At 32.6% G+C, this 137,759-nt stretch overlaps 7 protein-coding genes, 1 long non-coding RNA gene and 2 pseudogenes across 10 annotated transcripts; 1 reads left to right on the forward strand and 9 right to left on the reverse strand.

Moving 5' to 3' along the window:
- LOC128183677 (uncharacterized) overlaps positions 1–7,227 on the reverse strand; it is a 20,100-nt pseudogene extending 12,873 nt beyond the window's left edge.
- A 10,227-nt stretch (positions 7,228–17,454) lies between these two features.
- On the reverse strand, positions 17,455–19,178 carry LOC128184118 (uncharacterized). The gene is made up of 4 exons (XR_008243694.1): positions 19,012–19,178; positions 18,339–18,405; positions 17,964–18,063; positions 17,455–17,709 (listed from the first exon to the last, which is right to left on the reverse strand). It is a non-coding gene; the product is annotated as an uncharacterized LOC128184118 (long non-coding RNA).
- Positions 19,179–21,106: 1,928 nt separating this feature from the next.
- Positions 21,107–28,673, reverse strand: LOC128184117 (uncharacterized). The gene is made up of 5 exons (XM_052853463.1): positions 28,567–28,673; positions 28,004–28,447; positions 27,817–27,897; positions 27,463–27,531; positions 21,107–21,908 (listed from the first exon to the last, which is right to left on the reverse strand). Exons 1-5 carry the CDS (start codon positions 28,616–28,618, stop codon positions 21,784–21,786), a joined length of 771 nt encoding a protein of 256 aa, XP_052709423.1. The 5' UTR covers positions 28,619–28,673; the 3' UTR covers positions 21,107–21,783.
- Positions 28,674–32,886: 4,213 nt separating this feature from the next.
- LOC128183684 (uncharacterized) lies at positions 32,887–62,540 on the forward strand. Its single transcript, XM_052852798.1, has 5 exons — positions 32,887–32,970; positions 33,476–33,514; positions 33,622–33,687; positions 52,238–52,433; positions 62,026–62,540. Exons 1-5 carry the CDS (start codon positions 32,887–32,889, stop codon positions 62,232–62,234), a joined length of 594 nt encoding a protein of 197 aa, XP_052708758.1. The 3' UTR covers positions 62,235–62,540.
- Positions 62,541–63,091: 551 nt separating this feature from the next.
- LOC128184202 (uncharacterized) lies at positions 63,092–67,467 on the reverse strand. Of its 2 annotated transcripts, XM_052853569.1 has the most exons (6): positions 66,758–67,467; positions 64,772–65,212; positions 64,597–64,680; positions 64,055–64,201; positions 63,430–63,802; positions 63,092–63,212 (listed from the first exon to the last, which is right to left on the reverse strand). In XM_052853569.1, exons 1-6 carry the CDS (start codon positions 66,834–66,836, stop codon positions 63,209–63,211), a joined length of 1,128 nt encoding a protein of 375 aa, XP_052709529.1. In that variant the 5' UTR covers positions 66,837–67,467; the 3' UTR covers positions 63,092–63,208. The 2 variants fall into 2 exon arrangements, with proteins under 2 accessions (XP_052709529.1, XP_052709528.1); XM_052853568.1 differs by having other exon boundaries at positions 63,098–63,802; positions 66,758–67,466.
- Positions 67,468–69,305: 1,838 nt separating this feature from the next.
- LOC128183054 (uncharacterized) lies at positions 69,306–81,656 on the reverse strand (annotated as a pseudogene).
- Positions 81,657–83,238: 1,582 nt separating this feature from the next.
- Positions 83,239–103,100, reverse strand: LOC128183058 (latrophilin-like protein LAT-2). Its single transcript, XM_052851882.1, has 30 exons — positions 102,967–103,100; positions 98,429–98,560; positions 97,866–98,003; positions 97,302–97,439; positions 96,400–96,630; positions 96,246–96,308; positions 95,943–96,101; positions 95,678–95,818; positions 95,306–95,404; positions 95,111–95,205; positions 94,776–94,970; positions 93,376–93,447; positions 93,104–93,209; positions 92,883–93,020; positions 92,597–92,660; positions 91,892–92,030; positions 90,802–90,854; positions 90,358–90,466; positions 90,131–90,234; positions 89,024–89,126; positions 88,116–88,293; positions 87,934–88,003; positions 87,738–87,804; positions 85,440–85,525; positions 85,112–85,238; positions 84,973–85,014; positions 84,726–84,863; positions 84,454–84,579; positions 84,280–84,348; positions 83,239–84,086 (listed from the first exon to the last, which is right to left on the reverse strand). The coding sequence occupies exons 1-30, from the start codon at positions 103,088–103,090 to the stop codon at positions 84,018–84,020; spliced, it is 3,375 nt and encodes a 1,124-aa protein (XP_052707842.1). The 5' UTR covers positions 103,091–103,100; the 3' UTR covers positions 83,239–84,017.
- A 3,657-nt stretch (positions 103,101–106,757) lies between these two features.
- LOC128183055 (uncharacterized) lies at positions 106,758–115,072 on the reverse strand. The gene is made up of 6 exons (XM_052851880.1): positions 114,993–115,072; positions 114,826–114,908; positions 113,023–113,229; positions 110,113–110,370; positions 107,363–107,443; positions 106,758–106,921 (listed from the first exon to the last, which is right to left on the reverse strand). Exons 2-6 carry the CDS (start codon positions 114,881–114,883, stop codon positions 106,773–106,775), a joined length of 753 nt encoding a protein of 250 aa, XP_052707840.1. The 5' UTR covers positions 114,884–114,908; positions 114,993–115,072; the 3' UTR covers positions 106,758–106,772.
- Positions 115,073–119,718: 4,646 nt separating this feature from the next.
- Positions 119,719–124,063, reverse strand: LOC128183052 (uncharacterized). 2 transcript variants are annotated; one of them, XM_052851877.1, is made up of 6 exons: positions 123,935–124,063; positions 123,366–123,812; positions 122,102–122,545; positions 121,919–121,999; positions 121,401–121,469; positions 119,719–120,302 (listed from the first exon to the last, which is right to left on the reverse strand). In XM_052851877.1, exons 1-6 carry the CDS (start codon positions 123,987–123,989, stop codon positions 120,151–120,153), a joined length of 1,248 nt encoding a protein of 415 aa, XP_052707837.1. In that variant the 5' UTR covers positions 123,990–124,063; the 3' UTR covers positions 119,719–120,150. The 2 variants fall into 2 exon arrangements, with proteins under 2 accessions (XP_052707837.1, XP_052707838.1); XM_052851878.1 differs by lacking the exon at positions 121,919–121,999.
- Positions 124,064–130,345: 6,282 nt separating this feature from the next.
- LOC128183053 (uncharacterized) lies at positions 130,346–135,273 on the reverse strand. Its single transcript, XM_052851879.1, has 4 exons — positions 135,125–135,273; positions 134,565–135,011; positions 132,946–133,392; positions 130,346–131,167 (listed from the first exon to the last, which is right to left on the reverse strand). The coding sequence occupies exons 1-4, from the start codon at positions 135,198–135,200 to the stop codon at positions 131,154–131,156; spliced, it is 984 nt and encodes a 327-aa protein (XP_052707839.1). The 5' UTR covers positions 135,201–135,273; the 3' UTR covers positions 130,346–131,153.
- Positions 135,274–137,759: the final 2,486 nt, after the last annotated feature.

The following is a 137,759-nucleotide window of genomic DNA, read 5'->3' on the forward strand; positions in this document are numbered from 1 at the left end:
CTCCAGCTGGTATCGAAATTGGTGTTCCAACCAAGCTCTTTGAATTCTTTTTCTCGCTGTTTGGTCATCTTAAAGAGATCATCTAACGTTTGGTTCGTCGCAGAGTGTCTGATATCAGATCGGTCCTGTTGAAAGCAATCCGGACATCCGTGGTATACACAACCTACAAAACCACATGTATATACTTATAAACACTAGAATAAACACATAGAAAACATATAATTTAAACACAACGCCGCCGCCCCTCCTCTCCGTTAGGGGAAAGAAAGGCGAATTCAATACGATATTTCAAATAGTTAAGAAATATCTTACCGTAAAATTCGTAAAAAGTTCCTTTTCTGTTAGGCCTTTCTGCAAATCCGTCGCACCGGTAATTGGTACCAGGCACATGGTATTTTCCTCCGTTGAGAGCATGACGGATATAAACGGGTTTTCCACGTTGACGACTTCTCTGCATAAGCCATTCTAACCACTGGATGGAGATTTAACTATAATTGTCTTTGCTGGCAAATCCCTGGGAAGGCACGACGGCAATCGGACTTGTCAATTGCTGTTTTCCTATTTCCGTATTTTCTTCTTTCTCCAGATCACTGAGGGCTACCCATTTTCCATCAAACCACACACCTTTTACACCTTCAAAGAAGTGTATTTTATGCCAAGTTGAAATCTTGTCTCTCGTAATTTCTAATTCAGTGTTATGTTTAAGAAATAAAGTTTTGAAAATACCCATACAAACACTTGCGATCGTTACATAATCAAACGGATCTACGCCATCAATGGTCGTGGTTGTAATGGACCCATCGGGTAAATATGTGAAGTTTCTGTTGTCGTCACTTGAAGTACAGTATCACGGAACGCCATACAACCCCTTCTTAAAATGTGACGTCCGAGCGACAGTACTTTAACATCTCTTCTTGAAAATTAAATATTTCTGAACTCTTACTCCCATGCCAGGTAACCAATTTCTGTCTGTCTGACGACGACATAAAGTCATATCTGTAGAATTCCAGCGCAGGATAGGGGCCCACGTATGCTTGATTGTCTTGCGTATTGAAAAAATGAGGGAAACATCCCTTGCTCAGTTCCTCTATCCCAAAAGCTTCTGGGATCTTTGCTAATTTCACGGGAAGGAAATTTAACGAATCCAAAAATGTAAGATTGAGTTTGTAAGCTATGTGCATATACATTACTTTTGATCCATTGTAAATGATTTTATCTGGACAAATGTAATGTCGGTCAATCAGAACCTCTAAAATGGGACATAAGTCAAAACTTTTGGCATTATGTGTTCTTCATGTGTGGTTGGGTCACGTAAAGACAAAACTGCTGTGCGGCGTTCTCGACACGAAAGATCAGTTCACGGTGACCACAAGTATCCGGGCATGGAGGGCGAATGGATTTTTTTTTCATTTGACAGCAGCTGGCATAACGTACACCCCACTCGATACATTTAGAGCCTTTTTCTTATTTTTGTCTCTCACACGAATGACAAGAAGTCTGTAAGACTGCAAAATTGACTTTATGTTGTTGGAGTCCGCAAGACGGTCCCTGACAATTTCGACACAATCTACATTTGGCACATTGTCGATTCTTCTTTGCGCAATCTTGACATCTGATACATGAAAGGGTATTGCCTTGTTCACATTGGAAAATATCGTCCTGGCGTGTCTCAAAGTTGTAAAAAATGATTTTTTTGTTGTTTTTTTCCGATTCCGAACTGTATCCTTTTTGATAACAAAGATATGTCCCTACGTGGTATTCAGCGCAATTTGGACACTGCCACCCACCACAAACGTTGAACTTAGGGTTGCGTTTGACAGTGGAAAGTTTAACTCGACATTTTTTGCATTGATGTCAAAATTCACAAGCAGGGGTTAACTTGTCTTTCCGCACCATTTTACCGATTTTGTGTCTTTCAAAGCAAACTAGAGAACGACAGACACGACTTCACGATGGACATCCTACCTGCACTTCCGATTCGGGACAGTTATCGTGCAGACACACGTCAAAGGAAGTTGCAAGTATGTGCATATTTTTTTGGTAAGGTTTAAAACACGTATATCAAAAATAAGCAGAACTGAAGAACCCCTGTATGCTTCCAATACCATGTCAAAGTTTTACGTTTTCCGTTTCCACGTGATACAAAAAAGACGTGTTTGTTCCGTATTCTCTTTCGTAACTCGGACAAATTTGTTGCCTACTCGGGACGACACTACATTGATACTCACATCAAGCAGGGCCTCAAACGGTTCGATATCAATTAACCCTAGATATCTGTCAATAGGGACGCCTGCTTTTTCGCAAAGCCAAATCTCCATTTCTGTTTGGTATTTCTACGTGATTTTTTAAGTAAATTACTATAATAGTGTTTGGGAACGATTTTGTGTTGACTTACGTGATCCATCCTGACCCCAGAATCGTTTCCGGTTAAACGACACCATGTCTCGGCATTTACCTTTTTACAGGTTTTCATGAAACAGAGACCTATGGCAATGAGTAAGCAGAGATTGTTGTCGTTTTCGACGTACAAAACTGATTTTTTTCTTTTCAAAGAATTTTTTGGTCAAAACAGTGACGTAACCGATAATTTATTTCCACTCCAACTACCGCCCTTTGGTAAATCGATTGATCCTACAGTGACGAGTATATAATCGTCATCAGGAATCGTTTTGTTAGAGTTAAGCACCTTGGTAAACTCAGACATCACCGTATCGGCATTGAGATTATCCCACGATTGTAATAGGACAACAATGGGGTTGTTTAAATTGGGGTTACGAAGCACCACCCGCCCCAAATTAGCTTCTTGTCCTCCAGCCCGGACAATACATCATTGAACATATCATGTAATTTTTCATGAATATCTATTAATCTACCTCCCCTCCATTGGTCATTGAACTTTACCTTGAAGGTCGTGTCACGGGCCAGATTTTTTTATAGGTCCGAGTTTCCCTTTTCCAGATGAAATAAAGTTTCTCTCTTTTATCATCCCCCCCCCCCCCCCGACTGAATGCTAGTAGACGGCTGGTCATTGTCAAGTTAATGTTTTTGTCTCTTAGATGCAGGTTCCAGGTCAGATAGAAGCCCATAAATTATCTATGTGATTATTCCATCAAAGTTCCTTTAATCGTTTCTTGACCTCAGTGTCTCCGGTTAGATCATTTGCTGCAGCAAAAAGATTTATCGTGTCTACATCCATTAGGGAGTCCAGGATTTCTTTTAAGAGTCTGTGATCTGCCATGTCATCAATGAAAAAACAAATATGAAAGATTCTCTATTTACTTTCAAAATTATATATATATTTTTTGTTGTTAACAACCTGTCGATTTGCATTTCAGTTCAATATATGCATTCAAGAGAATAATAATGAAGTACACTGTTGAATAAGTCCAAAGTGATAAAGGGAATAACTTCCTTTATTTTGTGCGCCTTGTACGAGTTATAGATCGAACACTGTTCGTTATCTTCATCTTAAAAATCAATAAAATTCAGAATTTCGTTAAATGGAATAATTTTTCCAATACGTTTGCAAACTAAAATAAAAACTATGACTTTTTTTTAAAAACAATTTTTATTAATCAGAAAAGAATACAGTTTCACAACTTGTGTAAAAAGAAAAAAAATGCCTTCTCACATTTTGTGATTAAAATATAATATTCACAAGAAAAATCAACTGCAAGGGTATCTCATGCTAACACGTTTCACTTCTTTCAGACACCTGTATCTCAACTTGAAATATACAATACTACTTTGAAAAAAAAACTCACCTCAAATAGTTAAAGAAAGCTTTCGAACTGCATTTACAACTTTATATTTTTGGGGTAACTTTAAATGATATTTCAGGTAAAAAAAAACGAAAGAAGAAAACTAATTTAACTTTCAGCAAAAAAAAAAAAAGAAAAAAAAATCATTGCATATTCTCCAAGTTACACCATCAGAAAATTTTAATATCAAAGGCATTAACATATTTCACCCCTTTAATATAAATCTGTACCTGAATTTTAACTACCACTACACAGAACAAGAGTTGTGTTGTCAATCTTACAATATTCAAATCATAACCAAGTTTAGTGATAAACTTACATTGGACACCTAAATTAATAAATCTACACTCAGTATTTTTCGTGTTCCTTTACATTCTACTCACTTGCATAAACACCTAACCCCAATGTCTATTACATACCCTCACATTACCCGTTTGCACAAAAAACAAAAATGGGTTAAAAAGCTAACCAATGCTTATTGTCAACTTTAACATGCTACCTGGTTGCATAAAAAAAATTAAGTTGGTTAAAAAGCTAACCAACGTCTATAGTGTACCCACACATTCTATCCTTAAGTATAAAAACATGTTTCACCCCTTTAATACATAAACCTGTGCCTGAATTTTAAATTCAACTACACAAAACAGGAGTTGTTTTGTTGAGCTTACACTATTCAAATCATAATCGAACTTAGTGATAAACTTACATTGGACACCTACATTAATAAATCAACCCTGAGTATTTTCGTGTACCTTTACATTCTACTCACTTGCATAAAAACCTAACCCCAATGCCTATTACATACCCTCATATTACCCGTTTGCAAAAAAAAAATGTAAGAAAAATAACCAATGCTTATTGTCAACTTTTACATGCTACCTGCTAGCATAAAAACATTAAGTTGGTCAAAAAGCTAACCAATGCTTATTGTATGCTTTCACATGCTACCTGCTAGAATAAAAAAAAACCATTAAGTTGGTCAATAAGCTAAACAAAACTAAACAATGCTTATTGTGCTTATTGTATACTTACACATGCTAACTACTTGCAAAAAACATTACGTTGGTTAAAAAGTTAACCAATGCCTATTGTGTACCCACACATTCTATCCTTTAGCATAAAAAACATCAAGATGCTTATAAAATTGAAGAAAAAAGAACATGCATACCATTGCATCACAAAATTTTCATTAAGCACTGTACCTATTAGGAGTTGGGAAAAAAAAATTTGTTAACAATCTAAAGGCGGAGTCTCCTTGGTGTCTTGGATCTTGTAAGAGAAGAAACTGCTTCCTGAGGACTTATCAGGGGCTTAGTGGATCTCACAGTGCTTGGAGGGGTAGGACTGATAGTGCTGGGGGTTGTGGCCAAGGCAGGAGGAGTATGTGTCATCAAGTCGATTCCCAAAACAGGCTGTATGTGGGGTGAATGTCGGATTCAAGTGTGCAACTGGAGGTGTAGAACATGATACAGTGTTGAAAGTGGTGCTGGGGATACAGATGGGGTATCAGAAGTTGATGGTGCTTGGGGTACACAACTGCAACACTGGCACTTCAACTTTGCCAATAACCACCGTTTTAGAAGAATTAAAATAATGATGATGGTCGTCACAACAGCCCATGCTAGCATTCCTTTCAAAATTTGAAAAAAAAATTAACAACGCAGCAATGTTAAGACGTCCCGATGCTAAAATACGACTGGAAAGCGATATTATTAGAATCATTGCAAAAATACTTTGACCGGGAGTATTTCTTAAAATCTATGTTACATTTATTGACACCGATGTTAAACATTATATTTGATGCATTTTTGTGATGCTATATGTTCTTTGTAATCACATGACGGGCGAATTCTAATATTGCAACTGATCTATTTAAATCGCATCGGTGCAGGTGATTAATGACATTAAATCATACATATTTTTAAGAAAAATCCTTTGTTAAGTCATATGCTTTGAAGTTCTTGCTTGGGAAAGAAATAGATATTTCGTTAATGGAAGATATTGTTGAAACATTCCACAAAATCATCAAAAAACTGATCAAAAGCGATTTACAAAAAATTTGGGTAAATCCGTGGGTTTTCCAAGCACGATTTACATTGGTACTTATATTCTCTACCAATTTTACGTTAAATATTCTAAAATTGTGTTGATTTTTCACCTGCGCCAAGCTTGTTTTACATGCATTTAAATTTCTTTATTAAGTTGTTTACATGTATCAGGGAGAGTCTCCAAACCACTAGTTTATAAAATTATAGTCTTTAAAACGAAGCTTCAAAACTGCCGATTATTTGATACTGGTTTTTATATGAATGAATTCTGTACCTCTAGCATTAATGGCAGCATCTATGTAAAGGAAACATGCGGTTTTATAATGGTTTGATATAATTTACTTTGAACGTTAAGATACATTCCCTGAGAACTATCGACAGGAATGCAGATAGTGACGTCAAAATTAATTATGACGTCATATCATATGAAGTACAGACAAGTGACTTTCTACACATTGCTGTAAAATCCATCGGAAAGCCTTAACATGCCCGCGAACATACACCCTCACATACTTCTGCAAAAATTTTAGCATTATTAACACACAGATTCTCTGTCAAACATTACAGAATCATAATCATTTCCATCAGATGCAGACATGTATGACTGGATTCGGTTTAAATCTATTTCTAACCTGGAAGGTAATTTACCATGTCTTGGTTTAAATATTGCATGATTTCTGTTAAATTTCTTTTTGGATATCTTAGTTCCACATTTCAGCTTGTTAAACTTATCTTTGATTAAAATGAACAAGTCAATAAAAATACAAACACTAAAACCAAGATTTAAAGAAACAATAAGTGTGAAACCTTTCCACTCGTCATCCACAAACAGGTCATGATCCTCTTTTTTCTTCTGATAATGTACAATAATAATTTTATACACATTATGAAACGATGAATGATTCATAAATGATACATTATACATGATAGAAATGCACAATACATATTTAAGTGTTAGTGGGGAAATACTTAATTTAATTTCTTTTTTTCTGCTTCCCACTGTATCAATTAATAATTAAAACACATTTTCCAAAATCAAGGTATCAAACTAGCATCAATGTGGTTTTTTGGAGACAACAAGAGAAACAAAAAAAAAACTTACCATCAACTACAATAGTCTGATGAGACAGGGTCCTACTTGGAGGGGTCCTATTTAATTGAGTGTCACTGACAATGGTCCTGGTGGAAGAACCGCTATCCACTGGGGTCTCTGTGGGGGTCCCAGTTGATGGAGTGCCACTGACCATGGTCCTGGTGGAAAAACCGCTAACCGTGGGGGTCTCTGGGGGAGTCCCAGTTAATGGAGTGCCACTGACCATGTTCCTGGTGGAAGAACTGCTATCCATGAAGGTCTCTGTGGGGGTCCCAGTTAATGGAGTGCCACTGACAATTGTCCTGGTGGAAGAAGAGCTATCCATGAGGGTCTCGGGGGGGGGAGGGGTCCCAGTTAATGGAGTGCCACTGACCCTGTTCCTGGTGGAAGGACTGCTATTAATGGAGGTATCTGTGGGAGTCCCAGTTAATGGGTATTTTATGTTGCGAGTCGAAGTACATGGCTATTCCGGTTATTAAAAAACTCACAAGCTCTCAAAAAATGGCAATGAGAGGTAAACCGATATCAAGTTCTATTGGAAATGTTAATGCAAACATATTTTAATGAAGTTATATCGTGTATATCCTAAAAAACTCGTAACAAGAAAAAAAAATAGTATTCATACAGCAGATCTAGAAATCAATAACGACAAATTAAAATATACTGGTGTATTATAATTCAACATTATTTTATGATAACAAACATTTAAAACAAAAGAGTTTAAATTTTCTTTAAAAGATCACCAGTTGAATTTGAACCCAAAACACTGCATGTTTGTATTCACTAAACCAGGACGAAACCACTGAGCCATGCGATACTTGACAATATACACTATAAAGTACTGTTTGAAACAACATTGTCATATCAATGGTATTTTTTTTTATCCTTTAAAAAAATAATTTGAAAAAAGTACATAATTAGTCATCTCTGGGTCATCTCTCCATCTTTTTATAAAAAGCGATATTTTTAATGTTGAAATATGTTATCTTTACACGTTTCAAATTTGTGAAGAGAAGACCCAGAGACAACACATTCATTTAAAAACAGTTGTAAATAAGTAAAATTTTGCATGAATTGACTCGTGTTGCTATATTTAGACCCATATTATTATAAAACCTTTTGCATTTCACTCATTCCATATCCAACAAGAGGCCAATTGGCCTTAACGGTCACCTGAGTAGCAAATATCACATACACAAACTTGTCACGGAGTCTCATATATGCATCTAATTAATTAGGTTTCATACTTGAGTAGAAAAATTATAAATTTGTAATGACGACCACATTTCAAAAAGAACTGTGAAACCTATAATTTTGGTGAAAAACTAAAAGATCTGGTCAACAAAATCATGAATTCAGTTTTCCTTTCAGGTGTGTGGGAGTATAGAAGATAATTTTTTAATGTTATATGCATTAACATCATCCATTTTGGCCCTGCCCTAGAGTCAAAACCCATCCTTGAGGGGACATGAAAATTAAAATTTCAGTAGAGGACTTCCTGGTAAACATAATTATTAGTCAGTTTTTTTAATACAGATGTGTAGGAACTGCGCTCCCCTTCATGTCCTGAACCCCTGACCAAGGGGCCATGAATTTCACAATTTAGGTAAAGAAGATTGTGGATATCATAACCATGTATTCAGTTTTTGCCCACATGTGTGGGACTAAGGAAGAAGATTTTTTAAGATTTAAAACAGTTTTACTATATGGCCATATTGGCCCCACCCTAGAGCCTGAACACCTAACAAAGGGATCATGAATTTCACAATTTTAGTAGAGGTCCTCATGGACATCATAACCATGTATTCAGTTTTTTGCTCACATGTGTGGGAGTAGAGAAGAAGATTTTTTAAGATTTAAAACAGTTTTACTACATGGCCATATTGGCCCCACCCTAGAGCCTGAACCCCTAACCCAGGGGTCATGAATTTCACAATTTTGGTAGAGGCCCTCATGGACATCATAACCATGTATTTAGTTATTAACAAATATATATGGGAGTAGAGAAGAAGATTTTCTAAGATTTAATACATTTCTACTATTATTACTTATTAGATTAGTTACTGACTCACTACGGAAATATATTGGGTTGATCAATCTCATAGATGGCGAGGCGAAGCCGAGCCGTCTATGAGATTGATCAACCCAATATATTTCCGTAGTGAGTCAGTAACTAACCTAATAAGTGTTTTGTTTTCCCGAGGACTATCAAGCGACATATATATTCACAAATAGCGATGAAGCCAGGTACAAGATGCCTTACATCTCGTCCAATTTAACTCATTCAAACTCTTCAAAATTTTCAATCTCACCTTTCAAATACTCTTTAAAAATCCTTGCTTCACCCATGTTTACTTATAATGTTTTGTTGCTATTCAATTTAAAATGTTTTCTGACGAAACCCCCTTCCTCTGCAGAGATTTGAGCAAATTTCGACGCTGCCATTTTGTTCGCTCCCGACAAAACAATGTGACGTCAATATTCAAAGGGCAACTACTCCAATTTTAAAGAATTTCAAAGGGCAACTACTCCAAATACTTTAAGAACTTACGGCATGCGGTTTATGTATTAAATACTATGAAATGTCGAAATGAGTAAGCAAAGCGTCGACCAATGACGGCCGTATTGCCCAATATTATTTCTCACAGAACAAATATAGAGATATATGAGGCAATCACGTGCTATGTTTAAACCAATGAAAATGTGACATTTCAGTCCAAGGGAAAACAAATGGCCATATTGGCCCCACCCTAGATCCTGAACCCCTAACCCAGGGGTCATGAATTTCACAATTTAGGTAGAGGGCTTCATGGACATCATAATCATGCATTTAGTTTTTAACAAATATATATGGTAGTAAAGAAAAAGATTTTCTAAGATTTAATACATTTTTACTATATGGCCATATTGGCCTCACCCTAGAGCCAGAACCCCTGACCCTGGGGCCATAAATTTCACAATTTTGGTAGAGGGCTTCATGGACATCATAACCATGCAACCGGTTTTTATCCTCACATGCGTGGGAGTAGAAAAAAAGATTTTTGAAAATTTGTCCTTTTTTTGCATATTTGGCCCCGCCTCTGGCATCCCAATGGTGGTTGAGCCATGAATTTCACAATTTAGATTCTTCTTACCATAGAGATGCTTCACACCAAAAATGGTAACGATTGGCTTGGTAGTTTTCAAGTAGAAGTTAAAAATGTAAAATTGTTAACGCACGACGCACAGACGCACGACGCACGACGACGGACGAAGACCAATTGCAATAGATCACCTGAGTGACTCAGGTGACCTAATAAAAACCAAATAACGGTTATAATTCGAAAAATATTCAAAATAAATTGATCAAAATTTCACTCTCCTTGTGTGCCCAGATTCCTGCCGAATGTTCATCTTAAGTACCCACTTTCTTTGAAAAATTTCAGGGTTTTTGTGAGCAGTAGTTTCAGGATCTTAAAAAAATCTAATGTTTACTGATGTTTTCAAGTTTAACTGACGAGAAAAGATTCAGGTTTTGACACGATCCCTTTTATGCGTATCTCTGTAAACAAACCTGAAACTAGCATTTGGCCTTGACATGTTTACCAGGTAAAGTGCATTATGGGATAACCGGAACAAGAGTTCCCTTGCTAAAATTAGACTCGGTCTTTTCCGTCTTATTTCGATTTAAATCAGTCTTAAAAAAAACCCAAATATTCCACAAATATGTTAAGCCTTCATTATTTTATATATTTATTTATTTATATAAGCCTATATCTGCATTTTAGACACATTTTTTTTCTATATATATACATATACCATAAAATAAAGATTCTTCAGTTACAAAACAATGTATTACTTACATCGTTTTCCATTAAATGTGGTAAAGATCTTCATGTTGGATGGGTCATGTCCATCAAATAAAGATATCATTTGATAAATTAATTTTACGATATTTATTTAATTGTATAAGAAGAATTGATACGCTAGGGCGGCCATGCGGGTGGGAATGACCTAAATACCGCGTTTTTGAGGGTTAACTTTTTGAACATTTATTGAAATATAAAAAAAATCATGTCTGAGCAAGCTTGTTGTCAGATAAATTTGTGGGGAAAAAATAATGAGAAAAATTAAAACATTTTTAATTGCAGATGTTCAAAAAAGGGTACATGTATTTCATACATTAATTGCTTTCATATAGAAAATTATATTACACACAGTTTTTTGGGTACAATTTAAGTGACTTTTTAACAAGGTAAATGTCTGTACTATTATCATTAATCACAGTGGTGCGTGATAACAAGTTTTCTTACGTGTCACGTAGATACGTAAATAGAAGCGGTCAATTCAAAGATGACTAAAGAAAGCATGCATAATGCATCAGTTAATTTAAAGACACCAGGGTTGTGAGGTAAATTATATTATACACCCACTTGTGACGTGCTGTATCCTCTCTTAATGTCAATAAGGGTACCCCAGCCCCCATACTAAAAAAAAAGAGAAAGGAAGTGTGAAAAAAGAAGATCGCAAAAAATCGGTTTAATGCGTGACATTTGCTTAATCCTACACACAGTTTTGCAGGGTATAAAATCTAGATTTGTTCAGACAAATTTACCACTCGGTTTTTTGAAAGCAGCTAATCATCAGGTAGTCAACATGGCGGATTTCTCTGATTTATTGTAAGTAAAAATAATTTCTTAAATGCTTTTATAAGTAATTACAGAAAAAAATCAAGAATTCCAGCATTTGGATTTTAATTTTTAACATGTTAAACTTTTAAAATATAATCAAATACCTTGTAAGAATTATTACATGTTATACTTAGTTTTAAAATTAACTATCTAAGCTTTTTATTAAACAAAATCTTGAAAACTTAATGCGTTAAAATATACTATCAATTCTTACAAGGATTGTGTAATGTCAAAGAAAAACTCTGTGCATACATGTGTGAGAGGGTGTGTGCGTGAGGGTGAGGGTGTGTGTGTTCGATTAATAGTCTTGCAAATACATGCATTTAATTTCTCTTATTTTGTTGATTAAACAGTGATTTGGAAACATCTCCTGAATTTGAAAATTTATGGAAAGAAATCAACAGACAAGTTCCTCCCTCTTCTAGGTATGGAACAAAATTGTTAAGAAGGATTCATTTATTTACTTTTACCAAAATTATTAATTTAAAAGTTTAGAATTAAAGTTTCATAATTTCACCATCATTATATCTCTGTAATTAAGTAAAGTTATTTGTTTAAATGTTGTTTTATGCATTTAAATTTTTAAGGTTGGTTATTTAATTTGGTCATTTTCTTTAAAAGGCCTCCCTGTTCTGAAAATCAAACCTCTAAGACCGAGGCAAAGACGGAGGATGCAGGAACGACTTCCGTGCTAAGGACTTTGCTGAATAGTAATTGAAAACCAGCAACCGTCCCTTTGACGGAAACAAAAATTAAAACAGAGAATGTCCCTCAGTCGGAAGAAGCAACCCTTACTAAACAAAACAGGGCAGTTAAAACGGAAATACCTTTTAAAAGGTAACGATACACACTTTAAAACCTTTTTTTAAAGTTCTGCTTATTTTGTAAGATAATACAAATATCCTAAAAAAAATCGGACGCATTATTATTATTTTTTCGTTTTTTTTTCATATGAGATACACATCAGCTGGTCGCACTAGTACCACTAGTTGTACCTACTCTCCTCCTCACGATGAGAACTGGCCACCTGCAGCAAGTTCTACACAATTTGCAAATGTCGAGGATTCTATCCTGACGACTTTTAGGTAATTCAATTGATCTGACTATTGTAAAGAATATAACAGATAATATTCTCTCTCTCTCTCTCTCTCACATAAATAAATAAACAAATAGATACATGTAAATAAATTAATTAATGAAAATAATAACAATGAAACTCTTTTCTTTCTATCTGATAAATAACATTCAACATAATTTTGTATTTGTATAGGAGAAAGAATCCCAATAAATATGAAGCTTTGAATCGAAGGATAACAGAGCCAAGGGTCACCGCTACGCGGGAATTTAAAGTTTTAAAGGCCCTCCAGAAAAGAATTGTACAAGATATGCAACAAAGTGAGATAATAGTAATTATCTCACGTACAAATACGGGGATGAACCCGAGAAGAAGCGGGTTAAGTTTTCTTAAATTCGATCTATTGGATGATCTACTGGATAAACCAAATTGGCTTGTGAAATGGACAAAAATAGTTATGATTTTTTATTCAGTGAAATGTTTAAAATTATGATCACTTCACAGCAATTCGAAATTTTATACACTCTCCAGAAACGAATAGTTATGGATATACAGCAGTATATAAATAGTGCCTGTTTGGGAGGGTAACAGTTGAAATTGACACCCCGAGAAAACCATTGTCAACCGACGCGAAGCGGAGGTGGACAATGGTTTTCGAGGGGTGTCAATTTCAACTGTTATCCTCCCAAACAGGCACTATTTATTTTGTTATACTGAATGTCTTTTTTAAAATTTTTAAGAAAATTTTACTGCTTTTATATAGGAATAACGTAAATTCTACAGCGAACCGTACGCGCATAATTTTCGTGCATGTAATATTTTTTAATGTTACCCGTTGCCAAGTGCGTTGCTAACGCTGAGGGTAATAGTAAATATTATTAACCAATCAGATTTCAGTATTTAACATGAAAGTATAACAATGTGAAATAATAACTTGAAGATCTCACGGACTAGAATGGAGATGAACACCAAAAGAACCTTATTACGATTTTTTTATACACTGTTTAAGTACGAAATTTGTTTTAAATATTGCTCGTGAAATCAACAAAAACGGTATTGACCTTTTTCTTCTTTGGTAATATAGAGAGTACAATTTTTCTGTCATTTCTTTAATGATAAATAATAATAATATATAAATCCTAGGATTATGAAACGACTTACACTCAAGTCAAAATTTTCAATCTTTTGTAAAATTTTTATTGCTTATGAATTAAAAGTAACATACACTGAAAATAGCAATTTAAAGATGTAAAACTGTATGTTAGTTTTATTTCGAGACTGTTCTTTCTCTAAAGACAGTTTTTACCTAAGATTTTGACCACAGCTTAAAATGTTTCATGTTTCTTGGGCCCGGTATAATTCTTATCCCTACTTGGACTTGTTGAATGAAAAATAAACGTACCTTCAGAAGGAAAAAAAATCTTCAGTTACTCTATTCATCCATTGCTGTTTTAAAACACATTTTGATATATGCCGTATATATTTATATAGGAAAATATCAAGGTGTCCTCCTGAAGGTGACATAAGCCTGTTCTAATAATCTCTATTCACCCGTCCGCCATTAAACTCGAAAACGAGGCTCGGCGTACATAACAACGAAGCATGGCGAAATGCGATCCGCGCCCGGCATCGGCGAGTTGGGCGCGATCTTTGGCGTCTCTGCCGAATGTGACTGACCAAACAATATTGAAATGGTCAGAGTCAGTTAAATTACCATCCAAATCTTAAAAAAAAAAAGCGTATAGCAACTTTGCTGAAGGATATATCCACGGCGTAGAAGGTTAGTTTACGTACCTATCGATACCAACGATTTTTTTCTGTTGTAAAATTTGACCAATACTTCAATGAAAGTTAATCAAGATTTTTACATTTTTATTCTTTACTTGCATGCTTAATGCAAAATAAACGAAAATAGAATAAATCCAATCATTAAAACAATAGATATCAGATCTTTTTATAAATGAAAATTTGTGGGCGTGGCCTAATTTGTAGAGCCTAAATAAAGTTGTGATTTTTGAGAATTTGCAACAGCATGCTTTGTTTATATACTTGTTTGGGGTTTTTTTTTCAATAAATGTTTAAACCGTTATATTGTTGTTGTTTTTTTAATTGTTTGTGTATTTATTTTGTTGCATCATTCTTAAATGTTTTGATATTACTTCAATAATTTGATACCGATTATCAACTGTTCATTTTATCAAATATTTAAAAAAGCAAACACGAGACAAGGCGTACATATCAACGAGATAGAACAATATTTTTTAATATTTTGAAAAATCGTTTGATCATTTTTTTTTCTTCACTTCTTCATCATAAATTTCATTATTTCCATATGACTAAAATAATAACCTTCTTTGGTTTATTTTTTAATTATAAATTAGCTAGAAAAGCTTTTTTGTGTTCTTTCAGTGAGACCACTAATATCAGGAGAGGGTTGTGATATCGGGGCAAAATGCTTCCCCTCCATGAAAAAAGTGACCCTCCTCATAACTTGCACCTGTCATTATTGTCAAATCTTTCTGTTGAAAATTCCAACTGCACATGCAAGGCAGGCTGTGGCAACTGTAACCATATTCTTGGTTTAATGTATTTCTTATGTCATTACAAAAAATTAAAATTAAAAACTGTTCCATTATTTCCAAAACATCCATGCCCTAGACCTGGCATATACCACAAAGACTTCATGGTGTTAATCTAGAAGCAGTAGAGGACATTCAAGTCCGGAAAATTTCAAATACAAAAAGAAAGAGTACTGGTGGAATCAAATCAAAATTTCATTGTCCTTTACAGCAGCCAATGTCTTATCAAAACATCATTAACAATTTAACAAAACAGTTAGAACATTCAAATTCACAATTCAAAACTCTCCTGCCAATTTCCATGGATGTTATTAAAATTGTTGAGTCAAAAGTTGGACCAGTACCAAAGGGATCAATTTTGTCCTATTAACAAAAAAAAAATGTGAAAAACAAACAGAATCACCAATCATCAATAACGAAGCTTACCCCAATTACCCCGACTATGATTTTCCAGTTTTAGTGCAGAATTTTGGAACTGTCCTTACAATGGGTGAAAAGAATGTTTATGATGGGCTGTATGTTTGAAAAGCGAGTCAATTGATATAGAAACAAACACTATAGATCAAACAAAAAATCCTTTTTGGAAAACAATTCGAAAATCTAGATTAACATCTTCTTTCAAAAGAATTTGTTCCAGAAAGAAGGACTATGAGAGTTTGGCTTAAAGTTTACTTTCTACTAATAAAGTTCTAACTGCCGCCATTAAGTTTGGTTTAGACCGTGAAAATGAGGCTGCAGAGGCATATGCCTCTCTGACAGGGAAGATTGTTTTTAAAGCAGGATTTGTTATTAATCCTTCATCATGTCATCTTGGTACATCACCAGACAGGAAGGTCATTGACCCAAATGCTGTTCCTGTTTATGGACTCCTAGATATTAAATGTCCTAACTCAGACTCTATTACAAATCTAAAATACTTAAACTTGATTAACAATACTTATAAACTGAAAACTACACATACATACTATCATCAATTTATGGGGTAAATGGGAATTACTGGGCCACTCTAGTGTGACTTGTTTATTTGGTGCCAAAATGATTTTCATCCAGAGAGAACTGACTTCATTCCAGGAAAGTGGCAAGAGATGAAAGATAAACTTGATATGTTTTACTTCACTTACTTTCTATCAAAGTGTGTAAAACATCGACATGTGTGAAAATTAAGATGGTAGATTAACTGCATACTGGTATTTGACAATATTGAATAGAACATGAAAAATAAATTGAAAAATTCAAATCTTTTGTTCTTTGAATTATCTTGATAATTCTGGAAAAAAATTCGTCAACATTGAAAAGGATCAAAATTCATTGACAATTGTTCCTCATCTTTTGATTTACACCAATAATGAACAAGTATTCACTTTCTGAAAATACAGATACACAGGCTAAAACACATTTTAACTAGAACTGTCCTAATGGGACTAATACCCCCGCAAGGCTAATTTCAAATGGAACAAATAATTGAATTGAATAATAAAGGTTTAGAACACATACAAAAAAAAATATTCTAGAACTGTAAAAAAAAAATTAGTTAACAAAGAAAAATTAAAATCAAAATTGTCAGATTTTCACTGCAAATAAATATCTATAACAGTAATACATTAACATTTATGTATCTGATGATATTTTTTTTTAAGTTTAATTGATTTAAAGAAATACCAACAAAATGACAATACCCCCCCCCCCCCACCCTTTGCAGTAAATGGAAATACCAGTAGCCAAGCAATGCTCTTCTGTTGATAAAACTTTCAATATCTTTCTATATAATAAGAGTCTTGACAGATGCAATTAGTTGTTTCAAATTTTCCTCACTTTCTCCTATGACACAATAGAACTCCATATCAGAAAATTGATCCCATAGGACTATGATTTTCTTTGATGAGCTTGTTAAATTTAATAAACTCCCAAAACATTACCATAATTACCATACTATGTAAAAATATGTAAAAAAAATAAATTTAATATTTCAAACAATTTCAAAATTGCCAAAGCACTACAATCATATTAGTAATTTTGAATTTCATTTAAACTAATGCCCAATAGGGTCACTTCATCAATTTACTTGACTAATAAATTTAGACAACTTTAGACAACCTGATCATATTTGTGTCTGTTGGTTCTACAACACGAAACACTGTACAAAACATATCATAATTCTGAAAACTTGTGTAAAAAGTTATCAAAACCGGTCTGCTATGAACAGATAGGCACAAAGACAAACACACAGACACACAGGGATGAAACAGTTTAAAAAACTTTAATTCCCTCTCTTTTGAAGTGGGGGTATAAAAAAACTTTTGAAAAGTTGTAAATATACTTATATTCACAAACAGAACATAAGACATCCTTTGTAACTTACTTCAAGATCTTCTTCTGGTGAGGGTTTCTCAACACAGTAATCGTGTTCAAGGCTCGGAGGCTGCATGCACGATTTTGTAGAGCTTACGGCAAGTGTGGTTAACTTTTCTTCAGTCGCATTGTCACTGTAAATTTAAATGTTGATTTATAATGAGGGGATTGCTTATGCATTATGTAAGTCAATAAAAATCATCAAATATTCAGGTATGTCAATTATGACTACACTAACTAGTTAAAGAAAATAATTACTAGCAGTATTATGTTGCTCAAATGTTACAAATTGAAATGAAGAATATTATTATTTTATGGTAATAAGTGAGCATCACACTTTAATTATACTATATACACTGATTATAATGTATGCATAAGACTGATATACCACTGAGGTGGAGGTTTCCTCTTTGAGGGCTTTCGAGGAGATGCTATTTTTGACTAGGGAAATACACTTGGTAAAACTCCATGTCGTAGTTTTCTGAGTCCTTTAACAATAAAAGCATTCTTAGTTTAATATCCGAAAGAGAGTACTGAAAGGGCTTGTCTGCCATGTCTGAAATTTTTATAAAAGTAATTTCAAGTAATTTGGTAGGAATGTCACTTTAAATAGTTTCAATCTTCAAAATGTTGACAATATAATTACATTTAATAATAATTACATGTCATAGTATAGCAATTATTTCAAAAGAATCATTTATAATTATTGCATGTAAATTTATTATCAATATCGTTTGGTTGGAGAATTCAAAGAAAATCATACCAGTTAAAGATTTAACAATATCATCTGGTTTTGAGTGCCTGTAGCACACAAAAGTAGAATCTGTAATCTAAAAAAAAAATGCACTTAAGTAGAAAAAAAAAACACAACAAAAAACAAACAATGCCATGGTACTACATGTAATCATAATGTTGTCCATTTTATTGTTTCTCTTTTATCAGCCAATTAATATCAGCAGTCATCACACAGGATTATTACAAATGTTATATGTTGTTTACATGTATTATGAGATGAATTAATCCACATTTAGTCATAATTCATGAAAATTTACATATACTTGAAGGTTGACAGGGTTCAATCAGCTGTCAATGATTTGCTGTCTTTAACACCATTATCTAATGAAATCAATGTAAGAGTTTTTTAACGCATGTACTAATGCAACCCGCTTCTATATGCATTACGGTTTTTCGCATCTGTAGTCTTGGGGAAAGAGGGGAGGGGGGGGGGTTAAGCATCAGAGGAATCTCGGGTTAATGTAGGCGGCATTTTAACATTATATACTAATATATATGAAAATTGATAATTCTTTTAGATTCTGCAGAATCAATATATAAAGGTAAAATAACGTGTATGTCGCTAACACTCGCTCTTTTCTTACAAATCATATTGTAAACACAAAAAGTTGGTTCGTACTTGTTGACCTCGATAAACTTACCTTAAAGTTTGGCTCTTCGTCTCTCCTAATTTTAATGATCCATTGTTTTCAGAACACAGGATCCCTGGGGAAGCGATGGAATGATAGGGAAAAGTCCTGTCTGCTATCCCCGTTACATTGAGGCACGCAGCAATGAGATATAGAGCTAAGCTTTCTCTCTGCCATACCGCTTTGTGTTATGTACCCTCAGACTCGATTTAAAAACCGGAAGTTTGGTCGCGTGAATAGAGTCTATTATCAGTGTGACTCCAAACTGTTAGTGACCTGAAAATTATCCAAGTGGACCTTACCCTGACCTCATTCATCAGGGTGACCTCAAGGTGACTTGACCCTGACCTCAGCAGGTGACCTGACCCTGACCTCAGCAGGAGACCTGGCCTGACATTGACCTCATTTATCAAGGTCATTAGTGACCCAGGTGACCCTAGGTTACCCAGATTTTGAAGGTGACCTCATTTTACTGACCCCATACAAACCCCAGACTATATATACCCTTACTACTAATAAACAGGTGTTTGCGTTTTTAATCAGGCTACATATATAAGCTTTAAACTTTCTATATGACACAGTTTGATTGAAACTCATTTAAAAGAATTGCATATAATTTTTTTTACACTACGGTAAGGACTGTAAACACCTTGTTTTGAAATATTCCTTATCACGCGAAGTCGCAAGCTTTTTCAGTTGGTAAACCAAAAGTCGACCTAAAAATGTTGAAAGTACTGTAAGATAAAGCATTTGTAGACATAAGAAAGAAAAGGGCAAATATCAGGTAATAAAATGATGGTTTATATTGTGTTAATTGTATTAATATGCGGCGCAGCCAACACCGTTTTCGGTTATGCTATAAGACACGCCCATTTGTGTCACTCATCTTTTATGAAAATATTGGGCTATAGGCTCCAAAATTAAATTGATACGTAATGTTATTACAGACACAGACAGTTGAATATGTAAATATTTTCGGTTCTAAAATGTAATTCAATATGCCGATAATAGATAATTTTGGTGCATAAATGAGTTATAGGTAAATATTTAAAGCATCTACTTACACATAGCTGAAATATTCAGAAATGGTGGTGACATAGGTATATAAGAGTTTGATTTAAAATGCAAAGATCATAAAGATTTAATCAACTATAGACTAGAATATGTTTGAAGTTTAAAACACTTGTCCTGACCAAGTGATATTAATAATGCACAATATGGTAAAGGTGAAAACTAGGTTTATTGTTTTCCCCAGACAATTTTTAGTTAAAATAAAGACATTTGAATGTATCAACTAATTCCCGATCATACTATTAGATCTAATATAAGATGTTTAAAACATCGTATAGGAATAATCTTAGGGTTTTGGAATTAATAGCAATAATACAATTATTATTTACAGAAAGAAATTGTTACAGCAAGTTTTGACTATTGTGCTAACAGATTGATAGCAACGTAATCAGATAAGGAACTCATGATACATGTTTCTTAATGACTTATTTTTTTTTATCAAAATAAGACATGGCTGTAGATTCTTTACAAAATACGCTTTCTCTTTAAAAGGCTTGGATGGTCGTGGACATTTTAAGACTATATTGATATCCTTTAAAAGAAGAAATCTGCATTAAGATATAAAACATAGTCAAATTTAAAACCTTAAATACATTAAGTTTTTTATTAACATAATGATAGTTCATAGATTTCAAATCATATCTATAGATTTAAGGTAGATCTGATAGGTGATATGTTAACCACCCAGCCTACTTGATGTTCTCAAAATTCATAAAATATGGATGTATGGTACGTGTCTTTTGACAACTGACAGTAATTTTGTAATCAGATCTGAATGTCAATGAAAAGCATGCGCATATATACAAGTATAAAATGCTACTTTTGTTAAGGGACTTAATCTGAATCTAAATATCAATAACAGTCTTGTACATACATTAAAGTTTTTTTTTTTAAATGCTACTTTTCTTCACAGACTTACGGGATTGCAACTCTATGTTTGCTCATAATACAGCTCAATTTATTCAGAAAGCGATAATACTAAAGTAATTTTTGAAAAAAAAAATGAAAATAGAAATATTTCGACTAGTGTGTTGAATAGGAGCAAGTATAACAGATAAAGAGGTATTAACGTTTATTGTTTGCTAAGTGTTTTCTTAAATACAGTTTAGATGTAGCATCAAATTGTCGTTAATAATATGTTCTTAAATAACTGTTATCTCTTTGTGTTTAAGAAACTGATCATTTTTTTATATGCATTTTAAACATATGAGCCATTTAAGTAATTCAATAAACGTTTTGGATACCTCAATTGTCAACATGACTGCCTGAACAAAACATAACTAGGGAAAAAAATACATGTATAAGATGCATGTCTATGAATATGACGAGCTTTATAAAGGACATTGAACTTATCCTTTTATTTGTAAATTTCTCCAAATGTATTTCTGAAATGGTTTTAATCATGTATAATTGCAATTGATAATTTTGACAAACCTTTTCAATTTTTTTTTATTCATTTAAAATTGTTGTATCTAATAATTGAACGTGTATTTATATGAAATAGCTGACATGGTATATTAAAAAAATTACTAAACTATAAGTGGACTTAAAAACCGTTGCAAGTTGTTAGAAACTGGTACACAAAATCAATATTCTGATCTGGATAGACTTCTTTCAGTAATTAAAAACAGTTTAAACGTTTATTTTGCGATTTCATGATCTGCCCAGTTTGCAACACCATTTCTGTGTTTCGATGGTCGGTCTTATATGTTTTTAGCAAAGTTCCAGGTTATTTGTAGTGGCTGATAAGGAGTCGTAGTGATGCTCGCTTATTTGATCCAATCCGTGTTGTCGTTCTGATTCAAAGTTTTTGTTTGTTTCAGAACTTGCTGATTGGTCTAAAAATTGAAAATAAAACATTTCAAAGTATGCTACAGTGTATTTGATGTAGTAAACTAAAAAAAATATAATAAATTAAAGTAAATAAAAATAAATATAAATTGTCCAAACAATCATAGATTAAACATAAATAAGTATTTACAATGTGTATGAATCAAAACTGTAATACTGTCTACGAAAGAATTGTATTATGGTTACCACCACGGCTGCGGTGTTGTTTTCCTACCCTGTGGTACAGGTTTCACCTGAGACACCTGTGCTGTTACAGGTTTCACCTGAGACACCTGTGCTGCAATGAGCACATGATGAAGATCTACCATTTATTCAGCTGGTTTATTGACTTAAAACTAAATGAAAGGTGGCTGAATAGCTTAGCTCTGCTAATTAGTCACCATACCAGGTCATTAAAAAACAGTCACAATGACAGGGCTTAATTCTGTGGAGATGCGCGGAAATCCGACCGCCGTGTAGTTTCATTAAGTAAATAATCTTTTACTATATATTTGGATTGTTAACCGTTTTTCTTTATTACAAGTTTAATGGTGATTTAGAAAGAATCGTATTGGCTTAAGGAAAAATAAATGTAATATTGGGAGATGGAATCTCGTTCATTAATGATAATATTTTTGGTCAAACTAAACTATCAATCACATAAACGATTGGAGATTGCCTCCGGTGATTTTTTTTTACTCAAAATAAAGGATTATATATTTTATTTATCAAGTTTAACATCGATGGGTATTTCATTTCTCTGCCACTGTTATTAAGTATTTACATTAGATAAAATGACCAAACACTCAAATCTTCAGATCACATGAATTCAAGCAATTGACTATATCGGAAGTTAATCATCGATTATTCATATTTTGTCGACGAAATGCACGCGTAAGTAGGTAGTAAGTAAGAAGTGATATATGTTATTAACCTGTCACTGGTGTAAAAACTTATCTTTGATCAGAAAATGCTGAAAGGTCTAAATATCTTTAACCTTAAGCTTTTAACATTTTTACATCTTTATTTATAAATATATTGTCAAAGTCAAGAGATACATAAAAATCAATTACACAAATGTTCAAAAGTATTTCAATGTAAGTCAAGCGAATTATTTAGAATCTCGATTTTGCTACACAATAGGAGGCTGTCCTCATATTTCTAAACCATATGTATATGTTTGTGGTTATCAAGCCAAATCGCACAGAAAAAAGATACTATATGGTTGGGGTTTTTTTCATTCTCTCTGACTTCTTAGATCTTAAAGCATGCCTATCTATCAATATTGACATTTGATTGATAATTTCTTTTCTTGATAATTGACAAAGAGAATAAGGGACCTCATTCGATGTTTATTATTCTACAATTAAAATTAGATACTACTTTTACTTTACGTTTTTAAAGAATAGACACTATAACTAATCATATGTAGAATTTGTAATAAGGTATAACTGTAAATGTCAATATTTATGATAAACAGAATTGAACGTCCTCTACGCTCCAATGCTTTTTACGTATCTGGAAGAACAAAGTGCGTAAACTTGCGTTTTGAAAACACAAGCACCATATGTCAAAAGCTAATAAAAGGGTAGTTCTTTTATTGAATATTCACAATCTACATAGTAAGCAAACATAAAACATTAGATCCCATGAATAAAAACTCAGATTATTTTTTTTCTTCCAATAATATACACTAAAACCAATATACACAATAAAAATATGTACTAGTTTTAAGATATTTTATATCTCCGTTTTTTGTAACACACACATAGATGCTTAATTCTATGAATATGATACATGTTTTTCTGCTATATAATCCCACTACATATCATCCAATTTTGATTCCTCACTCACTAAATAAAAACTTTAATTAGGCATGAGGTTGATTTTATCTCATATAATTTATCATAATTGATAAAAGTAGTATCATAATTGACTTGGACAAAAAATATCTTCTTTCTTATAAAATTGAGAATGCAGAAATGTTTAAACTGGTACATATTTTTTTAAATTTATAGTTCTATCGTATGTAATGCAGTACCCCAAAAATCGTGGAATATCATTTGTTTTGCCTCGGACAAGAATATCTCGACATCATTTGATGAATCGTGTCACGTGATTGCCTTATAAATCTCTTTACACGGCAGGCGTCAAAATTTATACGGCAACATGGCGGACGTAACGTTATATGAGCTGAATTTTTACACAAACCTTGAATTTTTAAGCCCCAAAATGATTTAGAGTGATAAACCTTTGCCCGCGACGTAATAAAACGATTTTATATACAATGGCATTCAGGTTTGCTCAGACGACTGACGAGAAAGGTACAAAATAAGAGAATAAGCCTATGAATTTAATTCTTATATATTATCTTTTGTTGTTTACATATCAAACTTTAGGTCCTCGACAAAACAAAACACTTATTAGGTTTGTTACTGACTGTTTACAGAAATTTGTGGTGTCGGTAAAGTCCATAGAAGGCTCGGCTCCGCCTCGCCTTCTATGGACTTTACCGACCCCACAAATTTCTGTAAACAGTCAGTAATAAACCTAATAAGTAATAGTGTAACGTTATGACCTTCAATGCAAAATTATAAATTTTCAATAAAGCACCAAACTTCCACCAAACATCATTATGTAACTTCAACGAAGTGTTATTGTTTCAGTTGATTTTTTTTCAAATCTTTTTTTTTTTTTTTACAAATTTTATTATCCGTAAATCTAAACGTTAAAATATCAGCAGCATTAAAAAATTGATGCTTATTTCTTCCGAGTTTTTTTCAACACCATTAATATTTTAGACGTTGATATCTACACTCGAGACAATAGTCGATTTTTTTAACATTATATGCATAAACACTATACATCCATTTTCTCCCCGTCCTAGAGTCAAAACCCATACTCCAGGGGACATGAAGTTTAAAATTGTAGTAGAAGATTTCCTGGTAAACATAATTATGAAGTCAGTTTTCTTCTTACAGATATGTGAGAGTAGAAAAGAAGACTTTTAAACATTACATACACTATGTGACCATATTGCCCACACCCTACGGCCTGAACCCCTGACCCAGGGGCCATAGTTCGTGGACATCATTATCAATCATTAAGGTTTTTTCCCACATGTGTGAAAGTAAAAAAAACAAGATTTTTTTAAGATTTAATAAATTTTCACTATGTGGCTATATTGGCCCCGCCTTTGGGCCTAAACCCCTGTCTCAGGTGTCATTGGTTAAAATTTAGGTAGAAGACATCTGGCACATCATTACTTTGCATTTAGTTTTAAACAAATATATAAGGGAGTAGAGAAGAATATTTTCAAAGATTTACTACATTTTTACCATATGGCCATATTGGACCCACTATGGAGCCTGAACCTCTGACCCAGGAGCTATCAATTTTACAATTTTGGTACAAGGCTTCGTGAACATCATAACCATGCATTCAGTTTTTTCCTAACATGTGTTATCATATATTATATTTTGAAAAAAGTTCCGTAAAAATAAAACTTTGCATAGGTTTATTATTTCATCTCTCTCAAAAGTATGTTTAGATTTTTGTTAAATAGAAAACATGATTTGAACAAACCGTTGATCTATCTGTATCATATAAATCGCATAAGATGTTTGTTTTAAATATCGGTAGGTATTATCAATCGAGATCGAAATTGCAGTCATATACGCGGAAAACTCTCATTACCTGATATGTTTTCAAGACAAAACCTCTATTCAACTATTTTTACTGGTTTTAAATACTGTTTTATAAAATAAACCAGTTGCTGTCCTTTGAAAAAGGACTACAATACGTGGACCATTTGTATGTATTTCCAACGAAAACGAGAAAGCCTTAAGATTATCAGAGATTCCACCGACTCTAGCCCTCTGCTTTTAACCACTAAATTTGTACGTTGTATTACGTATAAATGTATGTATAGCCCTGACTTTGTATCTCAGAATCTACAGGGTTCATACTTCTAAAATAATTATGATCTATCTATGAAGAAAGTTTGCTTCGCACTACTTTGTTAACTATTAAGTGACAGCTTTGAGTAAATGAAAAATTTCATATTTTGATGCATTTTTCTTGAGATTTAAACTTTTATATAGTGACATAATTATTCAATCATACTTAAATGCTTAATAAAATTAAATCGGGAAGAACTCTAGGCTCGCTTACTATCAAAGTAAATTTAAGATACCTCTGTATTCAGAAAACAAAAAAACATTGCCAATTATGCTATTTGATGCATGTTGTAGTTTTGGCATTAACTTATTTCATAATACTGATATTTCACATCACATGCCAATCATTGCTTTAAAAGGAAAACTTTGTTTCTGTACTGTTTACCGACAACATTACAAATACAGCGCCTTTGAACTCATGCACACATTTGGCACGGAATCCCGATCCCGATTCAGATAAACGTGTGCTAGCCTGGGCTGCATTTTACAAAAGAACTTACGACAAAGTCGTAAATATTTACAGTCTCGTAAAATGATCTTTAAAGAACAAAATTGACATAAAACCATTTGTTTACAAATATTTCAATTCCCATAAATATATTTTCCAGCCATAAGAATAATTCATTGATTAGTTGGTGATTAATTAGCATTCATTAATTTGGTCGTAAGTCATAAGTTCCTTTGTAAAACGCAGCCCAGGTTCCCTGAGCTACTTATTACACACTAGAACCAGGCTAGCTCATACGCAGGCTTAATTTTCCCCATAGCATCCGGTTTAACTTTGCTTATATATTTTCTGCGTGGACCTCAGGGTCCACGCAAAAAAACTTTTCTTCAATTTATGATTTTAATTCTAAAAACAATTTTTGGGGAAACTATATTCATGTTCGTTGCTAAGCGTATATAGAGTAAAGATCAAATTATTCCCCTTTGTGTATTTATCTCCCTTATTTCACTGGAATTGATCGCGGTCAGGGTTTCATTTTGGATGTTTATGGACATTCAGGGATTATTGTTCAAAGATTCGGATTCAATTCAACCTTACAACTGAATGATGTTTATGCAGGGAAAAAGTAAGCCGTCTATATTTTCAAAAAGAGTACGCATTCGACACGATCCAGACGTGTTTTCATTCCGTTGATTAATAATTGATTGCAGTTGTCAGGATTTTTGACAGATTTGTTTTGAATCCATTTTTAAGTCAGCTTGGTTTCCTTGTTAAATACATCTAGGTCTCAATTAGATCGGGCACGGACAAGACGTAAAAACGCGTGAATTACGTCAGACGTTGTTTTGTGACGTATGGATAATTACCTTAATTAACTAATATGAAAAACAAATAATTATTATTAATAGATGGGTACGTCCTCAAGTCAGATAAAATTGAAACATTTGACACTTTCGGATATAAATCATCAATGAATCATATAAAGAGAAAAAACATCATTATACAGGTTTTGATATTTTCTTCACATACATGTAGCAATAGCTTGAGATTAGTAAGCCTGGAGTTTAATCATAAGAACAAAATATAAGTAAATATATTTATTTGTTTACTTTCTTTTTTTTAAATCTGTAAATAATGATGATTTATTTTACATACCATTTTTCTTGCAGTTCCTGAAGCTATAGAATACACCAACAATTATTCCAAAAATGATCACCGCTCCAACTAGTATCAAATGAAATAGAATTAAAAATGCAATACATAGTTGTTGGCTTTTTTAAAACTTTATATCATTTAAACAATTTGAATTATGTGCATAGTTTAATATCTTGTGAAAAAGAAACTTCAAAATATCATTCCAGCATCAAAATATACATAATGTATTTGTAAGTAAGGAATTCATGAGAGTGTATAATGAATATAATCGCATCTATTAATGACACTCGAAAAACTTATGCAAAGATCGGGATGGATTATTTCGAGAATTTACAAAATGCAAACATTATTTACCTGAACCAATGATCACTGCAACCGAAGAAGCAGCAAACGACGAACATTCTGTTGTTCTACTTGTCGCACTGGCCGGTTCATCTTTGTAGAGGGAAATAAAGACAATTTATTTCATAAGAAACTAAGATCATTCAAAATACAGACTATCCTTCTTTTTACATGATTTATCATTAAATTATACTTATACCCTCAAACATCCATATTCCAGAAGATCCAAAGCCAGTAGATATCCCTACGTTTACGTCATCAAGAGGATAATTCAAAGTAAGATTAAGAAAGATGTTGGATTTTCCGGCCTTGGCGTTTCCTTTCTTAAGAAGGATTTGTCCATCTCCCCAATACACAGTAAAGGGGCGATATTCATTACAATCCAAAACTGCTCCTTGATATGTTTCAAGGCAGTTTCCTTGTGGAGTGAGCCGTACACACGATCGTTTATTGTCCCACCCACCTATGACGATCTCGATTGGTCCTCCTTTAATTGGGGATTTTAATGCTATATGAGCGTCGTGACATGCTTCCACTTGGAAAGTAAGGAAAGTAGATCCATTGCATGGAATTCCATAACGGTCTAAGTACGTGTATCTATATTCCGTTGTCGTAATAAAGCGTGTTTGCAAGCACAATACATCTTAAATTACAAAACGCATTTTATATACTGTATATTGAGTAAATGATGATATAAAAAATAAAGGTTCATTTAATATAAAACCAACAAAATTACAGATTAAAATGTAATAGTGTAAATACCTGTTAAATGCATAAGTGATATCACAATATATACTTTGAATGCAAATCCCATATTGGCATCAGGCTAGTATGATAAAAAAAAAAACAACGTAAAAATAAGATTGTTGACTTTATAATAGAGTATGTAATATGTACTTCTTATTAGACATCGTTTCCTTCCTCTGATTCACACACGTACATGTGTATCACAAACAGAAGGCTCGATTGATGTTGAGGTTCTGGTGTGTGTCCTTTAAAGCAGTTAGCGTATCAGCATTAATTTTATGTCATGAAACAAAAACTAGAGCTATCTATTATGAATCAAAGTATTGAAAGTACTTAAAGCTGGACCAGTTTGATATAACTTTTTGAACAAGAATGACAATTTACCTATTTTAAACTAATATAGCAGTTGTAATTTTTAATGAAGCAAACATTTAATCAAGTTTTGATCCTAGAGTTTAGTAATGAAACGACATATCCAACGACAGCAATTTTATACGCTTTCACTGGATCAGCACTTTGAATGAAAAAAAACATACGTTATTTCGAGAAAAGGAATATTGTAGTACATGTACATTGCATAATAAAATGAAATCGTCCTCTGGTTCTCTTTGCATTAGATTTAGATTAATTGTGAAAATATAAGTAATTTTATATTGAAGATATGCATGCTCGATGATAATACTCCATTTCATGTTAAAAAATCCTAAATACAATTTCTTAACTAAATAGATTTGAGATTGTCAATTTTATACACTACCGGTACCCTTGTACATTTTTCTAAAATGTAAATAATGGTGATTATTTGCATGTGACCTTTTATGAAGCATAACGATTAATTCTTTTTAATTCCGGAGTAATTGGATTCCCGCTATCATTTACATAAAACTGACTTCAAGGTGATTTGATAAATTTTAAATGAATTTCGACAAAATTTACTTTCACACTTTTTTAATAAACTATATAAGCACATCCCAACAATAAGTAGACATTACGAAAATTAATGTTTTGGTTTGTTATTATTTGAAATCATTTTAAAGAGAAAATAAGACAAAAGGTATTGGTATTCCAAGGAAATGACAGTATTGACTTGTATTACAATAAAATGATAATATATCAGAGCTCGCGTTCCATTCAAAATTTAAAATCAAAGATTTCTAGCTTAAAGCTGAACACCACTCGTAAATAGGCACCGTCACACAGATACCTGGTATATAAACCCTTCGATTTCGTTACACCCGATTGTACACCTGAAACTCGTGGCCGACGTGTAGTTCCTTTCGTGGTTTTCGGATTTTATGCTTTTTTTTCTTATTTTATGTGCATATTTTGTTTGTAAATAATGCATTGACCTGTTTATTTGATGGTAGTATTCTCCTGGCTTGAAAAAAAGTGCGTAAAACGTAAAAATTTCATCGCGTCCTAGTAACACGGCGAGGCAAGATGTATGTCCACACAGGTGAGACCTCTACAGCAAAAAACGTCTTACTGCTAAGAGGTCTGCAGCCTATATCGGAGCTGTTGAGATAACGGTGGTGAGAGAGAAATATGGCGGACAGTGCCTATTTACGTGCGGCTTTCATATTTTAATTAAGGTGTAATATCCCTCTGCTATTAATTTTAATATATATATATATATATATATATATATATATATATATATATATATATATATATATATATATATATATATATATATATATAATATTGATTTTCATCAAAGTCAATATCAATAGATTCAAATGAAACAAAGTTGAAGCAATGAAGCGCTGCTAGATTTTTCAAAAAGTAATAATGTGTCTAATCATGATATGAAGAAAACTAATCATAGTGATTAGAAAAAGCAAAATTTTACAATCGCATCATAAAATTAAAAATATGTACTGTATATGAAAATAATATATAGTTATATACATTGCCAATTCATATTACAAAACATAATGAAGCGCTGCTTTTTAGTTCAGAATAGCACTTTGTTGTATAGGTTTGTAACAAAAATTGCTTCAATCAGCAAGAGTTATCTTTCCTTATCATGTGCTATTGAAGGTTTTACATACATGTTTTACATACAGTACATGATAAATTGCCACAGTTTCTAATTTTTCAGAAAAGGTTTTCTGTTTTTAAAATTAGATAAGATAATAGAAAATGGATCCATATGTTTTAGAAATGCTAAAAATGTAAACCAGAGCATTTTGCTATAACACAAAGAGGGGATCAAATGAATGATCTTCCAGTAATTAGTATGATTTCAATATAGGGATATATTGTCTTGAATAAAATGTGATATTGGTTTTTTTGTTAATTTTGTTATCCCATATCTTCTCTCTCAGAATAGAACACCCTTATTCAATTTTAAACATTTCTAATGATATAAGTTTCAAAGACTATAAGGGATTGCGATTGTCTTGGTCACGTTTTTCCCAATTATAATTCATTCACCTTTGTGAACGAACTATAAATAGAGAGAAAATTTTCATCCAAAAATTTCCTGGCCAAAAACATCAAACACGTACTGCTCATGTACTGAACTAGAACATAACACCTAAATTTTTTTTAAAAAATGATAATCCATTGGCGGGAGGGGGAGGGGGAGGGGTATACATGTAGATATTGCCTCTAAAAAATTTGATCAATATGATTCGCTTCTTGCAATTGTTTGTAAAAGTTTTCTTTACATTTGTTCCCTTGTAAAAGTTGCGGTTCAGTTGGTTCCGTTAAATTTTCTTTTTTTATATTTGAAGAAGTATCGCGTTCCAACATAAATTGGGGCCCAGCACCGCCTCCATTGTTACTACATGCCTTAAAAATTGTGAGCTAACATAAACAAAGTGTGATAATTTCTACAGAAGTAATCTATCTTATCAGAGTTTTTCTATATTTGAAGATACACGTATATAAGTATCGCGTTCCAACATAAATTGGGGCCCAGCACCGCCTCCATTGTTACTACATGCCTTAAAAATTGTGAGCTAACATAAACAAAGTGTGATAATTTCTACAGAAGTAATCTATCTTATCAGAGGGATATTCCACCTCAAGGAATAAGGAATCATTCTTTGAATATTATGAGGTGATAATTTGGTCGGGGCGTGGTCAAAACCAATAAAGCCTGAAAGGCTTTATGATAGATTTGACCACGTTCCGAACGTTAATATTAATATCATTTCCAATTTCTGCACTTTTAAATAATATTTTCAAACCACTATTCTTTCATGTAGTACATGCTATGTATTACTATGCGGCGCAGCCAATACCGTTTTTCGGTTAAGCTATAAGACACGCCCATTTTGTGTCGCTCATCTTTTATGAAATTATTTGGCGATAGGCTTCATAATTGATTTGGAATGTTATCACAGACACAAAAAGTTGAAAATGTTAATATTTTCAGTTCTAAATTGAAATTTAATATGCCGATAATAGTTAATTTGGTGCAAAAATGTGTTATAGTTATAATTCATTTAAACATAAATTTAAACATCGGGAACTTAAAACATTTCAAATGCTCTGAGAAAAATTTAACCATACCGGAAGTTTAAGTGATATTTAGCAAAGGTCAACATCTCGGGTCGCAACCTGAGGTCAAGGTCAATGCATCGTTCTTAACAATTTGAAAGTCTAATGAAAATCCGTCACCCTGACGGCAAGACACATAAATGCGCTTATTTCATATATGAAGTACATTATACTGGGTGAACACTTAGAAGTTTTGTTACATGTATACATGTACTAATTTTGCAAAGAATATTTATTATATACTGTAAACCAACTTTAAAATTTATTCGCGACAACTTTTTTTTCGTGATTTACCGGAAATGCACTGGTTTGCGATGACTATTTTTTGCAACCATGCTTTATCCACACTCGTTTTGATATAACACTCATACGGCAAAGACTAGTTTCCGGCGAGAAATATTTGCGATAAAGGGCTCTCTTAAATTTTGCGAATATTTGCTCTCACTAATTTCGCGAATATTTCTCGCACACGAATAAAAGTTGGTTTACATTAAGCATTTACTGGTACTCATAAATACGTTAATGATCATTTGTTTTTTCTTTCATTTTCAGGATGAGGAGCTACCACAGTTGAAATTTCCTAAATCAGTATGTAAAATATATATTAATCAATTATTTAATGTAACCTAAATTCATCCATTCATTCTTCACATTATTATTTTTAGACAAGGAGATTGTATTCATTTAAGGAAGTAAACATGAAAAACTAATCGAGGGCTCAGATTTGTCAGTCTGATGTAAATAATGATTTCTGAAACCAATTAGACACAGCTTTTCTCAGTTAGAAGATATACCATTAAGACAATCTAATTCTCGCAATCCATGAGCGCTGCCATATTGTTAAAGGCATTACCTCCCATCTGGGTTTTCTCTAAGCATCTCAGAGAGGGCAACACCGATGCTGATGTCAGTGAGACACATTGAATTTTTACACATGCCAAGTAACAGTTGAAATGTCATCATCAAAATGTAATTGAAAATTGAAATGGATGTGAAGATTTGTCATTTTGAAACAGGGTTAATGAAAAAAGATTTTGGATCTATCAATTCTGTATAAACATTGACCCAGTCACCAGCAGCTTATCTACCTCAGAAAACAATTAATGGGGGAAAAGAATTACCTCATAAACCTATCACCAAGAATGTAAAATTGGTTAAATTTCATGATATTAATAAACAAAATGGTTACAGGCCTCTAACAGGTCTCATTATTAAGTTTAAAAAGGCTTTAAAAATTGATTAGGAAACACTATTGTCATGAAATTCCGTTACAAAACAGAAGATGCTTATTAAATGTCCGTATTTACGTGAATGAATTATTATTAGTTGTGCCAGAACGCTTTTTACACATAGATAGTGGTGAATATTAAATTGATTTATTATACAAGTATTTACTGCTTCTTATCAACAGTCCACCAAAAAACAAGACAGTAAAGATTTACTTCCGCAGGTAAGTCTCCAGATTAACTTCATATTAAGCTTAATTACTTCTTATGCACATTGTAAAAGCAATTGCCTGCCTCTCAGTGCATGTTGTATATTGTTTGACAATTTTAGATTGCTATGCCTACAGCAAAAACTGTAGACAAAACGTCATCAACATCGTCTGAAAGTGACAGTGAGGTAGGCAAAAATATTTTGATATTTATGTAAAGTAAATCAATGATGTTTTTTTCTAATTAAGTCATGATAAATAAATATTGTATTCCCTATAGTAATGTTGAAAAATAATATGACTGGTTTGTAGGGAAAATATTTCATTTTTTAAAATTGTTATTCCTAGTTTCAATAAGTGATGTAGCAGCAACATTTTGAGCATAAAAATAGAATGATAAAAATGTAATCTAAAAAATGTCAGAAAAAGTTATAAATGTATTACTTTCAGTCCATGGACCAAATGAATAGTGTCAAGAAAAGAAAATACCTGAATGATTGTAAGTGCATCGAAAATTTTCTACAGATAAAAATGATTTTTTTGTTATGAAAAGCATTGATGATTCACCTATTAAGAAGTTGAATCAACAAAGTCTTCTTTATGGGGATTGTTCAAAATTGTATAAAGTGCTTAAAGATTAAAGTCAAAACATTTTTAATTGAATTATTTTCTTCAGCTAAGTTAATCTTTTTTTCGTTGTTTTACATAAACCTGTATAGGCAAAGGAAAAATGAAACATTGGTTTGCCACATTCTCCTCACTCTGAATCCAAAAAAGATGTAAGTAACAATCTACATGTATGTACTTTATGCATTTGGTGCTTTTCTGATTCTAATGAAAACAAAGTTAATTCTGTTTTTAAACCCACACCCCACCCCACTCACGCAAATATTGGGGGGTACATAGGAATCACCTTCTCCATCTGTCATGTTAATAATATATATCTGCTCTATACCTTTCTTATGGAGAAACATAGGAGATTCCTATTTCACAGAAGGATTTCTTTTGACCTAGTGGTGTGTCATGAAGGTGATCCAAGGTTTGTTAAATTAAAGGTTATTGTTTAAAAAAGCATTATTCCTGTCTAGGCCGTATCTTGTATTTGAAAATGATAAGAAGCTAAAATTTGACACAAAATATTGACCTGGAAATATGTCTTGACCTTTGGTCATTTGTGAAAGTTCAAGTCCACTTTAAGAAAAGTGATGCATCTACTTCTTTTTAATAGAAAAATATTTGAGTTGTTATATTTTCTTTTCTGGGGGTATTATATGTGAGCTTGCTCATTTGTGAGTTTGCCCACAGAACCTCTAAACTCTCTTTCTCCCAGTTGAAGACAAGGTTTAGTGTTCATGTACCGGTAATTGGTTGTAAGTTAGTAAAAAGTAACATTTATTGTTTTTGTCTCATTTCACACACAGCATAACGATTACCGTTTTTTTTATCTAATTGCCAAAATATTTCATACATTATACAGAGAAAATAGAATGTAGATGTATTTTATGAAGCCATATTTACTACGTATATTTGTAAATATGATTTGTTTAGCTTCTTGATGAAAACTGGTAACTGCCTGATTTACAACATGTACCGGTAACAATTTCCAAATCAGTAAATTTCTTGCTCAGATTTTTTGTAAATTTTAAAGTTATACCTTACTTACTTGTATTCAATATTGACCATATTGTTTTTAATCATTAATTGGTTTAATCCTCGGTCCTCTAAATTTGTGTATATGAAAGAATCTTTTAAAAGTACATGCAGTACACACAGTGGTAATACGCCTTTAATTTAAGTATCAATCCCTGTGTAATTTAAGAAGTGTGACTCCTCTGATCTTGCAATGTCAATAACACAGGTTAAGGTACTTTTTATTTCCTTTTTATTTGTGTATTTATAAGTGACTACATAATTGCAGTATTCTCCTTGAAAAACTGTAGCATGTGATTAAAATATAAAGAATAATCAAGGAGAAATGTGTGTGTATTACGGCACGAAGGTTAAAAACTACATTGTTTGTGTTTGATCAGTCCATTCTGTAGAAGATGTAACATTCTAAAAGTGTCATTAATAATAAGGTACATTGTAATTCAGACTTGTCATTTGTGGATACAATGTATTTTCAGAAAAGTGAACTGGTACCATCAAGAGCCTGTGGGTCAGGGAAAGCTGCGTGCAGCCTACCATCAGAATCTTCGAATGGTGTATGTGATATGTAAAAGAAAGAAATTCTCGTTAAATACAATAAAATGTAGCCCTACGATGTTACATGTATTTCCCAATTTATGCTTGTGCTAGGGACTGATATTACAATGTGGTATATTTAAACTTAATCTTGAGGAAATATTTTCAACCAAAGCTATTTTTCAACACGGATAAATTATGAAAACTGAAAGGATACATTGACGACGGAATAGACATTGGTGAAGATTAAGATTCTTTTAAGCAAGGCATTCTGGCCTGTACAACATCTGAATTCAAAACTTGAACCAATGCTCACCAGAAATCTTCACCATCTTCAACTTGATAAGGTGTAGAGATTTAAACATTTTCTATCGTAAAAAAAATTATTATCAATGTAGAAAAACTAAATATTATTTTGTTTCTTCAATGACTTTACTGGATTAAGCACTTAATGTATTGAGAGTTTTATTTGTGTGTTTTTTTTAGATATCATATTTATGTTCTTCAAAAGAGCAATGTAGAAAGGATGAGGTATGTGTGGATATATTAGTAATGTATGTAAATGTCTGTTCTTGTAAGTTCATTTTTTTCTGATGGAAGCATCAAAATATATTTTATTTTTTACTCTTCATAGATCGTGGACAAAGAAGTGGAAAAGTGTTTTGATGTTAGTAAATGTAAAGAAAAAAAAAGAGTCAATTTATGACACATGTATTGAATTGATAAGATATAGGTGCAATGCATCTTCCCAAGTCAAGAGTTTCTGATTTGCTCCGCTCTACATAAACCCTTGAGAGGGCTGTCTCTTCCTGGGCAGAGTTTGACAGGGTTAGAATCCTCGCACGCTGGTTGGTGTCATACAAGTTTGCATGATCCAATAAAAAACGTTGTTTCAATAATGATGTTAATTGTGCATTGTTCAATGTTGAACCATTGTCAAATAAATTTGAGGCGATCTAGTAAGTATTTGACTTACTGCTGTCGGTTTTCAGTCCAGAGGAGTTCATTTTTTCTACAAATTTGATTTTGTACATGAGAGCAGCCAACTACACATTGGTCAGAACAAGAGGTCACAAAAGTTAAAAAATGAGTACTCTCACTAGATGGCGTAATTGTTACCCCGCATATGTATTGTCTTTTCGGTAAAGGGTTTATGTAGAGCGGAGCGGATCAACTCTTAACTTGGAAGATGCTGAAATGACACCTACATTTACTTTACAAGCATATTATATTCATGCACTTAGTGACATTCTACAATAAAATGTGTAGAAACATATTCATTACACATTTACCCTTTACCTTAAAATGACTTTTAAGCATGCAAAATTTATTTTATTTTCATTTTGATATTTTATCTATATGTATCTCTTTGAAGTAATGCTGTAAAACTCTTCTAACATCATTTTACTTTTATTTCAGTTGACGGACAAGAAGATTAAGAGGAAGAAAAATTAATAAAATGTTCAATTTATGATGTCATTAATTGCCTTTGCTTTTTTCAGTTCACCTGAGTCACCAAGGTGACATTGAATGAAAACTGAATGCAAATTAAGGAATACTTCAAATCTGCCTACCTAGAAAACATAAGCAATTGTTTAACCTAATAGAAGAAGTTGATAGGAAGAGAAATGATTTAGATGCTTCAAAACTTATCTTTTTAGGTCATCTAAGTCACTCAGGTGACCTATTGCAATTGGTCTTTGTCGCCGTGTGGTGTGTGTCGTCTGTTATCGCTGCGCTTTTACATTTTAACTTCTTGAAAATACAAGGCCATTGTAACTATTTTTGAGGGGAAGCATCTGTATGGTTAGAGGACTACGACATGTGAAATTATTGGCTTTACCGGGACCAAATATGCAAAGAAAAGGGCAAAATTTTCCAAAATATACTACTCTACTCCCCCTCAAGTGAGAAAAAAAACTAAATGCATGGTTATGTCGTCCACAAACTCTTCTACTGAAATTTTGAAATTCATGGTCCCTGGCATGGGTGTTGGCCCTAGGGCGGGACCAGTAATGTGACATAGTGAAAACCATTGATTTTATAATATCTTCTTGGTACTACTACAGTCGTGGGAGATAAAGTTATAGTTTAGTGGTTGTAGGTATAAGGCTAGGAATCAAAATGTTGCTGGTTCAAGTCCCACTGTGGTCTTTTGTTGTGTCGTTAGTCAAGGCACTTTATCTGCTAAACTTGTTTATAGATACCTTGTAAATGCCGGTAGTAAGATTTTAAATAGTACGAACAATTAAGATATATTTTGTAGTCGTACATTGAATGTATTCCTACGCCAGAGTTCAATACAGTCTTGTTCAAGCAGACGCTCGGCTGTCCCCGTAAATCTCCGACAAGCAGAGTCTCTCTTGCTTGTCAGAGATTAACGGAGACAGCCTAGCGTCCGGTTGAACGAGATTAGAGTTCATTATTGCTTGGATCCATACAATTTCTCAAAACTATTTCGATTACTGATACGTACTTTGATGGAATAAACTCTTTGAATATTACACAACATGATTCATATGGGGTTTTCATGAAATTCCTGTTTGAGAATTCATATTATAACTAGACACAATCTCGTTGCGAGCAACGAGGAGGTCTTCCGTCCGATTTTAAGAAGAGGAAATGACATTGCCCTTAATATTCGTCAACGAAACATATCTGGAAATGGAGGCAGGATCTAAGAATTATGTATGAAAGACTATCTACCCCTCTCTTGATCGCATAAGAATGCTCTTGTCATTTCAAACAAATTTTGTTCAACAAGTGTTTAGGAATTTTGTAACGTTCTCGAGATATCTCTCGTTTAAGGGGACGACATGTAACTTCTTTTAGGGACCGGATAACAAAGAAATTTTGGTTGCACTTTGTTAAGCACATTATTTTGAGCATCTTCTGTTCAATATTGCTTTTCAGAATTTTCCTCCATTTTGATATATTAAAGATCAAAGTTTCAGATATCTGGCCCCTTAAAATCCCTAATTACGTAACAAACACAGGGCGAAAAACCATCTTTAAGCAAGTCCTTAAAGGTGGCTTAAAGGTGACTTAAAGGAGCTTAAAGGCTATACAACCTTTAAGCCGCCTTTAAGTCACCTTTAAGCAAGTGCTTATAGGTCCTTAATGTCCAAACTTCTTTAAGCTACCTTTAAGCCACCTTTAAGCATCTTTAAGTGGCATTTACGCTCTCTTTACACTGCCTTTACACTGTCTTTAAGTGGCCTTTAAGTCAATATTGATCAAGCTGAACAATAAAAACATATATTAAATGCAAAAGCTCTTTTATAGGGAAGGGAGGGGGTCATCCGAGTGATAATATAATTTCAAAGAAAGGGGGGGGGGGTTCCAGGCGGTTTTAATCGTCGCTCCATTAAACACAGATCGCTATCATCAGCACCGCTCCGATGGACACAGATTGCCGTTATAAAATTCGTTATAATTTTTTGGGGGTTTCAAAATTATTGTAGGGATGAGCGCAGTCTCTGCATCTTAATATGTGCATTAAACTAATTAAAGTATGTTTGTTTCCTATTATAAATTAATCGGTGAAAAAAAATCTCTCTCTTTCTCTCTCTCTCTCTCTCAGTTCATCCGGTTATTAAACAAAATAAAGATAATGAACCAAAAATGCATGATTTAATTTTTTCAATTTTCATTATTTCTAACTCTAGATCTGCTAGATACATGTTAAAGATGAAAAGACTCTCAACTGCCTTTGTTATATCGGGCAGGATATTACTGCTTTGTTTGTCTAGACATAGTTTTGTTTCTTTGTGTATATCTAATTAGAGTCTATTGTTTGTCCAACTTAAGAAAACCCCTGGAACTAACACAGAATATACAAGATATACACAACAGTTGTGTCGTGTGCCCAGGTGCATGTTTGTGTATATCTAATTAAAGTCTATTGTTTGTCCAACTTAAGAAAACCCCTGGAACTAACACAGAATATACAAGCTATACACAACAGGTGTGTCGTGTGCCCAGGTGCACGTCAGGGTTTCTAAAGGCGTTGAATCAAAGTATGTACGAGTATACGATAAGTCTAGGTATAAAAGTTAATTTACATTTGTAATTCATTTTCAAAGTATTATTTCCTAGCTCTGGGTTTCAAAAATATTACGTCTACAAATTAACGATACATGTATGTAAGAGTAAAATCTTGAGGCTAATTAATTAATGTACCGGTGATCATAAATAGGGGTTGATTATTTAAATATATGTATAAGGGTAAATATGTCAAATATACCCGGCCTGGCACATCATACAATTGTATGTACAAGTCATTTGCAATTGCCACATGCAGTAAATACGTCACCGGTAATTGGTAATTTTGTTTGTTATATAATTGATAGTTTAAAAATCATGTACATACAATTACATGTAAATATTTAAACATATTGGAACGGCGCCCGATCATGAAAACCGGGAAATTGCATGAAATTGAACAAATACCCTAATAGTATTAATGCATTTATTAAAAGAAAGGATTTCATTTTCTTTCTTACATTTTTATAGCTATAAATTAGATGAACGTATATCTACTCGGTTTAAATTCATTAACTAAGAAAGCCTACTATAGTGAACCTAACGGTTTCCATTTAGGTATAATATATTTTTGTTCACTGAAGACCAAGTTCCGTATTTCATTCTTAATACATGCATGCATGTAATTTATAAATTAGATATAATTGATTGTTACAAACTGAATGGTTTGTCAAAATCTTTTCAAGTAAACACATTCAATACAGTGATTCAATATCTACTGATATATAGGATATAAAAACGCTCATTTATATGTAAGTTGTCGTGGCGCAGAGGAAATGTGGTGATGCTAGTAAGCTAAGGGTTTTTTTTCATTTTTCTTTCTAGAACAAAAACCGTTTAATACCTTTTCTTTCATAAAGTTAATACATTTTGTTGGAAATTAAGCACAATATTGAATTAAATTTTTTTTAATGGCTTAACAAATATTTTATTTAAAGACTTTAGAGCCCTCTCAGCACCTTATTTGAAGGGCCAATTCTTTTTTCTTGATGTCAAATGAAAGCTTTTGACGTTATAAAGTTTTTTGTTCATCATGTTTAAGTAATATACTATCGAGAAAAGAGATATTAAAAGAAAACCATGAAAAATCACGACGTTTTTTTAACCGTAATTTTCGAGCTCGGGCGAGCTTCGGTGCTTTTGGTCACAGAAAAAAATATATACCACATGTCAGATCTACAACCTTTTGTCTACAATTCCTCAAATTTTGAACTCAGTATCTTAAATCGTGTAGGAGTTTACACCTGGACAAAGCCGACCCTCTGAAAATCGTTAAATTGTGAATAACTCAAAACCAGAAGTGACGTCATCATTAAAAAAATTCCAATAAGGTTCAGATCATTATCTATCAGACCTGAAAGTTTGATGTAAATCGATTGAGTAGTTTTAGAGAAATCACGTACACAAAATTGGTTGGAAAAGAAGAAAAATAACTAGACACGATCTCGTTGCGAGCAACGAAGAGGTCTTCCGTCCGATTTTTATCAGAAAAACGACATCATGGTCTTTGATTTTTGACAATAAAACATAATATGGAAAAAGGGTCGAAGTACTAATTCTTTTTTGTATCGCTTTTCATAAGTTCTCTTACATTGTTTTTTTTTTATGCTTGCATTTCTTCCAATAAAGATAGAAAAGATTAAACTTGGTTACCTCTGGCCCCTAAAAAACCCTAATTAGGTAACGCAAGAGAAAACCATTATATTGACAGGATATAAAAACATATTTTACCTAATTGATCTTTAATAACCTTTGACAAAATAGCACTCAGTAAACGCCTATAGATAAAGGACCTTAATGTCCTTTTATCCCCTAATTTTAGGGGCCAGCCCCTTTTTCTTGATATCAAATGAAAGGTCATTTAATTCCAAACACATTTTGTACAACAAGTGTTTAGAAATTCGTCACCATTTTTTTGAGATATATGAAATAGAAGGTTTTAGGGGCCGATCCCTTATATCTTAATAGGGGCTGTTGAACGAAATTTTGAAGGTTGCATATTGTTGAGAACATCAATTTGAAAACCTTTCAGTATTTCATTTCAAAATATTTTTCCTTTCTGAGATATGGGTGATCAGAATTTTGGACTTTTGGCCCCTAAAGACCCCTAACTACATAACCCATGATAAACTCATTACATTTCTTCGATACAAAACTTTTAAATTAACATATTTCTTCTATAACGTATCACAAAATATCCCTCAGTAAAGGGCTATAGATAAAAGATTTTAGAGACCTTTGGTCCCCTAATTTTAGGGACCAGCCCCTTTTTCTTGATATCAAATAAAAGATCATTTAATTTCAAACACATTTTGTACAACAACTGTTTAGAATTTCGTTCCTGTTTTTGAGATATATGAGAAAGAAGGTTTAAGGGGGCCGATCCCTTATCTCTTAATAGGGACTGTTAAACGAAATTTTGAAGGTTGCATATTGTTGAGAACATCAAATTGAAAAACTTTCCTTCTGTACTGCATTTCAAAATATTTTTCCTTTCTGAGATAAAGGTGATCAAATTCTGGACTTTTTGCCCCTAAAACCGCTAAATTACGTAATACATGATAAAATCATTGCACTGCTTAGATACATAACTGTGAGATAAACATATTTGCTGTTACGCGGGGGTGTTAAGGAAGCATATGGACAATTTCGCGTCTTATTTTGACTGTTATATTCAAAATCGTGAAATTAAATAAATATTTTGAATAAGATCAAAAACTTAGTATTATCCTTTAAAACATATGTCCGTGCAATGAAATCGGGTAGTACATTACTGCCACATTGGTGCACTATCACGTGACAACTATAAATAGCTTACGTATATTCCTTAACATAAAATGTGATAGAACAACACTACCCCGCGGTTTCTAAAATAAAATAAACATACCAAGTAAAGGCAAATCATCTCAGTTTAATCAAAACCGCTGCTAGAATTCTATGTTCTTCTTGATTAAATAGTTATTCATCCGGCTCTCGTAAAACCTTCCCAACTTTTATAAAGTTTGCACGGAAAACGGTATGTTCCATCAAAACAACACAAAACATGGGATTCTAGCAGCACTTTTCAAATAAAGCATTGATCAAACTAACGATACGTATAAAATTTCAAGTTCAATATATACGCGGTAGTGTTGTTCTAGGCGGATTTTTATATCGTAAACAACGACAGAGGAAAGCCTGGCCGATAAATAAAAGCAAATTTACATACCTTTTCGCGAATGAATGATAAAACTAACTTCTTTCCCAGTATTCTTTTGTTCAATTCTCAATAAATCACACCACAATACTTTTTTAGAGTTCTTAGATTTGTTATATTTTGACTATGTTTACAATGCTTTCCGATCAAATTCACACGACATTCAACTTTTAGTCATGACGTCATCAATGTGTAAATCTACATAATACAAACTCATTTCTGAAAAAAAATTGTCTTCAGTATTTTAAATTAGTTTTTGGTCTACGTTTCGTTGCTTAGATATTTGAATATGTACATAATTAGTAAGATTTGTGATTTCACCGAATTACATGTAACTCAGATTCCATATGCTTCCTTAACACCCCCGCGTATAATGTATCACAAAATATCCCCCAGTAAAGAGATAAAGATTAAAGACTTTAGAGCCCCTTGGTCCCCTAATTTTAAGGGGTCAGCCCCTTCTTCTTGGTTTTAATTGAAAGGTCCTGAAAATATAAACTTTGTTTGCAATACACGTCTTAAAAAATATTTTTCAGAAAAGAGATAAACAAAGGAAACCTAGAAAAATTACAATGTTTTTTTTAAACTCGATTTTCAGGTCCAGGCGAGCTTCATACACATCTACAATCCCTGAAAATTTGAATTCAATTTCTTCTATAGTTTAGGAGTAGTAGCATGAACAAACTAAGCCTAGCTAACACATTAAAATATCGGAAACTGAAATTTCCTCATCAATATAAAAAAAATTCCAATAAGGTTCACATCAATATCTATCAGATCTGAAAGGTTCACGATAATCGGCTGAGCAATTTCCGAGAACTCTCGAGGACAAAATTTGTAAGAAAAAAAAAGAAAAATAATAATAGGGAAAAAGAAACAAAGCAAAAACAATAAGGGAAAAAGAAACCGAACGAAAACAATAAGGTCTTCCGTTGGAATACGGAAGATCTTAATAATAGGGAAAAAGAAACCGAACGAAAACAATAAGGTCTTCCGTTGGAAAACGGAAGACCTTCATAATCTTAACATTCACAATAATAGAAAGGTCTTCCGTTGGAACGGAAGACCTTAATTAGAAATAACGAATTCAGCGAATTTGTTATAACACATTAAATTCGTTATAATGAATTTCTAAAATTTGTTTTTTAACAAATTTAATTTGTTAAAACGGATTCAACACTTTGTTTTAACGATTTAAATTCGTTTTAACAAATTCAAAAATTCGTTATATCGAATTCAAAAATATTTCTGATAGGTCCTAAATGGGCTTTCGTACTATACCTTGAAATTTAAAGAAAAAAAAAACTCTCCAATAAGTGACTTTGGCAAATCGGAAGTGAAACTGTTTGGACCTAAGCACAAATCATCGCCATTGACAAGACTTTGTTCTCGAAAATAATCAATAAATTCGATGTAATGTATTCTGAAGCATTGTTTTTCAAGAAAATTATGTATAAATAGTTTTAAAATAGTCAGATTTAAATGGTACGAATAATTTAGATAAATTTTAGGTTTAGTCGTATGTGTTCCTACGTCAGAGTTCAATATAATCTTGCTCAACAAGACGCTCGGTTGTCTCTGTAAATCTCCGACAAGCAGAGAGTCTCTCTTGCTTGTTGGAGATTAACGGAGGCAGCCGTCATCTAGCGTTATTTCGGTGCAAGACTCTTGATTTTGCATCGATGATCGTTTGTTTTGCATTGGTGTTAAATGTAAAAGAGGCTGCATGTTTTTCTTGTTTTAAGCTTAGCTTAAAACAAGAAAAACATGCAGCCTCTTTTTAAGTCCGTTTCGTATTTTAGCATGTTTTTAAAAATAAGCTGTTTGTTTCGTATAAACGTCTTTTTTTTTTCATTTTCCGCCGCCCATACATGTATACACTATATAAGCAAATAGAGATCTTAAGAAATTGTCTACAGTTTGATTCTCCGCATGATGTTTTTTACATGTGCATTTTATTTTTAGAAACTTATTTAACCATCATAATTATCTAAATATAAACAATATCACATGGAGACAAGTTTATTTACAAAAGACATAGCATTTTACGCGCATTTTTTTAGAACGGGGCAAGCGCCAATGAATCTTTAAAAAAAATACAGTTAATGGGAAGGTCCTGAAAGTTTTCACAGGAATAGTTTTGTTTTCCGGGGTGAGGGAGGACCAAGGCCTTTTTTCGGTAATTTTAATCATTTTTATTTTCTTAATCATTTTCAAAATTATCGGAATGTCTTTTCATGCAGCGCAAAATGTTTAATTACGAACCAGTTAGTCTCGGAGAGTATGCGACCAACCTGCGTACGCGTAAGAAAGAAATGGCAATATTCAAGAAAGACGGATGGACGATCTGGGTCCTAGGTCGTCCATCCGATTCTTTTTCAGACTAGGAGCTACAGATCGGCAGCTAGAGATTGTTAAACTCTAATGGGTCATGTCAATTTATTTTTGTTTCAAGGAAGCGGATTTTCACATCAATAAGGTTTTCCTTTTAAAAAAAGTAAGAAACCTGTCACAATTTTCAGTATTATCATTTTGCAATTTTACAATTCATTTAACTCTAATAAAATTTGGTCATATAGATATGACGTTTCAAGAACCAAGTATTCATTGCTTTATCTGAGACGTTGCATGGAAAGACGATTTACATCGCATTCTTTTAAAATACAAAAAGACAAGTACAATGAGCTTAGATAAACAGCTCACAAACAACCACCAAGAGAGATTTTCTTTTTCTTTTAAATCAAAAGAATTTTTTCATAGCAATGGGTTCTATATCGTGCCAGCACCTGCGGTCTGATACACCGCATCATGGGTCGGTAGACTGGTTTTTAAAGTTTGCTTCCGTCTTTTTTTTTCTTTTTAAGTATACTCTAATAATAATGTTATCGATTTTGTACACAAACGGAGTTATCGATTATAAGATATCAATATAAAATGGACAGAATCTCTCTCTCTCTGTCTCTCTCTCTCTTTCTCTCTCTCTCTCTCTCTGGCTCTCTCTCTCTCTCTCTCTCTCTCTCTCTCTCTCTCTCTCTCTCTCTCTCTCTCTCTCTCTGAATTCAAAATGCTCAAACAACACAAACGACAAGTTGCCGGGCAAGAATAAATGCGCATAAGTCTGGCGTGTTCATGGATATATTGAAGTTTCATCACTAATTGAGATAATTTCCCAAATACCGTTAAGATATCCTCATCATGATAAAATTAAACTTATGAATCTACAACGATAAGAAAAATCGATAAAGAAATATTGCGGGTATATGGTTTTGGAGGTATATTTTAAAAAACTGTTATCGGAATAAATTGTGTTCCCCATTGGCTTGATTTGTTTATTGATAAGGGGGATAAAGCAAATGAATAATTTTCCATATTAGGTTCCAGCATTATTTCTTAATTATTATCATAGGCAAAAAGCATTTTTAAAATAAATATTGTAGAAAGCACTTTTTTATGCGCAGATCAGGCATTCCTCAATGTTTTGCACAATTACCAGTTACTACTTATGAAAGGAGAAATACATTTCCAAAGAGATTATATCGGTAACTGATACCTGACACATGCAATCACATTTGTAACCTGGTTTAAAAATAGATAATGGCGAAGGGGGGGGTGGGGGGGGGGGGGTCATCGCAACAACATTTTGTACTATGAAAGAATGTACATTGTTAATAAATAATTGATTTTGAATTATTATTAATAAACAAAATCATAAGTTTAAATTGGCAAACAGTCTGGAAAGTCAACAGGAAGAACTAAAATGCCAGGAAATTTTGTTTCAAAGGTCACGTTTTCTCTATCTGCTGGACGATTGAATTTGTCTTGAATAGCGGGTAAGTCGCGAATCTTACTAAATGTACACTATCACACGTCAGCATATTAAATTTATAAATCGTTTCTAAAACATTTGATCTTACGTATCGTTGTTAACAAATTCAAAACAGAACGATTAAATTGATTTAATACCCCAATTCATTCTAACCAATCGAAATTGACACAAAAGATAAAACCGGACGTCAGAATGCCTCATTCATTCATTTTTTACGCACCGTAATAGTAAACGAGTCCAAAATGAGAGACATGGAGCCATGCATGCAGTTTACTTTGCGTTTTTTTTCTTGTTTCGAGAGTCCTTTGGCTTGAAAATGACGGAACAACCTTGAATATTGTTATTTCCATGCCATAACATGTAACACTGTTTTCATTTTGCTGACAAGCTTGAGATAATGAAATAGTTTTATTAAAAATAATATAAATGGACGTTTTAATACTATGTCAAACGACTCATTACTACTTGAAAAAAATGGGATGGTAGTCAATCTGATATTTTGTTTCTGACCGAGAGCTACATATATGCAGCTATTACATGCTTCCGATGAAATAATTTTGTTTTTGGAAAGCTAATTTACTTGTTAAAAAAATAACCTTTCTTTACTTCGTCTCTTAGTTACATTCGCTATTTGTAGAACAAGCAGAACCAGTATCATTCCGGTCCTCACCATAAACATTGTTCGACTTTAATAGCCCTAGCATTGTAGTAGCTAGCACTGCTTATTGGATGTTCACAAAAACTTTTTTTTTTATTTCAACACTTAAACTGTTTATTTATATGGCTATTAATATGTACACATGCATATTGTACATGCGTGATTCAAAATACTCACAATTAAGGATTAAGAATGCAGTCATTGGGTCTTCATTTTTAAGAATTTGAAAAAAAAAAACACATTACAGGTCTGAAAGTTTCTTAATTTGTCAAAGTATCAAAATACAGGTTGTTAATTTCCTTCGATTGCTAAGGCTACAGCGGAATTGATAAACATTGAACAGCGTTTTCTCCAAGCGCATTTCCTCGACGGAGGATAGATAGTACATTAATAAATCACAATTTTTCCATTCCCTTTTTACATGTAGATAATTTATAAATTGCTGATAGGCTGTTTGATATTTTTGTTTGTTGATGATTTGTAAATAGTGAGAAACAAACTCGAGTCATCATTGATATCGGATTCCCTGATAACCGTAACTAAAAAAATTACGGCTTTGGATTAAACAATTAGTAATATTGATCAATATTAAGTTAATTTTTCGAAATCATTTCCAAAATAATAATTGAATCAGTATTTTGTAATGCTTAAAAAAAAAATTTCAATTTGAATCAATCCCTTGTTCGTTTAAATTACCACCGTACATTTGTCAGGTCAGTTATAAACATTATGCTTTATTGAACGGCCGTGTATTGTAAAAAAAAATTAATTTATTCACTCGTATTGGAACCATTTTATTAACACATCTTCCAGTTAATTCAAGATTTCGTTACAGTAAGACAACAGGGCGTTACGTCCAGCTCTACAAGCACAGGTACTGTCGTATGGGCGACGGCCTATACAGCTAGGGACTCTAGATCTGTTATCGATCGGTTACCTGAGTCTCAGAATGATTCTTAATATTGAGAGGGGCACGGTTTTGAAACAAACAGATACAATAAAGTCAAACAGGTTCATTGTTATGAACCGAAAATGTACATATAAAATAAACCATTTGGGAATTTTATGTTGAATCATCTTTACGCACTGCATGTATCAGTTAGTGCATAACAAGAACCCCTTTCATTCCTTTATGTTCACGAACAGCCCCATGGAAAATGGAGCGACCGGGCTGATATCGTTTCTGCAAAAACTAACTATATATTACACGAACATCACATTTAATACTAAAGATGGAATCAGATTTAATTTCTCAACAACTTTGCTTCAATAATGCATTAGACATTTTTCTCCCTTTACAAGTTATTGACAAAAGACTTTTGAAGCCTTTAACTCCCTAATAATAGGGGCCAACCCCTTTTTCTTCATACTGAATGAAAGGTATCGGTAAGACTCACAACTTTTGAAACACATTTTATAACAAATTATTATCAGGTTGAAAACTAAAACGGAAAATACGTGATTTTTTTGCAATTTTTTTAACCTTTGTTTCAACACCTATACCACTCCTTTTTTTGCATTTAAACAACAAATGAAATGAGTCTTGCACCATTTCAATATATCTGCTTCCAAACCAGCCCATCTTTCCGACTCTGCCTGTCATCGTTAAAGCTAAACAAATCTGACAAAAGAAGTCGTTAAAGAGGTATAGCGAACTTAATATACGATTTGGCCTCAAATTTAGCCTTTGGCAAACATCAGACATTTTTCAATATTATACAATATTTAGTTCAAATATATTCAAAGAAACGCAAATTACACAATCACCATGCTCTAAGAGTCTTAATTATCTTAAACGACATCATTAAAATATTCAGGTTTTCTTAGGGAGATATCGGAAGGTAGTCAGTTTACGATAAAAAAAATTGGATATTTGACTATTTGAACCACTCTAAACCAAAGACATCCGATAAGAAATATGTTCTACATGTATTGTAGTACACGTTTACATTGAATTAGTTTTGGTTTAACGTGGTCTTCGAACTGAAAATTAGACACATATTTCAATTAGTGTCTTTTAAAATACAATCATGTTTATAGCCATATAAATTGAAAATGCATCTGTTGAAAATGTTAGATGCGTGGCCTAGTGGTAACGCGGATGTCTTTTTGATTTTGTGGGTCGCTGGATCTAATCCACTAAGTAGTTTTATTTTTTACTTAAATTGAAACATGAACAGAAAAGAGAGATTAAGTTACACGTATCTAATCATCTTGGTTTTCATTAAATTATCCTGTTTAATTCAGTCTTAGTATGAGTGCACCCAATATATATAGATCTCTTCATTGACACTTTACATGTACTCTATTTACACTTAGATCCCTTGCTTTTCTTGAACTTATCACGGTTCAGAATATCAACTACTGATATACACTAAGTTTTACCGAATTTATGACAAATCAGTTGTTACAGACACCATTATAAAATCAGTACAGTGTATCCAAGTTTCAAAAATCACATTGCGACAGCGAGGTACCTGAAGCTATTTTTAATAACAGGTATTTTTCGTCCAAACACAGGTGTAGGCGAAATAATGGAAAAAGGCGCTATACCTCTTTCACTAGAATGGGAATAATTCAAAACTGGATAGGGAATTTTATCAAGTAAAATATGAAACGACAACGTAGCACGGCATGTTATCAGACCTGAAAATATCTAAACAATCGGTGAACAAACGAGCGAGATATTAAGAATCAAAGTTGGCGTCTAGAAGAGAAAAAAAAATAAGAAGAAATCTGAAAAATTTTCAGAATAATAGCAAGGTCTTCCGCTCAGAAGCGGAAGACCTTAAAAAGAATTATATACATCAAAAAAGATATAAACTACATTTTGATATCAGTTGTCGAAACTTTAAATTTGTCGTAAATCAAATAAAGTTCAGTCTCCAGCGGAGAAGTAAACCTTCCTTACCTACGTAACGTGACTGGCGTTATGTAAGTAAGAGAGAGAGAGAGAGAGAGACAGAGAGACAGAGACAGAGAGAGAGACAGAGAGAGAAAGACAGAGAGACAGAGAGAGAAAGGGAGTAAAACAAACGCAAAATAGTGGGCATTCAAATAAAGCTATCCGTTTTAAATGAGAGAGAGAGAGAGAGAGAGAGGCTAAATATACTTTTTTTTATCTGTTGGTAGGTACATAATTAAATAGAACACAATCCAGAGACATGACTCTAGTTTGGATGAATGATGCGTGCTGTTTGCAATTTCTTCTTTCATTTACAAGATTTGATCAAGACGTCGCTTCAGATGCGATGACATGATAAAAATTGCCGTAAAACACCAAACGTCCATGACAATACATTTATAGGTCTACGTGTCAATTTTAATAAATAAAATCGCTTTCTGGACTTCAAAAATAGCTATTATGTTTACATTTTAATTATAATTATAATTAAAATAATTATAATTTTGTATTCAGTAGTGTATTCTCAATTTAGATCTCTATAATTATTTGTAATATTGCAATACATGCTACTCGAAAAATGTTGACATGCCAATAGAGTTTTAATGAACATTCTACGAAATTGATTATTTGACTTTTTTTATTGAGCTGAGAAAATTATGGCGATCGGTCTTTAAATTCTTTTTTGGTTTTTGCTTTCATCGTATTATATAAATAGTGCCTGTTTGGGAGGGTAAATGTTGAAATTAACATCTCGAGACAACCATTGTCAACCGATAATATAGAAATGAAGTGAATTCTACGGCGAACCGTACGCGCATAATTTACGCGATGTAACAATTCGTTGTGTTACCCGTTGCCGAGTGTGTTGTTAACGCCTAGAGTAATAGAACGGATTTCCAACTGCGTCTAAACCAATCAGATTTCAGTATTTAACATGAAAGTATAATAGAACAAATTGTGACCCTGTTTTGGGGCAGCATTGATTATATGTCCCCGTAAACTTGGGCCGAATATATTTGCCTTAAGTTAGCTTCACGTCCGGCAATATTTCATCCCTCGGGGGTTAATAAAATTGATATTGCCCTTAACCCCAGTCAAAATGTATAATATTGTACATTATTATCTAATCAAAGGGATTTTGTTGTTATATTACAAATTAAATATTTGCGTCTATTTTGAACTGCCGGTCAATAGACTGCGATCTATTAGACCGCCGGTCAATAGACGGCGATCTATTGGAGCGCCGGTCAATAGACTGCGATCTATTAGACCGCCGGTCAATAGACGGCGATCTATTGGAGCGCCGGTCAATAGACGGCGATCTATTGGACCGGCAACGAATTTCAGAACGCGGGTTTGTTAATGTTACATCCTTTCGATAGTTCTCAGGGAATGTATATCCTTTACATAGACGCTGTTTTTAGTACTTGGTGAAACCAAATTCAATATTATCAAAATGGAGTATCAAATAATCGACAGTTTTAAAGCTTTATATAAGGTAAAAGACTATTTAAAATCTAATGGGTTGCAGACTCCCCCTTCTTTGTGTAAACTAATATTAAATTGAGATGTTGTAATGCATGCAACAGGTTTTGTGCATGTAAAAGATGGAAGAAAATATCTGAGTATATTGCATAATGTCACGAAAACCATCTGCAATATGCAACCCCGAAAACTAAAAAAGGAGTTAGGTAATAAAACAATTATTTAATGCTTGAACAGTCAGTAGACCCGAGTTTTTTCCCTTGGTGCAGGGAACAGTTCAGTATGATCTATTGCCTGCACCTCGGGAAAAAGATTCTGGTCTATAACTGTATAATATCATATGAACGTTCTTCGCTAGAAAACATATGTTTCAACTACAGAAAGTGCTAATTAAAAACATGTTTATGATTTGAATCTTGTACATTTTCAAACAATGTTAGCCTCAATCTGACCTGTTGGGACTGATACAGATTCTAGTCCTTGTGTTTGGAGAGGAGCCACCAGTATATTCCAAGCAGTCACAGATGACTCAGTCATCATCCCCTAACAGCTATCCTGGGACCGGTAAATATCCTGGTGTATCACGCCAATGTATCGACCCCGGGTCCGCAGCACAGGCACCAATACATATTCATGGTAAACTGTTCAGTGTCACTTAGCTTGTAAGTTTAACATTTATTTGGTAACATAATTATGTTTATGTACAATTATAGTCAAACTATACTATCTCGTATCAATACTTGTTTTCCGTCGAACTGATTTGTCACACGTTACTGGTTTAAATATTGAACGTGACTACCGGATATAATAGGATATATATAGACCGGATATTCTTTGTCCTACTGGTGAGACATATTCGGCAATATGGCTAACGCTTCACCTATTTATTTTGATATTTCATATTGAATAGTTACATTAGCTGCATTACGTATAAGTTTTTGTTTTGTTTTGTTTGTTTTGTTTGTTTGTTTAATTTTCTTTTTTTTTCTTTTTTTTTTTGATTAGTTGCCCTTTGAACTGACATCAATTGTCATATGAAACGATATGTTGATCATCTTGAGTTATAAACGGAAACTAGAGCAGAGCTCGTGGCAAAGCCACGAGTAGGTCTTCCGTTGTTGCTGCGAGATGAAAATTTATGTGATTTGGTGTCAAACGATTATAATGACTAATGACTAAAATTTCACTTCTGCTTTTGTTATAAAAACGTGCTGTGATTGAAAGCCTGTGTAAAGACAGGAAAAAAATGTTTTAGGAAAACAATTTGTCGAACACAGTTTGTGTAATTGTTTTGAAAACTCTTTAAGGCCCTGTCACACAAAATTGCGTTCCCAGTGCGAGTTCACGGCATTGTGTTAATGGAATCGCCGTAGGATCGCAAGGAAAATTCAGAAAGGCATTCTTACAGAGCTCCCAAATACGTTTTCACAGAGTTCTACTTGGCGATTGACTGCCCTCTCGCTGGGTATCTGCCGAGCGCTCATGACGTGCTAGGAGTTTTTACCGCGCATCCACAGCGTGCTCTGCGCGCTGACTGCGTGCACATGCGCTGTTGGAGACTTTACGGGGCTGCAATGGCGACCTTACTCCACTTCTACGGCGTGTTTATCGGAACGCAGAGCCACAGCGCGTACTTTGTGCATGTTCAAAGTACGCGCCGTCGCATGGCGTTCTAAAATGCTCTAGGCTAGGATATCCCACCGCGGCGAACGAAGATGCCGTTGAGTTGTTACGGCGCTGTAGAAGACTCTAGTTCGTTGACCATGGCGTTTTACATTATTCAATTATACAGCAGGATCGCTGTGAGGACGCAGCTCCAGTGTGACAGGGGTTTAAACAATGAGAAGTTTAATGGCGAGTTAAATTTTTCAGGGTAGCATGGATTGTTATATATTAAAATGTACTCATGATTCATGTAAGGAAATGTAAGTTAAAACGTGCATTAAAAAAACACGTAACTTCTGTAAATAAATCTCTCTAATTTTTTGAAGACTATGTGCCAGTTTGAATTTGTTTCTTGCTGTCAAAATTTGGTAAATAGCCAAAATTGATGGCATCTATGAACATTTATTCAGGGCTGATACTATTTGATAATACGAGTAGACTTGAACATTTAAAATACTAATCAGCTATCCAAGATCATCGGGAGAATTAAGCCTAAGTGAGCGTCTAAATTTTACTCCTGATATACAGACACCGCTATGTAACGTAAAATTTAATAACATTATTTACAGAAATGAATATTACTTCTCCCTACGATGCAATAATATTCAAAATCCCTATTTTTAAGTCAGTTTTTTCTCCTTTATCGGATCAACAGTTATTCTCTCGGAGAAAGTTTACGTATGTATTTTTTTTTTTTTTTAAAAAAGGGAGAAACTTCAATAAAAATAAGCGGAAAATAATAGTGTTACTGTTTTTATTTTCAGTTAATTTAATTAAATGTGACAAAGGCGCATATTCGGTCGGATTTTTGGTAACATGTACATTAAGTAAATTTGATGCAGGTTCCATGTTTGTTTTTTGTGGGTTTTTTTTTGATTTTATTTTTTTTTTTTTGCTTTTCTCTGCTTTATCATAAAGATATATAAAAAAAACTACGTACATGTCACAAGCAATATTTGCCTTCTGTATTTATCTTGTATTTTAATAGATTGGGTAATCATTGTCAGGGGCGGATACAGGATTTGTAGTTAGGGGGGGGGGGGGCGTGGATAAAATTATTGAGCAGGGGGTCTGGGGCCGTCTTGAGGCCCCCCGTGGGTCCCGGGCAAAGCCCTGGTGGGGGCCTAGGGGGCGAAGCCCCCGAAAGCTCCTGGGTTTTCGTGTATTTTGAAGGTCAAACCAGGCTCAAAATAGTGGTATTTTTTCAGTTATGTACACTTTACACAAAAGCCTATTACATATATATAACAATTTGTCACATATTGTTACTAATACCTAATACATGTATTGGATTAAAAACAAAAAAACTTGGGCATTTATGAACTCCCAAAATTAACTAGATTATCAAAGTTACAACATTGTAATGACGATACGGTATCCGACCCCCTATTAGCTGTTAGAAATATCTGATGCATCAAATCTTCAATATTCTTATATTGAAAAAGTCTATTTACGTAGAAAAAAATTCAAAAAATATACAGTTATTCAGAAATTTCTGCTTGCGTCGCAATATGGAAATGACAGCGCAGTTTACACTTGAAACAAAACTGCTGAGATTTCCAGTCGATTCTTGGTCGAAGCCCCAAGTTCAGGGCCCTGGGGAATTTGTTGCAGCCACCATAATAAAATGACCAACACTGCTTGTTTTAAACACAGTTTAATTGGTTTGTTATCAGAACCTGTCAACATGCATTAGGATTAGATGTTTATAGATGTTTATAGAGCAGCAGAATTACAGTCAGCATAGCACAGCTAATGTATCAATGAGGTGTAATATTGAGTCAGGCATAAATATAAATAATGTGAAACACAAAATGCTTACTTTTCTATGTAAAATTTATCAAATCATCTACAGTCATGCATACTTTGAAAATTTTAGGGGGGGGGGGGGCGTGCGCCCTCCACGCCCCCCCCCCTTAAATCCGCCAGTGATTGTTGACCTAAAATTAGTATTCCACTGGCTGTAGCTACATGTAACCTTGTAAGTAAATTAAGTTGCATGACATCGTCATACCACACAACTTCAATAAAACTTTTTTTTTTAAATCAATTTTCATATAATTAGCAATAAAGAAAATCCCCAAGAACACATGTCCATCTCACTGAAGTGTAACTTTGAGAAGCGCATATATTTTTTGGAGGCAGATATGTCGCTATATTATAGTCTGTAAGTCAAGTAAACTAATCTGTCCTAACTTGCAATACTTTGATAATTTCTATGGCGACCACCTGTATAGCATAATGTGGTCGTATTTCATAACTTCTTATCCCAAGAAAACATTACGTTTGACTTAAAACTTTTAATTATAATATATATTATTCTGTTCATAACTATATATAATAGAAGTTTAGCGTGTTCGACATGTTAATTTATTATAGCCACGTTCTCAGATTACGATCCCGCACCTTTAATGTGAAAATGAAAGTCTTGTTGTTTGAAAATTGAACACTTTGAAGAAAACACTCTTCGAACTGTTGATTAAGTACATAACAATTGATGATCTGCAGCCATAAATAAGCTGGGGCTATATATGTTCTGAGCTGTTCAAAGTGACACAAGATTTTCGGTAGCACGTGGCGATTGAATTTACGCAATAAAGGAAGTTGAAATTTACAAAGACTGACCGAATAAAAAAAACGGGTGGGAAAGAGAAACACGCTCAGAAGAAAATTTTACACATAAGAAGTCACTATCAAATGATTTTCGACAGATCTGGAATTTTAAAAAAAGAGAGCACTTGGCAGCGGGGCGGTGGGAAGGCAACACAGAAATAATTTCGTTTTCACAATGAAACTAACGACCATGTAGAAACACTACAGAAGTTATTTATATTTGACCGATAGAATCTAAACAAAACTTGTTTCAAAACTCATGTGAATATTCTTTACAATAATCACCGAATGCCTTAATTCAGGGCATTCTCTTATCGTGTCAGCACCTACCGCAAACATGGCACTTTGATCATAATTTGATTTGATTTTTTAAATTACCTTGTACGCTGTCGTATAAATCAATGCTAAATCAACTGTACGAGTAAAATAAATTTATCGGTTCATCTGAAACCAATATAATAGTTAAAAACATAATAAAAATAGTTGCGTTCGTACAAAATACCAAACATGCACGCGTGATAAGGTACATGTCGAGGTCACTTGCGCGGGATCTCCTCGGCCATGTGCGAGGGATGATCATTATTTAAAGGTTTTAATATTTGTCTTGTTGTTTTTTTGTTCTTGATTGAAAACATTATTTGTACAGTTTTTAAAACATTTAAGACTTACAAACCAACCATTCAAATATGTCTCACGAGTATTTCCGATTTGGAGTAATATCGCTTTTATTAATTTTCAGAACGACTTTTTAATTTACTCTCCAATGTTTAATTTAACTAAATACAAAATAACCAAACTTTTATAACATAAAATTAAAACAGTGTACAGTGTATTAACGGCTATATAAACTCAAACACGTTCATATTCATGTAAGTGTGCGGGTGCGAATCTTGTGTATTAGATAACCGTTTACCGCTAGGTAGTGCAGCTGTGGATGATTTCCTCGGCCGCGGGCGAAGGATAGATTACATAAAGGTTTAACGCATACACACGCACAGCTCAGAACCTAGGAAGATTTGAAAAGTTTGCAATTTAATGACTAAAATCTATCAAATAGAAATTCTTTTTTTACTTAAAACCCACAATTGATATATATGTCTGATATTGCATTAGATTGAGAATGGCATTGCTTTTATTAATTAACTGAACGATTTCTTAATTGACACCCTATCGTTTAATCCAATTGAAGAATAAACCTTTATGTGTAATCAAAACTGAAATTATTTATAATTCTTCAGTTCGCAGCTAGATTAACTCATATATGAGAGACGCAACTCTCGTGTATTCGATAACCGCTGACCGCTAGGTAGTCCAGCCGCGACCATGGTGACCGATTTTCTCGGCCGTGGGCGAGGGATAGCTTACGTAAAAATACACATCTCTGATTCAAGGTGGATTTTAAATGCATGCAGTATGATAACTAAAATGTAATGCATAGAATTTTTTTTCAATAAGTATTTTGTGTTTTACTAGAAAAGAAAAAGAATGTTTTGTTTTTCGATTCTCGTCTTTAAGGATTGTGCACTATAAGAACTAAACAACAATGACTTTAACTTCTATAAAAAAAAAGCATGTGTTCTAATTTTTTTCTCATGAATTAAAGCCTCCTGTATAAACTATTATACTTTCTGTGGTAACTTTTTGCCAGTTTTACGCGCAAAGACTTTCGTTAACTTGCCAAATGAAAACAGGTACATGTTAACATGTAAAGCTTTTTACACTCATACTACACAAATCACTTACAAAATAACATTGTAACGACCTTTATGAGATCCCAACAAACAACTTTTCCAGCGACAGCAATATCGAAATTCTAACCGTTTTTGAGTTAATAAGCAAAATCTTTTGAGGGCTTCTGGCCCTTAATTTAAGGGGCCAGCCCTTTTTTATTGGTGTTCAATGAAAGTCCTTAACATTATGCACAACTTTTGTTCTATATGTATTTAGGAAATATTTCAAACTAAAAAGTTACGAAGCTAAAACATGAGAAAAATTTCGCTATTTTTAAAACATAGATTTCAATTGATTAATTCGAGTGGAATAATTGGAAGAAACTAAAATCCAAAAATCAGAGGACAATATTCAAAGTATCAATAATAAAGATTTTTAACTATAAATTATTTGCTACGGACCATTTTGGAGCCTTTGTCTGGAAACTAACGCCCCTAAAATTTTAGAAAAAGGGGAATAACTTAAAACCGGAAGTTGCGATTTCAATTTTTTTTTGTGCTCTAGAAACCTAATTTAATTTACAATATACCGTGAAAATTTGAATGAAATCAGATGACAAACAAAAAAGTTATTGAGGATTTAAAAACGTCTAGAAGAAGAAAAATTATAATGAAGAAGAACCATCAGAATCAGTACAAGGTCTTCCGTTGGAAACGGAAGACCTTAATTAGTCCACAAGTGCCTATTTAAAAAGACTGGCATATTTTTTGGATATTTTATGCAAAATGCCGGCGCGACAGTCGATCAAAATCACTCAATCGGGAAAAGGAACATCGACTTACGCGGCTTACCTCCCTTGCTTATGACGTCAGTAAGACCCAATCGCCTTATTAAACTCTGCAGTGAAAACAAATATCCAAGTCATTTTGCAGTAGATTAAAAGAAAAACAAATATCATTTCGTATAAATACTTTAAAAAATTATACAATAGTCAACCATGGCAGTATATTTTCTTTCATTAAATTAAATCGTATATGTTTATATACTTTATTTGATAGCGTGTACATATTCAGTTTATAGACTCGAGAATGAGTGATTTCTGTCATAGATCTATATGCAAATAAATGTATTTATTATGCTTTGTTTCAATTAGTTTTAATGAAATTGTCAAATTCAAACCTAAGATAACTAAACATTTTTCCCCATTTGAACGTTCATGCAATTCATAATGATATTTTTTTCTTAACAACTTGTAAATGGGGCCTCATTCGCTTCACGGTTAAATTTTTTGTTTCGTTTTTAATTTCATGAACATGCTACCATTTAATCTAATTATTTTTAGTTGAAGGGAAAGTTCCTCAAATGTTTTGATTTTGGAACGTGTACTAGTGTGTGCGGTGTTTTGATTTTAGAACGTGTATGCACGGTGTTTACTCACAGATCTCTTTTATTTCCGTTTCTTTCACAATTTTTTCTTTCGTTCTTTTATTATTGTTGATGTTTGTTCTTAATAAAATCTGACGATTTTCTACACATTCATGCCAATTTATTAATTTCAAACAAAATCTTTATTTTACCGGTACATTTCTTAATCCTTATTCCATATTACCAAGATCTAATTTAATAAAATATACACAAAGCATTTTCTAAAGATATTGCTACTTATCAATTAGTCTGAAATCAATAGGCCAGGATAATAAGAATTTATCAATGGATACATTTTGAAATAAACTTTTTGCGGTATTTTACAGTCGCTTTTAAATATAAACTATACACAATGCTTAAAACATTTTCATTGGCTGCTTTCTACTTATTCATGTGATGTGACCAAATAAATTAAATGAATTAAAATGCTTTCATCATCTTTAAATGTAGTTCAATCATTTTACGTATCAAAGAAGAAAAGGATGTTTCTGTTAAAAAAGTTTTATAATTGGAGCATTCTTTAGTTAAATCTTTTACTGCAGTACAGGATATTCCCTTGATTTTACTCTAGTGAAAAGCTCATAGTGTTATTAAAAAACGACCAATTAGAACTAAGTCATCTGTACTTCGAGATCAGATGATATCATCGGAAAAAAAAGATGCGTTCTTATATGCAAAATTAACTAAAATTAAATCGATAAACGACTGTAAAACTACACTAGTTCTAATGCATTGTTTATATCAGTGGGTCAGTGTGACGTCATAAATCCACAAAATCAAGAACGATAAGCGGGGAAGAATTTTTTCCAGGTGCTGAATTTTCACGGTTATTTCTCAGTAATGCAAAGGCAAAGAAATCTTATTACACCTGTTTTAACATTCCTTTATACGAAGTATTCTATTTATAAAATAAATTCCCAGTGTTAAAAATCGTTTCATATGACCTCTAAGTTATAATACATACATCCAACAAGTAATAGCTTTCCAAAAAGCTTGCCTGACTAAACAAAATTATTCAATGGAAGCATGCATGTATCAATTAGGCTATCTAATAAGAAATAAATTTTAATTTTCGCTGCTGACCATAAATTTATAAATGGAACGTGCAAATTTAAGACGAAACGTCAGTCTTTTCTTCGATCTAGAACATGTGCATATATATTACTTGAAATTCATATATTTTTTATTTATTCAATTTTTTAGGAATGTACACATATCAAATACATGTAAGTGCATGTAAGCTTGAAAGCTGGAGAGTAAATAGTGGGTTTTTTTTCAAAATTGTATTTGTCATATTAAGATGCAAAATCAACTGAAAGGTCCAACCATATGAAATATGAAAGGGTATAAAAACACGTATTGTTTTTTAATGTGTGTGGAAAGCTTCATCAAAATCATCTTGACAAGCAATTAAAAAAGGGTGAATTCTCAAATTCATGAAAAAAACCTTATTTAATTAGAATTCCTTATTTGCAGGTTTATTGTTTGCATGCTCCTACAAAAGTGGAGGGGGGGGGGGGATCCATGATATTTCCATTTATCCTATAAAGTTAAGAAGAGTGCAAGCTGCAAAAAAAAGTGGGGAGTGGGAAGCAGCCTCCCTCACCCCAACCCCTGATGCTACGTGTCTGTGATGTAAACACATGGTGTGCTCAGAACACGTCAACACGCAAAAACTATGAATGAGACATTATGGCGCGAAATCCTGCTATTACCGTTCACGCAACGAATGAACTCATCCATTGGCAGAGATCCATGGGGAGGGGGTCAGATGAATTTTTTGACATTTGTTTTGTAACAGCTAAATACATGTATATTATACTTTGGATCGGGTGTTTTGGAAGAAATCTATCGAATTAGGAAACACACTTGATTAGTAACTGTTAAATGTAGTAATGTACATTTAGTAGGACACGCGAGTTAAGACCCCTTTTCAATATTAATGAAATCGCCCAACTGAACGAAAATCGGGTCACACCCTGCTTTCACGATTTAGTTCCTCCAGTAAACATTCCAGCTGAATAGATATACATTTGCTTTAATCCAAACTGATAAATCTCTTGTAATAATGATAATCCAACACCAATTATTACTTACATTATACCGTAATAGACAATATGTTACAACTTGTCGCGATGACCCCCTCCCCCTTTTTCCCCGTTCATGCTGATATATTTTTAAATCAGGATTACACACGTGCACTGCATGGTGAACGGCCAATATCATGATATTGCTTGTCCCATTGTCTGCACTGTTTCGGAGATTGCAACTTTTAAACCTTAGATATGCCTGACGTCATGACGTCAGGCAATAAGTATCTTTCCCGTTCATTCTTACGGAAATTCATTGTAATTCACACTTCAGTTGAAACGGATAAGAACGAAATCTAACGCTCCGTTTATTGATTTGTCGAGTTAAGAAAAATCACCGACTGCATGAAATAATCACGATAATGTCAAAATAAAATTCCCATAACGAACGATTTAGGCTGTTTCTTTAATCTAATGTACAAATGTACATTAACAATAAATTAGGTAATTTTACTTACATTTTATTATCAATTTATTCATTGTTTAAAAAGTATAATTATAAACAATAAAATGCTTTCTTTTATGATTATTACGGGTTATGAAGGTAGCTATCATTGCAAAAACATTTTGTTCTGCAATGTCTCCCTCGTCATATCCATCTTTGGAATTAACAGCTGTTACTAAAAAACAATATATCGGATGTATTGATTTCATAGACAATTAGCGGGCTATGCTAGTTTTTCTGCAATGATCGTGCTAACTTGAAAGCCTGCATTATTCATGGAAGAAATCATTTTCTGCAATAATAGTTTAATATATTTCAGGCTACAATTTGGACATCTTCTTCCAAACCATGGAACGGTTCGAGCTTGACGACATAATGAATACATTGATAGAACATGGCGTCGTTTGCGTGGAGACGTTTTGTTCCATGACTGAATCCGACTTCAAAGAGATGGGACTTAACATAGGTCAGAGAAGGAAATGTATCTTAGCTGCAGAGCACATCAAAAATTATGGCCGAAATGGATAAAATATTTTAATTCAAGAAACTAACTTCTCTCATAATCTATATATTTTGATTTTTTATAAAAATGTCTCATCAATAGTTTAAGTTGTTCGAATTCATGTAGATGTGTTATGATCTCCAATATTAATATTTAGAAAATGGAACTCTCTTGGAAATAATTTATTTTATATATAATAGTATATTAATTTGGTCAAATGCAAACTTATGAAATAACTTGAATCTTCAACGATTTGCTGTATTGTTTTCTTAAATGGGAAACCTGTACTATGGAGTTAGGTATTTAGTAGGACTATGTGATAATAAAACACTGATAATACTCTGATCTATCGTTCTTTGTCATTCTCTTTTCAAAAATTCTTTTCAACCCCAGTGTTATCATAAAATGTTCAAAATGTATGTATTTTTAAAAAATAAATCACTAATGATTGTTTTTATAAATTAATAAATAAAAACAAATATCTCTCTACCTTATTGTATAATATGCTTTTAAGAATTGTTTATTTGATATTTTAAAAAAAAAAGTAAAAAGCGAATAAAGAGATGCAAGATTAGGTTAACGAAGAACAATGTTTGAATGTAAAAGTTTGAGTACATCTTATAATTTATGTTAGTAGGTATATTACGTGTAAAAAATCGCACTTTTGACACATCATATGTATAAAATGGACAGTTACTCTTTGCAGAATAAAATGGAAAAAAGTAAACATGAATTAGAAATTGTGTCTTATCTTTACAAATCGGCAAATTTGTGTGTGGGTTTTCGTAATTAAATGACTCAGTTAATTCACTTTTGGGGTCCATCGATCATGTAATACCATAACATAAAATACAATAAAATGTTTAACAGATAATAACAATCAAAGTTTTGAACATATTTTAATTTCATTTTCTATGCAATGTCAACTTGAAATTCACATGTACAAAACAGTTGAAAATATGCATCTGGTTTCTTAAGCCTGTCTCTTCAAAGTTACCTATTATCTCAGAATAATTAATAATCCAAAATGTATTAGATTTGTAAAACTCATTGAAATTGAAATAATGTTAGGTGGTATGATATATTTGCCAAGTTCAGATAGTTTTTATTTATCACTTTATTAATTTAGCAAAAATGAACCATCCGTAGCAACATGCTAATTAAGAGAGCAGATTTTAAAGATAGTGTGTATCCTTTATTGTCAATAAATTATGCATTTACTGCTTTTTCATGGAAGGTCTTGGCACAAGGTAGGTACTGTCAACATAAAAGTTTGGTTGACCGTCCTCAGTCTGTTGTTTCGTGTTTGACGATCTCCCTTTGCTAGGTTGCTTGGTATGGGACGTTGACAAATAATTGGAAGTACGTTGCATTTCCTCGCCAGAAGCATCTAACATACGTAAATACATGTTTTTATCTTCTAAGGGTTCAGCGGTATCGTAATATGCGCCGTTTTCGTGAACTTTGGCAATATCGAGAGTGCCAATGTCTGTGTAAAGGTTTTCTTCTGGGTAGTGTTTGTGTATTATTTCGTAGGTGCTCATTTCTTTCCCATTAAATCCCGGGTTAATGATTTCAATATTCGGACTCGGACCTGGAAAATAACAAACAAACAACACTCATAAGCTTACATGTTTATGTTTCAAGGCAATATTTAGATTTTCTGGTGCTTTGTTAATGTGTCGCGTCGCGAAAAGTTGTCACTTTAATTTTTCTTGAATGAAACAATTCGGTATATCTTCAATCTTTATAGAATAAAGCATGTTGAAAAGAACTTTATCAAGTGTCAATGGACAAAACAATTTGTTATTGAACTGCAGATATTATCCATTCCTTATTTATTTACCTGGACGACGAATCAACCTCCGCCACAGGATGGCACCTACGACTATAAATGCAAGGAGAGCAAGAACTGCGGCAGTCGCTCCAACTGCCGTGTAGCTGTTGGTCATTTCAGATGATTTGCCTTCAACATTGATTACTTGTGCGTTTTCTGTAAAATGAAACAATAATATGACATAGTATATCAGTTCAAATAATAAAGAAAAGAATAACAATTTCAGGTAGTAAGGGACACCTCCATGCTGTAAAGTACTATTCATCGAGAAAAAAAAACACAATAAAATCAGGTGTAATTCAATAAATAGTTTCTTTCCCAAAGTTGACAATTAACAGCGTAGAGGAGTTGGTTAAAGGGTTTACTACGAATCTGTAAGCCATGAGTTCGAATCCTGCAGGGGATTTTAGAATTTTCACCTTTCCAAAAATGTATTTAACGTACTTTTTGTTGAATATTTTGAAGTTTGAAAATTATAATTCAGTGAAAGTTTTTTAATCAACTACATCTGCAAAACTATATACATGCATCACAAAATATATTTATCTTACGTGATCCTTCATTTGTGGTCAGTTTGTCTGTTGATGTTACTTGGACGGGCGGCACTGTTGTATCTGTAGTGTTTGTTCTGGTATCTAAAGAAATGTCATTACATATTATGATTTCTCAAACATTATACAGTAATATAGAATTCTTATGACACTAAAAAACAGATAAAATAAATACCTTCGAACGTCCATATTCCTGTTGCTCCGAACCCGGTAGAGATCCCAATTGTCACATTAGACAAAGGGTTCTTGAGTTGAAAGTCCAGCATAAGATCCCTAAATCCGGAGTTCATGTGTCCTACCATAATGTTACCATCTTTCCAGCTTATTACGAACTCTTTGAACTCTTTACAGTCAAGTATCTTTCCGGCGTACTGATCTCGACATGGTCCCTGTACCCGGGTTCTTAAGCAGGAATTTGAGTTACTCCAGCCGCCTAGAACAATTTCAATGGGCCTTCTATTACTGGGTTTCAGCAACATATGTGCGTCATTGCAGGCCAGGACTTTGAAAGCTAGGTGAGTCGACTCTTGGCTAGGAATTCCGAACTTTGTTAGGTACCAGTATTGGTAATCGTTTGGGGTGAGCACTCTGATTTCAGGGGTTGCGGCAACTTGTCCTTTAAAACATTTTTTTGTGATTAAAAAATATAGCCATGAAATATCAACCCATACTAGGATAGCATGTGGTTATATATGCCGTCATGACTATGTGAGTTAATGCTAATATACACTTTTTAAATTAAAAAAAAAACATGTATGTACACAATTTCTTTCTTCATGATTCTAAGTTAAGAAAGATACTAATTTATGGTAAGGCTATCAATAAGATTAGAGAAACATCGTAAAATTGTGTTCACATTAAATTAGATTATAAAAGCGGCGTAACATACTTACTAAGCATGTACGGAAAATACATATGTATTTGGATTTCTTTTTAAAAGACTACCTTTTCATATTTAATAGATAGATAGATAGATAGGTAGATAGATAGATAGATAGATAGATAGATAGATAGATAGATAGATAGATAGATAGATAGATAGATAGATAATGGAAAAAATTCTAACTCTATCTTATTGTCCTTTACAAAAGCCTGTCTTCCTGTCGTTTAAAAATATATGAATTAAGGTATTCAATGTATAATGAAGGGATATTGAACAATTTAGAATAATTTCAAATAATTTAAATATGTATAATGCTAGATAACAATGAAAGTGAAATAAACCAAATTCACATGACTGATAACAAAGATAACATATAAGAAGCCAGTCATTTTGCACCTTAAAATTTTTTTAAAAGTTAGCTTCCCTTGATGAAAAAAAGATATTAATTTTGTCCAAATATTTGCAGTAAATGATTCATCTTATTTCATATTTTAATACGGAGAAAATTTATGCATGTATTCAGCGTAAGAGTTTTAGAAATCCCCAGTTACTTTCTACAATATCTTAATAAAAAATGCGTTGCCCAGAGACTTCAATTTAGAATTTATTGTATAATAAATTGGACAGTAATCAAAATTTTGCAAATTCCTTTAGCGGAGAATTTTCTGTTGATATCACCTTCAAAATAATATCATGGTTAAGAATAACGAACCATTCATTTATTAGGTACAAACTGTGGTTGTTATACATTGCATACTTTAAAAAATAAAACTTCAAAACTGTTTGTATTAGCCCTACAGACGATTTTATTTTTTTATACAGAAAAACTCATAAATTACGAAATTTCATGCCATTCATCTAAACACGAAATCAGTACAAGTGCAAACAAATGATTAAGGATAAAAAAGATTAGCTCAGTTGACTTGCCTGACTTCATAGTATAATTAGTTTATCTTTAGAAAAATAGAATAACAAATCTAGATCTTATTGTCGTGCGTCATACGGCTTACCGTCAAGATCTAAAGCTTTTTAAAAATAAATATATATCTTTTAACTATTTATTATCATCTTTTTTAAATGAACATTCCATAATCTTGTAATTTCAGCAAAAATATGAGTTTATATTTTTAGACAACTTATGAAGATTAACATTTACATATATTAACATACATGTACATATATTATAATCATTCAATACACTTACATTATGAATATCAACATACAAACGACCTCAACATGAAAAATATCTTGAGCTTAAAATTGATTTTGAGAACTTACCTAGGATCAAAGTGAAGCACATTACCAAAATATGAGAACTGCTGTGACTTAGGCCATGTCTATCCCATTCTCCTGCCATTTTGTAAGTAAGTGATGAAAAATAAACAACAACACGTTAGCTGACAGTGACTGTGGCGTGTGGTTCTTACGTGTGTGTCCGGCTCGCTATCCGCCACTGTGTAATTGAGGAAACGAGATGCCCGGCTATTTCCGGCAAAGATTACAAGCCGTGATATGTTTGACCCAAAATAACTTTACTATCGTCATTGTAAAAATAATAGAAACTTGTAAAATTTTACAGATATGTATAAAACAAAAAATACTCATTTAAACATTAGTTTTAATTTTTTTTTTAATTTTTGACGTGTTTCATTTTCAAATCTTATTTCAATAATCACATTTTCCCCACGTTTTACAATTGAATATTGGTGTTTTTATTAAAGCTATAAACGCCTTATTTAATGAATATTTTCGAAGTACGGTATATAATGAATATTTTTTCAAGAAGGAAAACAAATATAACATTATTTCTATGGTGTACACTAAACCAAAAGTTTGTCAGTATAATGAGCTGTACAAAAGAAAACATTGTAGGAAATACACTTTGGTCATTAATAAAAACCTAAGAATTATGGTTACTATAGTATTTAGATAAACAAATCGCAAAAACAGCGTTAACGTTTACTATGGCATATAAAGCTTTGAAACTAACTAATTTCCTATTTTACCTAGAATAAATACTTTTAAGTTCGATATAATTTGTTTCTATAATACATATTTACTTTGACTTTCGACATGTTTCGACATGTTACGCAAACTCCAATAATATATAAATAGTGCCTGTTTGGGAGGGTACCTGTTAAAATTGACACCCCGAAGCGGGGGTTGACAATGGTTTTCTAGGGGTGTCAGTTTCAACAGTTACCTTCCCAAACAGGCACTATTTATTTTATTGAATGTCCTATTTTTAAAGGAAATTTTACTGCTTTCATATAGAAATGAATGAATTCTACGACAAACCGTACGCGCATTATTTACGCGCATATTACAATATGTTGTGTTACCTGTTGCCAAGTGTGTTGCTAACGCTGAGGGTAATAGAACGGATTACCAACTGCATCTAAACCAATCAAATTTCAGTATTTAACATGAAAGTATAATAATAACTAATATTGAACCGGTTTGTTGGGACGTAATTAAATGCAGATTAATATTAAATTAAGCATGGAAATGTCGTTTAAAAATAATAGTTGCTTACACGACTGTTGTCTCTTTGCGTTGAAAAACTTGATTTTTGTTGTATTTGTATCTTGGACGTAAGAGCTATTCCTATAATTTGGTAAAAGTTGTGGGTACCTCTACTAGATTTCTTTTTATTCATTTAAGTTGTATTTAATCTTATCTATTCATTGACAGTGTATTTATATCAAATAACTGACATGGTATATTAAAACAATAATGTAATTTGTTATACTTTCATGTTAAATACTGAAATCTGATTGGTTAAGACGCAGTTCATAATCCGTTCTATTACCCTCAGCGTTAGCAACGCACTTAGCAACGGGTAAAATTTAAAATTGTTACATGCGCGAAAATTATGCGTGTATGGTTCGCTCTAGAATTCACTTTATTCCTATATAAAAGCCTTAAATTTTCTTAAAAATTAAGACATTCAGTATAACAAAATAAATAGTGCCTGTTTGGGAGGATAACAGTTGAAATTGATACCCCGAGAAAACCATTGTCAACCGACACGAAGCGGAGGTTGACAATGGTTTTCGAGGGGTGTCAATTTCAACTGTTACCCTCCTAAACAGGCACTATTTATATAATATGTCGGCTTAAAAACCGTTTCAAATTAATGGAAAACTAGGAAGTAAAATCAATATTCTGATCTGGATATACTTATTTTAGTAATTACGAACAGTTCAAACATTCATTGGACGATTTCTCGACCTGCCAGATTTGGCACGCCGTTTCTGTTTCGGTGATCGGTTTAATATGTTTTACGTAAAGTTCCACGTAAGTGTGAGTTGTAGTGACTGATATCGAGTCGAAGCAATGCTTGCTAATTTTATCCAATCCGTGGTGTCGTTCTGATTCATAGTTTGTGCACGTGTTTGTTTCATAACTCACTGATTGGTCTAAAAATTCAAAATAAAGCATTACAAAGTATGCTATAGTACAGTGTAGTTAATAAAGTCATCTAAAAATAATAAATTAAAGTAGTAAAAATAAAAATAAATTCTCATAAAAACATCAATGAAAGATAAATAAGTATTTACAAAGAATATCACTCAAAAATTTTATAATGTCTGTGAAAGAATTGTATTAAATGTATGTTTCTCTCCAAGACAGCGGTGTTGTTATCCCACCCCACGGGGGGGGGGGGGGGGGGGGGGGAGTCGAGTTACAGGTTTCACTTGAAACACCGGTGCTGCTTTAAGCACATGATGATCTACTTTTATTTTAACTGTTTTTTTTACTGAAATCTAAATGAAAGGTGGCTGATTAGCTTAGCTCAGCTAATCAGTCACCAAATCAGGTTATTAACTAACATTCACAATGACAGAGCTTCACAGAGTTGCGCGGAATTCCGAACGCAGTTGCGCGGAAATCCGAACGCCCTGTACTTCTCAGTAAGTAAGTAAATAATCTTTTACTATACATTTGAGCTGTTGTTTCTTTTTTTAATAACAAGTCCAATGATGACTCACAAAGATTCAGATAGGCTGATCAATGATAATATATTTGCTTTGGTCTTAAATCTTCAGGTCACATACACTTAAAAAAAGTCTATATGGGAAATTAATCATCGATATTTCATTTCGATTACATGTAGTATTATTTAATGATAAAAGCTATAAAATACAAGCTTACATATAATTTTCCTTACAGTACTCCAAGCTCAGGAACACGACAATCAATTTTCTATTAATAAGAACCGCTCCAAGTAGTCTTTCAAAAACTTGAAAATATAGATGAAGTGGTCAAATAAATAGAGAATAATTCATGGCGAAACCTGTATCACATCCCATATCAACCCGAGACTCCAACGAGACTCCAATAACAGCACTAGGTCTGACACGTAAGAAAACAACAGTGATTGCCAACTATTCATCTACAAAACGTATATTGCTTATATCATTAAGTGGCGCCATCGTCCAAAATGTATCAATATTTTTTTTGTTATATCTCATTATAAGAGTAACCTTAAGTGTAGCTGTTGCAAATTGCCATACAATGTAACAGTGCATTTTGTTAGTTGAGTTATATATCATAAACCATGGCGAACATAACAGTGTACTGCTATTCTACAAATGTTCATAATGCATTGTAAGACACACGAGTGTAAGTCTTGGTGATATAAGTCGATTTACAAACCTTTGCAAATTCTTAGAAAACTAGTAAAAAAAATCAATATCTAAATCTTGACACTCATATCATTTCATAATTTACAAAGAGTTTTAACATCCATTTGGCGAGTTCTTGATCTGCCCGATTTGCCAGGCCGTTGCTGAGTTTCGGTGGTCGGTTTAATGTGTTGTTAGCAAAGTTCCAGGTAAGTGTGAGTTGTGACTGATAAGGAGTCGTAACGATGCTCGCTTATTTGATCCACTCTGTGTTGTTGTTCTGATTCATAGTCTGTGTTTTTGTCAGACCTTGCTGATTGGTCTAAAAATTTAACGGAAACATTTAAAAATAATATACACTGCATGTGATATAGTAAACTATTTTAGCAATAAATTGACAAAATATTCATGGATGAATAAGTATTTACAATTCATATAAATCAAACAAATTTTAAAATGATTACGAAAGAAATCCATTAATGTTATCATTGCGGAGCCCATTTTTTTTTCTGGGTGAATCCCACCCTTGGGCTGCGGATTTTCAGCTGAGACACCCGTGCTGCAATCAGCACAAAATGAAGCTTTATTATCCAATCAGCTGTTTTTTATGAATGAAAACTAGAAAAAGGCGGCTCAATAGCACAGCTCTGCTAATCAGTCACCCTAGCAGGCCATTAAACAACATTTGCAATCATTGAGTTCCTCCTGTGGAGATGCGCGGAAATCAGACCGCCGTGTACTTCTAATTCCATAAATGATATTTTGCTAAATCTTTGAGCAGTTATATATTTTTCTTTATTACGCGTCTAATTATGATTTACAAAGAAAAAACAAGTCATACATGTAATTGAATAATGCAATTTTTTCCATGGCAATGTTTTAGAACTTCCTGATAATAAAAGACATAAATCTATTGACAGCTTCGGTCCGTACGTCAGGTAAAAAACGTGTGGTGTTAGTTTTGCCTTTCGGGCTTTCCTCAGCTGGTTACATTTTTTTTTTAAATTGTTACAGCATTAATGAAATATTGGAGATCTCATGTATTCCTGATGTTGTATACCTAGACAATGGTGGGGTTTGTTCTGATAACACTTCATGCTTAGAAACAGCTAGTTTTTTTTAGTAAAACTTAAATATGTTCAGTCGCAATTTGTACTGGTTGATAAGATTACATTGCAGTTAATTAGGTTTTCTGAGAAATTTGAGAGATGGAATATTAGAAGTGAAAACATTTGAAGTGAGTGTGCGAGATGTTGCTTCTTTGTTGGCAATGTCAGGAATGACAAATGACAATAACATTGTTGACCATCTCAAAAATCCATCAAAACGAAAAACAAATTTAAAGCAGAGCAACACGGACCTTTAAAATGATAGAAGTAGGATCAGGTGTCTAGGAAGAAGGTGCGCACACTGCTGACCGGTCACACCCACTGTGTGCTCTTTGTCGTAATGGAAAAGAAACGCGGAAAATCTGTAGACAATTAACTATTGTCTAACAATTGGTATCAACAAAATTATTTTTGAATTAATTCTGCTTCATGAGAATACATTAATATGTCTGCTAACAATGGGGCATATTTGGTACCCGTGTGAATTCCAACAGATTGTTGTCCATCAGAATATTAATCATATTCAAACAAATCGTTGAAACCTGCGTTAGGTAGTATTTGTCAGCTGATGACACGGTGCTTGAGCATGGCTTTGTGTAAAAGGACTGGTTGAGAAAGTATATCGAATTTGTCACATGATTGTGTAAGAAAATTATTTTCTGGAATAAAAAATTGGATACTTTGCCAAGTTCAAAAATCACACGTGGTAAAAATTAAAAAAAACAAACCAAAAATTTGGTTTTTGGATGCAAGTGAGCTCGAGTTTGCAGCCGTAGGCTATTCTTTTGAACAAGATACAAAGATTGTACATAATATGTGAAGTGACTGAGAAAAATCAAAAAGTTCAACGTAGAGAGAATTGAAAGGTATATGTGTAGTTATTGAAAGATTATGTTACGCTCTGGTGGGCAAACTTGTATCATAAGGTACCATTAACCCTCAAAAAATATTTTAATATAGAAACTTTTCCTATTTTCTACATACTGTGTCTTTATTATTGTTATTATGTGTTTTGTGTCATATAAAATGAACGCTATTGGGCAGCGTTCCTATGTAAAGCTTATTGTTTTTATTCATTTAGCACTTTGTAAGTTCTTCAGAAGACGACAATCATTTAGCTATTAAACATGCTGTTCTTTGTTCTAATTCGTTTAGTATTATTACATGATAAGAACTATAAAATTCAAGCTTACTTACCAATTTTCTTACAGTACTTCAAGCTCAGTAAGACAAAAATCACCATCCCGGCAATAAGAAACACTCCAACTAGTCATACAAAAGTTGTGAAGATATACTGGTACAATGAAACCTTTTATAACACCACATACATTATTTAGATCACCATTATATACGATAAAGAACTAAGCATTATGGTTTTTTAAAAAAAAATTATTATTAAAAACAAGAGGCCAATTGGCCTTAACGGTCACATGAGTAGCATATATCCAATACACAAACTTGTCATGGAGTCTCATATATGCATCTAATTAATAAGGTTTCATACTGGAGTAGAAAAATTATAAATTTGTAATGACAACCACATTTAATTCAAAAAGAACTGTGAAACCTATAATTTTGGTGAAAAACTAAAAGATCTGGTCTACAAAATAATGAATTCAGTTTTCCTTAAAGGTGTGTGAGTAAAGAAGATGATTTTTTAACGTTATATGCATTAACATCTATACATCCATTTTGGCCCTGCCCTAGAGTCAAAACCCATACCCAAGGGGACATGAAAATTAAAATTTCAGTAGAGGACTTCCTGGTAAACATAATTATTAGTCGTTTTTTTTTTATTCAGATGTGTGAGAATAGAGAAGAAGATTTTTAAACATTATATGCATTAACACTTTATTGCCATATTGCCCCCCCCCCCTCATGTCCTGAACCCCTGACCCAGGGGCCATGAATTTCACAATTTAGGTAAAGGAGATTGTGGATATCATAACCATGTATTCAGTTTTTTGCCCACATGTGTGGGAGTAGAGAAAAAGATTTTTTAAGATTTAAATCATTTTTACTATATGACCATATTGGCCCCACCCTAGAGCATGAACACCTAACAAAGGGGTCATGAATTTCACAATTTAAGTAGAGAGCCTCATGGACATCATAATCATGCATTTAGTTTTTAAGAAATATATATGGGAGTAAAGAAGAAAATTTTCTAAGATTTAATACATTTTTACTATTTGGCCATATCGGCCCCACCCTAGAGCCTGAACCCCTGACAGAGGGGTCATGAATTTCACAATTAAGGTAGAGGGCTTCTTGGACATCATAACCATGCATTTAGTTTTTAACAAATATATATGGGAGTAGAGAAGAAGATTTTCTAAGATTTAATACATTTTTACTATTTGGCCATATTGGCCCCACCCTAGAGCATGGACACCTAACAAAGGGGTCATGAATTTCACAATTTTAGTAGAGAGCCTCATGGACATAATAATCATGCATTTAGTTTTTAACAAATATATATGGGAGTAAAGAAGAAAATTTTCTAAGATTTAATACATTTTTACTATTTGGCCATATCGGCCCCACCCTAGAGCCTGAACCCCTGACCCAGGGGTCATGAATTTCACAATTTAGGTAGAGGGCTTCATGAACATCATAGCCATGCATTTAGTTTTTAACAAATATATATGGTAGTAAAGAAGAGGATTTTCTAAGATTTTATACATTTTTACTATATGGCCATATTGGCCCCACCCTAGAGCCTGAACCCCTGACCGAGGGGTCATGAATTTCACAATTTAGATTGAGGGCTTCATAGACATCATTATCAGGCATTTAGTTTTTAACAAATATATATGGGAGTAGACAAGAAGATTTTCTAAGATTTAATACATATTTACTATTTGGCCATATTGGCCCCAGCCTAGAGCCTGAACCCCTGACCCAGGGGTCATGAATTTCACAATTTAGGAAGAAGGCTTCATGGACATCATAATCATGCATTTAGTTTTTAACAAATATATATGGTAGTAGAGAAGAAGATTTTCTAAGATTTGATACAATTTTACTATATGGCCATATTGGCCCCACCCTAGAGCCAGAACCCCTGACCCAGGGGCCATAAATTTCACAATTTTGGTAGAGGGTCTCATGGACATCATAACCATGCATTCAGTTTTTTCCTCACATGTGTGGAAGTAGAGAAGAAGATTTTTGAACATTTGGCTTTTTTTTGCATATTTGGCCCCGCCCGTGGCACCCCAGGGGTGGTAGAGCCATAAATTTCACAATTTAGATTCTTCTTACCATAGAGATGCTTCACACCAAAAATGGTAACGATTGGCCTGGTAGTTTTCAAGAAGAAGTTAAAAATGTACAATCGTTAACGCACGACGCACAACGCAGGACGACGGACGAAGACCAATTGCAATAGGTCACCTGAGTGACTCAGGTGACCTAAAAAACCGTATAACTGGTATTTTCTGCGACCCGAAATTTTTGCGATTTAGACCCCAAAAAGTATCAAATTATATTCTGAGTTTCTAATTTCTGCGATTGCATTAGACCGCAAAAATATACATACAACATAGTATACATGTACAGACATGTACATTGTATCAAACATTTATGCGGTTTCGGGACTTCGCTTGGGTATTACCGCCGCTTCCATGAGTAATGGACATACTCTAAACCCTGGCTTGGCCTCAAAGTTGGCCTGGCCTCACTTTTGGCCTCAAAATTGGTGAGGCCCCAAATTTTGGCGTGGCCTCAAATTTTGGCCTGGCCCCTAATTTGACCTCTTCAAATATTTTTGACCTCAAAGTTTAAAATTTTTCTTTTTCTCATTTTTTTAGATTTAGATTGGATTTTTATTGATTTCTTTTAGAAATTGACAATTCAATACTTTTTTGATGTTTAAAGAAAAATCATATGAAAAAATATATACAAGTGACCGATTTTTCAAATTTGATTAATTTAATCCATGTTTAAAATCACAGACATTTCCTAAGACATGCATGTACAGCACTGCTCTTACTATTGTTAAGGAATGGATTATGCCAATACCAAAGCCATTAACTATAAAACTAAGAGTCGCCACCCCCTCCCCCTCCCATTTAAAAGTTGAACATCATTTTAAGAGACAGACCTGATTGATATCCAAAACTTTTGTAAACTGGTTCATAGCATTCAATTGTTATCACAATGTAATGCACTTTAAAATTTGCAGTTTGTTTACATTACCTGTCCACACTGATCAAGCCCAAATTTCCCTCCCCAGCAGAAATTCAATATCAATCTTTTCTGTCACTAATCTGCTACATTGGGGTCATATTCATTGCCTATCCTATCATTACAATTTCACACGGTCTAATTTAATTAATGGCATTTGTGAACAACTGCAACATTGCATCCTCCGATACCTTGACTCAGCGATGGTCATTAATCATCACCTGGTTAGAGTAGAGTTTCATGCATATGTTGCTTGTATATCTAGGAATCAATGAGGGAATTGTCATTATCAGAATTTGAACAAAGCAAAACATTTTGTTACCTTTGGTGTTGGTTAGAACAAATATTGGCCTCTACCAATATTTTTTTCTCAAACAAGTCATTGGTAAAAGATGAGTTACACAGATTTTGTCTGATCCTGAGAGCAGTTCGATGTAAATATATTGAGAAACACATGCCATGGTTATACAATGGCAGGGTAAAAATCACATTCTTAAGTTCTAAAGAATTTCAAACAGGCTGAATAAAAATCAATTAGAATGGATTACTCGACATACTTTTTGTCATAAATATACACTGTTAGTACTATATTTTCAATTGTACCTATTATTTTTAAAAGACTTTCACTATACATGTAAGACACTAAAGCCACCAAGTAACTAAAGATGTTTAATATGGATTGAAAGTAAATCAATAAAAAATCAATAAAAATCATCAAATATATAAAGAAAATATTAAAAAAAATTTGAGGCCAAAAATTTTTGTAGAGCCCAAATTTGAGGCCAGGCCAATTTTGGAGACCAGGCCACAATTTGGGGCCAAGCTGATTTTGAGGCCAAAAGTGAGGCCAGGCCAATGAGGCCAAGGCAGGCCAGGCCAGGTTTTAGAGTATGCCTGAGTAATGAGGGTGTTGTTCTCGATTATAATTTCCCATTACATTATCACTTTAGATGCGGTAATTGCCGCGTGGTCAATGTTTATCTAACATTTTTTTAAAGCAAATGAATTTCGTGCCAGCGTTTGAATTACATTATCTACGCGTGCTGATCGATAGGTGGATTGATTTACCTGAGAAAAAATATCCTGATTTTGAATCTGTATTTTTTACCAGATATATATGTATATTTATTAGAAAAGACATCCCTGGAAACAAACATGTATATAGTTAATGGGAAATTTTGGAACTGTTCCATCCTGAAATTATATTACGAGTAAATTAGTGATTACTTCCGCATACAGACTATGAAGTAACATAATGACCACGTTTGAGAATACAACCCGCCTGAAACCGGTAGATACGACAATCATCGCAATAAGTGAATAATCAAGAAAAAAAGAATAGTTTGCAATTTCATTTTCTGCGGTTTTTTCATACCCGTAAAATACCGAAGAAAAAAAACTACCACAGAACTTACCCGTTTTACGATACTTTTAAGCTTATGAAAAAATGCAAGTTGAGTAAAACAAATCACTTTTGAAAAAAAAATCGGGGTATTAAAGTACACGTTTAAGAGAAATTGGCTATTTTTCTTATCGATACCACGTGTACCATCTATTGTTTTAATGAAATATACATAGAAATGAAGAAATAAAACAATGCCAGTATACACTTTTTCCTCATATTGAATCATTTTAATCATGTCACTGTAGAATATTAAATCAGATTCGTTAAACAGTAAGATTAGGGTTTTTTAGTCTAAACATATAAACAAAAGTAAAAAACACCAACATCTGTAACGCCGATCGTCATTACTTCTCTTGCATTGATCAAACACAGGGCGAAAAACCATCTTTAAGCAGGTCCTTAAAGGTGACTTAAATGTGGCGTAAAGGTGGCTTAAAGGATATCAGATCGTTAAGCCACCTTTAAGTCACCTTTATGCTAAAGCGTATAGATCCTTAATGTCCAAACTTTGTGAAGCCACTTTTGAGCCATCTTTAAGCCACCTTTAAGCATTTCAAGTGGCATTTACGCTCCTTTTAATTTTTTTACACCATCTTTAAGTTCCGTTTATGCAAACGTTGATCAAGCTGTACAAATTCATCTTAAATACGTAAATTGAATGCAAAAGATCTTTTGTAGGACGGAAAGGGGGGGGGGGGGTGATCTGAGTGATGATATAGTTTCCAAGGGGGGGGGGGGGGTGTTTCAGGCGTTTTTTATTGTCAACATACACCATGCAGAAACAGGTACATTGAACACAAATCGCTAATATCAACACCGCTCTAATGAACAGATATTGCCGTTACAAAATTTCATTTTTTATTTTTGGTTTCAAATTTATTCTAGAGGAGAGCACATTCCCTGTCTTTAATTCTGCATATGAATTATATTAAAGTATGTTTGTTTCCTATTATAAACTAATCGGTGAAAGCTCAAGCTAAAGCTCTTTCTCTCTCTCTCTCTCTCTCTCTCTCTCTCTCTCTCTCTATCTCTCTCTCTTTCTCTCTCTCTCATTGGTAATTGATATATAATATTTGACTAAACGATACATAATGATAATAATAAAATTGATAATAATAATAACAATAACAATGTCCTTCATTTATACAGGAGAGCACAACTAGCTTACAAACTAGTTCACATTGTGGTCCTGAAAACGAATTTACAGATATCAATTATATACAGAAACTGATAGAACATACAGCATGTATTACTGAGAGATAAATAAATATACATTATATGTGATTTTAACAACATGTAATTGCCTAAAATAGAGCCATACATTATATAAACCTTCGATGAAAATAAAATGCAGGCTATCACTGCAACGCCGAATGAAAATAGTCTCTGAGGTGTTCAATAGTCGAAAACTATCAGTTGTATGACTGTTAGCACATGATGTTAAATTCATAATTTTCATTGAACCGGATCCAATATTCAATCCGGTATTTAGAATCTGTTTTCGTAATAGTACACGCATTCACACAAACTAAGTACGACCATGGTTGTTTCTTTTCTTTTTTTTAAAGTCTTTCCGATTATGAAAGGGACTTAGACACGATTTAAGATCAATTTTTATTTTATTTTGTATGTATAAAATGGTTAACTGGTGCATTTTAAATGATTGACCAAAATATTGAATGTAAAAGTCAAGTAACAAGCGAGATACAGAGGTAAGAAGTGGTTGTTATGTAAACAAATCTCGAGTCTTGCAGTTGTTTACAAAAAATGTAAGGTAGAGAATTACAATTTTTTAGACAAAATGACATGCAAAAACAATTTAAACTAATTCAATATCTTCATAAATACTATTATCAACAAAAGAAAGATAGATTTGATTGAAAATTACACCAATACAACACATATTTAAAAAATGACTATAAACGAGCTTTGTTTACAAAACAAAGAATTATGAACTTTGTATCTTGCTTATAACTTGATATTTGACTTTCAAATTTGTACATAGCATTATAAACTTCTATATTTATCAGTATAAATATTGGGAATGGAAAAATAAAATTTAAAAATTTAATGTCAAATCGTGTCCAAGTCCCTTTAAACAAAATGAAAATAAGCAAATAATACATGATTTAGTAAGCAGTTCAAGAATTTTTTTTTCATTTTTAATTATTTCCAGGTCTAATTCTAGACCTGATTTGATTGAAAATTACACCAATACAACACATATTTAAAAAATGACTATAATCGAGCTTTGTTTACAAAACAAAGAATTATGAATTTTGTATCTTGCTTATAACTTGATATTTGACTTTTAAATTTGTACATAGCATTATAAACTTCTATATTTATTAGTATAAACATTGGGAATGGAAAAATAAAATTTGAAAATTTAATGTCAAATCGTGTCCAAGTCCCTTTCAACAAAATGAAAATAAGCAAATAATGCATGATTTAGTAAGCAGTTCAAGATTTTTTTTTTCATTTTTAATTATTTCCAGGTCTAATTCTACATCTGCTACATGTAGATACATGTTAAAGATGAAAAACTCTTTTAAAACTACCTTCGTTACATCGGGCGCGATATTGCTGCTTTGTTTGTCTAGACATGGTTTTATTTGTCTAAAAATATTAATTTATATTTATAATATTCCTCGCCCTTGGTTTTAAAAATATATAATTTAAATTTAAAAATCAAAGATATATGTATGAGAAATCTAGAGTCTAATACCTTTAAGTACCTTTAACCTATCTTTAAGGAGAACTGTGATAGCGTCTGTTATATGCAAGAGAAGTAACATCAACTGGCGTTACTGATGGTTGCGTTCTATCCAAGAAAGGTAATATCGATCTCTGTTACTGATGTTGGCATTCTTGTAACGCTGACCAATGTATGTGTGTGGTTTTAGTTTCAAGACAATACTTAAACATGGCATTGTGATTATCAACCGAGGAGTTCATCTATATCAATGAACAGGAGAAAAAAAATTGAAAAAGTGAAAACATACCTGATGATGAGACGATCGTTCCAATAGAACTAGACCTGATTAGCGGCACTTCGTTTGGATCACTTATGGCAACGGGCGGTATATCTGTGGTGGTTTAGATATCAGTTTGACAATAGTTTATATTTGTCTAAATACACAAGCAATGTCAATTTTCTTTTTCTTTATAACTGTAACCAACTTTTATTCGCGTGCGAGACATTTTCTTGCGGTTTGCAAGAGTCTCATTGTCGCAAATAATTCTTTTTGCGAACCAATATTTGCCATATAAAGTTGTAATAATAAAACAGGTTTGGATAAGGATTGGTCGCGAAATTCGGTCGTCGCAAACCAATGCATTTCAGGTAAATCTCGAAATAAAGTCGCCGTGAATAATCGTTGGTTTACAGTAACTACTAAATAAATGAACCTATACCTTCAAAATCCCAATTTCCTAAAGGCCCGCATCTTGTGGATATTCCTATATTTACGTCATCAAGAGTATAATTCAAGGGAAGACTAAGAAACATGTTTTCATCGGGCGTTGGGTCTCTTTTCTTCACAAGGATTTGACTGTCTCCCCAATGCACACTAAAAGAACGATATTTTCTACAATCTAACACCGGCTCGCTGGCTGATGCGAAGCGTTCACCTTGTGGATATACCTGTATACACGACTGGGTGTTATTATATCTACCTAGTTCTATGACGATCTTTTTGGGGGGGAGCTTAACGCAATATAAGCATCACTGCATGCTCGCACTTTAAAAGTGATGAAAGTAGCTCCACTATATGGAATTCCATACTCAGTTAAGTTCGTGTATCCACCGTCCTTTGTCGTAGAGAAGTTTTGTGGCAAGCAACATACATCTTAAATTACAAAAGCTCATTTTTATGTATTTGAAGTAAATGATGAAATGACAAATTAAAGGTCCATTTAACAAAGAACACTTGAAACTTAAATTGTGTATTACCTGTAAAATGCATAACTGATATCGCAATACATATTTCGAATGCAAGTCCCATATTGGCATTTGGCTGGTTTAATAAAAAATAACGTTATAACAAGTTTGTTGACTTTATAATAGATAATGTCATATTTACTTGCTATTATACATCGTTTCCTTCCTTTGATTCACACACTTATCACACACACAGGGTTCGTATGATGTTGAGGTTTTTGGTGTATGGTCTTTTCTCAGCGGTTAGCGTATCCGCTAAACGCTTTGTCAGGTAACAAAAACTATTACGCAACCCGGAAGGTTCGTAACAGCGCTACGAACGATCAATTAAAGTATTGGGAACACGTATAGGTTAGCCAGTTTGATATGTTCAACCTTTGAACAAGAATGACAAATCATCTATTTCACTTTTTCGTGTGGTAAGCATTTAACCGAGTTATTATACTAGACAACAGTTTAAAGACAACAATTTTAAACTCATTTACTGGGTCATAACTTTGAAAGAAAAAAAACATAGGTCATTTCGAGAAAAGGAATATTGCAGTACATGTACATTGCGTATTAAAATGAAATTGTCCTCTGGTTCTTCATTGAAATTAGAATCATTATGAGAATGTGGGTGATTGTGTAATGAAATGTGCATACCCGATGATATTTCTACAGTTCATGGTAAAAAAAACCCCTTTAATATAATTTCTTAACGAAACAAATGTGTGATTCTTAATTTTAGACACTACTTTTACTCTCCTACGTTATTATAAGGTGCAAATAATGGTGTTTATTGTACATGTGACTGGTTTTTTTTTAGCATAACGATTTTTTTTTAATTGCAAGTTGATTGAAAGATGATTGGATTAATATTGAATATACTCCTATTCTGAACACAATTTGATTTAACACTTGTTTTTATAAGTCATATATGCATTATAAAAATCCTATGCTTTCATTTGGTTTTAGTTGAATTTTTTTATTGAGATAAAAGATAAATCACATTGATTTTTCTAGAAAGTGAGAATATTGACTTGTATTACACTAAAATGTTAATTTTATACAGCTTGTGTTACATTAAAATATTAAAATCAATGAATTCTTAACAAACTTATAGATATCTGATAGAACCTTCACTTTAAGCTGAATGTGTAAATAACTGCTGTGGAATCATTAGATTTCGTGGTGGCTCAATTTTCGTGGATTTCGTGGGTACCACTCATCCACGAATTAACATCCTCCACGAATAATATATTAGGGTTATAAAGTCATATTTCATTTTGTAGGTATAACAAAATACACGCAATTACGTCCCCACGAACCTATAACATTTCAGCAATCCACGAAAATTGGCCCCCACGAAAATTAATGATTCTACAGTAGTCTGGGCTAACTTTACTGGAACCCCGCAAAATAGCAGAGTGTGTGATGTCGGTCTAACTGGTTTTTGATTTCTGCACGTTAGTTTCGATTACATCGGAATGTTTGTGCTGGAACTTCCGTGCGTCAGTTCGAGTTGTTGTCTCGGAACTCCGAACGTACGCTTGTACATGAATACCATGGAATATTTTTTAATCAATTAAAATACAATTTGTTGAACTTTTGTTTGGTTTTAAAGGTTTTATTTGGCATGTACTTGAGCAAGTGTAACAACTAAGTTGGGTAGTATCTTAGCAGAAAGCCGAGATGCATCCTACGGAGCTAACAACAACTTCACGATGAAACCTGAACTTCAACCTTAAACTTCAATGGTGAAACTTTTATTGCAATAGGGCCCGATATAGGGCCCCAAAATGAAATAGCATAGCTGCGTGTCTATAGCTCCTGGTCTGATCTATTTTGAGCCATTTGAGCTTTCTTTAATCACCAAAGCAGTTTCTGGAAACTTTGTAAAATGTAAATAAATGACGGATTATTCATAGAAAGAAAACAAAATGGCTTACAATCAAATGCATACTAACAAAACAGGCTTTTTCTTTTTCTTTTGTATGGAATAGAAGAAAATATATTCTAAAAATGAAAATAGGATGTGGATTCTACTATTATTGATGAATATAACATGTAGATATCATTATCACACTAACGCATTTTAATATGAAATTGACTATAACGTGCGTGCTCAGGCAGGAAGGCGTTGCTGGTTTCCATAAGAATATTTTTTAATTGTCTTTGATGCGCAAGTTCTGTTTAATTATTTACGGTGCATAACTTTAAAATAGACATTATCATGTAAACTTAAAAAAAAACCAATTTAATTCATTTGTTTTCAGATTTTTTTCTAATAAGTGTTGTCATCATTATGTAAAAAGAATCCGTGCCTTTTATCATACAGGCAATAACATTTAGACATTTTTGAAATTGTCAAACAGAAAATATCTTGCATTTATACTCAAATAAATAAAATTTCATTTATATATCCTCTTTAAAATGTCACTAATGTAAAACGTAGGAAAATACATAGGTTTTTTTGTAGAACAAAGATAAAAGACACATCGAATACTTAATATATATTTTAACTAGTTTTTACAATACCCCTATATACATTTACCGAAAAAAATGATCAAAAATGAGTGTCAGCCAATTAATAGAATCTATCAAATGAAAAAAGTGGTATTATAAAGGTTACGCTGTTTAATTACTGAATTGTTAAAGAACCCAGAGTACATTACTGCAATAACTTTTCTTTTGTTTGTGACATAATGGTGTTCATGTATAGCTCAGATAATAGTTTTAAAAAGTTATGAAGTTTTCCTAAAGAATACATATCAAATCATGCAGAAATTTAATACAATTATTATTTTTATGATACTATCATAATATTTTATTAAAAAAGATACATATCTGTTTAGTAAATAGGTCGTGTATGTTTAATGAGTAACATGGGGAAAAGGGGGGTGGGGCGAGGTAAAGCACATACAATTAACACAGACAAGTTACCTATAGCATTCTTTAAAAAGGATTACGTATTCACCGTAAAAGTAACAATGCATTCAATTAAATGCTGAGCATTTTCCAGATAATATACATTAAAATCGTGTACCTTGAAAGCAATTATGTCCCTTTCCTACCAAACAAATTCAATGTTAGTGGTGCATTTTAAAATGATACATAAATATGCATATATTAGCTAGTAAAGTGCATTAATAATATTGATGAATGTACTTTCATTATGCAACAAATAACACAGTTTATGGAACACATTACATAAAGTTCACAGGCATTGAAACCAAATAATCACATCTATAACAAAGATGCGCATACAATGCATTGTCTACATTTCTGTAATAGTGTACTTTTTCTTCCAAGGGTTTAAATTGAAAGAAAATTGAAATCGTCTTCCCTGTAAAGAAATAAATTACCATATGACAACACGAAATATTCATTGCAAAAACAAATATATAATGCAAATAATTTCATAAAATCCAAGTACAAAAAGGAACGTGTTTTTACGAAACCATCATCATCAAATATGTCTGCCATTATTCACCATTATAAATTCAAAAACCAATTCACCAACATGAATGCCGCTTTACCGTGTTCTCTCTCGCTGATTCCAGTTCTAAAGTATTGATCGTCGATTCATTTTCGGAAACCTTAAAGCTCTGTGACGAATGCAATAGTATTTTATGAAATTGATGAAATTATATTTTGTTTTAACAGCTTTGTCAGAGAGATATATACAAAATACTTGGACATGTATGACTCACCTTTTCATTTGATAAACTTGTTGAACAATCAGTAGACAATGTTTCGTCCAATACAATCACTTCGGAATCTTTCACTTTATTTTTACCTCTCTTTAAAGCACGGATTCTTTCAATTATACCCTTCCTCTGTTTAAAAAATGCATTACAATTCATTGAGGTTGGGAAAAACTATTTGAAAGAAAAAAAATTCTTGGACAGGTTTTGAGAATTTTATCATTTTATCATCATAAAAATGCTTATAGGTAATTGTATATTAAGTTGTTTTTTTTCACCTTGACTTTGAGCGATTTGGAACCCAAGTTTGAAGTAAGCTGACTTGTTGCAACAGTAGTAGTTTCTTTTTTGCTTTCTTCAGTGATACTTTTAAAAGCACTGAAGGCGGGGTACTCGTGTCGCAGAGCTTGCATCACCTCATCAAAACAATTCCTCAACATGTACACATGTCAGTTAAAAAATATAATTACACGTAGGAATATTTTATAGTCCAAAACTGAAATTTCTTGTAAAAAAAAAAACTACCTTTTTGTTTAGCACAACATGTGAAATGAATATGAAAAGGCCCTGAAAAAAAGTATGTTTATAGTATCTTCTGTTTTAATACTAACAGAAGATAATTTGACACACAATTCCAAAAAAAAAAGTTAATACTAAAGCTCACCTGACAAGAATTTGCAATGACAAAAATATACTGGAAGACATCTACATGTTCATTAACGGCCAGAATTCCAAATAGCCAGGTTACTCCAAGAACTGGTAGGAGAGTTCCCAGTGATCGCAGACCAGATCTGTCAGGGTAAGGATATTTAACTTAATTTTCTGTAACTTGGTCTATCAATAAGTCGAGGCTTTTCTTTTACATCGGACATGTGAACTAAGATATTTTGATAAAACATGATTCACCAAACAGTACTATTAAATCAGTTCTACATTTCTTTTGTCTGTTTTTGACTAAGGTTGCTTAAAAGTTGCTTAAATGTTTCACTCACGTTGCCTTTTTCTGTAATGATGACTTTGATATTGCGCTTGAAGCACATAATACTCTTACAAGTGTAACAATTATTGCAATGTTTATCTGAAATACAATCAAATTAAAAGTAAGTGTTAACAGTCAGCATGACAAAGTTCATTTTTTTTAAATAAATAAACTGTGTTATCATTTTTTTGTTGATTTACTTTTTAATTTATTCATTTATCGTTAAAATTGTACTAAATTAATAAATACAATTATCCGTCTTATATCTATAAGACACCAACATCAAAGACAAGAGTCCCAGGGCTCACATTGCTAATCTGAGCAACTTTGGTGACAATTTTCATCAAAGAAGCTTCATAAAGTATACTACTATCTATAAAATGTGATATATGTGATATAAAATGATCTTAAGATTTTTCTCCACAGATAGATGTAGATGTTTAACAATGAACCTCTTTAGGTATATTTTGTTATTATAACAATATACAATTAAAACTATATCAAACTGCTTTAATGCATAATAAGATAGCGTTACTGCTCCAGAAAAGACTACGTTAAAAAACCTTCCCATGCTATTAGTTAAATGGTTTGTATGTGACGTAATATGGTTAATACATGTAAATTCCATATAGAATTTACTGACCATGTAAAACCATATTAGGTTACATACAAACCAAGTAATGATTAAATCTTACCGACTGCCTTTGTTCTTATGGTTACAAAATAAATAAAAAAAATGAAAATCAAGCTTCTATACCAGTTTTTACAAGTTCCAATTTGAGTACGAAAACTGACGTCATAATACTCTTAGAATGACATCATAATGCTCAAGGGGAGACATATATCTTACTGATTATATAAGATAGACTTGGTTTCCACGTGAATGCTGTTAACCAATGATTTTCTTACAAATTAGCAGGAGGTAAGATATAGTCTAATACAGACTTTTGAACCTCTGTAGAAACCCGAGTATAAGTTACATGATTTTAAATTTAAACGAATTTCTTTTTAAATCTTAAAATCTCTCTTTGTGGCCAAAGTTCACAATTTATAAACTACGCTTTATCAGGCTTGCATAGTCATATCACATATATATGCTTTATATATTTCAGTTCTTCAGAAGGTTTTCTATTTAACGTCCTGTAACAAACATTAAATCCCTTTTAATTACCAACATTTGCCCAGTGTGTGTTTGATCTTACTACATAATTTGCAGGAAAAAAACCCGATTTTTTGGTGACAATATTCCAATAGTTAATCATACAAGAGAACACAAAAGGTTTTTAAATGAATAGTTTTTTTTATCTACAATTCCATAAAGATACATTATATTCTTTAAAAGTTTTTAGAATATTTAAAAGATTTTTTATTCATTCCTTTGTTAAAAACTGCCTTTAAGTGTAGTCCCACCTTACCCTCCAGGTTTTTGATCTGAACAAACTTACATTTATATTTCGGAGGATAATTTTACACAATGTCTGAATTTTTTGGCTAAACGGTTTGTGAGAAACAGATTTTAGATTTTTTTTAAGACGGCAACTTAATTATCAATTATCTGTTCTCCTTATAAGATTTAAACAGATTCTATCTTCTTAAGGATTTTGTATTGTTGAAATTGAACCAATGGTGCTAGAGAAGAAGTAAAAATGTAAGAAAATTTAAGGTATCCGATGCATAACGACCACATTTTTTACCTAATAAATGAATGGTCCGATATTCTTAATCATGATATCATTTTGAAGGTGTTATCAAATAAAAATACTCCACCAAAGTAATTTTCTAAATATTAATTATGGTCCAACTAATTACACCTTGAATTTTGCATTGAAGTCTATGGGCAACGTATGTTTTTATTAAGATATTGTAAAAAGTAAATTAAAAATTGTAAAAATCGTTTTGTTAATACATGCATAACCTTTTTTTTTTAAATAAAAATATGAAATAAAATGAATCATTTACCGCAGATATTTTGACGAAATTAATTCAAGGGGAGATAACTCTTTAAAAAATGTTAAGGTGCGAAATGACTGGCTTCTTATATGTTGTCAGTCCTTTGATTTTGGTTCATTTCACTTTCATTGTTATCTAGCAATACATGTTTAACTGGTTTAAAATGATAAAAAAAAAATTCAACATCCCTTCATTATACATTGAATACCTTAAAGACACGCAGACCGACGGATACATAGACAGATAGACAGACAGATTCCGTTCAACAATGGACAGGAAAGCTCTCTTGAGCTCAGATGACTCAACATGGTTAAATAAGTATTCGATAAAGTTAAAAGTAAAGTATCATAATTAATCTTACCACGACAATTAAACAGACAGGAATAATGAACATGTATAGGGAACCGCTTTCCATAGACAACCAGCAACTAAATATTCAATAATAATAATTCAAACCCAAAATAGCAAAAATGAACACGTAATATTAATATTAGTTTCGAATTTGTATTTTTAAAATTGTATAGAAAAAATATAATTTATCTAAATTAACCACTCACTAAAATCGCAAGTGATAATCCTTTCCCCAAAATGCTCCAACATTTGTTACTGTGATCACGGCAGGAAAACCTACAAAGAATGCAGAAATTTACGTTTATGATATTGAAGTATACCTCCTGACAATTTATAGTTGATTAACATTTAAAAGAGGAGCATTTATGACACAATCACTAGTACCAACCCCATATTACCAACAGAAACCAGCGGACTCTGGATTTAGACTTGAAATTGTTTGCCACATACATGGCGTAATACGTGACAGTTATGCTCATGAGGTAATAGACGCCCATCCCGAGCATACTGAAGAAGGTCACCAGGAAAAGGTAGTGAATGATGGCCGTTATTGCGATACACATATTCTGAAGAAAAAAAATCAAAGATTATCAGAAATCTCTCTTATTCCAATCTTGGATCCAAACGGTGTCAAATATTTTCTTTAATCGACTCTTTTACCATGGAATTTTGAGTATTTTAGTTTAGGGGGTGGTATGAAAGAGGGTAGAGAAAGAGAGGGGAACAATAGATATCAAAGTCATTTATATGTTAGTTAATATAAAGTAATAAAAATATAATTTCTTCTGCTATATTTTGCTTACAATTTTCTTCCAGCTTTTTATGAACACATTTTATAAAATATCACAAATAGTTTGCCAATCCTTTTCATACTCAGCAACTGGGCAAATTTACAAGATTCCAATCTGGTGTTATTTAACTTTTTCTTTGAAACTCTTTTGGTTCAAGGTAAATTGAGTTTGTTTTATCTTTGAATTAAAGGCCGAGTATTTCACCATCTATACAAATATTAATGAAAAAGATAAATGTTCATTTGTATTGTTATCAGTATTCCTTTTCAGAAATAAGAGGCTGATTGTAAGTTTAAATTTCTAATACAGCTGATTGTGTTTACTTAATTTAAGTAAATTAATCAAATATCAATTCGCGACCAGTTTCCCATTTAATTCAAGCCTCTATATGGAGCTAATTAAAGAAACCAGTTTTTTGGAGGTTAAATTGATTTGTTAAATAAGTTGTGGTATTAACAATGGACATGTTCAACATTGATGATTTCGCGTATACGTGTACACGTACCTCATTTTCTGTCCATTCCACCGCAGATAAAAATATGATATAGGACAATATCAATGAACTACAAAGATGCAGCATTATTATGTTTTGGTCACTTTTGATATATCTGGAAAACAAAATTTGATTTGAAGAAGGTTTTCCAACGTATAATTTCCAAAATAGCAAAAATAAGATTAACTTGAGCCGAGCTCGTTGCAAGCAACGAGGAGGTCTTCCGTTACAGCATCAAGTCAAAAAGGATTGTCAATCAGTCTTAATAAAACCATCTCCTCCTTAATGTAACCTCCTGCCTGCCGATTATTGAATATTTAAATCTCTCGTAAAACAAATAAAGGCATGTCTGTGATAAGTTGGGGATATATTATGACAAAAAAGGTATTGACTGCTTCTTTAAAACACTATTACGCACAAGAAGCTTTTCCCTATAAGCAAAATGAAAGCGGGTATGCATGTCCTCATGTGAAGCTTTTAACTCTCATATTAGGCAATATCCAAACAATTCTATATTACAATTAGATTGATAAGATAATGAAGGACAACTTAGTTATACAGCAAAGACTTTCCAGGTACGTAGATCCATTCTTTAAGGGGCCAACCCAACCCCTTTTTTTGGTCTCAAATGAAAGCCCTTTAACATATGCACAACTTTTGTTCTATATGCATTTAGAAAATATTTCAAACTAAAAAGTTACGAAGCAAAAACATGAGTAAAAATAAACAATTTTTAAAACACAGATTTCAATTGTGTAGTTCAAGTAGTACAATTGGAAAAAACCAAAATACAAAAATCAGAGGACAACATTCAAAGCGTCAATTTTAAAGATTTCTAACTTTGGATTTTTTGCTACGGACCATTTCGGAGCCTTTGTCCGGACACGAATGCCCCTAAAAAATTTTAAAAGGGAATAACTCAAACCCGGAAGTTACGATTTCTTATTTTTTTCTGACTTAAAAATTAAATCTTATTTACAACACACCCTTAAAATTGGAATGAAATCGGATGACATACAAAAAGGTTAATAAGGTTTAAAAATCGTCTAGAAGAAGAATAACAATAATAAAGAATTACCATCAGAATCAATTCAAGGTCTTCCGTTGAAATATACATACCTCCATATCCGGACATATATAATCAATGTCATAACTGTGAATAATATGGAAATGATCACACCACCCAGAGACATCGTTTTCAAGGACTGCTTGTCTTTCACATTCTAATATGACATTCATATCTTATATATTTATTAACTATTTTGATAACTAATTTTCCTTTAAGGTATGTATATATAATTTAGAAAAGAGAAGTAAAGAAAAGTAAAAATGAAATTTAAGCTCACAGCTGAATATGGCCTCATCAAAATGGCAAAGTTCGTAAGATGGTTGCATTGGCACTTTGTTGTACTGTGATCGCTTTGTTTCATTTTGCATCCCCTTTCCGTCCATTTGCTAGTTCCGGCAAAATAGAAACGATTGAATATATTCATTTGCAGATAAAAACGATTGTAATCCGTTATTTTTCTTTATATGTCAAACAAAGTAAAGTCCTATAAAAATATAATCATATCTTAATGATGATGTTTACTAAGAATATGAACAAAAAACGATGAGAATACCATCTATTGTTGGTTATAGAGCTTTGATTGTAGAGTTATTATTTTTACTTTCAAACAATAGGCCAATGGCCTACTTAAAAGGTTAGTGACTTCCATGTTTTTAATAGTAAAAAATAAATCCCTAAAATATTACATCCTGAGAAAATAACATCTTTAAGGAAAGCATACCTTATAGCAAAATCCCAGGAGACGCATATGACTTGCATTCTTTTAGATTCAATCTAATGAAGAAATAATGCAAATTGAATGAAAAAAAAATTGATATTTTAGGAACCTGATATTTATCATTGCAATTCGTTTACGATATATTCAAAATGAAACACTTGGAATCTACCTAGTATCTGAATGGAAGCACATTAATGGAAATAACTTTATTTAAAGCATATGTATTGTTTGCAATTTAAAATCGCATTTATTTATTTTTACACAACAGCAATTATAAAACATGCAAGTTATCGTAGATTAGAAGTTGTGTAAGATTATATGCAATGGTCGACATCGTGACAATTTGCAAACTGTCAAAGAAGGAAACACTCAGTTTGCTACGTCTTAATACAATTTTCTCACAAATCCCTAGCAAAATCGCAACGCATAATAACTGAACATATATTTTTTCGTATTGTGCATTTACCATATATGTATACTATCTATGTAAAATAGCTGCTTTTTACCTCACTGTCTGATTTGTTTAATAGAAAAATGAACAGCTTGTTTTTAAATCTTACGGGGAAAACACGGTGATTTTGAAGTACGGTACGATTTTCTTTGAAAATTTATCTAAATCTGATTTCAATCTTATTATTTTCAAAATCTTAACCACTCAATAAATTTAACTTTAAAAAAGGTATTTAAAATTAACCGACGCTCTCTGTTTTTTGTGCGTAGGTTTAAGCTATTTACGATTTCTTTTTCAACAAATATTGAGTTGTCATTCTTATTGAAGCAGGTTTTCTAGGTCAACACAATATATGTATAAAACAAAGATTATGTCATCATGTACAACATATGTGAATTTTATCAATACTCTATCACATTTAAGCTTCGGTATCAGGAAATCAACATACAAGCTCGTACGTATTGTTTTTAAATTTCTTTATTATTTTTGTATCATGTATCAACCTGAAGATATACCCACCTATTTTATACACATCAACTCAATTTCTTAAAAATGTCCCTATTGTACAAAATATGTTATTGTTTACATATTATAAACATAAACTATTTTTTGTAATTGATTTGATAAGTAATGAATTCTTACTTGGTTGACGTGCTTAAACGTTAAATTCAGTGGCGGATCCAACTCCCCAAAATCATCCTGTGTTGTAAGAGAGAGTACTGCAGAATTGACATATTCTATTTTCTTTGGTGACGCTTTTTCTTCATTTTCATTATCATTTCTGATTATTTAAAAACATGTTATATTAATACACAAAGTAATTTAAAAATTATAAATACTATACAATAAATTTATTTTCAGGAATCAAAGATTTTAATCCAGAACTTGATGTCATGGAAATTGTGAAATTGATATGCTCTTGAAATGTTGAAAACTGTTTATCATCTCAATTCGGTAAATCTATTGACACTAGGTAAATATCTAATCAGAGGACCATGCTTGGTTTAGTATAGTATTGCATCAAATATGTTGTTTATTAAATTTTAATTGTCTTGTATATTTTGATATATATCATAACTTTCAAGAATCATATCGCGACTTTCCAGAATCATTTTGCTACAAAATAGTTGCGTCGTTGTTTTTTCTTTTACATTTACGTCTAAATTTTATTAGAGTTTTAAAACGTGCTGCGGTTCTGCTGCCGACGAATGCATTTCCTAAAATCGTTTTAGGTAATCTCTTATCGTATTTTGATAAAGTTTTTTTTAATGGTTTTCTTTCTTTAAACACATGCTATATTCATTGTTATATAATGTCGCGATTACAGTTAAAATGCAAAAGACTAACCTGTGGAAATCAGAGGACAAAATGTCTGACATTGTTTTGTAAATTACAGCCACAAAGTTGATTGCTATCAAAATGAAATAAAATGTTTCAGTGTGATAAACAGAAGTATACGGAATTTTTGCACAAAAAAAATACATTTTCTATTATCATTTTATTCTAGTTCGTGACATATTATTCTAAACTAGGGTTTTTAGTAATACCCATAATTTGTAACTTTTTTCTCAATTAAGCAAATAGTTGTTTTATAGGTATATTCAAAAACTGCGAAAAAGTATTATATGTATACCCTTTTCAGCATGTCCGCCTTGTTTTGGTAGCTCGAGAAAGGTAGATGTGTCTTCTAAATTTCTAGAAAGGTTCATCAAAGTCGTATCGGGAAAACGGATTTCTCTTTGGTCAATATTAGTTTTGTCAATTTTAAGCTCTTAAAAAAAGAAAAGAAAACACGGAAATAGGCTACCGTTCTAAAAAATAAAATAAAACAATGAACTGTTCAAATATATTTACCAAAATTTGAGCCACTAAACTGAGTCGTTGTAATATTGTGGTTTTTAATAATAATGTCACTAAGGCGCTCCATAGTCTTTAAGAGAGAACTAGCATCCTTTTCTGACTAAAGATAAAAACAACGGGATTAAAAAGCTGTCTAAATTCAGTTGAAATAGGAAAAGATGTTGTTACAAATCCGATGCAATTTGCTTCGTCATTTTTAATTGTAACCATAAATTTTTCGAAAGGAATATATAGTAAATGCCCTTTAAAATTCAAAATGTATATACCTCTTTACTGACAATAGACCATGACCTCGTGTTATTGGAGGACAAAACATTATCGACAACAGCATAAAAAACCTGTGAACATTCAAAATTAAACAGTTAAATAAACGATGAGAAAAACAACCCCTTCACAGAGAATTAGATTAGTTATGCTGCTCCTATTTATCATACCAATCCAAAATACTATTTCATTACATGGCCTTTTTTATTAAACCATATTTTATATATAACTATCTGTGTATAAAACATCGCATTTTGATCTAAAATACTTTTTATATTTGTATTGGATCCCAAATGATTTTTAGAAAGAAATAAACACTAGTAGACTTTTTTTTCTCGAACAATTGGAAGTCTTTCCACCTCATCATTTTTTTATGATTATAATATTTTTGTTTTAATTCAATTAATGAAGTATTTTCTCTGAGTTATTTTATTTTTAAAAATGTCAGACAATTTAGTATGCAATTTGACTTTTGACCTTTATGTCATTTTGACCCGCTTATGTAGACGCTTCCATCCCATGTGGGCCGGAGTATCTATGATTATTGGTTCAAAAGTTGTTAGTCTTTTAATAAATGTCCAAAACCTTCAGAGGCTATAATTGCTAGAATGGTGTGGTGGACCTCTTCGGTATAAATAGTATGAAAGAACCTCTAAGTGTACTGACGACAGTGGTAAAAGCTTCAAGTATCTACCTCAAACGGTTTATGAGGAGTAGCATAATAACAGCATGTTTTCAATAGGGACAATGCCTCTGTAATTGTTTCAAGTTAGAGGCTGAAGGGTTATATTTTGAAATGTCGTAAGAAGCCCTACCACATCCATGAAAAAGTTTATCAATACCTTCATTAACAAAATGAATATGAAAGCTCATTAGTACACATATTTTCAAAGACCTTGACCTTTGATCTGTATGTCATTTTAATCGGCCAAGGTAGACGCTTTAATTCCAATCAATCCGATGTCTCTACGAGGTTAGGTAAAAAAGTTGTTTTCAAAACTTTCAGGGGCAATAACTGCTGAAAGGGGGCCCCAGGTCTTTTCGGTAAAAAAAAGATTGAAGGAGCATCTAAGTGAACCTAACGCATTAGTAAAAGTTTCAAGTCTCTAACTCTGACAGCTTTAGTGATAACAAGCTTTTCATACACAAGGGCAATAACTTTGTAAGTTCTGAGAGCTATCAAGCAAAGGGTCGTTTGGTACCATAACTTTCAATGGTCAATTCTATAAAGATTTTTTTTAATCTCTCGTAATAAAAAGCTGTCCCTGGAAAAAATGAGAAAGGTGGAAAGACCTTATTGTAATTTTTCATTTATCATTCCTTATTGTTTTAGCAACCAAAAAAAAAGATGGCTTGTGACTTATCAGGAAATGAAATAATTAAACAAAAAATGGTAGATTACCTTTTTCTCGATAATTGACTGGGTAGAATTAGTGACGTTAACAATTTTTTCTAAGATATCCAAAGAGGAACTTAGGTCTCCAGAATTGATCTCATTCTTAGACGATGTTAGATTTTGCATGACTTGTAGAGTATTGTTCATCGTCTCTTGAATTTTCTCCTTATTTTGAATTCCGTCTTGTATTATACTGTCTAACTAATAAACAATGCATTTTTTATTAAAAATTGATATCTATAAAGTATTTTGATCTTTGATTGTATAAGTGTGTTTTATACAAAAATGTATATATGTACAAATGTCCATAGACAGTAAGTACTATACAACAATAGAAATACCTCGGTTAATGCAATCATTAAAGCTTCGTCCATGCACTTGAGAAAGCTAGGAGACACCCATATTCCATCTGAGTTACAATACCTTGTTACAAAGCCTAAAATATATTAATATATATTTTCTAAAATATTGAGAATGTGTTTTCATTAATTTATTCATTAGATTTATGTTTTTTAATTTAGAGAGCTTAATCAAACCGATTTGATTTTCTGGACAAGGTTCTTTTTTAGTTGTTCCAGCAAGTGTAGTATTCCATATTATACCGTCTGATTGTTCACTTTTGCATCCTTTCTGTTCTACAAATTTAAAACAGAATCAAAAGGCAACTAAAATGAGCAATAATTCATCGCAATGAATCCAATTTATATACCCACCCACTCCTAAACCATTAAGCAAAACAACAAAAAATATGATTTTATATTTCATTAAAAAATTCAAAATAAATAGTTCATCATTTTTCCATTTGGAATTTCTAACTTTAAATAATATCAATATTTGCATCATGTGTTTATTTATTGAATTGATTTGTTTTACTCCTCATTTATTCCAAAAATTCCTTTTTAACTCACGTGGTTGAATAACATTTATATAGACGGACACGGAAACTGGGCAATCGTAGCCGGAGTGTACACAGGTGTATCTACCTGAGTCATTGCCTGTTGCTGACAACTTTCTCCATATAGTGGAAAAATTAGTATAACTTTCACCAACTGAAATTAAAGTGAACACTACTTTGTGAATTCGTTTTTGAATCCCACGGAAACTCCAATGAAAATATTCTTCTTTGATATATTAAGGAAACAATTTTTAGGTACAGCATATTGTTTATCAAACCTGAGAGTAGGGACCCATTTTTCATGAAAACAATCCTTCCATTGGTGACATGATACAAAGATTCTGGATTAGATACTGTACATTGAAGGTAAATATTGTCTCCACTCGGTACTGAAAAGTCAAACTGCGGATTCATCTTAATTACCAGTTCAGGAATAACTACAAAAACACAGAACATCATTTCTACGATTTAAAAAGGCAACAGTTCCACGGCATTGTCATTTTTTTTTAAACTAATTGTATACCTGCCATTAACTTACTAATATAATGTCATTTTAAATGGTTTTTAAACAAAAATCTCACCTGTAACTGTCAGTTTCCGTGTTACGTAGGTCACCTCATTAGATACAGTTATTTTCCATTCACCTACAATGACAAGTGTTGAGAATAACAAACATTCCTTTCCAAAAAAACCGTAGACTATAGATTTCTTAAATAAAGCTGAATGAAAATTCACCTTTGTCACGCTGCATAACTCTATCAATTTGCAAAGTATGAAACGATGTTGCGTTTCTCATATCAGTAGATGTAATAATGAATCTTGCTCGTGAGGTGGTAATCATATATCCATCATGAAACCATTCGACCTTAAAATCTGAATGACTAAGTACTTGTAATTCGAACCAGGCAGGTTTGCCTTCTCTCAATTCCAAACTGTTACTTTTAAACTGAGGTATTTGTAGTATCTCTGAAATAAAAGAAATAAAAAATCTGGATCGTCATATTTATTTCGTTACTAGTTGAATACATTTTTTTTTAGAAAATTGATGATGAACCTTACCCCAAATGAAAACACTTTGGAGGATACATTTGCAAAAATAGCCAACAAACCCAGAAGAAATAATGCATATGCTTAGACTTTCGAATCGTGCTTTTACCATTCAAATTCCGTAATCAAAAAAAAAGTTTCATAATTTCTTCTGAGTTGATGTTACATGTACCTATTTCCACATGTAAATCAAAGATCATTATTATCCTATAAAAACAAATAATATTGTTACACAAAGAACAAATAAAATGGCAAAATTATATTTTTTAGCAGCAAAGTTATTATCACTATGGTACTCTAAGCAACAAATTTATTTAAATATATCGAACAACTGGCTCTTGATTACCCTATAATTTAAAGATGGCCTGCATCAATGCTTGGATTGTTATCTTTAGAATTTGACGGAGATAACTTGCAGTGTATCCACAAATCGGAAGAATTTTTTTAAAGTTATTTATTTGAATAAATCTGTGAATATAAAACATATCCTGGAGTATTAACTATTCAATTAATGTTTAACAAAGGCAAACCATTCTTTTAGAAGCACAGGTACACACCGATACTCCGTTTCTTACTTTGATTGTCCTTACCTTCAATACATTTCAAGCCTTGATATCTATCGTCACAGCCATCCATGCATGTGCCGTTGATATGATGACATTGCTGAGACTCAAAACAGTTTCCACAAGTCACACTGCAATTTGTACCATACATTCCACCATTGCAGGCTGTAAACATTATACACCATTACAGGCCGTAAACATTATACACTGTATATGTTACTAGACGTGCAAGCTGCAAAAAACTACATGGATATATATATATATACACACAGAATAGATTAAAATTATTTTTTCATTTAAAATTAATGCTAAATAACACTATATTCACTTTTAAATAGTCATAAATATTCTTATCATAATAAATTGAGCGAGACAATCTCGTTGAAATACTGCGTTATAAAGGGATCAAAATAAAGCACTTCGTGCTTTTCCTAGATCAGTTTCGTTCATTCTTACTTTGGTAAGATTCCATTCATACTTTTTCAATGAGAAAATATAGCGACGCTTCAAACGAAGGGTCATAAATCGTTCAATACACAATACAGTTTCTCTCTAATTTGCCGAAACTCTAACTTAAAATTATATCTGTACCTTCTGTGCAAATTTCCCCTTGATATCCGGGATCGCATCCCTGTTCACAAACTCCAGTAATATGATCACATGTCGAGTTATTAAGACAGTGTCCACAAATGCTGCTGCAAAGCCCTCCATAATATCCAGCGGTACATTCTTGTTAATTTAGCAAACATATTGTACTAATCAATACTTAAAAATTTTCTTTTCATTGTTGTATTTCTTTTTATTATTCAACAAATATGTTTGTATGATTCAATATATACTGATTTGTTTCATTATTGTGGCAAATATAGATTTGCTTCTTAAGGTTTTATTGTGGTCTTGTTTCTTAATATTAACATCAATTTATACTTAAAGAGTGAAACAAAAGCAGAATGAATATCTGCTATACAGAGTTCATATTTCAACACCTTTTGGGTAACATTCGATTAACTGAATAGCAGAGGTCTATCCTGTGAAAACAGCTTCACTGGTTTCATTAAATCAAACCAACACGTTATCAAGTTGTTCCTGTTAACTGTAGGGATAAATTTAGAATACAATGTACATTTTTGATTTTAAAAAAGAAAATGCGATACCTTCCTGGCAGAAACGCCCTGTCCATCCTGGATAACAACCGTATTCGCATTCACCTGATGATTTGTTACAGTTTCTACAAGTTGAATTGCATCTTTTCTCGCAATTCTCTCCAAAAAAGTAATCCTCACATTCTTGAAAAAAAAGTATACAAGAAAAATGTATTAAAACGATGTATTTTAAGCTCACCTGAGCTGAAAGCTCAAGTGAGCTTTTCTGATCACATTTTGTCTGTCGTCCGTCTGTCCGTCCGTCTGTCCGTAAACTTTTCATATTTTCAACATCTTCTCAAGAACAACTTAGCCAATTTCAACCAAACTTGGCACAAATCATCCTTTGGTAGTGTAAATTGAACGTTGTGAAAACTAAGGGCCACACCCTTTTTTAAGGGGAGATAATAAGAAATTAATGAACAATTTTGAGAAATTTTCAAAAATCGTCTTCTCAGAACCATTAAGCCAGGAAATCTGAAACTTGTTTTGAAGCATCCAATTCAAATTTGATTCCAATTGTACAAATCATGATCCCCGGGGGTAGGCTGGGGTCTCAATGGAGGTCGAAGTTTAACATAGGAATATATAGAGTAAATCTTTAAAAAATTTCTTCTCAGAAAATTAGCAGCCAGGAAGGCTGAAACTTGCGTGGAAGGATCCTCAGGTAGTGTAAATTCAAAGTTGTGAACATCATGATCCCACGGGGTAGGATGGGGCCACATGGGGGGGGGGGGGGAGTCAAAGTTTTACATAGGAATATGTAGGGTCAATCTTTAAAAATCTCCCTTTCAGAAACTAATCAGCCAGAAAAGCTGACACTTGTGTGAAAGCATCCTCCGGTATTGTAGATTCAAGTTTGTGAAAATCATGATCCCCAGGGGAAGGGTTGGGCCACAATTGGGGGGGGGGGGGGGTGTGTGTGAAATTTTTACATATTCATATATAGAGTAAATCTTTAAAAATCTTCTTCTCAAAAACTATAATCAGCCAGGAAAACTGAAACTTCTTAGCAAGCATCCTCAGGTAGTGTAGATGCAAAGTTGTGAAAATCATGACCGCCTCGGGGTAGGTTTGGGCCACAATGAGGGGTCGATGTTTTACATAGGAATATGATGAGTAAATCTTTAAAAATCTTCTTCTCAGAAACTAATCAGCCAGGAAAGCTGAAACTTGTGTGGAAGTATCAAAGTTGTGAAAATCATGATCCCACGGGGTAGGGTGGGGCCACATGGGGGTGTTAAAGTTTTACATAGGAATATAAATAGTAAATCTTTAAAAATCTTCTTCTCAGATTCTCAGAAACTAATCAGCCAGAAAAGATGACACTTGTGTGGAAGCATCCTCAGGTATTGTAGATTCAAAGTTGTGAATATCATGACACTCCCAGGAGTAGAGTTGGTCCACAATTGGGGGGGGGGGGGTCAAAGTTTTACAAAGGAATATGTATGGTAAATCTTTAAAAATCTTCTCAGAAGCTAATCTGCCAGGAAAGCTGACACTTGTGTGGAAGCATCCTCAGGTAGTGTAGATTCAAGTTGTGAAAATCATGATCTCCAGGAGTAGGGTGGGGCCACAGTGGAGGGTCAAATTTTAACATAGGAATATATATAGTTAATCTTTAGAAATATTCTTTTCAGAAACTAATCAGGCAGGAAAGCTGAAACTTGTGTGGAATTATCCTCAGGTAGTGTAAATTCAAAGTTGTGAAAATCATGATCCATGGGATAAGGGTGGGGCCACATTGGGGGGGGGGTGTTAAATTTTTACATAGGAATATATGGAGTTAATTTTTTAAAAAATTTCTTCTCAGAAACTAATCAGCCAGGAAAACTGAAACTTGTTTGGAAACATTCTTAGGTAGTGTAGATTCAAAGTTGTGAAAATTATGACACTCCCGGAGATAGGGTTGGGCCACAATTGGGGGGGGGTATAAAGTTTTACATTGGAATATGTAGGGTAAATCTTTAAAAATCTTCTTCTCAGAAACTAATCAGCCAGATGATTCTTTATAATTGTTAAAACTTTGTCCCCAGGACAATTCTTCGGTTTCACAAGAGGGTTCAGAGTTTGATGTACGTTTATACCCTATATATAAACAATTGTTAAGGAAGGAGTCTTTTCTTGTTTTCGACTTGTCAAACGTAAATTTGATTAATTGTTCATTAAATCCAGATGAAAGGAAATTAAAATAGTATATTTTTCTCTCTTTTTTACTATCACACAACTTGGCATAGAAAAAGTAATCAATGTATAGAATCTAACAAGGACTATATTTTTGGCGTAATATTGGCGTAGGAAAATATCACATGTTTCGCAATTCAGAATTGCAGCAGATTAATGAGTCTGTTTTAGCAATTCTATGTAAGAATCAAAATTCGGTGGCCACGCGTAGTCACGGATTTTCTTCATACTTGACAATTTGATAGACTTTGGTGAGTACAAAAGCCTAACACCATTCGTTTGTTGCTATGTGGTCCCGTTGCCATGGTAACCGAGGGTAAAGATGTAAAAATGGCATTTTAATGCTTATTTGAGAACATATTGTGAGTAATGTGGAGAACTTTGGGTTTCCAGGGTAGAATATATTATTAGAAATAGTTGTCATTTTTCAAATGTTTTTAAAATATGATTTGCCTATCATTTAATATTTATTCGTTTGATGAGATATCGGCGCCTTTGATTGGTCGAAAAATTTCTTTGATACCTGCATCAATAAAATTTTTGCCGGATCTACTTTTCTCAACTGTTCTGATCTAACACTATTTATAGAATGGGAATTTCCAAAATAAACACTGTCAAGAAAGTGTAAAGTTGTGTCTGTTTTATTGTCAGGAAACAAAATACAACTTTATAAACATAAAAACTTCAAAGTCTAACCTTCAAAAATAAACAAAACACAATATCTTATTCACGAAATAGAAAATTAAGCGTCTTCTCACGATTTCGTCTGCTTGAGATCAATTAACATTTCTGCTAGGCTGGCTGTTCCTTTTCCAGAATAATTATAACGAACATATAGGCCCATACACTTTCACAGTAACACTGCTGTTCAAATTTGGTAACGATGATTTTTTAATTTACACAGTATCCTACATAATCGGTCATCAGAAATTCAGAATAAGCATAGTTATGAGTACAATGCATCAACTCCTTCGATCGGCGCATTCCGAGCGGCAGATACTAGTATACCATTTAAGTACATCACTGGCTATATAGTTACCACAACGTTTACAAAAGTCGCTTATACATACTATTCTTTGTCGACATATTAACTATTTTCGTCCACGATCGCCTCTCCTTGGATGGTTATGTCCAGTTGCATTTTCCACCGATCTCACATGAAAACTAGTTTTATTACGAATTTTTCTGCACAGTGAATAATATCACAAGCTATCGCATGTATTTTCCTTTCGTTTTCAATTCAGCCGGTTCAGATTTAACTCACTATTTGTGTTTAATCCATTAAATTCAGTTCAATAGCTCTGCATCAGCTGAAGGCGCATCCATTTTGAATATTGTTGCTGTTGTTGTTTTGTATTCATACGCGCCGCTTCATTTACATTATTTACATTTTTGATCAATGACACTTCACATTTTTTGATTTGAAAATGTTATATTAAATGATAACATTGCGCATTGATGAAGTTTTCCGGTCAATTTTTTCTTTGATACGTCGTTCAATAGAAAAATTATCTTCATTTCTTAAATCAAATTACATTTTATAAGCGTTTTAAAGCGCCCTTTCTATACATTGGTTTTTGAGAAAAAATCACTAAAATAAGTTTTTATCTCTTATTAAACGGTCAATATATTAGCTTTTCTGTCAATTTATATCTTTTCATAAAGTCTCCATAATACATAAAAATCAGAAATATTTTATTATTGGAAGCATAAAAATTTTATCAAAATGCGGGTTAAGCAATATCAATTTTAGTATAAATATTCATTCCAATTTAGTAGGATAAGCTAATAGACATTCTTATATTCTATCATTTCATTGAAGAATAGAATCTTCAAATCTTAAACAAATGTCTACAGAACTACAAAGAGCTATACTTATTTTTATTATCCTTTACGTTGAGGAAGTGAGGCAGTGACCTTGACCTGACCTTAATGCAAAAACAAAAAGGTCAAAGTCGATTAAACTGATAGAATCATTTGGTAACATGATCCGTTTGAATGTGTCAAAATTTCATGAATTTCTTATTATCAGAAGTATATTTGATAACGAGAAGACTCCTTCCTTAAGGATCTTTTTGAGAACTGCAATACTCAACATGTGATATGACTATAAAATCATCCTGTTAGAAAAGGGACTAATGATTTTAAACATAAGAATATCCAGGGGGAAAATGGATTTTATTTATACATGATCTACATGTAGTATTGTACATTGTCCAGATAGTTTGTATTATGACTCCATTAAGCTAATTTTATCATACCTATTGTTCCTCAGGTGAGCGATATGACCCATGGGGCTCTTGTTTCATAACTAGAAATGTAGTACTATACAATTGGACAAGGTCTGAATTAAAATAAGTGCTAACCTTCTGTGCAGTGAACACCTTGGTAACCTCTTCCACAACCATTCATACATGTTCCGTTGATATAATGGCATTGCTTAGACTCAAAACAGTTTCCACAAGTCACACGGCAATTTGGTCCATACATTCCCCCAAGACACACTGTCAACATTATACAAGAAACTACACGTGAAATCTATATAAAATGTATGGGTATACATTGCATCATTAAAACACACATATTTTAAACATTCTGAATTTATATAATGGAAATTTCATTGAACTAGATATTCCTGCTGAAATATATTTGCTGTCTAACAGATGGAAATAACGCACTTTTTTCTAGATAAGTTTTATAAATCAAACAATACGGATTTTGACAAAATCCTTAATTTCAAAAATAATAATTTCTGATTATTTTTTATAATGGACATTTTATGAAATGTCCAATGTACTTTTTCATTCCAAGTGTCTCATCTACTGAATCTCTACCTTGGTGTCACATACCTTCTGTGCAATTTTCCCCTTGATATCCGGGTTCGCATCCCTGTTTACAAACTCCAGTAACATGATCGCATGCCGAGTTATTAAGACAGTGTCCACAAATGCTGCTGCAGTTCTCTCCATAAAATCCAGCAGTGCACACTTGTCAATTCAACAAATATTTTGTGTATTAATCATTATTTACTTATTTGTTTTACTATTGTGGTAAATGGTTATTTGCTTAATTTGATTTGTGGTTGTCTTATTTGTTAATGTAAACATCAGCTGATACTTAAAAAATGAAACAAAACCAGGATGAATCTCTGTTGTTCAGATTTAACAATGCCAGACATTTCGGGTAACATATGGGTCACTTAATGACAGAGGTTCATCCTGTTAATCCAACAATAATAAACACTTCTGGCTTCATAAAATCAAAAACACCTGATCAAGATATTCATGTAAATAAAATGATCAGTTCCAAATACATTATTTGATTTTAATAAAAAAAACATACGATACCTTCCTGGCAGAAACGCCCTGTCCACCCTGGATAACAACCGTTTTCACATTCACCTGATGTTCTGTTACAGTTTTTACAAGTTGGATTGCATCTTTTCTCACAATTTTCTCCGAAAAAGTAATCTTCACATTCTTGGAAAAGTTTACAAGAAACAATGAATCAAAACGATGTCTTCATGAAAAGCAGAAATATTGTTTCATACAATGTTTACACTTTTAAAATAAGTGCCAACCTTCTGTGCAGTTGAAACCTTGGTAACCTCTACTACAACCATTCATACACGTTCCGTTGATATGATGACATTGCTGAGATTTAAAACAGTTTCCACAAGTCACACGGCAATTTGATCCATACATTCCACCAGTACAGACTAAAAACATTATCTATGAAACTATAAGTACAAGCTGTAAACAAATGTATCGTTATACAATGTAAGATGTATAAACATATAGATAAATACATAAATATAGTTATAATTTGATAAATTTTGCATAACATAATATTCAGTATTCAGTAGTCAAATGTATTATATTAATAATTGTTTCAGTGTAAGGTCATTCGATTGTCGCTTGACGTCATCGGAAAAATTCCGGAATATTTTACCGTTATTGGCTATAATATCATTAGAGTAATATGAATTCTGGCTTTGTCATCATTTATCTATAGCTTGCATTTATTCACTATAAGTTATATGAAATGAAATGACATTTTAAAAAATCTAACAATTTAGAGAGTTTAGAGGCGATTACTGAATTCAATGAAAAACTGATAAAACCGTACATAGGATATCTTGTACAGACACTATAACTCATAAGTTTTTACCAGGCAAGGTCAATATTAATTTGCAGTTTTTGATAGGATGTATAACGAATAACAACATTTTATGTAATAATTTTCAGTGAGTTTGAACCATTACTTAAACTGTTGTGGACATTTAATTGTGTTAAACTGAAATCCTTTATATTTGACAATTTGTATCATAATGCACTGTAAATATGACAACAATAATACCTGCAATTTTAAATGACCCTAAAATCTTTAAATACAAGAAGATTGTGATTAATTTCTTTACAAAATTGCTATGGAAATCAGTAAATAATTCATGTGACGTTTAATTGTAAAGCAGTCGCCGAGGGGATGGTTCTGATAGTGTGCCTGTGTTAAATTTTTCAGCATGACAAAAATAACAAAAATAGAAATATTTAAGTTCAATTTGATTTTTTACATATTATTCTTCAGATTTAAACAACAATAACACGGATTTCTTCTTACAAATCATTACAGATAGAGAAACCAACTTATTTCTAAACAGAGGGAAATGGTGCACGATTTTTTCTGGCTTATTCTTTTATTTTTATTTTTTTTTGGGGGGGGGGGGCAAAATCTTATATCAAATCTATTCATTCTTTTCCTATTAAAAATGAAATTTTATTAATCCTACAATAAAATTTTTCATTCCAAGTTTATGATTTGTTGAATCTCTACCTTAGTGCCACATACCTTCTGTGCAATTTTCCCCTTGAAATCCGGACCCGCATCCCTGTTCACAAACTCCAGTAATATGATCACATGAGTTATTTAGACAGTGACCACAAATACTGCTGCAGTGCTCTCCGTAATATCCAGCAGTGCACACTTGTCAATAAACAAAATATGTTGTGTATTAGTCAATACTTACCGATGTTTTACTTTTGTGATTGTGTGTTTTTAATGTTAAATGTCAACTTCAACTTTGATAAATTAAACAAACCGACAAGAATTCAACAGTAGGGGAATTATTTAATCGAAAACGACATGTGATCAGGACATCTTATTTTGAGTGTAACGATGAACTTTAAATACATGTATATTTTGTATTAAAAGGACTTTTATAGGTTGAATTGCATCTTTTCTTTCAACTTTCTTCAAAATATTCATATTTACATTACTGAAACAAAATAATGTTTAAAAGAAAATATGTATCATAAATGTTTTAATAAAAGGCAGAGCTATTTTATTAAATAAGGAATTGATGTCCATATGACACGCAAAAATATTGAAGTGAACAAGTTGTGAACTGATGTAAGTGCTGACCTTCTGTGCAGTTTAACCCTTGGTAACCTCTCCTACAGCCATTCATGCATGTTCCGTTGATATGATGGCATTGTTCGTTCTCCAAGCATTGTCCACAAGGTAGGCTACAATTCTGTCCATAAACACCACCTGAACATGCTGTGAAATCATGTAAGAGTGATGTAATAGTTTTTTTGTCAAGTTCAGACAAAGGACATTTTGTGTAAATGTCATCGAAAAGTGGAAATGGAATTGGCAAATGATATGACAGTGTAATTTACATGTAATCACAAGGAAGTGTTGATCGTGTTTTTTTAAAGAATGAAAGTGCTGTTTTTTAAATTATATTAAAGAACAAAAACCGTTTGCAAAACTTCTGCCTGCAATAACTACTGTTGAGGTAATAAACGTAATGAAATTTTAAAAATATTTTTTTTTCATTTTCTTAAATGAAAGATTTCTGTTCCTAAATCTGTTCCTAATGTAATTTTTATGATAGTATACATTACTTAAATAACAAAACATCAATGGAAAAAATAATTTGCACTATATACAAACAACGACTTAGGATTATAGCATGTAAAGGAAGAGAAGAAAAATTTTTTAAAAGTTTTACTCTCAATACCATCTTAAAGTAGGGTGCTTGTCAAATTGTTCTGCGTAAATCATAAAACAATATCTTAAATCTCAATACCATCTTAAAGTAAGGTGCTTGTAAAATTGTTCTGCGTTAATCATAAAACAATATTTTTAACGATTTGTTTTGTAAGTTTTAATGACCTTCTATACAGAAAAGTGTTTGGTATCCCGGATCACATCCTAGATCACAAACTCCTGTTTCACGTTGACATGGTTTGCCATTCACACAATGTCCACAAATACTTGTACAATTATGCCCATGCCGTCCATCTGTACACTCCTCTATAAGATGCGATAAATTTACTTAGTACATTAAAAGCATACATTTGTTGTTGTCATTTCGCTGAAAAACCATTATATACGCTCTCAGTCAGGGATATGAAACATACATTGAAGAGCCATATCAACATGTTATTAAGTTTGCTTTTGCGACAAAAATACAGTGCTAAAAACTTTATAAAGAAAACATTTTTTCATTAAGGAGTGGATATAATTTAATGATTTTTTTTCAAGAGTAAATATCAAATTGGTCATGTAAATTGGAATGTTTCATTTAATCTTATAAAATGAATATACTCAAAACAATTGAAGAATTTTTATATCTGTGCTCATGGCGCATGAATTAGCAAAGTGTATTCATAGAACACTGAACGTCGAAGATATCCAATGCTAACATAAGGGGAAATACATTGAATATGAATATTGATTTATATTAGATCTTACCACACTTCCCGCTGTTTATATCACATGTTTCACATCCTTGACACGGCATACAATTTTCACCATATTTGCCACTCGCGCATCCTGAAAAAGAACTCGTCATCACTTCTTACAGCTAACGTTTTCCAAAACTAAAAACTTTGAAATGCTTTAAAATGAAGAGGTTTTTTTTTTATTTTATTGTTTTGTTTTTGATTTCTCAGCACGTGAAGCATTTTAATGGAAACTTTTCGAAAGTTATATTAGTCTTAAGTAATAGTTCCAAATAGTCTAAATAGACAGCACTTAAAATGTACAGAATCAGAGCCGTTCAAAAGTTGGGGCATAAATGTTCTTAGGAAGGGTTGCACTTACTTTAAAACTATTGTTCATTTCTTAATTTATATATTTGACAATCCGTATTTTTAAAAGCTTTCTACAACATAAGTTTTCAATGTTATAAGTGTATCGTCATTCCCATCGACAGCTAACAACAATCGAAATCTTTGGGGGAAAACTCAACCAAATCGAAATTGTATATTTCTTATACCCAATTCATTATATTGGGTGAAAACTGAAGTACTTTGGTTTAGTTTACATAACATAATGTAGTTTGTATGTTTAAAATGAATGAAATGTATGAAAAGTAAAGATTATTTTCAGTTAAAAAGAATAGGAAATAATATACCGGTATATCAGCAAATGTCACAATCGATTTTTAAGGGGATCGTTTCACTAATGTGCCATAATCTTTGCATGAATTAGAAATAAATATAAAAAAAGTCCCAGTAATTTAAGCTTTATTGTACACTGCTGCAAAGCGTACATTTCTTAAAGCTGAACACCGCTCGTAAATAGGCACTGTCCGCCATATTTCTCTTTAATCACTGCTGTCCCTACAACCCTTATATAAGGGACAGACCTCTAAACAGTTCAAAGTACTTAGCTGTGGAGGTCTCACCTGTGTGGACGTACATTTTGCCTCGCCGTGTTACCCGGTCGCGATGAAACTATCAAATTTTACGCACTTTTTGAAGCCAGGAGAATACTAACATCAAATAAATTGGTCAATGCATTATTTACGAACAGAAAATGAACATAAGATAAGAAAAAAATGCATAAAATCTAAAGACCACGAAAGGAATACTACATGTCGGCCACGAGGTTCAGGTGTGCAATCGGGTGTAACGAAATCGAAGGGTTTATATACCAGGTATCTGTGTGACGGTGCTTATTTACGAGCGGTGTTCAGCTTTAAGCCTTGACAGATCTTATGGTATTCTCAGTAGTCAAACATACAATAACTTAATATTAAATACGGAGATGACTAAATGACACGACGTTGCTATTCAATCTCCTCTTAATACATTATCTCAACAATATTTACATTTACAAATATGCTTCCTCATATGAACTCATAGAATAACTAAACTGTTCATTTAACGGCTGCATTATTGTAAACATGAAGACACGGAACTGTTAATTCTAGACGAGTTGTTTTTCTCGTGATCTAATTTCAAATTAATTCAAGAGTGTCTTTTTGTGCTTGATTTATTATGACGTCGTAATTGATTTGATGGAACTTTTTCCCGCATTTAAGGGCCTTCAAGAAAAAAGTATCTTGATATCTTTATAAAAAAATGATTACAAATCATTTTCTGTATGATATATTCTATTTGACATATACATATATCTAATTTGACGTCATTTTAAAGAGGATGTTACAAAACCTGTTTAATCTTGTTTTTGGAGAGACAGAAAGCATTCTAGATATAATTCATCAGTCAATAATAAAAAAAAACCTTGAGATGGTTCCTTCATATTAAAAAAATGATAGTTTAAAACTTAAACTTTATTGATATTGTGTTTACCAAATATATAACCTTTGGCACACCCTATCAAACAAAGCCATGGTTATGAAGCTTCATTAACAGAACTTATATATTGGGTTTCAAAATCCTGTAGGCACGTGTCATTTACTAGATCTTGACATGAAACAGTAGCATATTAGAGTATATGAACTTGGTTGGTACGTGATCAAATTTTCTGAGAAGCTGTTTGTAATTTACAGGATTTGATTACGTGATTAACGAAGTTCATATGCATATGCAACTTTTTAAAGAGCTTTTTTTTTATTCATTTGGCTAAATACTGAGTTTTTCATAAAAATCACTCTGTAGGTTTGGTGATATTACCTTGCAATATCCATAAAAATATTTTTGTAAACAGTTTCTACGTACAAAAATTCTAACAAAATGACTGTAAATTCAACCCAGCTGACAATATCGATGTTGACACTTAACGTTCAAACGGTCAAACATCAAAATCGTAATTACGTTAACATCTTTAAAAGGAATTTTAAACTATTGTGTAATAAAATCGCTATACATTTGCGATATAGATTTAACTCATTCCTAAAGGTTTCTTGCTGTTGTCTCACCAGGTCTTTAACATATGTATCAGGGTTGATCCAATTCTAAGTGTATAATTCTACAATTTTACTTTTGTCTCCGTGAACTTGATTATTTTAGGATTATTTATTGTTTATCTATTATATGATTTAATAAGATATTCGGCATGCACTAAAGTCAAAAATATTTATCAAAATAAAAGATGTAAACAAGAAGGAATCTGCTCATCTGATTTAAACATTTCCACTTTTACAATAAAAACGAACTTGAGTAATTAATATTCTATATTTTTTTAAAATAAAATACTGAAAAAAATAACTCAAGTCAAATACTGAAAACTAAAAATAAATAAATCCTTAATACCATAAACCTCTATTTCACATATTTCCAACATGGCTCCCGTATATAACCCATCGTCTGGGGCGTCGTAAGTAGTCTCTACAATGACATATCGTGCTGTATGTTTACACGGTGTGTCTAGGATGTTTCGAGGTACGTCTGGGGCGGTTGTTTTGTCAGTATAACATCGTACTCTTTGTATTGTACTTGATTGTGTGGCTGATGAGTTTGAGACATCCAGGTAGAACTGTCTAAATCTTATTGGCTGCATACCGTCATCACCTAATTGAATAATGCATACCGTCATCGTCTTTATTAAAGAAGGCATACATCCATTACCTTAATCTAATAATTTTACTAGACAATAAACTCTAACAAGAGGCCCATCGCCCACATCGCTCGCCTGAGCAACAATAGGCAATATAAAATCAGCTTAAAGCTGACATGAACTCATAAAAGCATTTGGTCGCCATATTAGTTTCGATCGCTCCTCTACTACCACTGGGGTATATATATCGGTTGAGAAAGTTAAGGTCGGTTGCTTTCCGATCGAGGCATTCAGGTTGCACGGACTTCTAAATGCATGAACTACACATTGTAGTAAAATGTTTGTAGTAAAGAATAAAGAAAACAACAATCAGTGAAATACAAAATATGTTTATTCTGTGAAAGGATTTTCCAGATATCTTTATTATGTTGCACATACAGTGCTGCCTCACTACGCATTCACATCGAACACGTGTGCCGTTCATACAGAGTGAATAACGTCTGCGTCTTTTTGAAAACCCCGGTGGCACTACATCGAACACAGTAGATAAATGATAGTAAATCCAAGAAAATGACAATGTAACATCGTTTCAATCCGTTCCACCGTTTCTAAAATCCATGCGATCATTGACATTGCTCGATCTGCCACAGTGTGTTGTTTGCGCATGTGCGATGTTATAACATACACAGGAAAACGGTCTACAATTATCGAGGAATTTTATAAGTATCTGCGTCTGGATTTCAGTCTGTCTTGTTTCATCGTGTAATGGATATATCTTGCCAGTGCAGTGGTTGTCATTTTATTTTTCTTCAAAACGCGTTTCTACACGTCTTTTCGTCCAAGGCAACGTGTTCGGGTGCATGAAATACCTGAATGCGGTGAAGCATGAATAGTGCTCTCAGCTTATATAGGGGGTGTGTAGCGATGAGCAGAAAATAGAAATCGACAACTAATATGGCGGTTGTCGGAGATAAAAGGGAAATAATGCGTATTTATGAATTCATGTCAGCTTTAATAGAGTCATATTACAAAATATCTGGACAATGTGGTATAAAACATGTAGATCCTGCATAAATCCTGCATAAATAAAAATCCATTTCCCTCCCCGACGCCCTGGATATTCTTATGCTTATAATCAAGTCCCATTTCTAACAGGATGATTTTATAGAAATACCACATGTTGACATTGCAGTTCTAAAAACGATCACAAATAATTGTTTATATAAGGGATATACACCTAGATCAAACTCTTAACCCATTGCGAGGCCCAAGAATCGTCCAGGGGCCAGAGTCTAAACAATTTTAAAGAATCAGCGATATGTCGATTGCTTGCATAGACGTAAAATCATATAATATAACATTTCAGTTTTTTTGGAACAATGGAAAGGTTTTCCTTTGTACAATTAGATCCCTAATGTGGCCCCTACCTTCTCCTCAGGATTTTGGTTTCAACAAATTTGAATCTACGCCATCACTATAGTTACAGATTTTCTAAGCAAATGGTGTTAGTAGAAGATTTTTCAGACTTTTATCCATAAAAAATACATATATTTATCCAATTAAAAATTTGCCCACCTCCCCCCAGTTGTGACCCCATCCTGCTCATGGGGATCATGATTTGAACACACTTGAATTTACTTTACCTGAAAATGATCCCACACAAGTTTCATCTTTTCTGGCCGATTGGTTTCTGAGAATAGGATTTTTAAAAATTTACTCTATATATTACTATGTAAAATTTCAACCCCCAATTATGGCCCACCCTACCCCAAGGAGTCATGATTTTCACAACTGTCAATCTTCACTACCTGATGATGCTTGCATGTACGTTTCATCTTTTCCGGCTGATTGGTTTCTGAGAAGAAGATTTTTAAAAATTTACTCTATATATTCGTATGTGAAAATTTAATCTTCCATTGTGGCCCATAACTACTTTTGGGAGTCATAATTTTCACAACTTTAAATCTACACTACCTGAGAATGTAACCACATACGTTTCAGCTTTCCTGACTGATTGGTTTCTTAAAAGAAGATTTTTTAAAATTTACTCTATATATTCCTATATAAAAATTCGACCCCCCCCCCCCCCCCCATTGTGGTCCCATCCTACACTGGGGGTCATAGTTTTCAAAAATCTGAATTTACACTACCTCAGGTTGCTTCCAGACAAGGTTCCGCTTTCCTGGCCAAATGATTCTTGAGAAAAAGATTTTTGAAAATTTCACGAAAATTTTCAATGATTTCTAATTATCTCCTCTTGTAAAATGACATGGTCCTTAATTTTCACAACTTTAAATTCCCTTTGCCTAAGGGTGTTTTGTGTCAAGTTTAGAAGAAATTGGCTCTGTGGTTCTTGAGAAGATGTTGAAAATGTGAAACGTTCACAGACAGACGGAGAGACAGATTGTCAACAGAGAAAATGTGATCAGAAAAGCTCACTTGAGCTTTCAGCTCAGGTGAGCTAACCAGTTTAAAAATGAGCACAAAAATACCGAAAAAAGTCACTACTTAAAGGGAAAAATGTATAATTGAATGACGTAAAATTGTGTTTCTTCGTTATTAAAAACGTTGTTACATAAGACAACTGACTTTGTCAGCTAATGCATTGTCTACGTTTGTTTACAGTGTTATAGCTCAGTTTAATATTCATTGAATATACAACTCACCCTCTTTTCTATAATATAGTTTCACGTTTGATATGCTATACAATTTTCCAAAATCCACTTGAAACCAGGCAATTTCTTTGTTGATGTCAGTATGCGAACAGTAGGATGCCGTCGTGTCAAAATTACCGTCATTTGCTAACGTTGCAAAGAAATTGTTGTATGTTGAACTTAGTAAAAGAGTTGTCGAATTTCTTCTACATAGGTTCTCTGCGAGTAAATCACAAATCGTTAGTTCTCTATATAACCTGTTAGACATAATACATTACATTTAAGATACTGGATGGTCAATAAATTAACCATCAGATCTGCATGAAAGTTGAAGTATTAAAATGACCCATCCAGTCCTCGTAAAAATTGTAATATTTTACATGGACAAAGGTTAATAGAAAAGTTCGCGGACAATTTCGATTGTGAGCGGACTATTTGCATGATACCAGAGAAACTTTTCAAATTTAAACTTGGCGTATTTTCTCAGAAATATGTAAAGATTTGTATGTTTTGAATGCACCATTAAAATATAGCGTCGTGGAAATATGAAATGGTGCTCAAAAAATTTGATTCATTCAAAGTGATAATCGTTGCATTTTTGTTTTAATTCAAATTCATAAGATTCTTTGTATACTTATTTTCAATTGACAGTCATTTAGCAAAACATACGCCATCCTGCAAAGTACACAGTAAGTTTGCCGTAAATCACTTTGTTAGCGAACTTTTCCAACAACCCTCCTACATGTATTTGTATTGAAATGTTTTACATGTACATGAATTTGTATTGTAATGTTTTACATGAACATGTATTTGTATTCTAATACTTTACATATACATGAATTTGCTTGACAGGGATTTCATATAGAGAGTGTATGTATTAATATTAATTACGTTTAAATCTGAAATTTGCATTGCTTTGTATTTGTACAGAGAGTACTAAATCAAATTTAATGTATTTTACGTTAAACAAACTTTCGTAAGATATTAAGTTAAAACAATCATATTTACTAAGAGATTTGTAGAAACTGATTCTCAAAAATTAATTCTGCAACCTTAGCAATGTTAATGCATCGGGTTTTAAATGGTACCGGAAAATTTAATGATCGTTCGTACGGTAAACTACAGAATGGATTCAAATTGATACATACGAATAACTACGGCTTTATACAGAGGTAAAACGGACTTGTACGTTCTAAAAAGGTTTAGTAAGTTCTACTAAGAAAGTATTACGGTGGTTTCATCCATAATGGAAATTTATTATATATGGCAATTTCTTCATACTACGTAATGCGTCCTAAAAATAAGTTGTATATAGACTTATAAACCTCCAGCTAACAAATGTCTTATTACACGAACCTATGATCAAAACATCAAACGAAATCAAATGGCTTATATCATTGATCATATTTTTTACGGAACATTTAATGTTTATGACTGATAATAATTTAGTTAAGAAATAATTGAACATAGATATAAACATAAAGGATTTATTTTTAACGTATCTGGAATGTTCATGTGTTAGTTAAATTACTTATACATACATGTACGACCCACTCATTAAATAAAACCTTATAAAAAAAATAGATGTGGCAATAACAAAGTGTTTTAAATCAAAACCAACTTGTGTAGTTCCAAAATGAAATCTTTGTTTATACTTAGTAAAAAAAGAGATAGAATAAGTTGAATTTCAAATACAATGACAACGCCTTTTCGACTTATTTTCTCATTTGTATTCTAAATCATTTTGACAACTGCTTTTCTTCTTTTAGTAGAACAAAATGTTTTTTGGAATAAATGCATTATCGTTATACGTACCAAAGCAATTAATATTATCCCAGAGAAATCCAAACAAGATAACAATTATTAACTTCATAATTTCCTGAAGAATAGTGACGTGGCTATAAACAGAGTATACACTGCCAACTATTGACGAACGATTTAATATAACAAATAATTATCACTTGGTGCAACTACTCAGTAACTTTAACAGGAATAATGTCTAATCGATTGATTTGTAAATTTTGAATTCAATTGGTGTAATTGCAATTTAAATCTGGACAGCTAAACAGCTAAACAAACAGGGAAGCCTACAAACAAAATGTTATCTTCCGTAAGAAGATATATGTGCGCAGATTTTTGATACAAACTTTTATGTATTTAAGGCTGAGTCATCTTATGCGTCGTAAGTAGTTAATGTAATATTTATCCATTTATGCATACTAGTATGTCATAAGCATATAGAACAAAAATGTTTTAACCATTCGATAGAAAAGTGATAAATATGGAATGTAAATCTTAAACTGTATCATATCATTGACTGTAGATGGGCTCTATAATGCAAACCTTTAAAATCGTGTTTTATAAAAGAATTGCTTACATATATAGGTATATTTCGGTCGTAAATTGGGTTTGGACGTATAATCTGAAGTTAATTCGATGATACCATAATATGCAAACATAACGCAGGTACGAATGATAAGGCAACTCTTAGTGTTTGGTCGAGTAAAATGTCATCCCATCACTATGACGTCACAATAAGCAGCATGATAACATATATTACTTAAAAAATATGTCTTCTATAACTATACCCCTTTGCCAAATCTTAAAAACTATAGGCGTAATTAGTCATTTGAAATTCTACTAATTGAATTTATATTTAATTTTCTTGTATTACGTATGATTTTAATTGAAGACGTCACTGGCATGTTTAAGATAAGATCTATGTCGAAAGACAAATCACGGGAATGCGGTGAAAACAACATCGAAATAAGACCTATTTGATACGGATAACCAATATGTAGAGGGCTTTCAGCTGGGAAATAGTCAGGACAAAACAGGCATAGCGATTGTGTTTCATCAGCAATTGATATAAGGTAAGCATATATGCATTTATTTTGGCTCGATCGGCCTTTCCTCTGTCAGTTTGTGCAAAAAAGGCAATTGTACAACACATCCCCAAATATTATGAAAAATAAATTGGCAAATATCAAAAGCACATGACTTAAACTACCTAAAAAGTAATGCTAAAATGCTTTGCTTTGTTGTTGTAAATGAAAATTACGTTGTATTTTCAACGAAGAAAGTAGCGAGAGTTTGCGGTATAGAATTACAATATTTATATAATGCAATAGAATACAGGATTCTACGAGTAATATCATTGCACATGAATAAGTTACCTTTCAAATTAGTGTTTCAAACCTACAAATGAACTTTAGGGTAGTGTTACACTTTTTTTTATTTTTTGTAAAGGCAGAAGCAGGATGTATTTATAATTCTTAAATGATATCATGGCACGATAGCTCAATGAGTGAATCGATTACCACGTATAAAAACGATTCATAATTGGACACATTAACTTATTAATGCCCGGAATCGTTTTTATCTAAAATAATAAAAAGATCGTCTGAATAATGCCCCATGCATTTAACTGAAAGGTGCATAAATGTCATAACTATACCATTAAGTCCCTTTTCAGTAATCGATAAGTAGACTTTATCAATTGACTTAAATCTTACAGGACTACTGAACCATCACCGGTGCCTATCTCAGTAGAATAGAAAACTTTCTGGATTGTAACCTTAAAGTAGACACTATGAATTGACATATGTTTTACAGGACTACTGTAACAGCATTGATGCATATCTGATTAGAAAAAAAAATACAACTAAGAAAAACTGGCTAAAATGTGGAAACAATTTAAATTTAATCGATATCAAACTAGGTAAGTTTTGACTACCATCATATATTTACATCTACCAAGACTTATTTCCTCCATTTCTTACGGAAAGTTGAATCTAATTCATAGCTCTATAGAAACAGCAAGACTAAAATCTACACGCCCCGTTTATCGATTAGTCGAAATATACAGAGTCTGAAACTGAAAAGAAACTGACAGGACTAAAATTGATGATATCAGAAACAAAGTCTCACAGAAGACAATTTGGCTGTATCTTTTAACTAACGCACTTATGTATATCAACAGTTATTTAGTGAATTGTACCTACTTTTCATAATCAATTAACAAACAAGTTAAAAGAAAAATGTTAGAAATTAAAATATTTCTTTAATAATTCATGTGTGTTATGTAAAAAATTACATTACCCGCTTCCATGGGTTATGTATTTTTACTGCAATACCGCTATCTTCATATCCAGAATGAATCACCTTAGAAAGTATTTCATTGTTTAAATGATAACAGATCCCCAAAATACATGCATTCCGTCATTTATGTACGATGATTTTATGGGGTTTTTTACCATTTGATCATGAATGATAAAATATTGCAATTATGAAATGGGAATAATAGCTAGTTATTAAGTAAACAAACGGCATACTAAAGTAAACTTAAAATTTGTGTTGTTTTGTCTGCTAATAAAACATATTCAAAACAATCTCAGGTTTATTGACTTTGTTGGACACTAGCATTTTGCATTGCTGTTTGTTATGTTTTCTTATAGAACATATATTTTCGAATGACACAAAACAGTATTGTCTAGGTAAATGAGAAGTGTAAGCGCAAAGATAGCTATTAATTATAGATATTAATTTAAAAACCCTCACAATTGATAAAAACGGGCTTAATTACCTGCTTAATGTTACTGTGCTTCGGGGACGTAACTAAACAGTAAATCATTTTATAGTACACCAATTATCAACAAAAGGGTACCCTTTTGTGAATGGTCTAGATTTGATATTAATAAATATTTTTAAAGAATAGTTAAAAGTTTATTTAACGAAACATATTTTAAGTGCAATTCATTTGTATAATTTGCAAATATATACTGTAAATATCAATATTTATGTTAAGAAACGCCGCCTTGTTAAACATTTATTCATTTATTTGTATGGTTTACACGTACAAACTGAAAGCACACGATTTTCTAGACAATAAATATCGTGTAAAGCCATAAAAGACTACATTTGAAATGTTGCTCTCTTTATTTCGCTAAGTAGAGTATATTGAACGTCTTGTACGCACCTGTGCTTCTTTATGGTGGCATAGACCTGCCACCACTTGTCAGATCTTGATGTCGACTTGTCAGATAATTATATTGACTTGTCAGATCTTTATGTCGACTTGTCACTTATTCACATGTTGAAAAAATTCAACACTAAAACGTTTCCACGCCAAATTTGTGCCATCAAGTTGACATAATATTTTCGGACAAGTTGACATAATCATCTGACAAGTCGACATCATTATTTGACAAGTCGACATCATTATTTGACAAGTCAACATAATTATCTGACAAGGTAACTTCATTATCTGACAAGTCGACTTATAATATTAATGTATGGTGGCATAGATCTGCAGCCACTTGTCAAATAATTATGTTAACTTCTCATATGATGTCGACTTGTCAGATATTTATGACAACTTGTCAGATTTTTATAATGACTTTTTAGAAAAAAAAAACATAGTGACTAGAAACTCAATATTTTGTTGTCAAAGCGTGTTAGTGCAACTTATGGTGGCATAGATCTGCCACCACTTGTCAGATAATTATATTAACTTCTCATATGATAATGTCCACTTGTCAAATATTTATGTCAACTTGTCAGATCTTTATGTTGACTTGTCAGAAAATAACCATAGTGACTAGAAACTCAATATTTTGTTATCAAAGCGTGTTAGTGCCACAAACTGCCATTTACTTGTCATCAAAATATCATATAAGTCGACATAAATATCTGACAAGTTTACATGATCATCTAACAAGTCGACATACAGATCTGACAAGTTAACATAATCATCTGACAGAAAAAAATAATATGGCCACTAGTTTAAAGAAAATTATCATTCATAGTGTAAGTCGACTTGTCCGATAGTGATGTTGTCTGGTCAGATGTTTTGTCGTCCTGTCATTTGCTTGTTATCATAATATCATATAAGTCGACATAAATATCTGAAAAATTTACATAACCATCTGACAAGTCGACATAAAGATCTGACAAGTTAACATAATTATCTGTCAAGTCGACATCAAGATCTGACAAATCGACATAATTATCTGACAAGTGGTGACAGATCTATGCCACCATATGAGTGATAATTTTCTTCATTTTGTTTTTTCTGTCAAATAATTATGTTAACTTGTAAGATCATTATGTCGACTTGTCAGATAATTATGTCGACTTGTCAGATGATTATGTCGACTTGTTAGACATTATGATGACAAGTTAATGACAATTAGTGGCACTAACACGCTTTGACAACAAAATATTGAGTTTCTAGTCAATATGATAATTTTCTGACAACTCAACATAAAGATCTGACAAGTTGACATAAATATCTGACAAGTCGATATAATTATTTGACAAGTCAGCATAATTATCTGACAAGTGGTGGCAGATACATGCCACCATACTTCTTACATATCTTTACGGAACATAGTGTTAAAACTTGTGTTAATCATCCCTTTTGAAAAAACGAGCACCATTCCTCAAAAGCTGATGAGACTGTATAATAGTGTTTAATAGATACTCCATATTCTACATAACAAGCAAACAAAGACATTAGACTGAATGAATAAAAATTCGAAAACTTCTTTTCAGTTCAATAAATTACAGACTAAGTTATTTTCGATCTTCTTTTTTTCTAACACACAAAGAATGCATAATATTTTGAATAGATTACATGATTTTATGCTACTTAAATTCACCTTATCATATAATTTTCATACCTCCCTCAATATATAAAAACATTAATTAGGTATGAGATTGTTTTATATTTTCAAAATTAATCATAATTGCCTTATACACAAAAAATTCAATATCTTTGATTTCTATCATGAGAAAGCTGAATTTGTTTTTATGGTTCATGTTTTTTTCTATTTTGTATTATCACCTGATATGATGCAGTAGCACAATAATTGTGGAACCTTGCAAATAACAGTTAGACGTTTACAGAGTGCAAAAGTGTAATTTTTCCAACAAAAAATAAATACCGAACTATGCTTGCCCTGTTGTTTGCTTATACAGGTGTTGTAATGAAATTGAGAACCTATATACTGATTTTGAAAGTTGCATTTCTGTAATTGCGGACAGTCGAAACTATGATTATGAAATTAATGGGTATATATGAATTGTAACGCTTTTATTATGGGTTTTTTTCGTCATGATTTTCAATTTACGTTATTGTTAGCGAAGAGCCAGATATGTATGAGCACTGGTGTCTGTTATTGAATCGTACAGGTGGTCGCTCACTATCCCCAATCTGTGCTGCCTGTCTGGTTCAATGGTTGCCTTGGTACAACTTTCAGGTTGCGAACTTGCTGAACGTGGTGATTTTGCTGAATTTCAAGATACAAAAAAAAAAGAAAAATGTTTACTATACATTATCAAAAAATACTTAACATAAATATATCAATATCTAGAGAATAGAAGCATTTACTGCATTATAGCAGTTTCGGAAAAAAGTATAAAACCTACATGTATATATTTTTCAAATGGTAGGAAAAATGACTATTTAAGCCAAAAATTAAAATGCTGCAATCTACATACGGTTAAAAGCATAAGCGCTTTTTATATTACATTGCAAACACAAATCGAGAAAAGAGTAAAAGAATGGTTTGTAACAATTAATAAACTTGTGTAGTAGAAATAAGATCATTTTATGAAAAACAAAAATGTTTGCGTACGTGTTGAATTTTGCAAATTTTATAACCCGTAAGTCTGAACGCTTTAATGTAAAGGTCATTAACGTTGTTTGGTTTTTTGGTTTTTTTTTAGTTTTTCCAAAACCATTTTAGACGTTGATTTACTACACTCGAGACAATAATAGACATGTCATTTAAGACAATACCCGCTATATAACAATGGTAACAGCTCAATTGTTTCTGGTATATGGATTCATTTCTACCCCTATAAGCAGTAAGAGAGAAGTAAAAAAAAATTTAAATCTAAATAAACATTGAATTTTAATTGTGTATACCGTGAAGATTTGTCCATTACAAATCAAAAATATTATTTATCAAAACAACAGCGTTCTTAATGTAGAATACTTAATCTAAGTTTTTGTTTAAAAACATTGCTTTATATGTTCTATTACATACATCATGTGACTACGTTCTTGCGTCAGATATAGTCCTTACATCTGACACAATCGGATATGAATCATCAATGAATCATGTATAGACAAAATACATTATATATTTTTCGTGTTTTCTTATTTTACCTTGTATATATATACATATATATATATATATATATATATATATATATATATATATATATATATATATATATATATATATATGGTCGATTCTAGTCATCGCTTTCCGTTCGTAAGCAGGGATACGTAGCTTAGAGTATGAAATACATCATTGCTTTAAAATGTTAATTACTGGAAGAACAACAATTCGGTAAGAATATTGATTTATTCTACCTACCACTTTTCTTGCACTTCTTCAAGCTCATGAATACGCCAATAATTATTCCAAAAATGACCACCGCTCCAACTATCGAGTTAAATGTAATGAAAGATGCAAAACTTTATTATTTGAAACACTTCATGCAGTTTTCTTTAACTAATTTGAATAATGTGCATCATTTTATATCTTGTGAAAAATATTTCTCAGCCTTACTGTAAAATTTAATATCTTTCAAGCCTTTGAATTTATTAACAACAAATCAACAACATGTATACATTTCGTATATGCTTGTGGTAGGAATGTAATCATCATATTGATTATTTTTAAGGGGGGGGTGTCAAATTCTATTTCTTTTTCTGCAAGGTACGCTTGTTTTGTCATCTATCACAGAAAAAGTAATTTTAAATATCAACTCAGTATTGGACAACAATTTTGTTAGTAAGGATTCCTGAACGTAATTAATGTAAAAAGCCGCATCTAGCGATAACAATAGCAAAACTTAAGGAAGTAATACACGAAATACGAATATTATTTACCTAATGTAATGACCACTACAACGGATAGATCAACGGCCATAGGCTCTTTTGTTGTTTTACTTGTCACACTGGCAGATTTATCTATGTGAAGGAAATTCAAGACAATGGATATCATTTGAAACTAAGAATACTTAAATTACATTGTTCTATAAACGTCGTTTATCGTTAAAAAAATTAAAATACCTTCAAAAATCCATCTTCCAGAAGACCCAAATCCAGTAGATATCCCTACGTCAAGGTCATCAAGATTATAATTCAAAGGAAGGCTGAGGAATATGTTGGATTTCCTGGCCGTGCTGTTTCCTTTCTTTACACGGATGTTTCCGTCTCCCCAGTACACCGTAAAAGGGCGATATTCTCTACAATCTAAAACCGCCCCTAGAGTTGTGACAGAGCAATCGCCTCTTGACCTGAGCCGTATGCAAGACTGTGTGTTATTCCATCCACTTATGACGATTTCGATTGGTTTTTCTTTCGATGGGGAACTTAAAGCTATATGGGCGTCGCTACATGCTTGCACCATGAAAGTGATGAAAGTTGAACCACTGGTTGAAATTCCATAATCCCTTAAGTACATGTATCCATATGAAGTTGATGTAGAAAAACATGTTTGCAAACAGTTGATATCTACAAATGGCAATTGTTCATATCGTACATACGCAGTAAGTTAATATGTTTGTTTATTGTAAAGAGTAAGTGAAACCAGAACTGTTCATCTTTGAAATACGTAACTTGTGGGTAAAAGGTTAGTTAGATCTTTAAGGGTGTTTGCAGCTCATTTACTCTATAACGTGTTGTGTAAGTACTTATTCTTATTTGTTATTATTTCATTCCTCTTTCACCTCACTAGGTTAAATCTATACATTTTCAAATGTATTATTGTGATCACACTGCGAATCAAACTTTTAAGGTATTGTTCAATACATTTCATCAATGTCGTTAACGTGGTAGTATCGGGGTGCAAGCACGGTTTTTGTAAGTAATCGAAATTAAAAAAAAACCCGTAAAAATGTCATTAATTTTTTTCATATTTAATTTTAAAAATTCTGAATATTCTTTGGACGCTGTCGTGAAATATAATAAACGGAGTGTCTTGAAATCTATTATAAAGCCTTTCAGGGAAAAAATCACCTGTTAATTCTTAAAGAATTATATTTAATACCTTCAATTAATGCATTAATCATTCCTAAAGTGAGCGTTTTCTATCATGAAATTTAATTATCAGTTATTATGGTTTCATAGATATTCATGGTCATTTATTTGCATGGACTTACGAACAATGATACGCAAATCCGTGTCAAATGTTACAATCAATATAGTATGTAATTATAAATTGTATTTCAGTAATCATTATATTTCGATTTATCATTAAAATCCACGGAAATTGGAATCCATTGCTCACCTGAGCCGTTAACGTGAATCGAAATCGAACTTGCGAACGACTTACCTTCAAGCATCCATTTTCCAGAAAACCCATAGCCGGTGGATATTCCTACTTTTATATCAGAAATGTTAAAGTTTAAAGGAAGGTTAAGAAATATGTTTGACTTCTCTGCCATTCTGTTTCCATTTTTAACAAAAATTTGGCTTTCTGTCCAATACAAAGTAAATTGGCGATATTCTGCGCAATCCAACATCGCTCCCATGGTTGTAACAGAGCAATTGTCTTGTGGGGTGAGCCGTATACAAGATCGTGTATTTCTCCATCCACCTATGACAATTTCGATTGGTTGTTCTTTCCTCTGGTATTTTAGGGCTATATGGGCGTCGCTACAAGCTTGTACCTGAAAAGTGATGAAAGTTGAACCACTGGTTGAAATTCCATACTCGTCCAAATACATGTATCCATAGTCCGTTGTCGTAGAAATACGTGTTGTATGGTTGCAATAGATACCTGCAAATAAAAATGATACATGTTTCCCTATTTAAAAAAAACGACTTGAATTAGAGATGGTCCATTTCATTCGAAAACTATGAACTGACATAAACAAAATAACTTTATAAATTAAGCATTACCTGACAGATACATAATTATAACTATCACATTATAATAGTTGAAAGTCAGTTCCATTTTTGATACAACGTTGCGTGACTTAACAGGGATTTACTCTGGTCATTGACTTTATGATATAGATAGTACATATACTTATCGTTAATCACTGTTTCCTTCCTCTTGGTCGTATAGTCACCGCAAACACTAGAGCGTACGACGGCTGAACTGTTGTGAGATCCGTTGTGTGTCTATTTATTTCTGGGTCACGAAGTGCATAAATATTAGAAAGTTTATTATTTATTTGTCAATTACAAACCGCATATAGGAGCGATATTGTACATAGCTCCTTTGTGATACAGATTGAGTGAAATCTTATTCGAACCAAACGTCCATTCAAATAATGATTTCATTTGTAACGCATTTATATCCAAGAGGATGGAAACCTTTCTTTGGTTCGTTTTGTGAACGGTACGGTTCATTTTGTGAACGAAACGGTTCGCTTTTTGCACGGTACGCTTTGATAAAAATAGCTGCACGCTTTGTGAACGGTTTGCACGCTTTATTAATGAGATAGGAGTGGCGTGACGCTTTGATTTGTTTGCATATAATTTTGTTTAGTTTTTGCCCGATTAACTTCAACAAGGCGGTGATTATGACAAGCATTTTTTTGTATTCATATGATATATTTCATATGTATTTCAATTTGATTAAAATTACATTGTATATCTTTTTCCCCGTTTTTTTGATATGTTGCGTGAAACGTAAACTCATTGAAAACCGGGAACCAGAGGGTGGTTTTAAATTGGACTCTCTCTCTCTCTCTCTCTCTCTCTCTCTCTCTCTCTCTCTCTCTTAAGAATTATTACTAAATGTTATGTACACAATGTTTAAAACATTTCATAAAAATAATCAAAATAGTATTAACAGGCATTGTGTGAACTTTAAACTTTAATATTTTACAGTGTTTTATAAACCAGAAAAAAAATTAATGCTAAGAAAGGAAATTATGTTAAACCATTGTTGTAACGGTGTGATATTAAAGTATATGTTTTATAAATCCGTACAAAAAACCAGCAAAATATTGAATATATCTGGTCAGCAATAATCTCCATCCGTATTCATCAAACGACATTAGTCAATAAGCCGTACATGGAAGTTACAAGCTTATGGCACGATACGGTATGCTTTTTCGGTCGTTTTGGGGCGGATCTTGCATAGATTATTTATTTTTTTTGCACGGCACTCTTCGTTTTTTGAACGGCACGGTTTGCTTTTTGAACGGTATGGTTCGTTTTTGAGCCGGCCATACTTTATTGCACGGAACGGTACGTTTTGTTTTAGAGGTTTAGAAGCATGTTTCAGGGTCTGTAGCATCTCTTTCATTCCTTTGTGTATCTCTTCACAATTGGTTTCATTAAAATTCGTAGACATCAATTTTTGGTCTTATAATAAAATTTACGGTTTTATAGACACAGAATTTGTGGCCAATAACTAATTCTTGTAAAACTTTTTATAATCTTATACCGCACTTAATCTAATTTCGTAAGTACAAACTTCACAAAATTTCACCCAAATTGATATTTAACGAAATTTAAAATTGTTTCAATAAAGATTAACAATAATATCAGCTTCTTATTTAGTTAATTGTTAATTTAACAATATTACAGTTGTAAATGACAAATGATAAAGTACTGATCAGCAGTATGAGACCCATATTATCTGAGTAATAATTTAATCAGTCAACAATTAACTGATTTGTCAAGGGGTCACATGCTGTCTAGGCATACTTATGAGTTTTTGATGATTTTTTTTTCTTTGAAAAAGATCAAAACCCTCTGCCACGTCATGTACAATGATTTCAACAAACTGAAATATACATACTCTTAAAGTAGTTATTTAGGCTGATAGTAAAGTACTTGTTTTCAGAATCAAACAATGCGTGTGGGTATTAAAGACGCATGTGTGTGTGATTAACCACACGCAGGTCTTGATATTTTACCAACGTACGGGGATTTTTTAGTCTTTTTTAAGCTTATCGTCTAACTTTTGTAAATTTCCCCCACGCGTCAAGTACCATTTATACCGAAAACGGTATGAATGGATGGTTCAGTACAAATAACAGTACTTTATCATGTCCCCTTTAAAGATGCTGTGGCCTCTTAAATGGAATGTTTTGGCCAAAGGATCAAGTTTTATATAAATCGTCCAACTATTTCTTAAGGAGAATGTGAATTTTTGAAATAAGTACAGAGCGACAGCTTAGCGTCGCTCAGGTGAGATAAAACGCTAAATGTTAATGTTCTTGGACCAGTAAGTAATGTTGAATCTCAACGGGAATAAAAGGGAACGCAGTAATTCAATTTTTACTTACATGAATGTGATTAGTTAAACAAACATCGGTATCATATGATCGCATTTAAAAGAAAATATTTACATTCCGAATATTTTTTGCATGTAAAGTTTGTGAAAAGATACTGCAGTTATAAAACCGTAACACACATAGGGTACCCAAAGGTTAATATAACTAGTTTTATTATGACGTCACAAACGGTGAACGCTGTAAAATGCAACGTCACAAGCGAGAATCAAAGTTCACGCTTGTGGCTGTTACAGTGACTCTTCCATTAATTTGAACTTACCCTTAGAATAAATCAGAAATTTTGACGGAAAAATCGCATTTGCAGACAAGGAAAGAAGTTCAAAAAAAAATGTAAATATAAGCATTAAATCATTTTTTTTAAAGATATAGTATCATAACTGCAGCGGTGTGTGCATACAAATTTCCATAACGCGCTTACGCGCGTTACTCAATTTGTATGCACACACCGCTGCAGTAATGAGACTATATCTTTCAAAAAATAATGATTTAATGCTTAAAGTACGAGAAAAATGTATCGAATCAATAATGACATCATAATGATAAAACAACAACAAAAAACAAAAAAAAGTATTCACTAGATAGATAATGACTTTATCGGTAAGTAACAATACTATCAACAGCGTTTGTCTTGCAAATCAAATCATAATTTAATGTATTAATTTTTTTTAATGTTTTACGTTCTATACACAAAGAAACTTATATAGGATGTGTCTCTTGATGTTAAAATAAAAAAGACGTGACTGCAATAAAATCGGTAAACATTAAGAAAACTAACAACTTATTTCTCTTTAATTTTATCTAAGTTAAATTTGTATCATTACAATATGATCATATATTATATAAGGCAATAATTTTCGTCATTTCGATCGGCTGAATTCCCAGCACGTGAAATTCGTGCTTTTACAATATCGACGCGAAATCTAGTCCGCGGAATTTGATATTGCACGACTTTGCAGTATCAACAAAAATAGGTGCTATTGTTAAGACAATTTACTGACGAAATTTTTTTAATACAAAATATCAAAAATGATAAATGCTCTTCAGTCATCATCCGTTTTTCTATACTGCAGTAAAATCTAATTCTCGTTGTTTAAAATCTGTTATTGAAAGCCCACAATCTGCTCACTTTGTGCGTCATCAAGATGACATCATAGTTAGCTGTTCAGTGAGAACGGCCTTTTGCTTTTTATTTTTATTTTGTAGGACTGATGACGCTTTTGTAAGTAATGTCATATGTTAATAGTGATAATTCAAACTGGGAAAGCTTGAATCGTTACTATTGCGCTAAGTATTTTAAAGGATTGAAGATTATTCTAACGTCGTAATGTACAATTCATTAACCTTTTTGTATTTATAAACGAATTTCTTGACAGCTATAACGTTAGGCCTAACTGTATTGTGAGTGATAATATAATTTAACTATTATGGACTTCATTTCACGGTCAATATGTAATTATATGGACCTATGTCAAGTGATATCGACCTCAGACCTTGGTCGATATCACTTGACATGGGTCCATATAACCACATATTGACCTACAATGAAGTCCAAAATTGTATATTATTATGCCTCCTGTCAGTTTGTTGCCATATATATTTAATACTCATCTATTTTCGCATTGTATACAACGGGTTTATATAGCGTAAGCATACTATTCCGAAATAGAGTACGGCAAATGTTTACAACGAAAACTTTGCAAGCGCTGAGAGTGGGTTTCGAACTCTTGCCAAAAAAAATCCCAAGGCGTTACCGTTACGCTTCAGCAGCCGATGATGTATCCGACGGTATTTATATATATAAAACGTAGAAACATACGATTGACATCAAGCAAATTAAAATTATTAATATTTCAAAAAAGACCTCATTATTGACGATAATTTTTATACGTTAAAGTTTTGATAAACTTTGAACAAATGGAATAAACAATTTTGAAAGAAATTCTAAATGAGAATCACAAAAATGCTTTTTTAAATGACGCTTGATAAAGAATGTACAAGAACAACATTCAATGAGATTTCGTCTGCTAAACATTTCGAGTTTTCTCGGTAAGGTGAAACGTCATTCGTTTCTTGAAAAGAACATACATATCTGTTGATTTTTTTATTGTACAACAACTTGTTGATTAAATCATCATTCAATATGAAATCAATTGATTAATTTAAAAGAACAAACGCTAGCTTTTCCAGTTATTATTTTTTGGGACAAGACAACACTCAAACGTCACAGCTACTTATAGCAAAGCACGTCTGTATATACAACACTCGGCATAATAATAACAATAGTGTTGTACATGTATTGTGCATGTACTATGCCTAAATAGTAGTCAGGGTTTGATACATAGTGTACTCGCCTCCGGCTCGTGCACCATATATCAAATTCTGACTACTATTTAGACATAGTACATGTACAACACAACACTATTATATAAATACCATCTCGTTGCCAAGTCTATTGAGACAGAAGGGTAAAAGCATAATGCATTATTTATTTTTCAAAGATTTTTTTCCAAAGAATCATATCATAAAAAAAAGAAAGCAAATTAGCTAGGTAAAGTGGGTATGCAAGCACAGAGAAAAAAGCTCCACAATAATTCAAATACATCACAGTTTAGAAAAGAGCCTTTACTATATGAACCTCAGTCAAAATTACTTAATTGAGAAATTAAATTTAAAAAAATAATATTTCCATTCATATATCAATTGCATGTACATAATATAATCTAATATACATTTAAAAAAACACAAACAAAACAAATCAATACAAAAACAAATATTTGCATAAAAACAAACATTTATTGCTGAAATTAACATAGTCATGAAATATATCAATTGTACTGAACTTGTAGAATCTAAAAGTGTATACCAAATACAATATCGTAAATTCATCCTACATGACTATTCTCCCGTCAAACTTAAAAAATATGTTAATACAGTTCAGTGGGTTTTTTTATTAACTTGTCTTTTTTATGTGAAAACAAACACAAAACATACTCAGTTTAGGCATAATACGTAGTGTTGGTGCACACATCCATATCAATGACCAAAATATAGATACGTTTACATATATACACGCATCATCGCAGATTTGAAAAAAATAATTGAACTTAATAAATATATTAGAGATTTAAGAAAAAATTACTCATACTACACTCGAGAATCCCGTCACTTGAGAAAACAGACTCTAGCTAACAATGGCGACATCTCAACTACATGTGATGAACTGTTTCCGGTATGTGGATATATTCATTACACGTCTTAGCAAAAGGATGCATATAGATTGTTTAAACTCTAAAATAAACATTGAATTATCAGTTTATATATCATTATAATCCAAACATTTTATTTAACAAAACAACGGCGTCCTTAAGATAAAGTAATTTTTCTTAAATAAAATCTTAAAAATTCAGAAAGTACTTCTTTCAATATTTTACACGAAAACATTGCTATGTATGTTGTATTACTAAAAATGTAAAACAAAAAATGCAGACGTTCACAAGTCAGATATAATTGATACTCTCGGATGTTAATAATCAAAAATTGTCTTTTAGACAGAATACACTACTTATACAGGTTAGCTAATTTTTTTCACATAGCAATATCTTGAGATACGTAGGCAAGAACATATAGCGTGGATTTTGGTTTACATATAATTATTTCTTTTAAATTATGGCACTAACAAACAAACTGTAAGAATATTAGTTTATTTAACATACCAGTTTCTTACAGTTCTTCAAGCTCATGAATACACCAACAAATACAATGTATTCAAACAATGATCACCTCTGCAACTATTATATGAAATATAATACATAGGTGCAATACATAGTTTGATTTTTTAAACATTTTATTATATTAATCTATTTAATTTGGATTATGTTTTTATATCTTGTAATAATTTGTTACCTACTATAAGATTTAACATTGTACAAACCTAATACTTAGAACATCCACAACAAATATATGCATGTATCCATTTCATTTAGATATTTTTTTTCGGAAGAAAATCATGAATTCGATTATCTAATAAGAAAAACATGTCATTAGGGGGGGGGGGGACTAAATGCAGTTGCCTTGTCTCCTATTACAGAAAATGTTCCTTCAAAATATCAATCCAACATCAAAAGATACGTAATTTATCTGTAGCGAGGAAATCCTTACCGTGTATAATGTATATAATTGCATTTATCGATGACATTAGGAGAACATTGGCAAGGATCAGAATGGATAATTGCAGAATATTACAAAATATTAACATATTTGATTAATTAAAGGAAGAAACGACGAACATCGAACCATGTTTTGTTGTTTTTTGTCGCATCGGCCGGTTTATCTATGTGGGGGATTTCTAGACAATGGATATCATTAGGATCGAAGAGTATTCAAAACAGACTATATTTCGTTTTGTCAGTTTATTATTAAATAATAAATATGTTTTCAAACATTAATCTTCCAGAAAAAAACAAAACCTGTAGATATTCCTACTTTTACATCACTCAGATTATAATTCAAAGGAAGGTTAAGAAAGATGTTGGATTTCTCGGCGGTGGTGTTTTCTTTCTCAACAAGGCTTGGTCCGTTTCCCCAGATTACATAAAGGGGCGATATTCGTTACAAATTAAAACTGCCCCATGAATTGTTGCATAGCTGTCCTTGTGTAATAAGCCGTATGCGCGTCTGCGTATCATTCCATCCTCTTATGACAATTTTAATTGAATATTTATTCGTTGGAAAACTAAAAAATATATAATCTTCGCTTCATGCTTGTAACTGGAACGAGTTGAAAGTTGAACTACTGGTTGAAATTCCATACTCGTCTTAGTACATGTATCCATATGTTGTGATTTAGAAATGCAAGCATTTCGCTAACAGTAGGTATCTACAAATGGCAAAAGTTCATATCATTCATACTCGGTTGAAATCCCTGTTGCATATTATTATTGTACAGAAAAAAGTGAAACCAAAACTGCTTTTTGAAATTTATAGCATGTGGCTAAAGTTAGTAAGATTTTACAAGGCTAAATTCTGCACATTGCCTTTATTAGTTTCATTAGTGTATCAATGCATACACATCTTGCAAAACAAAACAATTCCTATATTTTTAATAATTCTATTATTTCGTCAATTTGAATATATTTCTTTTTTAAATGACTGTCTTATAATTCTTCTCTGTAAGACATGTTAATTTATTAAAAAAAAAAAAAAAAAAGATACATAGGTTTGAAATTTTTTTTAAGTTAAACGATTTAATGACACTAATGGACATGATTTATTATGTTATATGTTTTACTGTGCAACCGTTTGGGCGAACGCGGCATAAATTTGAATTTAATACACACAGGTACATATGTTTTTTTTACCGATATGACAATAAATCTCTCGGTCCGGAAAACGTGAGTTTTTGAAAAAAAGTCCACAACACTTGGACATTATTTGCCCGCATAAAATGAAAAAGGAATTGCACGTTTAATTACATCTGTTTGTTTATCTTTCCAATTAAGAGACACAGGCGCCTCCTCCACAGAAATCATCGCGACTTCTGGGATAACTTCACCAAAAGGGCATCAAGGGGTCCTCTGACAGAGTACGTTTAATTTTTCTTCGGCTTCGGTGAAAATGCGCGAACCCATTGAATTAACGTCGTCAACGTGGTTTTCGAATGCGGCACTTTTTATGTTAAAATTGTTCACCAGTTCGTTCGAGGTTCATGTGCAAGGAATCAAATATTAAAATGTAAACCTCCAAAATTCAGAAACTATAAACGTAAATTTCTATATGTTTTCCGCCTTTTGCTATGCATTGCTGAGGATGTTTTATGGCACAATGTTCAATAATCGTAAATTTTATCAGAGTTTTTAAGTTCCATCCTGGCACTTTGACCATGTTGGCCGCAATAATTGGATTACAGCTAGTAAGACACGTGACAAACCTTTCTACATTTTCTGAAAATGATGCAAGGTTGGTGACATTAGGGCCCTCAACGGCATATTTTTATCATGCGTTAAAAAAGTGTTCAGCGATGCCAAGTTTAAACACAAAGGCATAAAAGACACCACTTAAAAGCTAAATCATCGGTTAAAAAATGTATACAATATAGAGTTTCACTGTTTTGTGGTGTTGTGTAAATTATACCACGGTTTGTGAATAACATACCTTGGTAAACTCACTCGACTTCGTCTTGTGATGTTATATCCAGGGTCGTGAATCAAAGTATGGTATTATTTACACAACACCATAAAACAGTTCAAAATGTATGGTATATCTATTACTTAAATTGACCAAAACGGATATGTGCTAACATGTCCATGTTTTCACTGTACTCTGATCGTCAGGTTTCTAGAGCGAAAATATTTATTAACGTTTTACGTGAGATTGTGTAGAAAGAAATTTATATTTTTACATCCAGTTCTTATTTACCTAAAATTTATATTTTTAACAAATATTATCAATAATTTTTGTAACAGGGTACACGTGTCTGAGAGGTGATGACAAAAAAGTAGCATGTAGACACATAGTAATTTTTCGTATATGCATTGTTAGAATGCAAATTTAGTTCAAAACTAGGCTTTCCAAATTAAGCCCTTTGAGTGCAAAGTATAGGTTAACCATACAAAATTGAAGATATTCGTGATTTGTATACATTCTGCAAATACGTACCTTCAATAATCCATCTTCCAGAAGACCCAAATCCAGTAGATATCCCTACGTTTACATCATCAAGATTATAATTCAAAGGAAGGCTGAGAAATATGTTGGATTTTCTGGCCGTGGTATTTCCTTTCCTTACAACGATTTTTCCGTTTCCCCAATATACAGTAAAAGAGCGGTATTCTTTACAATTTAAAACTGCTACTCGATTCGTTGCTAAGCAGTTGCCTTGTGGAGTAAGCCGTATACAAGATCGTTTATTTCTACACCCACCTATGACAGTTTCGATTGGTTGTTCTTTCATTTGCGATTTTAACGCTATATGGGCGTCGCTACATGCCTGCACCTGGAAACTGATAAAGTTTGAACCGCTGGATGAAATTCCATACTCGTCCAAATATCTGTATCTATATTTTCTGGTCGTAGAAATACGTGTTGTACGCATGCAGTGTATATCTGCAAATAACAGTGATACATGTTCATCTATTTTCAAAGGGAAAAAGGAGTTAGAGATGTTTTATTTTCAAAACCTTTACCACGCCTTTGTCAGCTTATTGACTCTTATAAATATGGTGTAATTATAAGTGCTTATCTTTATAATTTTTCCTTCTCTTGCTCAACTTACTATAAAAATAGGACAAAAAGAAAAATCTACTGCATTAAAACGTTTTGGTTTACTCTGGTAAATGGTCTTCTGTATAGTTATTACCATAAAAAAAGTCTACAAAACGAATGTTTTTTTCTGCTGGTAAATGTAATTTCAATGTTAACTGGTCTGCCAGTCCTATATCAAAATTATAATACTGCTATACATCACAGCTGGTACATATATTCATCAGATTTCGGCAGAACGGAAATAGCCCAATGTCCAACTGTTTGTGTCAATTTTGCGTATTTATATAACGTCTGATTCATTTGATATGATCACTTAATTCTACTAACGGTCCTGTTCCGTATTATGCTGCAGGCTTTTAGCTCCCGGTCTGAAAAAATTCGGATGACAACCTGGGAGCTATAGATTCATGCGTGTTAAAAAGTTGCGATTTATGGCGCACAAAAGAATTCCGCTAGTATTTGACTGATTTATCTTATTCAAAACACATTCTGTACAAATATTTCATTCTTAAGAAAATCCTCAGAAATTTTACTACAAATATCGTCACTTTACCTGTCTCTGATATTCTTTTAAACACCATTACAAGCCTCGTAAATTGAAATGGTGGAGTTTACTTACATGTAAAAATGGCGACTTTTGATCTGCACTTATTTTTCCCATACTTTATTTTCCGGGGTCTGTTAACGTGCGTTTGAAAAGGTTTGTAGCAAAAAGAGTGACGATATAAGTGGTAAATGGATTGTAAAATTGAATGGCTATAATTTTCTACACAGATCTGTGTGGAAATAAGGTTTATCAGTTTAAAACTAGTGCAACATTTGTCCGCCGTAATGTAGATCACAGGTCGTCCATCCGAATTGTTAAACACCTGGAACTACAGACTTGCAGCTACGTCGAACTTTGAGTTATTTAAAAACCATAAAACGTTCGTGTTGTTCAGTATTTCATTACTTATTTGCGCCGCTTAGGACTGAAGGGAATCGTAAATTGTATAAATTCTCCAAACACATACCTTCAATTATCCATCTTCCAGATGATCCAAAGCCAGTAGATATCCCTACGTTCACGTCATCAAGATTATAATTCAAAGGAAGGCTGAGAAATATGCTGGACTTCTCAGCCGTGGTATTTCCTTTCTCTACAAGGATTTGTCTGTCTCCCCAATACACAGTAAAAGAGCGGTATCCTTTACAATCCAAAACCGATCCTAGGTTTGTTACTAAGCAATTGCCTCTTGGAGTGAGCCGTATACAAGATCGTGTATTTCTCAATCCACCTAAAGCGATTTCGATTGGTTGTTCTTTCATATGTGATTTTAAGGCTATATGGACGTCGCTACATGCTTGTACCTGGAAAGTGATGAATGTTAAACCACTGGTTGAAATTCCATACTCGTTCAAGTACATGTATCCATAGTCCTTTGTCGTGAAAAAGCGTGGTGTACGCATGCAGTGGATATCTTCAAACAAAATGTTACATAGTCAGGAAAAAACGACTTAAATAGAGTTGCTATATTGCATTTAAAAATCTTAAAACAACAAATCAAAGTTACATTTGAAACTCAGTATTTACCTGATAGACCGAAAATTGATATTACAATATAAAGTTTGAATATCTTTTCCATTTTGGAATTAAGTTGAATTAACATGGTTTTATTTTCGTCTTTGACTTTATGATAGAAAATGGTTATACACTAATTATTATTCACCGTTTCCTGCCTCTCTGTCTCGCATTCATCACACACACTAAACAGCAAAAACGGCAGAGGCAAGATCCGTTACCTGTCTATTTGTTTAAGTTTTGCATCACGAAATGTGCATTAATTTAAAAATTTAATTAAGAATTTAAAATACACATGCATGCACAGTATTGTTCCTTGTAAAAGTATTACTCAATTATAAAAAGTTGTTTTCCATTCCATATATTTTCTCCTTTTATACGAATTAAGTAACAAAAAAAATAGATTCAACTGAAAGTTCTAAAATTTCTAGTGGACGGAAAACCAAGACTTATAAGATTCATTTGCAAGCGGATGGGCCTAATTTTAAATTTTCATGACAGCAGTGTCTGTTTGTTAAAAAACATGTCGACCAGACGCCTCAGAAAGGTAAATGTGATCTGTTGTTTGACATTTTGAAGCTATTCAGAAAGTTTCATATTATTCCTTAAACGCATAAAGACAAAAAATGTTGAAAGCTGAAGTGAAACAGACAGGCTGACAGACGGACAAAAAAACAGAAAGACGGGCAGACAGACGGACGGACGGACGCAGAAAAATCGTTAGGGATCAAAATATCATATCTACACTCGTGTACAATAGCACATGCGGGGGCCGTGACCTATATATCGCGGGTTCCATTTATTATCCATGCGTCTTGCGGCGAGGGCGACAAATGTTACATTTAAATGAAAATTGGTAAAGAAAAAAAAACGCTGCTTTGCAATACATTTGATAAAATTAAAAATGAGATACGGCCCCTTTCGCAACAGGATCTTTGCCACACCCCTTAGGAAATATGGTCAAACACATTTAGAAGGGTTTTTTTTAAATTATTCTCTTCAGAACACTGATTTAACCTTTATGAAGAAAGTTTTTGGTCAAAAGAAGTTGACTTTTTTTCCTAGGAATCACTTTTTTTGTTTATAAAATACTATAAAATGTTTATAAAATACTAGGTACAACAAAAATAGTATGTGTCATACATATATATTGTCGAAGAGTTTTGGTATTTCAAAGTATATCTAATCCCCAATATTGCTATTGGTAGTTTGTAAGTAATCGTGTTATTCCGTACAATTCTTATGGATAATTAGATTTATTTTAATTTTATTTCAATAACACGCTGTAAGTCTTTGAACAATTACTGAGCTATTTTGTCCGCTTCAAAATCACGGTCACGCATACACTTCTGGCGGTCCCCGCTTATGCGATTGTGCACGTTGTTCCTGCAGTTTTCATAAATGAAATTATCTTTTTTTACAATCACATAAAATCTGAATCAATCATTACAAGATACTTTACATAAAGTAAAGGAATGCAACCAGCCTCGTGTACCCGGCCTTAAGCAAGACGTATTCACATCATCGTAACGTGCATCCCACATACTGGACCGTGCACTTATCTACCATTCGTAACGTGCACCTTCACACTAGTTTGTGCACGGACCTCCTACCGTAACGTGCATTTTTCACATTTGAGTGTGCACGAAGATACTCCGTACCATAACGTGCGTTCTACACAATTGATTGTGCACGGACATATTGCCATAACGTGCATCCCTCACTTTGGACTCTGCAGGAACATACCACTGTAGGGTGCAGATTCACACTTAAGTATGTGCACAGACAAATCACCATAACGTTCATCCGCACACTTGACTTTGCACATCGCATACCATCGTAACATGTATTCCTAATATTAAAATATGCTCGTAAATACAATCGATCGTAACGTGCACTCCTGTGTAATGAGCATTTTTCCAGTAATTTTACGAAATTTTAAAGGAATTTGCCAACTTAAGAAAAAAATGCATTCTACTGAAAAATTGTGAATATTATAAAACGTTATAGATATTTTTTTGAATTGATTTACAAAGCAATTGCAGCTGTTTTAAATATTTTTCAACTGTTTTTAAGTTCCTTTGATAGAAAAAAGCTATTCAAACTTACTGTTTCAGCTATTTAGGTTTATTCTTGACCAGTTGATAGCATCACTTATCAATTAGTACGATGCGTACTTTTAAAGAGAAATTCTTTTCTAGAATATGAATACTTGTGAATTTAAACTGCTTGGTGTTGTAAAGGATTGTTTTAATCAAAAAATTTCTGACTCTGACTCTGAATGACATAGAAGCCCTGCATGCATTGGAATAGTTCTTGGGGTTTTTTTTTCGGATAAGACATATTTTCAAAATTAAGGACAACTAAACTTGTCAATTATCTCAAGGGATCTCATTCGCCTTTCATAATTCTATATTAAAAGTTAATCACTACTTTACGACACGTGTTATAAGAACAGACACTAGAACCAATCAGATGTAGAATATGTAATAAGATATTGTAAATGTCAATATGTATGTAAAATAAAATCAAACGTCATCTACGCTCCAATTCTTTTTATATATTTGGAAGAACATAGTGCTTAAACATGCGTTCTGAGAACACAAGCACCATACGTCAAAAGGTAATAAAAGGGTATTTTGTCATT

The sequence above is a fragment of the Crassostrea angulata genome, chromosome 5 (assembly GCF_025612915.1).
Source record: "Crassostrea angulata isolate pt1a10 chromosome 5, ASM2561291v2, whole genome shotgun sequence".
In the NCBI taxonomy this organism is placed as follows: Eukaryota; Metazoa; Mollusca; class Bivalvia; order Ostreida; family Ostreidae; genus Magallana; species Magallana angulata.

What these genes read in the sequence shown, in the direction of transcription:
- LOC128184117 (XM_052853463.1), bottom strand. Translation starts at nt 28,618, where the DNA reads ATGGGATTTGCATTCAAAGTATATATTGTGATATCACTTATGCATTTA. An exon ending in ATCACTTATGCATTTAACAG is followed by an intron (nt 28,448 to 28,566) that starts GTATTTACACTA and finishes TTGTAATTTAAG; the next exon opens with ATGTATTGTGCTTGCAAACA. An exon ending in TGGAATATGGATGTTTGAGG is followed by an intron (nt 27,898 to 28,003) that starts GTATAAGTATAA and finishes CCCTCTACAAAG; the next exon opens with ATGAACCGGCCAGTGCGACA.
- LOC128184202 (XM_052853569.1), bottom strand. Translation starts at nt 66,836, where the DNA reads ATGGCAGGAGAATGGGATAGACATGGCCTAAGTCACAGCAGTTCTCAT. An exon ending in GACCACAAATGAAGGATCAC is followed by an intron (nt 64,202 to 64,596) that starts GTAAGATAAATA and finishes TTCATTTTACAG; the next exon opens with AAAACGCACAAGTAATCAAT. An exon ending in GAGGTTGATTCGTCGTCCAG is followed by an intron (nt 63,803 to 64,054) that starts GTAAATAAATAA and finishes GTTATTTTCCAG; the next exon opens with GTCCGAGTCCGAATATTGAA.
- LOC128183053 (XM_052851879.1), bottom strand. Translation starts at nt 135,200, where the DNA reads ATGTTAATTCAACTTAATTCCAAAATGGAAAAGATATTCAAACTTTAT. An exon ending in ATCAATTTTCGGTCTATCAG is followed by an intron (nt 135,012 to 135,124) that starts GTAAATACTGAG and finishes TTTTGTTTGAAG; the next exon opens with ATATCCACTGCATGCGTACA. An exon ending in TGGAAGATGGATAATTGAAG is followed by an intron (nt 133,393 to 134,564) that starts GTATGTGTTTGG and finishes TGTTATTTGCAG; the next exon opens with ATATACACTGCATGCGTACA.
- LOC128183684 (XM_052852798.1), top strand. Translation starts at nt 32,887, where the DNA reads ATGAGCGCTGCCATATTGTTAAAGGCATTACCTCCCATCTGGGTTTTC. An exon ending in GTAAAGATTTACTTCCGCAG is followed by an intron (nt 33,515 to 33,621) that starts GTAAGTCTCCAG and finishes TGACAATTTTAG; the next exon opens with ATTGCTATGCCTACAGCAAA. An exon ending in CGTCTGAAAGTGACAGTGAG is followed by an intron (nt 33,688 to 52,237) that starts GTAGGCAAAAAT and finishes AAACAATGTTAG; the next exon opens with CCTCAATCTGACCTGTTGGG.
- LOC128183055 (XM_052851880.1), bottom strand. Translation starts at nt 114,883, where the DNA reads ATGAAGTTAATAATTGTTATCTTGTTTGGATTTCTCTGGGATAATATT. An exon ending in ATGTGAAATAGAGGTTTATG is followed by an intron (nt 107,444 to 110,112) that starts GTATTAAGGATT and finishes GTTCTTTTTCAG; the next exon opens with GATGCGCGAGTGGCAAATAT. An exon ending in TATAAACAGCGGGAAGTGTG is followed by an intron (nt 106,922 to 107,362) that starts GTAAGATCTAAT and finishes CGCATCTTATAG; the next exon opens with AGGAGTGTACAGATGGACGG.
- LOC128183058 (XM_052851882.1), bottom strand. Translation starts at nt 103,090, where the DNA reads ATGTATGGACCAAATTGCCGTGTGACTTGTGGAAACTGTTTTGAGTCT. An exon ending in TTGTCCAGAAAATCAAATCG is followed by an intron (nt 95,206 to 95,305) that starts GTTTGATTAAGC and finishes AATATATTTTAG; the next exon opens with GCTTTGTAACAAGGTATTGT. An exon ending in GATTATCACTTGCGATTTTA is followed by an intron (nt 87,805 to 87,933) that starts GTGAGTGGTTAA and finishes TTGAATATTTAG; the next exon opens with TTGCTGGTTGTCTATGGAAA.
- LOC128183052 (XM_052851877.1), bottom strand. Translation starts at nt 123,989, where the DNA reads ATGGAACTGACTTTCAACTATTATAATGTGATAGTTATAATTATGTAT. An exon ending in TATAATTATGTATCTGTCAG is followed by an intron (nt 123,813 to 123,934) that starts GTAATGCTTAAT and finishes TTTTATTTGCAG; the next exon opens with GTATCTATTGCAACCATACA. An exon ending in TGTAGTGGTCATTACATTAG is followed by an intron (nt 121,470 to 121,918) that starts GTAAATAATATT and finishes TTAACTCGATAG; the next exon opens with TTGGAGCGGTGGTCATTTTT.